The sequence below is a fragment of the Lutra lutra genome, chromosome 11 (genome assembly GCF_902655055.1).
Source record: "Lutra lutra chromosome 11, mLutLut1.2, whole genome shotgun sequence".
NCBI classification, from domain to species: domain Eukaryota; kingdom Metazoa; phylum Chordata; class Mammalia; order Carnivora; family Mustelidae; genus Lutra; species Lutra lutra.
Window position 1 is genome coordinate 55568291 of NC_062288.1, and position 144179 is coordinate 55712469.

Here is a 144179-nt window from a genome sequence, read left to right on the forward strand (position 1 = left end):
ATCCTTACTTTAGGCCATTTAAATTACTATGTGTCTTAGTGTGGATCTCCTTGAGATCCTTGTTGGGGGATCTCTGTGCCCCTGCATCTGAATTTCTGTTTCCTTCCCCAGACTAGGGAAGTTTTCAGTTATTATTTCTTTGTATAAATTGTCTGCCCCCTTTTGTCTCTCTTCTTCCTCTGGGATTACAGTTGATGGAGTCACTGAGTTCCCTAACTCTATTCTCATTTTGCATAATTTTTTTCTCTCCCCTGCTCAACTTGATTACTTTCCATTACTCTGTCCTCCGGATCACTGATTCATTCTTCTGCTTCCTCAAGTCTACTATTCATTCCATCTAGCTACCAGATCTCTATCCCTCCTACCCTTTTTAAAAATTTTAATTTAATTTTCTTCAGTGTTCCAAAATTCATTGTTTATGCACCACACCCAGTGCTCCATGCAATACGTGCCCTCCTTAATACCCACCACCAGGCTCACCCAAACCTCCTACACCCTCTCCAAAACCCTCAGTTTGTTTCTCAGAGTCGACAGTTTCTCATGGTTTATCCCCCGCTCCAATTTCCCCATCTCACTTCTCCTCTCCATCTCCCAATATTCTCCATGTTATTCCTTATGCTCCACAAGAAAGTGAAACCATATGATACTTGACTCTCTCTGCTTGACTTATTTCACTCAGCATAATCTCTTCCAGTCCTATCCATGTTGATATAAAAGTTAGGTATTCATCCTTTCTGATGGAGGCATAATACTCCATGGTACATATGGACCATATCTTCTTTATCCATTCATCCGTTGAAGGGCATCTTGGAAATTATTATCAACAGTTATACACCAATAAGTTAAGCAACCTAGATGAAATGGATGCTTTCCTGGAAACCTATAAACTTCCAAAACTGAATCAGGAAGAAATTGACAACCTGAATAGACCAATATCTAGTAACAAGATTGAGGCAGTGATCAAAAACCTCCCAAAAAACAAGAGCCCAGGATCTGATGGATTCTCTGGAGAATTCTACCAAATATCCAAAGAAGAAATAATACTTATTCTTCTGAAGCTGTTTCAAAAAATAGAAACAGAAGGAAAACTTCCACTCTTTTTATGAAGCCAGCATTACCCTGATCCCCAAACCAGGCAAAGACCCTACCAAAAACAAGCATTTCAGGCCAATATCCCTGATGAATATGGATGCCAAGATTCTCAACAAGATCCTAGCTAATAGGATCTAACAGTACATTAAAAAGATTATCCACCATGACCAGGTGGGATTTATCCCTAGGAGGCAAGAGGGTTCAACATTCACAAATCAATCAATGTGATAGAGCAAATCAATAAGAGAAGAGAGAAGAACCACATGGTCCTCTCAATCAAAGCAGAAAAAGCATCTGACAAGATAGAGCAACTATTCCTGATTAAAATGATTCAAAGTATAGGGATAGAGGAAACATTCCTCGACTTCATAAAATCTATCTACGAAAAACCCACAGCGAAAATCATCCTCAATGGGGAAAGGCTGACAGCCTTCCCTTTGAGATCAGGAACATGACATGGATGCCCACTCTCACCACTTTTGTTCAACATAGTACTAGAAGTCCTAGCAACAGCAATCAGATAACAAAGAGAAATAAAAGGAATTCAAATTGGTACTGAAGAAGTCAAACTTTCTCTCTTCACAGATGACATGATACTTTATATGGAAAACCCAAAAGACTCCACCCCCAAACTGCTAGAACTCATACAGCAATTCAGTAATGTGGCAGGATACAAAATCAATGTACAGAAATCAGTTGCTTTCTTATACACTAACAATAAAAATATAGAAAGGGAAATGAGAGAACTGATTCCATTTACTATAGCACCAAGAACCATAAGATACCTGGGAATAAACCTACCCAAAGAGGTAAAAGATCTGTACTCGAGAAACTACAGAACACTCATGAAAGAAATTGAAAAAGACACACAAAAAAATAGAAAAGCATTTCATGCCCTTGGATCAGAAGAATAAACATTGTTAAAATGTCTATACTGCCCAGAGCAATCTATACTTTCAATGCCATCCCGATCAAAATTCCACCGGCATTTTTCAAAGTGCTAGAACAAACAATCCTAAAATTTGCATGGAACCAGAAGAGACCCTGAATCACTAAGGAAGTGTTGAAAAAGAAAACATCACGTTGCCTGATTTCAAGCTTCACTACAAAGCTGTGATCACCAAGATAGCATGGTAATTGGCACAAAAACAGACACATAGATCAGTGGGACAGATTAGAGAGTCCAGGTATGGAACCGCAACTCTATGGTCAAATAATCTTCAACAAAGCTGGAAAAAGTACCCAGTGGAAAAAAGACAGTCTCTTCAATAAATGGTGCTGGAAAATTGTGGATGGCGATGTATAGAAGAATGAAACTCGAGCATTCTCTTACACCATACACAAAGATAAACTCAAAATGGATAAAAGACCTCAATGTGAAGCAGGAATCTATCAATATCCAAGAGGAGAACATAGACAGTAACCTCTTCAACATTGGCCACAGCAACTTCTTTCAAGACGTGTCTTCAAAGGCAAAGGAAACAAAAGCAAAAATGAACTTCTGGGACTTCATCAAGATCAAAGCTTCTGCACAGCAAAGGAAACAGTCAACAAAACAAAGAGGCAACCCATGGAATGGGAGAAGATATTCGCAAATGACACTACAGACAAAGGGCTGATATCCAAGATCTATAAAGAACACCTCAAACTCAACACATACAAAACAGATAATCACGTCAAAAATGGGCAGAAGACATGAACAGACACTTCTCCACAGAAGACATACAAATGACTAACAGACATATGAAAAAATGTTCATTGTCATTGACTATCAGGGAGATTCAAATCAAAACCACATTGAGGTATCACCTTACACTGGTTGGCATGGCCAAAATTAACAAGACAGTAAACAACAAGTGTTGGAGAGGATGTGGAGAAAGGGGAACCTTCTTACACTGTTGGTGGGAGTGCAGTGTGGAGATTCCTTAAGAAATTAAAAATAGAGCTACCCTGTGACCATTGTACTACTGGGTATTTACCCCAAAGATGTAGTAGATGTAGTAGATGTAGAGATATAGTGAAAAGACGGGCCACCTGTACCCTAATGTTCATAGCAGCAGTGGCCACAGTTGCCAAACTGTGGAAAGAACCTTCCTACCCTTTCAATGTGGCCTCAACTCTACATTTCGCTCTGGAATTTGTTCTGTCAGTCTTCAGGGCATTCTCTAGGTTATTTACACTGATGCAATTGTTATCTAGTTGTATCTGTGAGACAAGGTAGCATAGGGTCCTCTAGAAGTCAAATTTTTGTTGTTTTAAACTACAGAATTTTTGGTAGTTTGTTATAGCAGCTCTAAGAAATTAACACACCAACAGTGAATTACTAGGGTCAATTCTTGTTGATCTTCTGCCTCATCATTATATCCCTTATTGAGAGTGGGCTATTGAATACACCTAAAACTAATATAACACAGTATGTCAATTATACTTTAATTAAAATAAATAAATAAAAAGAAAGTGGTGGGTATCGAAGACACAAACTATTATTGAATTGTCTATTTCTCCCTTCAATTCTGCCAGTTTTTACTTCATGTATTTTGGGGTTTTGTTGTTAGTGTTGGTTTATAATTTTTATAGCTTCATGATAGATTGACACTTTCATCATTGTAAAATGACTTCTTTATCTCATAACATTTTGTTGTTGTTTTAACATCTAATGGTTTGGTATTAGTATAACCATTCTGGCTTTTTTATGGTTTCTATTTGCATGGTGTATCTTTTTGGATCATCTTATTTTGAATCTTTTTGTGTCTTTGAATCTAAAAGCTTATCTTCTGTAGTCATAATATAGTTAGAATTTTTTTTTAAAAATCAACTCTAACAATCTCCCTCTTTTGTTTAAAATGGGTTGTTTAATACATTCCCCAATCTGCTTAAGCATATCTATTGAGTCTTTAATTTTAGAGTTTGCATTTTTCAATTGTAGAATTTCAAATTGATTTTTTAAAAAACAGATTCTGGTTCTCATGAAATTTTCCATCTTGACTCATTAATCAAAGCTGTTTTCAAGTCCATCTCTGATAACCCTAATAACCAGATCATCTGTGGGTCCAATTTTATTGCCTATTTTTCCTCATGGTTCTGCTGTTTGGCATCATTAAGTAATTTTTACTTAATACTAGGTATTGTATATGACACACTGTACAGTCTCTGGATGTTATTTTCCTACAGAAAGGGATCGCCCTATTCCCTGCTACGAAGACAGTGTAGGCAGATCACATTAATCCAATCTATAATTCAGTGGATGTGAAACTAGGTTGCAATTTTATAAGGTTTAATTTACTCAGATTCTCTCCTGTTCTTACAGTGTAACTCTCAGAATTCTTTTTTTTTTTTTTAATTTATTTATTTGAGAGACAGAGAGAGAGCATGAGAGGGGAAGTCAGAGGGAGAAGCAGACTCCCCATGGAGCTGGGAGCCCGATGTGGGACTCGATCCCAGGACTCCGGGATCATAACCTGAGCCGAAGGCAGTTGCTTAACCAACTGAGCCACCCAGGCGCCCCAACTCTCAGAATTCTTAAATGAGATTCTAGGGTATGTTCTAGGGCCTTTCTTGATAGGTCCTGAAATCCGGTTTTTGCCTCTTCAAAATACCATGATGCAATATACATTAAAAAATCTTAGGGTGCCTGGGTGGCTCAGATGGTTAAACGTCTGCCTTTGGCTCAGATCATCTCCAGGTCCTGAGATCGAGCTCTATGTCAGGCTTCTAGTTCAGCTGAGTGTCTGCTTCTCGAACCTCACCCTCTGCCTCTCCCCATTTGTGCTGTCTCTTTCTCTCAAATGAATAAATAAAATCTTAAAAAAAAAATCTTTACTTTGGCTTTCAGGTTTCTGCCTTTATTTTTTTTTTAAAGTCCTTCTGCTCTGAACAATCCAAGAATTCAGAAATACCCAAGGGGAAAATGAGCAGAATGTCAGACTCACTTCTCTGAACTTTCCTGTTTTATTGGGATCTTAGGTCTCCCAAATGTTGGTTGGCTAAGTGACCCTAAACTTTTTGTCTCTCCAGTCTAGTGTTCCCAGAGTTTGTTTGCATCTCTGTTTCTTAGCAGTAACTTTCTTCTGGGGCCTTCTACTCAGATTTGTGTCAAAAACTGGCAATCTCATAAAGGAAGAAGTAGCTGCAGCATGTTTGCTCACCTCTCTGATTACTGTTTTGCAAATCCCCAAGAAAATTCACAAATTCAATGATTCAGAAGAAGGACTCACAGGGCTCAGCGTATAGTCATACTTATGGGTATGGTTTAGTTTAGTGTAGCAAAGCAGTACAAAGCAAAATCAGCAAAGGGATAAAGTGCATGGGATGAAATCCGAAGGAAACCAGGCATAAGCTTCTAAGAATCCTTTCCCTATGGAATCACACAGGATGTGGTTAATTTCTCCAGTACTGAATTGTGACAACATATGTAAAATGTTGTCTACCACAGACACTCATTAGATTTATTGCCCACGGTTTGTATTAGAAGCTGGTGATAGGCACCTTCTACTTAGCACGTATCATAATTACAGACTGCCAGAAGGAAAGTAGGTGTTCAGAATAAGCTTGCTGTTTGTATAAACAATTTATACATAGTAAGCTACCTTATCAGTTAAAGAATGGTAGGAACATTCTCATAATCCAAGTTTTCAGATGCCAGCGACAGCCCACCCTGATAAGCAGGGCTTTGTAAGAATAGTGTCTCGGGCCTGCTGTGTTAATTCTTTTCTGCACACCTTCTCTCTGGGATTTTGACTCTTAGAGTCCTGTTTGTCTAAAGGTCCTTCATGGCTTCAAACACTGGTTTTAAATAATTTAATCCATGTCACAGCTGTTATCATTGAGTTGTGCTGTGCTCCACAAGTGTCTGGCTATTTTTTCTTCTCTGCTGGAAATTTAATTTGAAAAATTATAGAATTTGAAGCTTACAACGATGAAGATTTTTTCCACCATGAAGTATTCATTTGTTTATCATTCGGCACCTAAAGGATTACTTCAATCTAATTTCAGGAAACAGGATGATTTGAGGCTTCACTGAAGTCCCTGTGTATGTGTGTAGGGTGGTGAGTATATCTTCAGTTCATTTGCTCCCGTGACTTAGCAGGCACTATTATTCAAGTTTTATCTTCCTCTCTTCCCGGACGTAGTAAAAACCCTGTTTGTCCCCTTAAGTGCTTCTTCTAGAATCAGCCAACAACTCCAGGTAAGAATTGGCCCTAATGCTGGTCTTGCCTTTCTAGAACTTTATATTTTAAAGATTGTTTTCAGATTATTCCTGTCCATGGAAATCTTGATGTTTACACTACATAGTTTGCCATTACTGGAAGTGGAATTCCTCCTCTACCTTATTTCTTACACTATAAAATAAGCTCCTTAAGTGCAACATTTTGAGGAAAATCATGATGAATAGAGTGTTTAAAATTGCACACATAAGCACAGCATATAGGGAAGGCAAATCTAAATCCAGATTCACATAGCTCATTCTATGAGGAAAAATAGCTGCCTCTTCATAAGAAAAGAGATTTAATATCATAAACCTGGAGCTAACCAACTATTTGCTCACCTTAGGGCATGACATCTAAGGATTGGTCCCCCTGCTTACTGACTGGACTCTTAGCAGTGGAAGTAACCAGGGTAGCCTTGATGAAAAGAGGGCCATATTTTTGAAGTCCATGTATAGTCCCAATCTTCCCAGGATAGCCACTTTGTTCATAATGTGGTTGAGCAAGGACTAGGATATCAAAAAAAGATCTGTCAACACCTTCAGAATCAACTTGACCATCTAGTTATTTAGCATCTCCTTCGCAGTAGGGCCTTTGTTCAGTATTTACGTGGAAAACAATTATGCTTACCATCTGAGACAATTTTAAGAAATTCAACTATACATTTAGCTCCCAAATTTTATCATTCATCCTAGCTTAGTACTTTCATGTCCTTCACCAACTATGAGTCATAAGATGATGTAGACCTAGAAGTCTCACCTTCTGTGCAAAACAGACAAGAAATACTGCTTAGATTTCTTCTCACTGTAAGGAGTTCCTTTCCTTACTGTTTTCCATACCATCATTGAGTAGGGTTGTAGTACCACTTTCTGTACTGCTTGTACAATAAGGCTCCATTTTTTCTTCCTCTATGAACTGGGAAATACAGTATTCTCTCCTATTATAAATATAGTTCATGGGCTTGCTTGCTTGCTCATTTGTTTTCTCTTTCTTTCAGACATCCCGCCTCATTAAATTCAACTTGATGGATATAAATGGATATTGAAACAAGATTCTACACTAGAGTAGAATTGAAACAGAAGAGGAATTGGTGACATGTTGTTTCTTAAGATTATATATTAAGAGATTTAGAGAAGAAATGTTAGTAAAAATTATAGTATGCAGTGTAAGATAGAAGTAGAAGCATCTCAGTTAAATAAGTAAAAGTTTTAAGATAAATGTACTACCAATGTATCTACCTTCATTAGATAGTAGTGGACCTGGGATATAAAAATTAAATATATTTGTAGCCTCTATAAAAGGAGGCAATGAAACAAGAAATGAGGACTTATTGTGTTGAAATTAGGTCTTTCCTACTTTGTTTTCTGGTGAGTATAGATATCACTCATGTACACCATAGATACACAGAAAAGAATATGATAGAAGAAAAAAATAAATTTCAAATGCTAGCCCAGAAAATCTTCATGCTATCCATTACTTTAAGTAAAACGAAACAAAACAAAACAGATGTATCATAATTTGCTTCTTAAGAAACTTTTATGCAGATACACTTTAAAGAACCAAAGTAGTCAGGTTTTACAACTTTCACGTTTATCTCTGTGTGGATGTATGGTGGAGAATCAAAGGAGTTTCCCTGACTTCTTTTGAATGGAAGAGGAACAACACAGATCTATTTGCCAGCCATTTTCTGGATTGGATTCAGATTCTATTTAGTAAAACAAATCTTTATTTACTACTATGTAATAGGTATTATACCAAACTAACACACAGGGCAATGGTCTTGTGTGGAAGAGAGTGTGGAAAGATAATCACAATATATTGTGATGTAGATTATATTAGAGCACTTACCAAGTAGGAACCAAGCGTGATAAAGGGGTCAAGAAGCTTCAGAAGAAATCTTATAAATTTTCAGTAGAACCATAAGAAGTCACTAAGAGACATTATCAATATGTTGTATTTATAATATTGACTTACAATCTTTTGAATGGAGAGAAACAGACCTGAAACCATCAGTGTCAATATGATTTAGGTAAGACTTTAGCACACCTGTGTCAATATGATTTAGTTGTTTATTCCAGGAAATCTTTGTCTAGGAAAGAGGATTGTAAACAAAGCAAACAAAAAACCAAAACAGTCCCTAATTTTTTGTTTGCTTTAAATTCCGATAGGATGGAGACAATAATTTGCTTACCTAGGCATACAGCTCGTTCATCAAACAAGACTCCTCAAGGTCCTTGCTTACTGTGTCCACAAGTCCTAACCCATTTCATTAATTTAGTCAAATCTGATCAGTTTCCTCTCTTGACAGATATGCCTTAAACCATTTGAGCACAGATTCCCAAACCTTTAACATTTAACTTTCTGGTCCTGAGATATGGCTAAGCACATCAAGGCAGTATACTCAGCTACTGCAGTAAGTTTTCATAGTTAGTTTTGCTTTATTAACAAGATCTCTTCAAGAAGTTTGTCCTTTCTAAAACAACCTCAAGAGTCCATTGATGGGGCACCTGGGTGGCTCAGTGGGTTAAGCCTTTGCCTTCGGCTCAGGTCATGATCTCAGGGTCTTGGGAGCATTGGGCTCCCTGCTTGGCAGGTAGCCTGCTTCCCCTCCTCTCTCTCTCTCTGCCTGTCTCTGCCTACTTGTGATCTTTCTGTCAAATAAATAAATAAAATATTAAGAGTCCATTGATGGATGAATGGATAAAGAAAACATGTACAGCTGACTTGAACAACGCAGGGGTTAGGGGTGGTGACCCCCCCCATGCAGCTGAAAATCCATATTATCACTTTTGAATTCCCCCACATTTGGCCTACTGTGGACCACAAGTCTTATCAATAACATAAACAGTTAACACATAGTTTGTATGTTATATGTATTATGTACAGTATTTTTATAATACTAGAGAAAAGAAAATATTAAGGAAATAGTAAGGAAGAAAAAATACATTTACAGCCCTGTATTTATAGACAAAAATCTGCATATAGTAGACCCATGTAGTTCAAACCTGTGTTGCTCAAGGGCCAACTGTGGTCAACAATGGATTATTATTCAGCCATAAAGAAAGAAGAGAATTTTGCCATTTGCCATAACACAGATGGACCGTGAGGACATTATGCTAGGTGAAATTAAGTCAGAAGGTGGGAATGAGAGAGGGTGGCCAAAGTGGGGAAAGGGGATCAAAAGGTACAAACTTCCAGTTATAAAATAAACAAGCCCTGGGGATGTAATGTACAACATGATGACTATACTCGATAATACTCTACCACATATTTGAAAGTTGCTAACAGAGTAAATCTTAAGAGTTCTTATCACAAGAGAAGAAAAATATTGTAACTATGTATGGTGATGGATGTTAACTAGACTTGTGATGACCATCTCTCAATATATACAAGTATTTAATCATTACATTACAGATGAAACTAATATAACATTATATGTCAATTTCACCTCAATTCATTATTTTTTAAAAAGAAGTTTGTCTTTTCTAACTACAAACTACTACCAGATATACAAAAATAATCAACTCATTGCTATCAGCTACTAGGCCAAATACTAAGTTCATATAGAATTAACTGAGGAACTTGTTAGAAATATAGGTTTCCATATTTCATGTTTCACAGTGTTCCTGATTTAGGGGGATTAGCACAAGGTTCAGGAATCTCTATTTTAAAAAGCACCAGTTTTTTACCTAATGCAGGCTATATTTAGATCATGCTTAGAAAAATAATGCTTTCCTCCATGCATACCAGCAAACATGTTTGTGCACATGTATATATTATACATACACCCATATATTATATACATATTATATACTATATGTTATAGGAGCATATTACAAAAATAATACTGATATTAAATGTTCCACCCACTTCTTATGGAAATAGGATCATATATATATATAGATATACACACACACATGCACACAAACACATACATATAATGAATGACACAATTTTTTCAGGAAACATTATATAATCTTTCTTATAATATATAATATTATATAATCTTAAATAATCATCACATACAGATCTGCATTATATTTAATAGCTACATCATATTCCACTGTATGCATGTACTGTAATTTATCCAGTCTTCTATTAATGGTCATTTAGATTGCCTTTTTTTTTTTTGCTATTATAAGCAATGCTGCAATGAATACCTTCACACATTTATGCTCAAATTTCTATAGAATATAAAGAATGGAATAGATATAGAAGAATAGGATTGCTAGGTCAGAGGTATGTGCACTTTAAAATTTGATAGATCTTGCTGAACTGCTCACCAACTCAGCTGCCTTAATTGTTCTGCCAATTATCTCAGAGACTGATGTTTTCCCACATCTATACTAGTATCACTCTCTTTCATCTTTAGCTATCTGGCAGGTAAAAATAATTAATAAAATCTTAATTTGCCTTTTTTTTTTAAAGATTTTATTTATTTATTTGACAGAAATCACAAGTAGGCAGAGAGGCAGGCAGAGAGAGAGAGAGGAGGAAGCAGGCTCCCCGCTGAGCAGAGAGCCCGATGCGGGGCTTGATCCCAGGACCCTGGGATCATGACCTGTGCTGAAGGCAGGCTTTAACCCACTGAGCCACCCAGGCGCCCCTTAATTTGCCTTCTTACCATGTCTTTAATAGAATAGCCAGCATTCAATTTACTACTGAAACATAATTATCTAAAGTTCTACAAAACATAATTTATTTTTGGAAAACTTTTATTTTTGCATTAAAACTTAACTCTATCACCTATGAGACAGATGGGATGGTTGAATTTCATATATATGTCCACTATGTAGTATCTACTTAGTACCTCCTTTCACCAAGTAATAAAAAAGGAAAGTGAGAGCCATAATACCTGTGTTCAAGCCCTGGCTTTGCACCCAGCAGCTACGTGATCTTGGGCAAGTTGCCTGCCCTCAGAGCTTCAGTTTCCTCTTTTGTAAAATGGAGATTCTACTCATTTTATAGAATTGTTTTGAAAATTAAGAGACTATAATTTTCATTACATATATTAGCTATGTATAACCACCACCACCACCATAATAATGCACGGAAATTTAGCAAATGACTAGAATTGTTTTTAAAAGCCTTTCTTAATAATTACAGAAATAATTATGTTGGTATAGTCAGATTCTAGGAGGTGAGTTAACTATTTATTGGGATTACTAAAGTCACTACAAGAGTGTGTATTTCATAAGGCTAATATACTGCTCACAAAACCACTGCTGTGGTTCTCTATGAATACTCTTCTAATCGTAGTTCAGGAAACATTTCCCAAATTACTTAGCTCCTTAGATTAAATGGAATTATCCAAATATACAATCAACTACATGCCAGGAATTTCTTTTCAAGTTTCTAAGAGGGTCTTGTTTCTAAGCAGACACAGTAAAGCAATTCAAGTAGTACCACAGAGATTTCCTAGAGCCAATAAATGAAATTCTAAAATTTTACTGTAATATAATATATTGGAGACCCTCTATTCTTGATTTTTCCCAAAACTAACATCAGCCTAATTCACTCATTCCTTAAATGTCTCAATACCTACTGTGCAAAAAGTCCTATGCCAAGAACTAAGGGCAGAGAATCTCTGCACTCAAAAGATCAAGACTCATGACTCATATTAAAGATAAAAGGGCAAGGCATTGTTACCTAAATTTGCCTGTGCTTCTAGTATGATAAATAATGCATCAATAGCTTATGAACCATGGAGCTTATTTTCTTTTGAATGGACATCAGTGGACCTATCACACTTCCTATCCCTGGGGCAGGTAAAACAAAGCCAAAAATGAGATGTTATTGTCCTATGGCTTACTCCCAAAAGTTCTCAATGGCTCAACTCACCTAAATCTTCCTCTTTTACTTTCTTCCTCCACATCATGACTTTTGCAAAAATTTATGATGATGTTTTTAATGAGTAAAATGATCTGGAAAAAATATTTTTTCAGTTTTTATTTCAATAAAACAAGAGGCAACACTGTTGTATAAAGTATTGCATATGGACAACATTTACACAAATATACAAAACTTCAGAAAACTAAACTCCAGTTTATTTCCATAGCCTTAAAAAGGTAGAGAGCACATAAAAATATGCAAAGTCATAGTTTATTCTTAGGAATGTAAACTCTAGGAATACAATTAGGAACAAGTATATTTACTATGAAAAGATTAGTATCACTACATGATTAAAAGATAAGAGGTACACAAAAAACTCCATGTAAGAGGAAGCAAAGGTATGCAAAATAAGATCTTGAGTTTACTAACAGAAACTTCATATCAAGACACAGGTACTCTAGAACTCTACTATTAAAAAACACAAAAACATCTTCCAAAATGTTCACTGCTAGTCTCTTTAGATACACACAAGTTACAAAGTACAGAAGACAATGTATTTATGTTCTGATAAAGAATTTAACAAAATTAAACAAATGTGAACAATCAAAGTATTTAGTATAATTTTACTAAGCAACTAGTCTAAAAGTATAAATTCATGCTAATTAAAGAAATAGAGAGTTTTTATTTTTCATACAAAGATTGGGAATACACTATTATACATTAATTTCTATCTACAATGCTTAATTTATGTACCCATCAAATTATTCTTCTCTTTAATGGCTTTTTAAAAAACATTTTCTCATTCACCTTATTTATCATAAAGATTCCTTGATGTGTGCTTCCCTTTAATAAAGTATAAATTTATTGTGCCTATAGACTCAAATTTTAAACAGCCTTATTTTAAATATTTGTTTAAAATTATGTCTCAGAGTACACTTTTTCTCTATAATTTAAATGTAAAGGTCTTAGTATTTTAATTATATTCTTCCAAAACAGGAAAAAATCCCTTAGAACTGAGATCATTTTTATCTATTTTGGTTTAAAAAATATATTTCCCTTTAATTCAACTTTTTGTTTTTATGTGAGTAATGTTTGCTAAGCAATTGCTTCATAATTGAAAAGGGCAATGAAACATTGCTTATTCAAAACAAACTGTGTCATCATTTAAGGACTCAGGATTTCTAACCTTCAAGCCTACAGAGCTGCCTTAAAAAGTTCCACAGTGGTGTACAAGGGATTCCATGGTGCTCACTTGTCCTGGGTCCTCTTGGAAAGTCTTCTTTGTTTCTCTCCCCCACTTCATTCCAAAGGCAAATGCTGGGACCCAGCTTCATCAGAATATCTCAGGTAAGCTGGGTTTTGAAGAGGGAGAGGTTGGAAAAGGTTCAAGAACCTCTAAGGGCTTAAAATTTGGAATGGAACTACAATTTCTGTTCAGATCCTTTGAAGTATTGGGTGCAAGGACCCATTTGGGCAGAATCCTTCTTGTGGTAAAGGGTATTATTCTGGATATGCAGGAGACCTGTGACCAAATGGTTACATCAGGATCTTAATGAGAAAACAACCTACAAATGTGACTCCAACTCAATCTGAAAAGATGAGTAGGAAGAGAGCAATAGGGATCACTGTAATTGTTACCAAAGTTAGCATTATCCAATATTTATAATTTTTATAAAAATTTTCAAATGTATAATCCTTATTTGAAACAGTATCAAAAGTACTATAAATAATTTTACTATATTAACATAACTTCACACCCTGGAAAATCAACTGGTGCAAATAATTTGAAGCATAAATTCAGATCCACTCCACTGAGTAAGCCTTCAGAGTTTTTAAAAGAATATATGCATGCAGATTTGTTGTGCATTGTATAAAAGGATGGTACCCCTTTCATACGTAAAATTGTGGCATCTCCAGCGCTGATTCCAATTACAGTTAACAAGAAAAATACAAAATGTTATATTTTTATTGTAAAAATAAATGAAAATCATTAGAAATTTAGAATTAGAGGATTAATAAGTGTTATGGACACTATAAAAAATTCACCAGCTGTTAAAAACAATGAAGATTATAATATTTAGTATCTAACATATTTGATCTAGAATTGTGAGACCACTGAGAACTCTAAATACTAGGTAAGTAATTTGGTAAATTAGTATTGATAAATAAAGGTAAGACTTTAATGTGCATAAAAATCACTTGAGGATCTTGTTCAAATGCAGGTTTGATTCAGCAGATCAAAGGCGGCTCCGAAATTCTACATTTTTAACAAGATGCCTAGTGATGCCAATGCTATGTACTGGTCCTCAGACTACAGGAGTAGCAATAATCTAGAATAATACCAAAATGAAGATCCATTATAGCAGCTGATGATTAAAATCTAATCTCTCATTTGTGCCAGCTGTTCCTCAAACTTTTTCTACAAGTTTCCTAAGCACCTTAACTTGCTTAAAATGCTAATCTTCTAAAGTAGTTCTTAAGACTATTAATACTATTAGTAGCTACATGCCTAGGGGAAATTCTTTGTTAAAGAATTATAAAAAGACAATAGGAAATTCACAGTGACATTTTAAAATATTTTAAATTGTACACAGGATTCCTTTTAAATTAATACAATATCAACTTTTACTGTCTGGTTGTCTTTTTTTTTCCTACTACAATTTATGCTAATAGATCTAATTCCATTTCTGTTACTGGAACTAAAAAAACTCAAATTCACTTATATTAAAAACCATACTCTATTCAGAGTTAATGAATGAAAACTAGTTCATGCTTTTTGAAGAATTAAATTTAAAATGGTAGCCAAAGCAGTTAACTGTCAAAACTGCATTCATAGTGTATGCTTTAACACTCCTCAGGACATATGAATTTCTCACATTTGAGTGCTGCATAAGTAGGTACAAAAGGAAAACCAGTATGTTCTGTGTGACCAGAGAGAGGGACTGCAAATAAGGAAACCACTATGTATATACTAACACTGAAAGATGCAAAGAGGGGACTGCTCCCCAGGCCTTCCTTCTCAGTCAACTTACTCTCATCCTCAGCCTTGCTTTCTCTCTCTCCCTCTGAATTATTAGTTAAGGATACTTGATTTACAGGGAACCTCAACCATAGTCAAAACAACTACCACTAGCAAACACCAAATTTTACATCTACCTAGAGGTCACATAGTTCTCCATAGCTACATACAAGTTTGTTTAGCTTCTGCCATACTGCCTTTTCATTTTTATTTTTCAGTTGGGGGCAACTACATTGATTATTCTATCATAAAAAGAATATTTAAAATAGGCCTGTTCAGAAAAAAAGTTTTAAATTTTTCACATTTTATAATTCTAAATTTAAGAACACAAACATAAATAACCAAAATTAGTTAATATATAAATGTCCTTTGTCCATATTTCTCTATATTTTCTTTCACAATATTTTATAGACAAAAAAATTACCTAATATCCTTCATTTGCCAACAAATAATTCAGTATTATATGGTTGACACTGGTATCTTGAGAGTTGCGTTGCACGATTTACATTGATTTCCAGGAAGTCTTCAATGATGTGTTCTTTGAATTACAGGAAACCAAACTATCTAGGTTTCCAAAGTCAAGCAGTAGGATAAGTGAGCTTCATAGCCTATTACATTTTAGGAATTGAAGGGGGTTTTCACCTGCTAAATCCAGATCAAATACTTCAAGACAACACATCTACTAGCAATCTGATTTTTGATATAAAAATGTTCCATAGATAACAACAGAAATCCCTCTACCCAGGCCCTGGAATTATAGTCTAGGTGCCGAGTTAATAGGCATTTTCCAGTGCTTTATATCAAGGATTCTACTAATCTCAAGGATAATCTGATTACAAACATTTTTATCAGGCACTTTTCATACATGTCATTTTTGTTTTCTCACGTGCCTGTTTTTCAGACTGCCACGCTGCACGTCAGCTGGAGACTTCAGGAGCTGCACCTCTGCCTCCTTTCAGAAACAGTTCCCATACATGGAGATTCCCTTTGACTCTGAAGGTCAAACATACAACTACCAAAGTAGGAATTATTTAAAAAAAAAGAACTCATAACCTCTCATGAGATGTAATCAATCTGATCAGACAATCTGCCAAAATGTATTGTTAAACTGACAATCTTAGAGCAACAGAAACAAATAAGAAAGAAAAAAAAGACTCAAATCAAGGGGGAAAATACACCCAAGAAATAACAAAACCATATTTCAACTTGTTGCAACCTACATATTATTCCCTTCATAAAGTCAAGGTAGCCTTCAGAATTTAAGCCATCAGGGCTCCTGTCTGGAATAGGGATGACAGACCCTGGGCACTTTCATAAAGAAGAAAAGTTGTCCCTCTAGATTCGCTGGTTAGGTGAGAAAATGATTACTAATTAATCTGTGGATAGAGTAATGCTAATACTAGGAGGTCTCTGCTGACCTGATTGATGCTTCATTGGAAGTTCAGTCCTTTCAGAAACATAAATAAGTTTTTCTTCTTGGAGACTACACGCAGAAAACCTATTGGCATCTGTCCCAGGCCCACAGCCAACAGCAGATGATGGGTTATGTGGGACTGTGACACCACTGACTTGTTCAAAGGATTTACTGAAAACAGTTGCGGCAGTCTTAGCCAAACCATGGCTACAAGGTTTAGGCAGAGATTGGCTGGTAGTTAACGTCAGTCTCTTCAGAGAGAGAAGCTCAAGATTCTCACTCTGGGCTCTCTGAGTTTGTTTTCGGGCAAAGTGATCTTTGCAAGACTCCCCTGGAGTTTCTTTTTCTTTTCCTCCAGTTTTGCTTCCTGCTGACCGTCTCTGAGTCTTTCCTACACTTGTCTTGTTACTAGAATTGTTACTACTGTTTGATAAACCCGACTGGCTGGTACTAGACGCAGCCCTGGAATAAAATCCCTCGTCAACTTCAGATATCTCCATCAGTTCTTCTTGACCTGTTAATTCTGCATTTCCTAAACAAAGAAATAACAAAGATTAATTAATATTAAGTATTTTAAATAATTCTTGTTTCATGATTAATACCAAATCAATGATATTTTAACTTTAGCATAATTACATAAAGCAACAGATTATAGACCAAAATAAAAGGATAAATCAAAACATTCTATAAAATAGAAAAAATAGTTCATTGTAACTAAGTAAGAGTAATTTAGAGTGTATTAAACAAAAAGCATGCCATAAACCAACCCCCCAACCCGTGTTTTTAGAAAGAGTTCTCTTACTATTCATGCAAAAGATCAGAAATAATTAGGAAAAATACCACACAGAAAAACCAGGGGTAAACTCTCCCCCAGTAGCAAAGCTCTTACTAAGTAACTTTAAAAAAATGGTATAAAGATATTTTAAATATTTTTTTAAAGGTTGCATACTACATTCTAGATTATTTTACTTAGATTAAAAAAATAGAACATATATATCACAAGCTCAAACTTGCTAAAATTCTATATACATTATCCTTCAAATCAAGGATGACAAAAATGCAAAGATAAAAAAATAATTTCAGATCTCAAAACATAAGCAGAAAATTATTTTGGAAGTAATTTTCTGCCTTAGTTTTCATAACAATTTACTCAGAGAAAATATAGGTATGACCATTCCAAAGAGTATTAGATCATTGAGAAATTATGGTGCATAATTCATGCATTCTGATTATTAGATGACATGCAAATTTTTTGTGACTGTGCAACTGTGGCTTAAGACATGCAGCAGTGGCCCTTTGCCATGAGATACCTTAGAGGGCAGCTAGAAAGTGCTCTGCTAAAACTGCACTCTGCCAGGTGAGTTTATTCCATCCTCCATCATTTTTCTTACAGATTTTTGCCTCCTGATCTCTGGCAAGCCTTTGCTCTCAGTTCTAGGATCTGTGGCTGTTTCCTGCACACCCTGTATATGCTGAGCATCAATATCTCCTAGTGTTCTGCCTTTTTCCCCATTCCCGGTTCTCTCTCCGGCCACATTTGTGACACTAATCTCAGGAATGACAAGGATGCCCAATTCAGTAGTATCATTACTGTTGTCAGGTTGCTCTAGAATTGAAGATGATAAGACAAAATGATGGCTGAAAACAAAACAAAATAAAAATGCAAAACAAGAAAAACAAAAGATCCAAAACAAAAACTGGATGACTGAATGTTATGAATTAAGCCAAATATCTGCACTGTAGACATTTCCATAATTTACATTGCTCTGACAACACTGGAAACGGTAGGGTGGTATTCTTTAATTTTAAATGACAATGAAAAAACTCACAGAGCATCAATTCATGTTCTGCATTTTTTCACACACATATTTGACATGGACCATGAAACAGAAATTTTTTTGCAAATCAAAATAGAATTTCTATTGTTTTTAAGATAACACTGTGGCCATTTGAACTTAGGTCAAACCTTGGGCAAATGTTCCAGGATGTACAGCCAAAACTCTAACTCCTGTCAACAGTAGGAACCAAGACACTTAGGAATTCTCCTTGTACACTTATAATTCAATTTTTTTATTAGATTATACTGAGGCTGGCTTAATGAAGTACCATCTTGGAAAAATGATTATTTCACTCATAATATCACAGTTAGTAATGCTGCAAGTACAGTTTTTATCTCACACACCAATCATTGTGTATATTAGGAAATATTAATGCAGCTGTGACACAATTAAATAGTCGATTCCTTCAGATTCATAATTATACCATAAATTTAGGCCAGCTTATAACAGTTTATTACTAAATTGGAGAAAAATAAAAATGGACTTGGAAAACAATTTGGCTGTTGGTCTTTTATTCTGAAAGCAGCTATTATAATCAAAAACAAAGGAATGAAACTCCTAACTAGTTAATACTTTTAGATATTTTATTCTGTATCTTAAGTCACAAAGCATGGTTTTATTTAAAATTATCAAGGAACTATCTGTAATAAATGGGAAAAATAACATAAATACATCGACCATGGGTCAGTAATGAAAATTAAATTTCAAAACAACATAAGACTATGTAAAACAGTATACATCTCAAAAAATGTAGAACACAAATCTGCTTGACAGACATTACCTACTACTTTCAAGTGTTTCTTATGATAGGATTATCAAGCTCTCATTCATGATGCTAAGCATGTGAAACAGTAATAGGTAGCAAAAGAATAAAGGCCAGAGCCACATATTCCTAAAGCTTTGCTACACATTGGTATCACCTGGGAACCTTGAAGAACTCTTGATACCTGGCTCTCACCCTAGACATTCTGATTTAATTAGTATGAGGTATGACCTAGACATCAGGATTTTTAAAAACTCCCAGTGTCTAATGTGCAGCGAAGTTTGGGAACCACTGCTCTATTCAAATTCTTTCAACTTTTGAAAACTTAAAGCAAAAGTTATTATGAATGCCCTGGGTACTCCATACCTAGCAGCAGTATGCACTTCAGGAGGCCCTGAAAGCTTCACATTGCCCTGGGCTGGTGGGTCAATGTGCTGGTACAGTAATTTCCCATTTACTTAGTGCTTCATAAACTTTTGACGGAAGGTTCTTTAAGTGAAATGTTTACTTCCTAAACAGGCCAAAGGATGTTGATTCGGTGGTATCACCTCTAATAGAGGTTTAATGAGATTAAAAAGCTCTAACAAAGCCGACTTCCCCTTGCTAACAGATGTCTTCAGAGTGAGGGCAAGTAAATATCTAACTGAGATAAATGCCAGAGGCTGCTGGAACTGAGAGTAAAATCACCACCGCATTGCTGGGTGACAAGCAAGCCTTGTCCCTTTACCTACAGAAGCAGTTTCAAAAAAGATCTATTAAAAGGGACCATCCAGTCCAAAAAAAATTATAAGCTGTGGAAATTACCCACACATAGCAAAGCCAAAGAACATAAAAGGTAAGCATAGATGGCCTAATAGAATAGAAAGCAACACTACTTACACTGAATGGTACTAAACAGTTTTTTTTTTAAAGCATTCATATATATTCTTAAATTACATTCTCTGAAGTAAGCAATTTGACTCCCATTTACAGACAAGGAAACTGAAGTTCAGAAAGAGTTAACAACTATTCAGTGGGTGAACTAAACAGCAAAATCTTTTGACTTCAAATGTCCATTCTAACACATTACAAAGTCAAACTCTTCAATTCATTAAAGTCCTTTGAGTTAAATATACTCTGACATCCTTCCATTAGGTTTAACTTACTTGCTTAGATGCCTGGTCTTTTCATAGAAAGCAAATAATTTATTGTGGCTGAATAGAGAGCAAGAGCAGATAAAGGTCTCCAAGAAAACTTAAACAGGTCAAGAACTCTCAAGGTTAGTATTTTTTATTTTTTTAAAATTAGGTTTAGCTTTTAAAAGACACCATTGAAAATTATTAATTTAAAATAGTGTTGCAATGATGAAAATTTTTCAAGAAAATGACAAGAGGAATATTCTATAAAGTAGCACTAGGCAATGGGATTTGCCAGTCACATGTACTGGGATATTAGTCAACATCTGCAGCCCCCAAAACAATCTTATTAAATTTTTAAAAAATTATTAAAATAAATGGCAAGTAGAAAAATGAGATTGTGTTTCTTTCCTCAATCACAAATTTTTGAGTAATTTGTAAATGTTATCACTCAAAAATGGTAAAAATGGCAAGTTTTTAAGCTATTAAGGTAAATTTATAAAAAGAAAACATGATTCTGTATAGAGCTAGAAAGAACGAATATAATTCTCGGGAAAATTACAGAATAAAGGTAACTATATAACTCAAACATTTGTTACATGATCTTGGTTTCTATTATTTCTTCAACTTCTTCCCCTATATATGACCCAATCTCCCTGCACACACCTTCTTACTGGTCTTGCTATTCCCTAGGACTAGAATGCTCTTCCCCACATAGCTACCTACATGGCTCACCTTCTTACTTCTTTCAGTTTTTTCTCAAAAATTTCCCTCTCAGTGAAACCTTCTCTGATCATCCCCCATCAAGTTTCCATATCCTCAATATTTCATAAATTCCTGGGGCACCTGGGTGGCTCAGTGGGTTAAGCCTCTGCCTTCAGCTCAGGTCATGGTCTCAGGGTCCTGGGATCGAGCCCCGCATCAGGCTCTCTGCTCACTGGGGAGCCTGCTTCCTACTCTCTCTCTATGCCTGCCTCTCTGCCTACTTGTGATCTCTGTCAAATAAATAAATAAAATATTTTAAAAATATATTTCATAAATTCCCTTCTCTACCTTGTTTCTTCTTAGCACTTATCACTCTCTAAACTACAATTATTTCTCTATCTTGTCCACTGGATGTGTAAATTCCACAAGAGCATGGATTTTTTGGCCATTTTTGCATACCTAATATCTGAAAAAGTTGTTTGCATAGAGTAGGTGCCCAACAAATATTTGTCTGATAAAGTAAATGAATGTCCTGTTACATGGTAAAATTATTAAAATAAATGAAGGTGAGAAAACATGGAGAAGACATGAGAAAGGTAATCTGGGAATGTGTTACTTGACAAGGTAAAAAGGAAAAAATAATATAGAGCTTATGCTAATAATAATTTTTAGATGGCAGAGAAAATAAAGTCTCCTTGTTTTGGAAAAGTAAAGTACCCATCTCTACATGCAGGTTTCATAAAATGCTTAATAATGCCATATATATATATAATGCTTAATAATACCATATATATGTTTAAATCTACAGTTCTTTTATTTTGCTATCCTCTGGATAACATAGCTAAGGAGAAAAAGTTAATCTTTCTTTAAGAAAATTATAGAGGAGGGGCGCCTGGGTGGCTCAGTGGGTTAAGCCTCCGTGTTCAGCTCAGGTCATGATCTCAGGGTCCTGGGATTGAGCCTCCGTATCAGGCTCTCTGCTCAGTGGGGAGCCTCCTTCCCCCTTCTCTCTCTGCCTGTCTCTGTGCCTCCTTGTGATCTCTCTCTCTCTGTCAAATAAATAAATAAAATCTTTTTTTTTTAAAGAAAATTATAGAGGAGATATTATAAGGGAATATAAATAGAAAATAGAACCTGTTCAAAACCCTTGAACTTAAATATATGCAAGAGATGTCATGGTTGTTCTATACCTATAAAAAACAATACTTACATTTGACTTCAAACAATTCGAAAAGTTCAAAAAAGATCCAAAGAGAAACATCTCAGAGAGTATTTTATTTGTGTGACCTCTATAAACAGGTAACCTTCTCTCCACACAGAGAAATTAGGAGAGTTAAGGAATACTTTTTTAATAGACATTTCCAAATTGGTTCTCAAAGGTACTCAAATCATTTCTCCCTATAAAATTTCTTCTGGCTTTGAGAAAAAAAAAAAAAGGTAAAACAAATTGCAAATATCATTAAAACTCACCATGAAAAGTTATGATTTCCCTCATATGTAATTTTATAATCCCAATTATCTGTTCTATTACATCACTCATGAAACTCCTTATTCTAGCTATAGTTTTTTTTTTTTCTTTTTATGGCTACCTTATTTACTAAAAGTGAAACTTAATATAGGAATAATTTATTCATAGAATTTACATAGATCTGAGCTCAGACTCCTTGGTAAATCTAAAGGAATAAATTATGATACAAGGTACTTAAAAATTCCTTTATGAAATTAATAAAATAAGCCAAAGCTTTAAAAAATTAATCTAATCCTTAAATGTCTGCACCATACAATTCTGACATTATGAAAAGTATTTGAGTAAACTCTAAAAGAAAAGTGATACACATTCCTTTACAATTTATAAGATATAAATACTTAAAATGTCATAATATATCTGAACAACTTCATACCTTTTAAACCAGTCAGTTTATGTTTATAACTTATCCTATTCAGTGGAAGAAAAATGCTATCTATATTCATTAAGCTATTCATTGCAGTGTTATCTATAATAGCAAAAAGTTAGAAACAAATTATTTGGCATATTAAGGAAATGGTTAAACAATGGAATATCAACTCAAAGTGGTACTACATAGCCTTTAAAACAACTGGACTTACTAGGAGAATTTAGGAAAATGTTTGACAACATTAACCGAAAAAAAAAATAAAACATCAAAAATTTCAAGTAGAGTACATGTATGAAAAATAGATACACATATGGGTAAAACCTATAAAATGATAATTCTTTAAGTACTGGGATTATAAGTGAATATCCCTCTACCCAGTTTACTATCATGTTTGTTACAGTGTTTTTCAAAAAAAAGAAGGAATTGCTCAGTCTATATTATAAATTTCTTTATCATTCATTCCCTCACTCATGCATTTAACTCCTCTATTTATTGAGTACCTGTTATATGCCAGGTAGTGTTTTAGGTGCTTGGGGATACAACTGCCAACCAGACAGACATAGAACCTGCCCTCATGGAACTTACACAGCAGTATGGAAATTAAAGAAACAACAAAATTTCAGACAGTGCAAAATGCAATGAAGGAAATAAGTATAATGGCAAAGAGTAAGAAGCATGGTACGGGAAAAGTCTACTTTAGATGGGTAGTCTGGGGAGACCTCTTTGAGGAAGGGACATTTGAGCTGCGATCTGAATGATGATAAAGTACTGGCTACACAATGATGTGGAAGAAGACAGTCCACGCTGGACTTTCTCATCATTCAAATCTCAGCTTAATTATCTCAAGTTGCTAGGACAAAGCCCCTAAAATGGAAATGGCTCAGTATGTTGAAGGTTAGAAGGAAAGGTGAGAGAGGTCTTCAAGGAGGGTAAAAGCGATAGGCAAAATATCATATCACTAGGGCCACCTATGCCCAAGTATGGCGCTTGGCTTTTGCTCTGATTGCAATGGGCAGCCAATGACAGGTACACAAACTGTGTGTATTTTATTAGCATTTCTTAGCAACAGAAGTCATATTTGTGTAACACAAAATATTGAGCATGAAGTGTGACCTGGGTTGGAAAAAAACAACAGCACTCTCAACAATCTATAGCCTGGGCCAGTAATTTGCAAGGCAGATTAGAGGAAATCAGAGCTGCCACAGAAACACAAAGTAAGGACCCCCCAAAGTTAAAGGGCTGCACTCTGAGCAAGGACATTAACAAACACTAGGACTTAGAAACACAAGTCCTGATGCCAGAAGTAGACTTTCCAAGTAAGAAAATAGCAACCTGGGCACAAAGAAAAACACAGTATGGACTAGAATGTTTTATTTATAAAACATATTGGTTAGGAGCTATTCCCAGTTTCCTTAAGTAAAGATCAGTCAAGTCTTTAGCATTTGTTGTATATATAAAAAATGAAACAGTTCTTACTGAGGTGGATTCAGTCACTTTCAACAACTTCTTTTGTCATCTTTATTAAGTCTCAAGTTAAAAAAAGGGGGGGCATGCCTGGGTGGCTCAGTGGGTTAACCTCTGCCTTAGGCTCAGGCCATGATCTCAGGGTCCTGGGACTGAGCCCCGCATCGGGCCCTCTGCTCAATGGGGAGCCTTCTTCCCCCCCTCTCTCTGCCTGCCTCTCTGCCTACTTGTGATCTCTCTCTCTGTCAAACAAATAAATAAAATCTTAAAAAAAAAAAAAAAAACGTTGATATTTGCAACATACGGATGCTGCTGGACCTGCTGGCATCCTTCACATTGATTAAAGATCTTCACAGCCAGAAAGACCAAAAACAGGTAAGCAATAGCTATTACAAAACTATCTACAAAAGCTTATTTCTTCTTCTGGGTGCAACATGTAACAAATGCTCCTACAGAGGTGGTAGTTGGGGAGCAGGAGAAAGGGTAGTGCTCAATGATAAGTAATAATAAATTATTTAACTATAGCAAAAACTCTTTAATATAAGTTCTCCTTAATAAAAAATGTAGAACACAATAATTTATAAATAAGTGTTTTTGTCTCGTAGGATCAATAATTCTGAAATATTTTGCTTCTCTATGTAGAAAAGTATTTTACCTAGAAATAAACTTAGTTTTTTGTTTTGTTTTATTTTCTTCTAAAGTTGGCTAAGCCAGGATTCTGAGACTTTCCTCTTTAGTTTAATGTTTAAATGTATCAATTGGACAATGAGATATTTTAGCTCTGGTTAATATGTCCTTTTTCTTTGAGTCATCTATTATTTCCTATTTTATTTTGTCCTCCATGATTATAAAGTTCCATATCAGGAGTGCCAGTTAAAATTCATGCAATGCTAACTTTGGTCAGAAAGAAATGCTTATTTTTGGTCCAAATGTTTTACCATCTATATTGGGAAAGGAAAATTTGTTCCTCAAATACCATTTTAGAATCTGAAAATAATGGAGCTTCTCAAAATGATACTAAAAACATTTAAACCTTTTTATAAAACTGCCAAATATTTTTTCTATATTTCCTTAACAAGTAAGACAACTTTTAAAATAAAAACCTAAGTATTATACATTTCTATTTGCAGATGTGAAATTCCAATAGCCAACTCTTAAAAGTTCACCACGTTTGAGTTTAAAATTACGATTTCTGTGTTTTTCAAAATGCTTTTATAACTATCAGCAATTTTGTTTCTCAACTTAATAGTTTTCTCAGTAAGTCATAAAATCAGATTTGCAAAATAAATGTTCCATCTCAAAACTTATGACATTCAACCTACCCAAAGAGGTAAAGGATCTGTACTCAAGGAACTACAGAACACTCATGAAAGAAATTGAAAAAGACACAAAAAGATGGAAAAGCATTTCATGCTCTTGGATCAGAAGAATAAACATTGTTAAAATGTCTATACTGCCCAGAGCAATCTATACTTTCAATGCCATCCCGATCAAAATTCCACCGGCATTTTTCAAAGGGCTAGAACAAACAATCCTAAAATTTGCATGGAACCAGAAGAGACCCTGAATCACTAAGGAAGTGTTGAAAAAGAAAACATCACGTTGCCTGATTTCAAGCTTCACTACAAAGCTGTGATCACCAAGATAGCATGGTAACTGGAACAAAAACAGACACATAGATCAGTGGGACAGATTAGAGAGTCCAGGTATGGAACCGCAACTCTATGGTCAAATAATCTTCAACAAAGCTGGAAAAAGTACCCAGTGGAAAAAAGACAGTCTCTTCAATAAATGGTGCTGGAAAATTGTGGATGGCGATGTATAGAAGAATGAAACTCGAGCATTCTCTTACACCATACACAAAGATAAACTCAAAATGGATAAAAGACCTCAATGTGAAGCAGGAATCTATCAATATCCAAGAGGAGAACATAGACAGTAACCTCTTCAACATTGGCCACAGCAACTTCTTTCAAGACGTGTCTTCAAAGGCAAAGGAAACAAAAGCAAAAATGAACTTCTGGGACTTCATCAAGATCAAAGCTTCTGCACAGCAAAGGAAACAGTCAACAAAACAAAGAGGCAACCCATGGAATGGGAGAAGATATTCGCAAATGACACTACAGACAAAGGGCTGATATCCAAGATCTATAAAGAACACCTCAAACTCAGCACACACAAAACAGATAATCATGTCAAAAATGGGCAGAAGACATGAACAGACACTTCTCCACAGAAGACATACAAATGGCTAACAGACATATGAAAAAATGTTCATTGTCATTGGCTATCAGAGAGATTCAAATCAAAACCACATTGAGGTATCACCTTACACTGGTTGGCATGGCCAAAATTAACAAGACAGGAAACAACATGTGTTGGAGAGGATGTGGAGAAAGAGGAACCCTCTTACACTGTTGGTGGGAGTGCAAGTTGGTGCAGCCACTTCGGAAAACAGTGTGGAGATTCCTTAAAAAATTAAAAATAGAGCTTCCCTATGACCCTGCAATTGCACTACTGGATATTTACCCCAAAGATACAGATGTAGTGATAAGAAGGGCCATCCGTACCCCAGTGTTTATAGCAGCAATGGCCACAATCACCAAACTGTGGCAAGAGCCAAGATACCCTTCAACAGATGAATGGATAAAGAAGATATGGCCCAGGGGTGCCTGGGTGTCTCTGTGGGTTAAGCCTCTGCCTTTGGTTCAGGTCCTGTTCTCAGGGTCCTGGGATCGAGCCCCACCTCAGGCTCTCCGCTAAGCGGAGAGCCTGCTTCCCCTCTCTCTGCCTGCCTCTCTGCCTATTTGTGATCTCTCTCTCTCTGTGTCAAATAAATGAAAAATCTTAAAAAAAAAAAAAAAAGAAGATATGATCCATATATACAATGGAACATCACACCTCCATCAGAAAGGATGAATACCCAATTTTTATATCATCATGGACTGGACTGGAGGATATTATGCTGAGTGAAATAAGTCAAGCAGAGAAAGTCAATTATCATATGGTTTCGCTTACTTGTGAAGTATAAGGAATAACATGGAGGACATTAGGAGAAGGAAGGGAAATGTAAATTGGGGGAAATCGGACGGGGAAATGAACCGTGAGAAATTGTGGACTCTGAGAAACAAACTGAGGGTTTTGGAGCTGGGAGGTAGGGGGACAGGTGAGCCTGGTGGTGAATATTAAGGAGGGCACGTATTGCATGGAGCACTGTGTGTGGTGCATAAACAATGAATTTTGGAACATTGAAAAAATTAAATTAAATTTTTTTAAAAAGGGCTAAGGTGAAATGGTGGATGATGAAGATAGCTTTTAGAAGTAACATTTAAGAATGACTATAGAACTGAAGCATAATTATAAATACTTTGTTTTCCTTTAAGCTATTTCTGTTTATTTTTAAAAGGAAATGTTTAATAGAATTGCAATTTTGTTATTAATTTTTAAAAATTAACAAATTATCTCATTATTTTATCTTCTTTTTCTTATTAGAAATTTCATTTTGATTCTTGTTATGGTCATAATCTACTCATTCCCCCCTTAACTTAGTGCTTTTAAAATATTTATTCTATTATTATCCTTTCATAGTTGCATTTTACCTTCAAATTATGACTTCTAAATAGCCTTCAATCTCTAGGTGGTCTGAAAATCTAGGTTTAAAAAATATATGCTAAGTGAAACATGGTATGCTTAAAATAATTAGTAATATATAAATAAAACTACTATTTCTGAAATTGTGATCCTTAAAAGTCAAAAGCAGCAGCTCTACACTGTAATTTCATTTTCCATTTGTATTGGCATGAAATCATAAAGTCATTACACTTTTCTCAGAAATTTATACTCAAGTTTTAAAAGTTTGAAGACACACCATTAAGTTAAGCCATGTCAGTACAATCTTAAGATAATCAAGTGAGAAGTAGGGAAAATTAGGCAAACATACTAATTGTCAAACTGTCTCTCTAAATTAGTATCTCAGTAGAAACCAAATTTTCTTTAAAAGCCACCCTCTTTAGTTGATATGAGGATACACTGTCTGGTTCAAATTAAAATTACAGGGCTTTGCAAATGTAACTCTGGTACAGAGTGTTAATAGTGGAGAAGGATATATGTGTGTATTGGGGGGGTGAGGTCAGAAGGTATATGAGTATTGTACTTTACATTCAATTTTGCTGTGAGCCTAAAACTGCTCTAAAAAATAAATCTACTATCATTATTATATAATAAATACAGGGCCAAGCAATTAAACTGGTCCAAATATAATCCTAGAAATCTGGGCTGTTATTCAATAGTAATAAGACCATGGCAAGGAATATATGTTCTGAAATGTGTGGAAGTGTTAAAGCTAATAATTTTTTTACTTTCCAAAGAATACTTTCTATTAAAATGTAAATTTTGGACAATTCTTAAAGAAAAGAATGGTGGATATGCAACACATTCTAAAAGAGCTCAGAAAAAAAATTTAATGTAAGAAATAAAAACTGGTGGTGCCTGGGTGGCTCAGTGGGTTAAGCCTCTGCCTTCGGCTCAGGTCATGATCTCAGGGTCCTGGGATTGAGCCCTGAATCAGGCTCTCTGCTGAGCAGAGAGCCTGCTTCTGTCCTTCTCTCTGCCTGCTTATGATCTCTGTCTAATAAATAAATAAAATCTTTTAAAAAAAAGAAATAAAAACTGTTCTAAATTAGTTTTATTTCTTTTTTTAAAGATTTTATTTATATATTTGACAGAGATCACAAGTAGGCAGAGAGGCAGGCAGAGAGAGGGGAGGGGAAGCAGGCTCCCCGCTGAGCAGAGAGCCCGATGCAGGGCTCGATCCCAGAACCCTGGGATCATGACCTGAGCCAAAGGCAGAGGCTTTAACCCACTGAGCCACCCAGGCGCCCCCCCCAAATTAGTTTAAAACCACTTAAGTATTAATTAGCTTTTGCTATAAGGATAACAAGTTTTTTCTGTTACAAATAAAAGAATATATGTGATTAATTGTTCCATTTATTGTGTTTGTCAGCACAATAATTATTAATTGTTCCATTTATTGTGTTTGTAATTTTGGGTGATCAGATATGCAAACATACTAATATGTTCATATGGCTTAATTATCTATATTCTTTAGTAATAAAAAGAGATGGAAAGAAAGTAAACAAAAAAAGAAAGTTCTGCTCGCGAGAGCCTCTTTGACTCCTTCCCTCTTCTCCCCAGATAGTCTAGAAAAAGGAGAAAAAAGAAGACAGGCAATAAATAGACATAAATATGGAAGCAACCTAAATGTCTGTCAATGGTTGGATGAAGAAAATGCACCATATATATAATGACATATTATGCTGCCATAAAAAAGAAAGAAATCCTGTCATTTGCAATAAATGGACCTTGAGTGCATTATGCTAAGGGAAGTGAAAAGTCAAATTCCATAGATCTCATTTATATGTAGAACACAAACAAACAAACAAACCAAGCTCATAGATACAGGCAACAGGTTAGTGGTTGCCAGAGGCAGGGGTAGGGGGTAAGGTGTGGGGAGCAAAATGGTAAAGATAGGTATAAACCTCCAGTTATAAAATAAGTACGTCCTGGGGATGTTAGGGTATAAGGTAACTATAGTTAATAATACTATACTGTATATTTGAAAGTTGCTAACTGGGGCGCCTGGGTGGCTCAGTGGGTTAAGACTCTGCCTTCAGTTCAGGTCATGATCTCAGGGTCCTGGGATCGAGCCCCGCATTGAGCTCTCTGCTCAGCGGGGAGCCTTCTTCCCCCAACCCCTGCCTGCCTCTCTGCCTACTTGTGATCTCTCTCTCTGTCAAATAAACAAATAAAACCTTAAAAAAAAAAAAAAAAGAAAGAAAAGAAAGTTGCTAAAGAGTAGATCTTAAAAGTTCTCATCACAAAAAAAAAAAATGTGTAACTGTGCGGCAATGGATGTTAACTAGACTTGATAGACTCTAGAGCAGTAATCATTTTGCTATATATATAAATATAAATATATATATAATAATTATGTTGTACACCCACAACTAATATAATGTATGTCAATTATATCTCAATTTTTTAAAAAGACATAAATATAAGAAAAAAGAAAAAGGAGAAAGAAAAAAAGACAAATAGCTTTTTTCTTTCCTGGCAACTGGCAATAACAAAAAAAGAGACAAGGGGATAAAAGGAATATTCCTTAAAGTTCATGTTTCTTTTCCCTTCTCCTTCCCCAGCTCTCATTACCAGTCTTAAAGTTGCATATTCCATGTTCCTACTGAGTGATACAGTTCAGCATCTGAGAAGAAATCCTTCCTCCTGGGAGGGTTGGTATAGTAAGGGAGTGGTAAGGATATAGGTGCAACAGGAAACAATGTAGAGGTTCATCAAATAAAGAAACTCTAAATGTGTTTTCACATACTCAAACTAAACCTACATCCTATGCTTCAGAAACATTATGGGATGAAAGGCTTTTGTGGGTCACCCTGGATCTGCAAACCCTTTAACATTATTTCTGCAAAAATTAATGTATTAATAAAATTTTGCTAAAATTTATATAATTAACATATAAATGGAATAAATATAATTTATATATAAACAAAGTTAAAAATCCATTTATAACTTGAGAATTGTCTATGTATTTAACAGCTATCACAAAGTTACCTCTCTTCCCCACAAGAAGCCAGTGCTGGTTAGCTCAGAATATAATAAGGTGTTCAAAGTAGTAAACAGGATCAGAAAGATGGAAAACTGTAGCTTTTAATTCAACAGGACAGGATAACAGTGAAAAATACTGCTCTGGGAAGGAAAACCAAGACTACCATAAAAAAGGAGAATGCAACATACCTGTGGAGATAAGTAAGTATCTTAGAGTAGCATTTTGGTCATTGGATAAAAGGAAGATAAGCCATATTCTGCCTCTGTTCCATGAACCTGACTTGCTTTTTTCATAGTTCACTCTATTCTAAATGCGCATCTGTGATTTTTTTGTCACCGCAGAATTGCCCAAGTGTTAGAGTTTTAAGGTTGGAATGAGTGTAAGGGGATAGGTGATAAGGAAGATAAGGAAGATTACTTTAATGAGGCTATAGCCTTGAGACATAGAACCAACCCCTCAAGTGGTAGCCAAAATGGAATTGGAAGATACGTAAGAATCTAATAAATACAACATATTCGAGTAGTCTTTTCTCTTATTTTTGTACTTTATTCCAATAAACTACTTCTAGAAAATTGCTTCTATTTTACTGCAGGGTAAACATCTTATTCTGTTAAATGCATGCATGGACACATACACACACCTCTTTCTCTCACACACATACACGAATTTAATCGAACTTCAATATTTCACATTTTTAACTGCATAACCTATATATATTTTTCTAATTCCCCCTATATTCACCTAAGGAGCAAGAAGGAAATGTGGGAAAGAAATTAAAATTCATTCTTGCATTTTCCGTAGTAGCTTGGGAGCAATTATGGCCACAGTGACCTATATGATCTGGTTCATTGCCTTTATGCCTATTTTCACATCTTAATGCCACAACAGAAGACTGATCTCTAGGATGCCACCAAACTAATTAAATGACTTTTGGCCTATACTCTAGTCCCATTTGGTAACATATTTTCACTAAAGAAACTGAAGTATGGTTAGACTCTGAACGTTTTAAATCATAGCATCATTTGCCTTGCTAATGGCAAACATTACCATCTCTTTTATTCCTTCCTAAAGAAATTTAAGAATTGTCATACTACTTTAAAAAATAAGACTAAAAACAATTATTGGTTAAACTGGAATTTCCCATTTCCCTTGTGACATATTATCTCTTAGAACTCCTAAGTAGGAACAATGTTTTCATCATCAACTCTCTCTTTCACCATGAATAATATTCTTCTCACTTCTGCATCTTCTCTGCAGAGACCATAGAGACAATGGAAACCAAATATACCAAAAGGAGCTACATTTTCACCAGTTTACAGGAAGAAGAAAATAGAGTAATACACGTGTTTGCTTGGGGCAAACAAGTGGCTTTTTGCTTCTTGTCCTACTATTAATTACCTTCTGAGGTAGATGACAGTAATCTTACACTGATTCTTGCCACTACAATAACTTGTAGGTAGGAGGGGAGTTATAAAAAGAATAAGGAATTAAATAAAAATAATAAATTATTAAGAAAAGGGAGAGAAGTGGGAAAGCATTGAGAAAGCCATGATACATAAAATTAATTTACCATAGAATTTTTCAGTAATAAAATGAAGCAGTCAAGGAGGAATATTAAAACAAAAGTCCTGGAAGAAAATTAACATCCAGGAAATAGAAAGGCCTAGCTAGAGTTGCCATCAATATGATGGTATTCTTAACCAGGAAGTACAAAAGAAAATGTCAAGATCCCTATCAGTTGTTCTACTTCAACATGCAAGTTTACTTGCCAAAGAGTTTGCTGAGAAGTAAGAAACACTAAAGAATATTTGCAGATAGTTTTGAATAGAAACCCATGTGTGAATAATTTTAACATTCATTTTCCTATTCTCCTATTCTATTGAAATAAAATTTAAAAACCAATACAATGTTTGAATAAATTTGCATTCATATATGTAACATAAGGGGCTATATTTGCCTTACTGCTTATTGCTTGTGAATAATAATTTAGGGCTTAAAGGTGATCCAACAGCTTTTTCTTCCATGCCATCACAATATTATTTACTAAATTAAAAGGTATAGCACTGTAAGTAAAGACAAAAATGTGATAGAATCAACAATCCTCTAATTTGAAGACTTTTTTATTTCTTACCATGTCTTTTCCACCTATGACCTCTTATTGACATGCTGGTTACTGCATTTCTTGATATTCTAGAGGAAGTTGGTGTGATTTCAACTTGAATACATCTTGCACCCTCCTTACTAGATTTCATGGCACCATGAGGCAATGAAGCTTTAATGGCATTAGCAACCTAAGAAAAAAAAATATATGGTTTAAGACTGGTATTAACAGATATGTTACACGCTTATGTAAAACAAAATACCAAATTTTAACAGTTTTTAAGAAGAATATTTTCTCTAAGGTATTTCATAAGATGAAATATAAATCTTCTAGAATAAGGAGTAAGAGCTCAGAAGGAAACTATAGTTAAAAATAATATGTAGGGGCGCCTGGGTGGCTCAGTCGGTTAAGCGGCTGCCTTCGGCTCAGGTCATGATCCCAGAATTCTGGGATCAAGCCCTGCATCGGGTTCCCTGCTCAGCAGGGAGCCTGCTTCTCCCTCTGCCTGCTGCTCTGCCTGCTTGTGCTCTCTCTCCGTCTCTCTAATAAATAAATAAAATCTTTAAAAAAATATGTAAATGATGAAATTTAAAATTTCAAAATATTGAAATTATGTTTCCAAACGCCTAACGCTAATTAATAAATGTAGCTCTAGCGTGTTAAGGAAAACATTCTTATAAATTTAAAAGTATCCAAGAAGTTAATTTAATGAAATTCTCAAATTATATATACCTTTTCAAGGATAAAATTTTCCTAGTATAACAGAAGCATTAATCACTGAGTTTAATGACATTAATGCACTATGAATGGCTACTTCTCAATTTATAGTTCTAAATTGAGAAATTTTAAATTATAAAATTTACATAAAAAAGTGAGGCACCTACCAACAATGGTTCTGGATATAATTCTAGCTGAGCTCTGTATATAATATCATCCAGTGCTTTTTGAGCTAGATCCCATTCTCCATTATAACTGTAAAATTAAATAAAGTATAATTATTTTCAATTAATTCTATATATTTGAAGAAAATACAATGAGAAACTCTTTACTGAGTAAAGTAATAGATAACATTAGCACATTGCTTAGCATTCCACTCTCTTTAAAAACATATTTTTATGTATTTGAATTCCTTTCAATTGCATCTGAAAGCCTATTAATATTAATAGCAAGGAAAATTTTATAGGTATATATTTCTTCTCTAAAGAACATGTCTATTTATAGACCAGATATCAAAAAAGTGAGGCAATCTCAAAGGATTTTACACTTTCAAAGCAAGTCAGAGCATAATAAATTATATACCTTAGAATAATGTTCAGAACATTTAATGGTCAAATTACTCTGTAACTCCCACAGTTTTCATGAGAATATACAACTACTGTGGCTTACAGTATCTTAAGTAGTAACTTCTTTGCATTCTGACAGTCATATAGAAGTACAGATGATATATACTGCAAATATCAGAGAGATATTGGGGGGGAAGTGTGTATGTATATTAATTTTCAAAGATATGGCCAAACTCTAGAAATTAGGCAAATGATAAAAATGGACAGATAAATAATGGCTTGGTCATCTGCCAACAAAAAAAGAAAAGAAAAGAAATGAATTATATCAAGAGTGCAAGTGAGGCCTAAAAAATGGAAAGAGCATTGCTCCCACCCTAAAAATAAGAAAAAGTCAGATAATCTATAAAATCATAGCTTTCCATTAATTCAGCAAGGAACTAAAATCACAAGGTAGCCAAGTAGCCTGAAACCTAAGGGCAGACAGATGCCTCTAAGGAGAGATAGACTACAATGCAAGCAGGAAAGAAGACTTTAGCAAAACTTTTAAACAAACTGCTAAAAGCCCAGTGTGGGCCAGCATGAGTGTAAAGAAAGTCTAGGAGCAGATACACAGGGGAGCTCACACTTACATACAAGCTCTTTTCCACAAACAACCTCTAGGCACTCATAAGCGAAACTGGGGGCAAGGCGAGGGACCAAAGAAAGTTGCTCTTGGTAGTTCAGGCCTAAAGGAGAATGGCCACCTGAGCAAGAAAGGCCTGAAGATCCAGCCAGACCTTTTTCTCATGTGAAACAAAAGTTTTAAAGCCTTTGGGGAAAGAGCAGCAAACCCTTTCACCCCAAGGGCAGAGGTGAAGACTGACTACGCTGTGAGGGAAAGAAAAAGAAAAAAGAAAAGAAAAAAAAAAAAAAAAAAAAAAACAGAACAAAACAAAACACCTCTACCTGTGGGAAAGGATCAGGAAACTGTCCTATGTTGAGACCACTAGAGGTCTCTTACCACTGGAGGAGAGACAGGATCCCTGAAAAGCTACCTCATTCCCCCAACCCCAGATGTTGGGACATACGTCCTGCTTATAACTGAGGCTGGACAAGGACAGCAGAGAACACCACTTCCCCCAAACACCCCACCTAGGCCAGTACACATTCAGAAACAAGCAACCGCACTCTATTGCTGAAGGAAGAAAAAGAACTGGAAAAAGACCATTTCTTTGGTGCAGACACACAGGGAAAGCTAAAAGCTGAGGAGAAACCAAGAACATTGAGAAAAACCCTCCAACAATCCAGCTTACACCCTAACCGCCAGGTACCAGGAGAGGAATCTGAAATAGGTGATGCCATGATGGTAACCATAGCAACAACAAAATCCACCCTCAGCTCACTCCTGCCTATAATAACTCCACTAGAAGCCTAGAAGAAAAGAGATGTGCCATTTCCAGGCATATATAATATTTACCTCAGTCACTACTGCTCTATCCATGAACAAAATGATAATCAAATATTACAAGGCACACAAAATCAAGAAGAAAACAATCCATTGTCAAGAGACAAAGAACAACAGAACCAAATTCAGAAATGATTCAGATTTTATAGTTACCAGGGAAGTTAAAATAACTATGATTAATATATTAAAGGTGGAAAAGATGGAAAACATGTATGAACAGATGGTGATTTCAGCAGAGAGATGGGAACCATAAGAAAGAGTCAAATGGGGGCGCCTGGGTGGCTCAGTGGGTTAAAGCCTCTGCCTTTGGGTCAGGTAATGATCCCAGGGTCCTGGGATCGAGCTCCTCATCGGGCTCTCTGCTCAGCGGGGAGCCTGCTTCCCCCTCTCTCTCTCTGCCTGCCTCTCTGCCTACTTGTGATCTCTGTCAAATAAATAAATAAAATCTTAAAAAAAAAAAAGAGTCAAATGAAAAGACTAGAAATAAAACACACAGTAACAGAAATGAAGAACCCTTCTAGTGGACTCATTAATAGACTCAACATCATCAAGAAAAGAATTAATGAATGTGAAGATAGGTCAACAGAAATTACTAAATCTGAAACACAAAGCAATAAAGACAGAAAATAAAATAGATTAGAGCATCCAAGAGCTGTGGGACAATACTAATGGCCTAACATGAGGGTCAATAAACTTTTTCTTAAAGGGCTAGACAATAAATATTTCAGGGCCATACAATTTCTTTTGCAACTACTCATCTCTGTCATGGTAGCACAAAATCAGCCATAGGCATTATGTGAACAGGTATAAATGTATGTTGTTAAAACTTGTAAGAAACCTGGCAGCAGGCCATATTTAGTCTAAAGATTATTAATTCTACCTTCAGTCAGGAAGCTTATAATCTACTAAGAAAAGTTAAGATATCAAGTGAATATAAGGCAAAGTATAATAAGATATGTGTAATAGAAAATAGGGTTTAAAGAAAAATACTAGTATCTAAGGCATTAAGTAAGACTATTTCTAATATTAGAAATTAATAGTAATAATAAGCTACTTGTGATCAAAGAGGCCCTAAGATGTTCTTCAAGAGTCTAACTCTTTCTGGAAATGGAAAAAGGTCTTCATTGGGAAAAAAAACTATTTGGAAATTACAGCAAAAAAGAAAGAGTAATGAAGAAAGAAACTGTGAGTATATGTGGGTGTTGCTAATTTTCATTCTGTCCTTGAGATAAAGATAAAAGTTTTATAGATGGTTACAAATTCTCTAGAACATTGAGATATATTTTAAGTAATAAAACTATTATCAAGATCTAGATTCATATTTGGGGCACCCAGGTGGCTCAGTTAAGTGTCTGACTTTGGCTCAGGTCATGATTTCAGGGTCCTGGGATTGAGCACTGTGTCAGGCTCCCTGCTCAGCAGGGAGTCTGCTTGTCCCTCTCCCACTAGCCCTTGCCCTACCTGCAATCTCTGTCACTTTTTCAAATAAATAAATAATATCTTAAAAAAAAGATTTTGATTCATATTTTCATAAAAAGATGCTGATTATCTATCCAGTAAGTTTATAATAACAATAAAATAACAGACTATGATTTTTCAAAGAGATCAAAGATTGACTTTGAATATTAAATAAACTTACAAGGCAAAATAAATCCCTGTTAACATCTGCACCATGAATCCTGAAGAAACTGGTATCCTGCTACTTATACCTTTGTATTTTCTTACATGTTGTCGGGGATAGCCACAAACACAGATTCTAAAAAAAAACAAAATATGTTTGCAAAATTGGTAAAAATTCTGGTAATTTATTTTTTAACATTTATAAGCCAACAATGTACTAGGTTTGCTCTCATAACAAACCTAACAGCTATGAAATATAGAATCTTTCCAAACAGAACATCCATCTGTAACATTTTCCTGAGCAAGAGAAATGGGGGTGGGGTGGGGGGGTATGGAATGTATAAAGCTAGAGGTATATTATTACATAGTAAGTGAACCAGATTCTCAGAATTGGTTCACTAATTTTAGTCTATCGAATAAATAATAATTTTTAGTTACCATAAAATCCATTACCTGAACTGTGGTATTATCATAATAGATCTATGGTCTGATCTTCTACTGCTGACAAAGTTCTTGACACAAAGTGCAGGCTCCAAGAAAATACTCTAAAATTAGACTCAAGTCTCTCATAATACATCATTAATAAATTTCAGATAGATTGAAGTTTTTAATGTTAAAAAGAAATAAAACATAAGAAAATCATTACATATCTTTGCATGACATCAAAGGTAGAGTCCTAAAGAAAGACCAACAGATCTTACTAATTTTTTAAAAAGAAACTACCGTGAACACAATTGAAATTTAAAGTACTTATTATAGTGAAGGATATTTAAGGAGTACAAATGTTAAGGTGCATTTACTATATTAAATAGGAAGACACCTAAAGTCTAACACAGAGGACCAATTATATAAATAATTCAGGGAATACTATGAAACAATTACACATGATGTTTTGAAAGACTGTTTAAATGGCACCGGGAGAAAAAGTGTACAAAGTAAGGCATGAAACCCGTTCCCATTTTGTAATAAACAAATAGGTGAATGTTGTTTGTCACTACAAAAACATCATATACAAAGTCATAGAGTGAGATTATAGACTTATTTTTTTCTTTATATATATTTTCTAAATTTTCTATGATCAACATGCACTGCTTTTAAATAATAAGTTTTTAATTTTAATAAAACTGGGAAAGAGCTGTTTTCTCATAATGTCTTATGGTTGATACAATAAACCTTCACTTAACATATTATTAGTCAATAGACTGAATCTAAGCCTTCATTTAAACATTCTCAAGTATACCACAGATCATTTCAAAAACAGGCCCTCAAGAATATCATTAATTCAAAGTAACTTTGAAGTAAAAATAAAAATTTATTTGATATTGAGAAGATCTTAGAACTCTTTTGAATCAAGAGTTAAAAGGAGGGGCACCTGGATGGATCGGTTGGTTAAGCCTCTGCCTTCAGTTCAGGTCATGATCTAAGGGTCCTGGGATCAAGCCCCACATTGGGTTCTCTGCTCAGCAGGGAGCCTGCTTCCCCCTCCCTCTCTGCCTGCCTTTCTGCCTACTTGTGACCTCTCTCTCTGTCAAATAAATAAATAAAATCTTAAAAAAAAAAAAAGAGAGACAGAGAGAGAGCAAAAAGGAGCAGGGATATTTATGGACTAAATATTTGTGTTTTCCCCCAAGTTCATATACTGAAGCCCTAATACTTCAGTGTGATGGTATTTGGTGGTGGCACCCTACGTTTAAATGAGGTCACAAGGATGGGAGTCTCCATGGTGGGTTTAGTGCCCTTAGTCAAAGAGGAAAAGGGACCAGATCTCAATCTCTGCCATGTGAATGACACAGTGAGGAGGGCAGTTTCCTGTAAGCCAGGAAGAGGTTCTTCACCAGGAATCAGATCTGCTGGTCACCTGATCTTAGATTGTTCAGCAAGAAGTGTGAGAAATAAACATCTATTGTTTAAACTACCTAGCCTACGGTACTGTGTTATAGCAGCCTGAATGCCTAAAATAAAAACTGGGAAAAAAAATAACTGTATATGAAATAAAACCAACTTGAATTTTGTTTGTTCCCAAACTAGCCTAGAAACTCCTCTATTATCTAAAAAAGGAAACTCAGAAAAATTTCATTTTCTTACACCCTGTATACCTTTATGATAGGGATGATGGTAAATAACAGAGAACCAATATATAAAAGATAGGATTGGGCGCCTGGGTGGCTCAGTGGGTTAAGCCGCTGCCTTCGGCTCAGGTCATGATCCCAGAATCCTGGGATCGAGTCCCGCATTGGGCTCGCTGCTCAGCAGGAAGCCTGCTTCCCTTCCTCTCTCTCTGCCTGCCTCTCTGCCTACTTGTGATCTCTCTCTGTCAAATAAATAAATAAAATCTTTAAAAAAAAAAAAAGATAGGATTTTTTCAATTAATTCATTTATTCATTCGGTAAATATTTTTAGAGATTTATAATGTGTCAGACACTAGGAATACAGATGAAAGATGTAGTTCCCTCAGGGATGCACAATCTAATCATGGAGATGGCAGAGTAAACAAATACCTACAATGAATAAGTTACAGAGGTAGCAAAAGGAGACAGTGGTAAACTCTAGTGGAAGAAGTAGAGGGTCAGAGAAGGCTTCCTGGTGAAAATACAGTGAAGTTTTTTAATAAAACAGCATGACACCAAAGAGACTGGGACAATAATGGTAGGATAGAATGCTCAGACACTAGAAAATAACAGAGAAGCTAAGTAGGGGTCAGATTATGGCATATCTTATAATTCACGAAGTTTCATCGTGCAGGCAATGGAAAGCAACTTAAAGTTTTTGTTTTGTTGTTTTAACAAGGGAATGACATGATCAGATTGGTCTTTTAATAATATCACTCAGGCTACATTAGAACAGGGCACTGCAACTGGAGAGCAGACTGTCAAAATATTCCATGACTGAGATGAAGGTGACCTGAACTAAAGAAGTAATTGTGGGGAGAAGGAGAAACTCCCACCTAGAAAGTATAATCTTGGGGTGATACTGAAGAAACAAGAGGAGTGTAAAATTATTACCACATTTAGTTTGGATAGGTGGCTGGATGATAGTGGTATTAAATGAACTTGGACAAATAAGACATACTGTTTTGGAAGATGCTAAGTTTCTGATATGTTGTTTGTAGGTACATGGTATAGATGTTACTTTTCCCTGTCACCAGCGTCTTCTATTTTTTTTTTAAAGATTTTATTTATTTGACAGTCAGAGATCTCAAGTAGGCAGACAGGCAGGCAGAGGGAAATAGGAGGAAGCAGGTTCCCTGCTGAGCAGAGAGCCCGATGTGGGGCTCGATCCCAGGACCCTGGGATCATGACCTGAGCAGAAGGCAGAGGCTTTAACCCACTGAGCCACCCAGGCGCCCCAGTGTCTTCTATTAATAGCACCTCTATCCCTCTTACCTTTAGGAACTGGTCTTCCTCTATGTCATCAAGTATAATCATGTGATTGTGGTAAAAATTACCTGTGACAAGAGGTCAATACCCTAACATCTATTTTTTCCCTTCTTCCGTTTAATAACATATGTAAGGTACCCTCTCCTCCACTCTCCCCAACCAATTTTAACGAGAACAATGGCCACCTATTAGAGATCACATTTTCTGGCCTTCCTTGCATCTAAGGGTGACAATATAACTAGTTCTGGACAACAGTCTGCTAGCTGAAATGGTGCAACTTCCAGGTTGCTCCCTTAAAAAACAGTTTCATGCCTCCCACTCTCTCTTTCCTCCTGTTTACAGGATATGGAAGGTAGATTAAAAAATAGTGATCCATCACCATACAGACAAGAGGAACATCCTAGGGAATGGCAGAATCTCAATCAAGAAGGAGTCTGAATACCTTAGAAACAGAGCAGATCTACCCCCAGGCCATCTACCAGCTTGGACTTTTATGTGAAAGAGAAAGAAATATCATTTAAGTAAGTTATCATTATTTATCTTTAACAGCCAAACCAATATTTAAGTACTCTTCCAATAACACTAACAAACATGACCACAGATGGGTTTGTAGAGGCCTCCGGCTGGCAACAACAAAGTGTTTTTGCTGCCTGGTTTTTCACAGTAAAACAGGGAAAGGGTTCTTTCTTCTGAGTTCATCAGACGTAGACAATGTCATAGTATTCTCAACAGCAGAAGAAACAGGGAACTTTGTGGCATCTCTTGGCTATGAAAGCACCTCCTAATACCATCCTAATACCATCACATTAGGCATTAAGATTTCAATATATGAATTTTGAGGGGGACACAAACAAACCATAGCAGTTAGTTTTTCGTAACTACTAAAACTTTACACATTTGTGGCAATTGACTGCAGGAATTTTGCATTTATCAATGTAAGACTTTTTTAAAAAGCAAAAACAGGGGCACCTGGTGGCTCAGTGGGTTAAGCATCTGCCTTCAGCTCAGGTCATGGTATCAGGGTCCTAGGATTGAGCCCCACATTGGGCTCTCTGCTCAGCAAGGAGGCTGCTTCCCCCTACCCCTCTGTCTGCCTCTCTGCCTACTTGTGCTCTGTCAAAAAAATAAAATCTTTTTTTAAAAAAAGCAAAAACAGGGACGCCTAGGTGGCTCAGTTGGTTAAGCAGCTGCCTTCGGCTCAGGTCATGATCCCAGCGTCCTGGGATCGAGTCCCACATCGGGCTCCTTGCTCAGCGGGGAGCCTGCTTCTCCCTCTGCCTCTGCCTACCACTCTGCCTGTGCTCATGCTCTCTCTCTCTCTCTCTAACAAATAAATAAATAAAATCTTAAAAAAAAAAAGCAAAAACAGAACTATTTCCTTTAATCTTCTTTTTTATTTCCTTTAATCTTAATTGTACTTAATGGATCATAAATCTGAAGTGGAAGAGATCATCTATTTTTCATTCATTCAACAAATAGTTACTAGGTTTCTACCATACGCCAGGCACTTCTCCAAACTCTGAATAAAACATCAAAGTTCCTGACCTCATGAAGTTCCAGCAGTTGACAGATAGATACCAAATGAACCAACCAGGTAATTAGTGTTATAAATGTTAAAAGAAAATAAACTGGGGTGAGAAGGTGCTACTTTAGAAAGATGATGGTCATGGAAGGCCTCTTCAAGGAAATGACATTTGAGCTGAGACCCAAAATAATCTAGTCCTATCCAGCTGCATCATTAACTGATGAAAGTACCTCTTGACCCTCTTTTCTCCATTCCCTTTAATAATCAAGAATTCTCTGATTTACTCTTCAGTTCTCTGATCTCTCTATTTAAGGATATTCTTTTCTCAGAGATCCTTCATTGAATTTAAATAAAATGTAGAACAAAGTAAGAGTATCAATACCTCATGAATGCCCAACTCCTCTGTTCATCAGAGGAATATCCTGAAGTTCTCTATTTTGCTTTACAAATTCAAAACACAGGGACCCAAATCTACCAAAGAGCAGCTGAATGGTATAACTCCTATTTCTGTATTAAATTTACCCTCTGGTCACATATAGATGTTTCCCAAATTTATAAACCACATTAAAATAAAAATCTTTTGTTGTGCTCTCTCTCTCTCTCTCTGACAAATAAATAAAATCTTTAAAATAAATAAAATAAAAAGGGACACATGGGTGGCTCACTCAGTCAAGCGGCTGCCTTCAGCTCAGGTTATGATCCCAGGGTCCTGGGATTGAGCTCCACATCGGGCTCCTTGCTCAGCAGGGAGCCTGCTTCTCTCTCTGCCTCTGCCAGCCACCCTGCCTGCTTGTGCTCTCTGACAAATAAATAAATAAAATCTTTTAAAAAATAATAAAATTAATTAATTAAATAAATAAAATAAAAATCCTTTGGAAGGCATATTTTATAAATACATTTCTTGGAGAAGTTCTAAGTATCCATTTTTAAGTGAGAAAAACTCTTGCCATGATTCTCGTTCTCTGTTAAAAGACACTGTTCTCATTCCCAGCCTAAAAGTAAACTTTTGAGATTGTTGTCCAAATACTTTGAATTACAAGCCACAAAATAATCAGAAGGCACAATTCCAGTGAGGCTAAGTGGAGAGAATATTGATTCATGAATATACCAGAACCTAAACCAGAAAAAAAAATAGATTAACTATTACCAGATCATCAGACTGGGAAGTAAAAACTAACTGAAAAAAAGGGGAAAAAATGTTGAGAAATATTTAAAATTTGATCCAGTTCTACTTCCTATCCACCTGGGTAACAGACATAGATATGAAATAATCAGACATAGATATGAAATCCTCTTCCTTTTCTGCTCTGCTTTTTAAGTAGTAAGGAGAGGAGAGTTAAGGAGAAGTTCAGGTGAACAGAAAACGGGGAAGTAAGGAGAAAAAAGAAAAATAGAATAATTGCCTATACAGTAATGGGTACTTTTTGTTCTCGTGCTTCTGCTTTTTGAAACTAGGAGCTTAATAAATTCTGAATTTTCTGTCACGTTCCTCAAGAGAATACCACACACAAAAATTGTGCTCAAGTTGGAAGATAAAAGATTATTTTAATTGGGTTGTAAAGGATGGAGAAGATTTAGATAAGATTTAGATTAAAAAAAAAGTTTACAAATTAAAATAAGAAGAAATGAAAAGTCAACTATAGGTTTTTTCAACAAGGAATGATCTAGTATAAGATATGCTCTAGAGGGCTCCTGGGTGGCTCAGTCAGTTAAGTGTCCGCCTCCCACTTGGGTCACGATCTCAGAGTCCTGAGATGGAGCCCTGTATCAGGCTCCCTGCTGAGTGGGATGCCTGCTTCTTTCTCTCCCATTCCCCCTGCTTGTGTCCCCTGTGTCATTGTTTCTCCCTCTGTTAAATAAATAAATAAAATCTTAAAAAAAAAAAAAAGATAATGCTACAGAACTCTTGGTAGTAGTAGCAAACAGGCAAGAAAAAAAAATACTATGCACCCATTGTGAATATGTGTGTTCATTATTAGTGTACAATATATAATAGCTGTCATTTATTGGATGATGACAAGGTAGCATACGCCATGTTAAGTATACACACATAAATATATTATATGTAATATAAATATATAGTTTAATCAGTCAGAAGAATTAATTCCCCAAATTGCACAAAGGGTATCCTTAATAGACAAGATTAGAAGAAATCTGTTTAGGTGGTCAGGAAGGTGGATTTAGTAGTGAGGAGAGGGATGGGTTTTACTACAGATACACAGGAACAAATACACTGATCAATAATCCATAGTAGTACATATCTAAGTCCGTCAATTAGAAGACTCACCAGGTAAACAAAATCAAGATATCCCTTAGACAATGGGAAAGAATTTAACTTACTAGCTTAGTACAGTTTGATCTTTAAAATTTATACTTCACACCAAAAGGCAAGATAAGCCACCCATTAAACAGCCTTGTATTAAAAGAGAAATCAACAGTAAAAAAGAAAATTATTTCCCACAGTTTAGAGGACTTCAGTATACACTAGCAAAGTTTATTTGAAGTACTGGTGGTTATATTCCTTTTAGGAAGGCTGTATATAATGTTTAGTACTAGCAAAAATAAAAACTTATTGACTAAAACTCATTCGGTCTAGTCCTTGCTTCTCTTCAGGTCTCTTCTTTGAGTGGTCCATACACAACATACAGGAGGAAAACAGCTATTAAGCTGGCCATAAGTCTGATTCAGAGAAGCAAAGCTTAGAGCAACCAGATTTTTGTTGAGTAGAATGGATTTGTATGTATGGGTGGAGGGCAAGAAGTGTCCAAGACTGTTTTGATTACTTCCACAATTCATTACAATCTTTAACAAAGTTAAGAAAAGAATGGGATACATTTGTCACTGAATCTAGCTCAAATATTTCATGAAATTTTTCTGGTTGTATTTATGTATCCTTTCTCCTAGATGACCCAGTCAATCATTTTGGCATAGTCATCATCAACAACTAAATCCAGCAGCAAACTAAAACAACTGCCACGTGGCCAAAATGCTGGATTAGCCATAAAACAGTGTGGTGACTTGATTCTGCAGAAAAAGCTGCACTAGGACTAAAATCATCAGGAAGTTCTTGTTCTTTAACTAACATAACCAATTATAATTTACTTGTCATCACAATTCTGTAATCAATTTTCTTTCCATAGATACGGACTAGGCTTTGCTTGATTAAATACAAGTGTTTTCTAATTCTTTTCTATTAGTCTTAAAAATGTACAAAATATCTTAATTAGAATACTTGATAAATGACTAAGGAAATCAGGAATTAAGAGAAATGAGTAACTGGATTTTAAGCCACTGAGAATTTAAAAAAAGCAAACTAAAAAAGATACGAATGACAAATTTGTTAGAGTTCCTCTTCTATCATCTTCTGTGGCTTAAGAGTTAGAATTACTTAAATAGCTTAAGTCTTTTGAATTATTTAGATCTTTTTCCTCCCTCATTTTCTTACAGATGCTGAACATTAAAATTTCTTTTTTTCAAATTTTCCTTGGCATAGAATTAATCTAATGTCTCTACCAAAAAATTCCTTGGCCAAAATCTTATAGCTACTTTTTAATCTGTATTTCTTTTGGCTTTAAAACCTCATATTACTTGTGTTTTTGAAGGATTACCCAGTTCCCTGGTTAATTAAAATTGGTATATTAGCAATCTTCTGCCAAGAATGTGAAAGTAATTATATTAGAGGGCAGTCCATAGGGGCCACACAGGACAGAAACCAGTGACACATGTTCTCTCCTAACTTTTCCATCAGTAGTTTCAAGAAAACATCAATAGTCATTCTTGGTTAGGAGGTTGTATTAGAACATCTACCTATATTAGAACATTAGAACTTCAAACATATTAGAACATTATTCCTGGGTCCTACCATGTAAGACACTGCTTTAGAGTAGAACGTGGGCTTTGTAGGGTGTTTTAAGTTCTACAGGTAAAAGTTACTGCATCAAGTCACTCCTTAAATGTTTATGAAGGGTTGGTCCTCACACTCATTTTAGTCTACAACAAAGTTTTCACTGGACCACAGTGAAATAAGAAACAAGAAAAGCTAAACATCCCATTTTTAACTTATAAATTGTTATCCCTCACTTCTACTTCCACATACATACCTCTTTTGGTGTTAAAATAGTCTCCCATTTGTTAAATAATGTTCACAGCAGATACATTTTATAATACGATAATTTGACAAAAAGTTGGCAATGTTGTATAGATACCCTCCCACTCTAATTTTTTTTTTGAAATTTTACAGATCTATGAAATTCAAAACTCTGGACATCTCTGCTTTTAAAGATTAAAATAAGAAACACGTTAGAAAGATTCAGTAAATGGGAGGGAGGGCACATTGGTGCCATCTTCCAAGGTCTAGGAAATATAACTAAACTCTAATTCAGGAATCACCTGAAAGATGCTCAACTTCCTTATTTCTCTAAGAAACCCCCCTGCCTTGTTAATTCCTTTCTTCCTCTGGTCCTGCATGGTTTTCTATCCTATTAGTATCAATTTCTGCTTTTCTGGTTTTTTTTTTTGTTTTGTTTTGTTTTAATTTCTTTTCAGTGTACCAGAATTCATTGTTTATACACCACACCCAGTGCTCCATGCAATACGTACATGCCCTCTGTAATACCCATCACCAGGCCCACCCAACTTCCCACCCACCCCCCGCCCCTTCAAAACCCTCAGATTGTTTTTCAGAGTCCAGAGTCTCTCATGGTTCATCTCCCCCTCCAATTTCCCTCAACTCCCTTCTCTCCATCTCCCCATGTCCTCCGTGTTATTTCTTATGCTCCACAAATAAGTGAAACCATATGATAATTGACTCTCTCTGCTTGGCTTATTTCACTCAGCATAATCTCTTTCAGTCCCGTCATGTTTATACAAAAGTTGGGTATTCATCCTTTCTGATGGAAGCATAATACTCCATAGTGTATATGGACCACTCTTCCTTATCCATTCGTCTGTTGAAGGGCATCTTGGTTCTTTCCACAGTTTGGCGACCATGGCCATTGCTGCTATGAACATTGGGGTACAGATGGCCCTTTTTTTCACTACATCTGTATTTTTGGGGTAAATACCCAGTAGTGCAATTGCAGTTGATTTGATTTTAAGTATTGCTCTAGGTACCCTCCCTCTTATTAACTTTCCAAACTTTTCCAAAGTTCCAAAGTAATAATAAGTTTGAGTTCCCCAAATCTAAAATTATTCTAGAAGCCTCTTAATTCCATTTCCCCTTTTTCCATTTACTTGTATTACTAAAGGAATTTTCTCTGTCTTCTGTTTTGTTTTCTTTTTTTCAGAGGTAATATATTCATCATAGAAAATTTAAAGAATGACAAAAAATCACACAGGAAAAAATTAAAATAAACCATAATTCCACCAATTAGACATAAGTATTATTAATATTCTAGTCATAGTCAATGGCTGGAATCATACCATATATACTATCACTAAGTAGTATATATTTAATTTAAATATAAATTTAATTTAAATCACAATTTTTAAATGTTTGCATAGCATACCTAAGGACTATTGTAATTTATTTAATCAACCTCTTGGTTCATTTTTTTTCTTAACAAGGAGAATTTAAAAATAGTATCTCTTACTTGTTTCTTGGTACCAAATTAGAGCACAATAAAAGTAAATAAAAACAAAGTAACAAACAAAACAGAAACAAACCACATGCCAAAAATCAAAAGGTTTTAACAGCTCCATCTTTTTAATTATGCGGTATGATTCTTTTCTGATTAAATATTCCACTGAAATGTAATTCAGCTTTACCCTCTTCATTATGTTTTTTGGAATTGTCATTTATCGGGAGCTTTCTAAATGCTGGGTAGGCTGTTCTTGAATATTTTAAATGATTAAACAAAATAAAAATAATTTAGATATGTAACAAACTCACAATCTTAGATTCATATATTTCAATATTAAAAACATTTGAATTTTTATTTACCTGGAACAAATTTGACACAATGATTGAAGAGAAACACTGGGCATGTAGGTTAAGGCAGCGTTGTAACACAACAAAAGGAATGTTAACACTTCAAACCTAAAAACAAACCAAAAGAATATTTACAAATCTTTAGAATTCTAAGAAGTCAACCATAATTAGGCAGGCATTATGGAAAGATATTATGTTAGAGAGCAGACCCATACAATATAACCATATCAATAACAATGCACAAAACTGAAAAGAAAAGACTTCTCAAGTCACAGACGTGCAAATTATCTTAAAACTTCAATGCTCCAGATGACATCTGAACCAAAGTATAAAGTAACAAATCACACAAATGTGTTTTTCTCTTGTATAAAATGACCAAGTATTTTTTTAAAGTGTACATATAGCTCATAAACATTATTTATAAATATGCTGAAATAATTTAAAAAAAAATCAGTGTGGTAGGTTATATCTCCACATTATACCTATTCTGTGCTGTCAGCATCTCCCTTTGGGGGTGAGGTCCACTGTACACAACTTTTGACAAACCATGCTGGGATAATGCACTCTCAGTCAGAGCCATGGACCCAATGCTGGAAGGCTAGAGACATTTGAATAAAGAAGAAAAAGCCATTCTATTGAAAATGTGATAATAAAATTTTATAAACCACTAAGAACGATTACTATGAACATCATGTATCTTAAAAATATTGCAACTGCTCAAAGTTTTAACAATTAATTAAAAACCAAACCACAAATAAAAATAAAATTAGTTTAACTTAAAAAATTCTACACCAATACTGGCCATGTATGGAACTGTTGAATCACTATATTGTTCAGACATAATGCTGATGTAAAGTATACTGGAATTAAAATAAGAACTTAAAAAAGTTCTGCCCCAGAAATACATAATTGCCACATACAAAAATATTATACTAGTTTTATCCATCAAAAGGAGAGAAAAATATTTCAAAATGAGTATTTTCAGTAGATCTCTTAAACAATCAGATTTTAAAGTTTTATAGTTCTGATTTCTCATTTCACTTTAGGAATAGTAAATACCTTGTCTGGTGTTTTATACTTTTTAAGGTAGTAATAAATTCATCAATTTTGGGGGGCTTCAATAACCAGACCCTAATTTATAGCGATTTCAAATCTTAGAACCAAAAAATTTACCTTGATAAAATGTCACTTACTTCATGATATACAGATGGTTTGGATAAAGATGGAATCGTAAAACTCAGTACTTTGCTATGTCCCTGTTTGTCAACTATTTCCTATAAAAGTGGAAAAAAAAATCTTAAAATATTTATTTCTTATACAAAAGTTTAAAAACTAATTATAAGCTGTTAGTCTTAAAAAAAGACCAGAAATGAAAGGAATTTTAAGGCCCACTAAAATCATAAACTATGATAATCAGTTATCAAATATTTATAAACACCAGGAGTTAACCTTCTTCTTTAAGATGTAAGTAACATAGGATAGCTGAATGTGTAGATGTGTAATGTCTTAATAATCGCTGGTTATCCTTATGTAAAAGTTATATTTTCTAAATCAATTAATATAGTTATGAAATATGTCAAGAAAAGGCCCTTAAATTTCTTTTCCTTCTTAAAAAGTAGAAACCCTAAATATCTAGAATGAAAACTATCTGTTAAATCAATGGTATGTAAATCCAGAAACAGTCCAGATTTTATGAAATTATTAGAGGTACATATTAGACTAGATCTCTTCTCCTAAGCTTTCTGTGAAGGCCACTAAAAGACAATTTATAAACAATAAATTTTAAATTTAAAAAATTTAAAATTCAACATTGATATTTTTAGATCTATCTATAAAAGAACTGAAATGGTCTGATTTTCAGTCTTCAATCAATCCAAAAAGGTATATTCACATAATTATATGTATGCCTGTATGGCCTTCAACCTCCATAAGGTTATTTTTAGGAGAATGAGCTATGCATCATTTGATGTATGAAAAACAAATACTAGCTTGACTACAATGAAAAGTAGTTAATATTATGTATTCACGTTTGCTGAAAAGGTTATATATTTGGTTTTGACAAATATTTGTTAAATATAAACAAATTACATTAAATACAAACCAAATTGTAAACCCCTAGAAGAAGAGCTTCAATACATCCACTGCTATGCACATTTCTGCTGGCTGAGACAGCAAGGTAGCACCAAATCAATTCTGGAAGAAACTGCAGTGTAAATCGAAGCAACTGCTCTTCTCCACTGCGATAGAATTCGAAGAGCTGGTGACAGACAGGTTCTAGCAACTGGAAAAAAGATGGAAGTGTTAATTCAAGGATTAGACTGTATTTGAATGACACTGACACGGGAAATTAAAATGGCTTTCCCTGATTGGTAATTACTGAAATATATAAATGTTTTCATTTTTTTGAAAGCAAAACTATTCACTGCTAAGTTATTTAGCAAACCTTTGAAAGTTTACTTCTAGTGGAAGGCCAAACAGTTCAAAATAAATGTATTTGGAAGCACCTATAAACTTTAAAATAATCCACAACTCTAAAGTGGTATTGTTATTCATACCAGCTTTTTAACTTATTAAAATAGTTAGGTTGTAAGAAGTTTCTTCCCTAATCTCCTATTTTCCTGATAAAATGTGCCAATATATACATGATTACATACAGGGTTGGAGAAATTGAAATGGGAATCATCACATTACTCTCCTGAGCTTATAATTAGGCAGCACCCCACAGCAATGTGTGTGGAATAGCTGAGTAATTACACCACCCCTAGATCTAGATCTCTATTGTAACCATGATTCATTGTCCCTGGATAATCTAAACGTTGCTATCATTTTATCTGAAACACAATCTGGAGTTATCTATAACCTTTTCCTCTCCCACCACATGCCAGCATTACCCAGTTAATAGAGGTAACTGTATCTATATCATAGACACTTTTTTAAAAACAGAAAGTTAACATAAGATACTCTTATATGTAAGGATTATCTTAAAGCATATACAATGATCACACACAAGTCATAAATATATGAAGAGATTCACAGGGTACTGATTTTTCAGAAATTTTTCAGGCTGTTATATTTTCAATGAACTAGAGTTCATTCACTTCACTAACTTAGGCAATAGATTTAAGTTAATTTACTAAACAAAATCTCTACTTCCGGTAATTGTAATGAACAGAAACTAACATATGGTGGATGTTCTGATTTCAAATATGCTAAATATGTAAAATATACTGGGTATAATTAAAGTCAGTATTATATATACAAAGTATAGTGGAAATTACACTGCAATAAACATTGTCTAATTAATTTTTCCTATAGAAAAATTATCTAACTACTGACAGTTAAGGAATATTTTTTTCATTCTCAAAATGGTTGTCAGAGGGCATGGCAAGGGTAACAGGAAACTGGACAGCTAGAAGCAAAGTAACCCCATTCACAGATAACAAGAGATGTTTTTAAAGTAGGAATTTGAAATAACTAGGTTGGGGGTAGTAGGAAAAAAGAAAAACTGGCAGGGAAATGTTTGGCTTTCAGAGTAGAGTCTTTAAAATTTCTTTGTGGACCAATGTCGGCAATCTTGTATTGTTGTGTAACAGCCCTCATCCTTAAATACCTGGGAAATCTTTGGTTAAAGTAATTTATATAACCAAACAAAATTTGCAAAATTATGAAATCTTATGTTGAAAATTGATTCAATAGTCTGCATGAAACATAATCAACTTTAATCAAAACAACCTCAAAAAATCTTACAACCAATTTAAAATTCAAAATTAAAAGAGTTTTTGCTTTACGAAAGCAGGACCAAATGAAGACTGCTTCAAAGGGGTGGAGAAATCATTGTTACAATGAGGTTAGATGAAATTATGCATGTCAAACCAAGAGAGAGATATACCAATATCTGTGCAGTGTTTTACAACTTGCAAAGTACTTTCAAAGGACTTGAACCTGTTCAATTCCCACACCACTGTAGGGTAGAATATCATTATCCATACTTTCTACACAAGGAAATTGAGACAGAGGCTATCTACTATGGCCAAAATTATGCAGCTCACAAATGTTAGAACTGGAGCTAACACTTTTTGACTCCTTTACAAACATACCTGAAAAATATCAGAAAAGCATAGACAAATACATAACATGGGAAATACAGGCAGTATTTGACATATCTAACTTGAATATATTTGAGACAAGCAATGGAGCATTAGAACATGCTGTGTTAACTAGTGTTTGGTTTGAATTTTTATATGTATTTTCTCATGGACGTATTATATTTGGTGGGTACATTTTACAGTATTATTAAGAGAGAATTGTATCTCAAGTATATTTTCAAGTATTAAATGGGCTTTTTGTGGGTCTAATAAGAACCTAATCATCATGTACCTTTTTCCCATTCTAAAATACATTCTGGATTCTAAAGCAAGTAAGTTATAAATAAACTTAAAAAAAAATCCATTTGTAAGTAAGAAGTCTGTATCCTAAGAGAGATTTCTAATGGTAATAGAAATGTGACATCAAAATGACTTTGAATGATTAAAGCAGGGATAGAAGTTGGAAAAGAGTTTAGTTTGCATAAATTTACAAGAAAATCTTGCAAATTAATTTTTTTACTTTTAACTATTACTCAGGAGCATAGGTAGAAAAAAGATACAGAAAAGTTGGAAGGACACCACTGTTCAGGTGTCAGTACCCCCTGAATGATCTCTCCTTAGTCTGGGCTCCCTATGCCTAGACCACCAAAGAGATTTTATATGGCTCTTTCACAAAACAGCTGGTTTCATAACACAGTTGAGCTCTGTTAGCCTCTAATCATATGGCTGTCTTAAAGTTATAGTCAGTTAAAAGGACTAGTCAAGCAAACTGCATTGTACCCATAAACTGTCTACAATTTCTTGCACATACCACACATTTTCTCTCTCAGGGTTTTTGCATTTACTATTTCATCTCCTGGAAAACTCTTGCCCCTAGTTTTATGTTTCCCCCCTTGTTCATTCAGAGCGGATTCAACCAATACCTCCAGAATCTCAACACATACTCTCCCTACTCCACTTTATTTTTCTTCATAGTTTTATCACTAACTAACACTGTTTATTGTTCATTTAGGTATTTGTTTAATGTCTACCTCACCTACCAGAATACAAGTTCTAATCCAAAAGATCAAGAATTTAGTCTATTTTGTTCACTGCTACATTTCTAAGGGATTTCTGGCATATTATATGGGTTCAATAAATACTTACTAAATGAAATAAACTGAATAATGAAAAAGTACTCTTAATAAAATCCAAATAACAAATTTGCCAAACTTCAAATAACACTCAAACTATTGCACAAATTTCAAAAATGCCAAAAGAAAATGGATGATATCAACATTTTAAGAATATCTCCAAATTAAGATACAAAATAAAGAGGAAAAGGTGGGTTATGATATTGAGGTAAATTACACTGTTATACTTAAGAAACACTTCTAAGTATATTTTTAAAGATTGAGTTGTGTTTTAAGAATACAGAATACACATTATCTTTACCACATGAATCAAGCTAAAAACATAAAACAAACTTAACATGCAAAACCTCCTAAACTACACTTCTAAAAGTGTGGTCCATGGACCAAAGACTATCCACAAATGTTACCAGTGCCCAACAATGTAAATACAGAAATTGGAAACATTTAGAAACTTGCAGCAACTTGATATTACTACAACATTCAAGTAGGTGATCAGCAGACTTACTGAACAGGATATAGTATAGATCAGTTAAGGGTTATCAAATTTGTGTGGTACTTCATATATGATGTGAGTTACATGCTCATCATGTACATTTTGTACACATACTGGTCTGTGACAGACTGCAATTTTTTAAAAGGCTGGTTCTTCACCACAAACACTTTGAGAAATACTGGTCTGAACCATGAGAGCTGTAATCACTCTGAACAAAAGAAATGCTATGAACCAAACTAGTCTATCAGAAATTTACCTTATAAACTATATCCAAAGTAGGCTGGTTAAAACACCGTTCATCACAGAATAATTTTTAAGACTTTCAAAATACCAAATACTAAACAGTAAATTAGAAACAAGATTTAACTTGTTTTTAAAAATAAAGCGTATACCTATACCTATTCCATTTGGTGAAATAATTCTCAAACGTGGAAAACTTAAAATACCTTCTACCCAAATACTTTAAAAACTAATACCCTTCAAGAAAACAAGCTTCCTACACATGCTATAGAAATTGGAAAGCTTTGGGGAGAAGGAAGGGAGAGGCAAAACATGATTGCTTTATTCAGTGATTGCAGGTAAAGTTTGGGGCTTGTCAATTTCACCCCCAATCTTTTCTTCAGCGTGCAAAAGTCACGATGTACTTTATAGCATAATCCAGAAGCTGGGTTTTTCCAGAATCCTTTCCCAAAGCTTTGAGAAGCTTTGAGAGCTTCATCCAAAAGGCACATAGACCTACACAGGACCGGACTAAGGGCATAAGTTATTTTACCAATGAATGATAACATTAGTGGTGTTAGAACTGCCATGTGATCTACCAAACTAAAGTTCAAAGAAACCCAATAAGCAAAAAAAGAAAAAAAAAAAAAAAAAACTACATACCTCATATCCCTCCCCTCTACTCCATTCTCAACAGCTCCCTCCCAGGCTATTGTCCCAGCATCTGCTGCTTTCAATTTTTCTATTCTCCAATCTATCCTCCACATAGCCAACTTCCTGAAACAATAATCTGACCAACTCATGCCTTCAGTGCAAAAAAAGTCTAAACTGCTTATGAAGGAATTCAAGACTCACCATGGTTACAGACTAAACTAATCTTTCCAGCTTCAGTACCAGTCTTATTCTCTTGTTAACTATTGCATTAGCCTATTCGCTTTTTTTCTAAGTACGATGCCTTTTATTTTCCACACTATTTCCAACCCTCTTCTATTTCTACTGTGAATGATGGGGTTTGTAAGCACCAGAATCTGGAGTATCGATCATTTTATCACCTTCAAACTAAATTTTCTTTCTAAAAAAAAGAAAAGAAGATGGGGTAAGAGAAAAGAAGGACAGAGAAACAACAGCTGGGCCAAACTGCTTGCCATTCCTTAAATATTTTTGCATTTTCTAGGCCTCCATACACTAACCCAACCATTTGGAATGTCCTCTCACCTTGCATACCTGGAATTATGCATATCCATCTAGGCATTGCCTTGAATGTATGTATTTACTTATTTTCTCTCCCTTTCTTCTTTCAGGATAAAGACCATGTGTTACTTATCTTTGACTTTCTATTGCCTAGCGTTGAAGCTGGCTCATAATGAGCAAACAAATATTTGTTGAATCAATCAATACATATAATGGCCCTGACTTTCTAGGCTACTTCTAACAAGATAGATAGATAAACAGACACACAAACAGATAAAGGAAGAGAAGGAACATGTTCAGAGATGGTTTTTAGAATATGGTAATAATTCTATTTCTCGGCCTAGGAGATGGTACAGTGAAGTTCATTTTATTATAGTTCTTTTTTTTTTACTCTACCATTTTTTGAACATATAGTATTCTACTCTTACCCCCCCACCACCCCATTTCTCAAATGTAATCAGATAAACAATCCATAATATATACCAAAGTTCTTTAAACATATACTTTTTCTTACTCTTTTATATATGTGTTATATTTCACAATAAAAAATTAAAAATCAACCAACTGAATGCTACTAGCACAATAAACTTTAAGAGTACTTACCTCACTTTGTGGCTCCTGGATAACTTTATACAGAGATGAAACTAAAGAACTCTTGTCTTTCAAATTTGTGGCATAATTTGATAAAGATGTTTCTGGTAGTGTCTAAACAAATTTTAAGAAAAAAAGATTTTATTTTTATGAAATGTCCAGAATAAGGAAACTCATAAAAAGAAAGTAGATTAATTGTTGCCAGAGACTGGGGGAGAGGAGGAATTGTGGGTGACTAATAGGCATAGAGTTTTTTTTTTTTTGGTGTGATGGAATTAGATGCTGGTGTTATTTGCACAACATTGTAACTATACCAAAAAACACTATATTTTCCCTGTGAAACAATGGATTTTATGTCATGTGAATTATATCTCAACAAAAATATATTTAATTTTCTTATCATGAACAAGGATATAAATTAACATTAACATTTCATCTTTGATCACAGTCTCAGGTTAGAAATAGGATAAAAAACATGTGTAAAGCCAGAGATACATTTTTGGTAGCATTATAGAAGTTACAAATCTCACTAGTGGTATTGATCCTATTTCTTAATAAACATGTTGTATAAGGATTGAATAATGTTTCAAACCTTAAGGCCACAGATCATCTATCAAAGTAACTCCTGAGTTACATATAGTGACTATTAAGTTAGGAATTGGGGGCAAATTTGTAGACTTCTCAGAATTGGAGAAAAAGATAGCCACATTACCAGCAAACTAATTTTCCTAATGCCATTTAAAATATGGACAACTAATTACAGCTTGCCAGTACCATTCATTCATTCACAACCAGAAAGGAATGGGAAGAGATAAAACTCCAGTCAGATAGTTTTGGGTATAAGGAGTAGGGAAATCTGAAAACAAAACAAAACAAACAAACAAAACAAAACACTTCATCATAACAAATGATAAAAACCTACCTTTCTAGAGGATATCCCTTCCTTAATATCTGTCTCTAAGTCATTATTTTTTCTCATGCAAAATACTTCAATCAATGAACAAATATTAACCCTGCAGTAGACATGTCTCAAGATATTGCTAAAAGTCATTCCAAGATACACACTATTTCTTACATGTCCCATCTCCTAGTATTTTGTAATTTAAAACAGTCATGGTTAATGTATATAGGTGTACATGTGCATAAACAGACACAGAAAATTCAACAGCATAAATGTTTATACTAAGGATATATGATTCATTCTAACTTTACCATGAGTTCCTTAAAGGCAAGAACTATTTTATAATCTCTCCATCTACGGCACTCAGAATAAGCCCTCATACTCAAACCTTTGCTGAAGGGATTCAATAGATGTGTTTTTGTTTACCAGAATGGTAAGTAAATGTGAACTATCTGGAAACCTTCCACCATTTTCCAGAGTAAAAAAAAAGTTTCACTGCAACTGCTTACATAAAAAGGAGATTAGGGCATTCTTCAATATTTCAAAAGCGTGTAACAAAAGATCTCCAGGCAACATTTCATTTCCGTTATTTGATCAAGAGTAAGCTAATACTAGGGGAATTTATATAAAAGGGAATAACGGCCAAATAAACAACAGATTTTTAACTCCCTGAATGGAAATGAACCTGAGTTATATATATGAAATATACTAGTGTGTGTGTGTGTGTGTCTAAATATAAAATTTAAAACTTAGTGAACTGAAATATAAATCTTTAAAAAAAGATTAGTGAATAGAAAGATTATTATAATATTATATATACTATCTAGGCTAAAACTGTAACATTCATTAAAAATGTGAATTACAGGGGTGCCTGGATGGCTAAGTTGGTTAAGCGTTTGCCTTCAGCTCAGGTAATGATCCCAGGGTCCTGAGATGGAGCCCCATGTTGAGCTCCCTGCTCAGCGGGAAGCCTCCTTCAATCTTTCCTCTCACTATCTGTCACTATTTCCGTCTGTCTGTCTGTCTCTCACACATAAATAAATAAATCTTTTTAAAAATGTGAATTACAATTTTCAGTTTATGTACCAATCAACCCTCATGAGGTAAAATATTTTCTGTGAACAGCTGAAGGCAAAAGAATAGCTCTTCTCTGACAAACCCGAGAAAATACCCTGGGCCTAGGACACTATGCTGCTAAATATAAGGAAGGGTCTTCTAAAAATCAGTGCACAATTCTGTCATTATTTCATTCTGTAAATGTGGAAAAGCCATTTTTGTCTAAAGAAGGAGAAAATATAATTGCTGTGTTTATGAACAGTGCTTTGAAAAACTTAAGATCTGACAGAGCCCAATGGATTTAAATACTATTACAGCAAATCTTTATATTTTCTTGCACTGTACTAGTTCAAAGGTACTGACTGGCCTTCTTAAAAATTATTTATTTATTTATTTGACAGACAAAGATCACTAGTAGGCAGAGAGGCAGGCAGAGACAGAGGGGGAAGCAGGCTCCCCGCTGAACAGAGAGCCTGATGCAGGGCTCAATCCCAGGACCCTGGGATCATGACCTGAGCCGAAGGCAGAGGCTTTAACCCACTGAGCCAACAGGCACCCCTGTACTGGCCTTCTTAAATACCACCTAAGCTTGCTCACTTTTCAGAAGGCAGAAGTGGAAACAAAAAATAAATAAATAAAATAAAATAATGGGAAATTAGTCTTGGCAAAATTTGAAGAAGACAGATGCTTCATACTAAAGTATCATTTGGCAGATGGTTTTTTAAAACTATAAGGAGGTGATATGGGTTGGGTGGAAGAGAATTAATGAAGACAGACGACAGAGAGCCAATAAATAAAACAACTCGATTCAACATTATACATAGATTAGATTTTAAGATTCAATGATTACCAGAAAATTTAAAAAATTAGGAGTCTAGAAATCTGCTAGATAAATCTACACATAACATTAAGAAAAACACAATACAATCTAAAAGATAATACTTCACAAATACATCTTTAAAAAGATAGACTCTGAGGGGAGCCTGGGTGGCCCAGTTGGTTGAGCAGCCGGCTCTTGGTTTCAGGTCATGTCATGATCTCAGGGTCCTGGGATTAAGCCCCTCTTTCAGCTCTGCACTCTAGTGAAGTTGGCTTGAGAGGTTCTCTCTCTCCCTCTTCCTCTCCCCACCACTCCCCCCATTCATGCATGTGGGTGTACTCTCTCCCTCTCAAATGAATAAATAAATAAAATCTAAGGGCACTTGGGTGAGTTGAGCAACCAACTCTTGGTTTTCTACTCAGGTCATGATCTCAGGGTCCTAGGATCTAGCTCTCAAGGGGTTCCCTGTTCAGCCAGGATTCTGCTGCTCTCTCCCTCTGCCCCTCTCCCAACTTGTGCTCACTCTCTAACATAAATAAATCCTGAAAAAAATCTTGAAAAAAAAAGAAACTGAACTATTAATGAAATACTAAAATAATGAAGTCTCAAGTCTAATCACTTTGTTGGTATACAAAGAGAATATTTAATGAGGACCCATAGCTAGAGTAGGTATGAGTAGTTTTTCCAAAGGCAAAAAAAAAAAAAAAAAAAATTGCACAAAACAAATTGTGTTGTCCTTGTGCATTTGTGAGCATGGAGAATATAGGGCTGGAAGTTCGGACTGTGACCATTGAACAATGTAGAACTAAAATCATCTTCACAGACTGCCCACTTCACTCTTTCTGATGAGGATATTGAAACATAAAAAAGTTAATGTGATTTTTCCAACATCATAAAACCACCTAGCAGAATAATAATGATTACATCAAAAGGTTTCTGAGTACCTACATGTTTGGACTTCTTCATCAATCTGATGATCTTATACCTTTAATAGTATCATGGTTATCAAATTAAATAACCAAACAGAGGCTTCCCCCCTCTTCTCTCCCTCAATCTCTCTCTTTCTCTCTCTCTCTCTCTCTATTATGTGTATGTATGTGTGTGTGTGTGTGTGTGTGTATACATCCAAACTTCCTTTCTTAAATATTTTAACCAAAACATGTAACTAACATCACAAATCATCTCAAAAGACAAGACACTCTAATTTAAAAAGTACTTAAAATATGTTCTCAACACTTCTCTATTTTCTATTACCTTTAATATACTGCTGATTTTGCCTGATAAGCTTAATCTCTTTATCAAACATAAACAGAACTGAATTCAATACATATTAACAGAATTCAGAATACACTCAAAATAATTTTCAGGAACACTTACCAAATTAAACAACGAATAGAAAGTATCTTCTCTTTAGCTATAATGTAAATTTAAAACATTCATTATATTAAATTGATTAGAAATTGGCTAAATTTAGGGGTGCTTGTGTGGCTTGTTCAGATAAGCGTCTGCCTTTGGCTCAGGTCATGATCCCAGTGTCCTGGCATCAAGCCCGGGATGGGTTTCCTGCTCATCAGGAAGCCTGCTTTTCCCTCTCCCTTTGCCCCTCCCTCCAGCTCATGCTCTCTCTGTCAAATAAATAAATAAGATCTCAAAAAAAAAAAAAAGAAAGAAAGAAAGAAAGAAAGAAAGAAAGAAAAGAAAAGAAAATTGGGTAAATTTAATCTTGGGGGCGCCAGAGGAAAATTATTTTTTTAATTCATGGGGCCCAGGATTTTACTTCCCTTCTTCCAATGGAAAAGTTTCCTTACCCTTGAATTAAACTCATAAAAATTTTGATAAAATAGTGCTACCCACATAATATATGTTATATTGCTAAATTATTATTCAGATAATACTTTATTCACATCCTAGTTTCTTTTAGTGGAAGACAGTATTTAGAAAACAAGATCTGGGTGCATGGTGTACTCATTACTACCAGGGTGTCATTGTTTCTTGGCCCTCCCAGTGAATAAAGCTGGGAAATACATGGATGCCTTTATCTATGGTTTTACATGTATAAATTTATCATATACATATTTAGATCCATGAGTTCATACTGATTCTTTCAATTCTAAGCTAACACCTTAGTGTTCTTTCTTGAATTTCCTCATTCCATATTTCTAATTCTTTTCTCAGACATAGAGAAACCTAACTCCCACTATCATCCTCCATGTATTTACTTATTTACTCAAAGTAACCAACCTACCAATGTAACCAGTCTGGCTGAGTCTTCTGCATGTCACCTCTGCAACCCTCTGCCCAACTACCCACTTCCTCAAACACTAGGCATACTGTTGCCCATACTACTTACTGTACTGCCCCCTTACCCTTCACTGCTACACTTGCTAGAGTGCTACATATCCAAGCTAAAAGAGAAAGGGAATAAACAGACAGGAAGGTAAGGGGATCAGTCATGATTTTCGATTATTTGCCTTAATAGATGACCCTTCCACCATCCTTAACATGCCCCCTTTCCACAACTCCCATACTAAAAAACAGCTAATAGGCTGGCTGTATTTGTTTTTGCAAATTTCACTTCACTATTAAACATAAGAATGCCCTAGAAGTAGTACTCAACTCTTAAACTTGACAATTTCCATCAACCTGTCAAAAAAATCATCATGGGGTATCTGGGTGGCTCAATCAGTTAAGCGTCTGCCTTTGGCTCAGGGCATGATTCCAGGGTCCTGGGATCAAGCCCCATGTCTGGCTCCTTGCTCAGTGGGGAGTCTGCTTCTCCCTCTGCTCCTCTCCCCTTTTGTGCTCTCTCTCTCTCAAATAAATAAATATTTTTTTTAAATCATGATATAATGAACCATGTTAAATACTCCAGAAGCAAAAAAAGGCTTCAAAACAACTCGAACATTTAGAAAAACAACATATGCAGAATGTTTAATCAAATTATTAAAATATGTAGAAGGCACTATATACAGTGCACTTTTATAAGATTCTACATCACTTATGATGACTTAGGGGATCTGTAGAAGGATACTCAACTTATGACTATAATAACTGACAAAGTGAAAATGTGCCCAGGCATTTGTCAGGATGAGATAATAATGACTGATAAGGCAAGCTGCAAAATTAACAGGAAACATTGCTTCTCTCAAGGACACACTGCAGCTTAAGTTTCATAACAACCTCCCTTTTTGAGTGATTATATTCTTATTCACTGAGAAGGCTTGTTATCTAAAATCATAGATATCAAAACCATGGCTGTATAAACAAGAATCATTAAGAATGAAACATCCCACTCTTGCCTGGAGGATCTAAGTCACCTTGACACAGAGAAGCGGGTTTGATTTTCAACCAAGGTACAGAGCCAGAGCTTCAGATAAGGGGTTTCTGAGCATAACATTCCACATAGATGTTAATTTTGTAGTTTCCAAGACAACATGACCCTGGGTCCACTTTGAAGTCCACACCAGATTTTGACTCCATTACATACAGCTCTGCTTTGTTTTGATCAAGCCCATAAAAATATTGCTTCATTTAAATTTCATCTAAACTTCACCTTTCCTCCAAATCCCATGATTTTATCTTTTCTTCTGTTTGGTGAGATGCTCATATAGTGCCTGTTGTAGTCTCCCTCTTTGAAACAAGCCAGTAAGTCTGACTTTTTCAGACTATACATTTGTCCTTGAAAGTCATGGACTGATTAGGCTGGACAAAAAAGTGACAGTTACAGCCCAAACCCTTCATTCCTATGGTTTAGGATCATGAAGTTCACATAATTATGTGTAACAAGATCTAAAGGAAAAGAAGGTAATTTACTGGTTAAAGAATATAATTTGAGGGGTCCCTGGGTGGTTTAGTTGGTTAACGGTTCAACTCTTGATATTGGCTCAGTCATGATCTCAGGGTTGTGAAATAGAACTCCCTATCAGGCTCTGCGCTGGACATGGAGCCTGCTTAAGGTTCTCTCTTTCTCTCTCTCCTTCCCTTTCCCTCTGCACCACCCCCCGGCAAAAAACAAACAACCAAACAAAAAACAAAAACCCAAAAAAACCCCCACAATTTTAGCTATTATACAGAAAACTTCATAAGAAAAGAAAACAAAAGTTAGCCACCTAAAGAAGGATCCATTGGTAGAAAGGTGGGTAAATATCTTCCCATCTTCTCCCCGTTGTTGATCATACCCACTCCTGTTCCCCTCCAAATTGGGAGAAACATTTTAACACTGAATCTTTGATGGTTGGAGGGGGTAACATTAACATTCAGAAACTTTAACCATTCTTTGTGAGGTTGCTATGAAAAGGAGAAAACAAACTCTTTTAACCACTTGGGAGAAAAAGGAATTTATTTCCTGGAAAGAATTACTATGTATAAAAATTCCTTATTAAGATTTGTTGGAACATATTTCTGCTTCCATAGATACTCAGACTTTCAGTCATAAAAAATAAAAATTATAAAAAGTAAAATAAAATTTTAAAAACAGCCACTGGCAATATACAAAACTTCTTTGGAATATAATTATTATACTGAAACACTAAATATTACCTTAAACTCTGACAACCATTCCTCCACAGCCCCTTTCTCTGAAGTGAACATCTTTCCACATCTGTTCTAGACCTTCGACCTGAAAGTTAACATAGAAAAGTGTTAAAATTTTGAACATATGTTAAGTCAGATTACTATGAATAGAACTAGTCCTATAAAATTTAGTTACTTCTTATTTGTGAAATTAAAGCAGTTTCAAACATAAATTACTAGGCTCATTTCAAAACAGTGTGCATAAACAAGCATTCAAACACAAGAATTTTAATAAAAGTATAAACATCATAATGAAATTGGTCTGCAGTTTTCATTCAGCTTTTAGGAATGCCAGCTGCAAAACATACTTAACACTTTCCCTTGTTTCAATGAAATAATTCCAAAATATCATGCATCTTAAGAAAATTGCAGAAGATATTTTAAAATTGTAAAAATATAAAAAGACATGCTGCAAAATTGACTTTATAGAAAGCATTTAAATAATTCCATTTGCTTATATTTTGATTCTTTATAATCTATTTAGACAAGCCACTTGGTTCCCTGAAAGCTTAATAATCATAAAATAAGAATAAAAGTGATAATATTCAAGATAATGATCATATTCAACAATAGATATTCAGAAGAGTGGGATTTAGCTAGGTAAAAATGAGGAGAAAAGGAAGCTAAAGAAATGCAAAACAAACTTATCTCAAGCAAAACTTCTGTGAATGTACAAAGTAGTTTTCTTCACCCATCTGTATGAGAGTAGACCTAAAAACTGTTTCTTGAAGGAAAACCTTAGCTCTATCTGAATTTCCTAACCTCCTAACTCAAGCACAAATCCTGCATTAGGCTTCTTAATTTTCATCAGCCTTATAATGTAGTAGAAAGAGAGGCATAATTGCCAGAAACAGAATCCTGATTCTATTACTTATTTGTAGTACAACCTTGGGCAACTTATTTACCTTACTTTTTTCATTTGTGAAATACAGATAGCCACAGCACCTACTTTCAAGGGGTTATTGTTAGGATTTAGGATTAAATTAAAAAGTGCAAATAAAAGCACTTATTTAAGTACCTGGCAATAAAGTTTTAATACTATGCAATATTATTTTTTTAAGATTTTATTTATTTATTTGACAGACAGAGATCACAAGTAGGCAGAGAAACAGGCAGAGAGAGACGGAGAAGCAGGCTCCCTGCTGAGCAGAGAGTTGGTTGCAGGGCTTGATCCCAGGACTCTGGGATCATTACCTGAGCCAAAGGCAGAGGCTTTAACCCACTGAGCCACCTAGGCACCCAATACTATGCAATATTATTATTGAGGAATATCAACTCACATAGCCTCTGCTCAGCTGTCTATCAAAGCATACAGACATGCCTTAATGAACAACGTAGGTTCTTGCCTAAGAATATAAAAAGTTTTATTGTCTAATTGCCATTAAAAACATGGTTAAAAATATAGAGAAAAAAATAAAACCACAGTTAAGAAAAATATGTGTATACATATATATACACAATGTGTATACATACACATTCATTCATTCATTAGGAATTGAGAGATATGCATGTTATTTTTTTAGAACAAAAATAGCCCATTTATTTTTTAATCCAAATTTTATCCTTGGGTCAAGTCAAACTATCAAAAAACACATGTGTGTACCATACTACTGATTTTATAGAACTATCCACTCGAATAAACTGGGCTTTGGAATTGTGTCCCAAATGTTACCAAAAATCCTGCTAGATCACATTACCACCTTTAAAATCCAAAAGAAGAGAAAATCCACATCTTCAGTTTTCACTACCAGGAAAAACTCTCCTTTAGAGTAACTGGTTTGCTTTTACATATGGATACTGTGACTCTCATAACAGATTCTCTTTACTTTGATTCTAATAAAGTGGGAGTCGCAGTTTCTGCCCTAATTCTATACACAAAAAAAGCAGGCCTGAGTTAATCCTTTTTCTTGTTTCATATTATACTCTTACTCTTATTTTCTTTCTGCCTGGATCTACTTTTTTTAAAATTTTATTTATTTGAGAGAGCGCATGAGTTGTGGGGGCAGAGTTGGTTAGTAGAAGCAGAGGGAGAGGGACAAACAGACTCCCAGGCCAAGCAGAGCCTGATGCAGGGCTTGATCCCAGTATCCCGAGAGCATGACCTGAGCCGGTCAGGCACTTAACCAACTAAGCCATCCACCAGATAGATCCTGCCCCTGGATCTACTTACTTTTCTCTTGTTATATTATATTTATTTGTGAAGCAAAATGAAGCAAAGTAAATATAAATGCAAATAAGGGTTTTTAAAAATTTATCCAATGTTTATCTAGTAGGGCAGAAAATTATCACAAATAAAACCATGCTACATCAAATTACAGAAAATTGGGGGAGGTAAAATTTTTACAAAAATTCAAAATAACTCCCTAGTTAAAATTGAGACTAATTTTTAGAAGGTTAAAAGGAATCAAGAGTGGGGTGCCTGGGTGGCTCAGTGGGTTAAAGCCTCTGCCTTCAGCTCAGGTCATGATTCCAGGTCCTGGGATGGAGCCCTGCATTGGACTCTCTGCTCAGTGGGGAGCCTGCTTCCCTTCCTCTCTCTGCCTGCCTCTCTGCCTACTTGTGATCTTTGTCTGTCAAATAAATAAACATCGTAGTAGTTAAGCCAGTTTGGTATTATCATAAGGGCCGAAAAAAAAAATGAAACAAAGTAGCCAGAAATATATATATCTGATTTATGACAAAAGTGACACCAATTCAGAAGGGAAAGAACAGTCTTTAAATTAAATGAGGCTAAGTCAATGGACAGCGACATAGGGTAAAAAGTGGGGAGAGAACCATGACCTACTAGTTCATACTATGTGCAAAAACCAGTTCCATGGATCCACAGATTTAAGTGAAAGAGGTAAAACATAAACCATTTGGAAGAAAACGTAAGAGAATACCTTCATAACCTTGGAGTGGGCAAAGGTTTCTTAAACAAGAGGCACAAAGGTACTAATCATAAGACAGGAAGAACTTTTATTCATCAAAAGTTACCACTAAGAGAATGAAAAAGCAAAGCCACAGGGTCAGAAAAGATACTGCATTTCATATGTCTGACAAGAGCTTCATATCCAAAATATATACAGAATTCAAATTACTAAGAAAAAGGCAAACAATCCCAATAGGAAAAACAAGGTGTTCGAATTTGTTAGTCAATTAAAATCCACAATAAAATCTCTCTCTCTCTCTCTCTCTCTCACACACACACACACACACACACACACACACACACACATACACACACACTCTTGCAAGTGAGGCTAGAGTGAAAGGCAAAGGTACAGAGCAAACAGAATATTCATATAAGTTGATGTGGATATAAACTGGTACAATATCTTAGAAATGCTTTGGCAAATATCTTCTAAACTTGAACACATTTATGTTCCACTGACCCACCAATTCCACCCATAAAAAATAATATCATATAGAAATGTGAACATATGTTTTCTGAAAGATGTGCTTAAGAATTTCCATAGCAGCAGGTTTTGTAAATAGTTAAAAGTAGAAGCAAACCAAATATTCATCAAGAGTAGAATAGATAAATTATGGTATACCATATGTGGAGTTCTATACAACAATGATAATAATATGATATATAATTATATATAATTGTGTATATATATAATTATATCAAAATATAATTATATTAATATCACAATATTGGGGAAAAGGAGACAGAAAAATATTTTTTCCTGTAAATACATTTGTATACACTTCAATAACAAGCAAAACTAATCAATTGTGTTAAAAGCTAGGATAACAGTTGCCCTTGAGGGAGTTACTTTTTGGGTTCTACTAATGTTATGCTTCTTGATGTAGGGGCTGGTTACACAGGTATGTTCATTTGGTGGAAATTCACCAAACTCCACACTGATTTGTGCATTTTTCTGTGTGTATATTATACAATAGTAACAGCCCCAGGCCTCTTTTCTTCCACTTGACAGAAATCACATGGGAACCCTCAGTTGCATAGATAGCTGAGTTAATCTGAATACTCACTTGTTCAGCATGCATTCAAGCTCAAGTAAAAATGTCCCTGCCCATACCTCTTTACCTTCTTCCACAGAGCTCAAAAGAGAGGCTTAAAACTACCTCCCTACTCTTGAAACTTTCACAGCCTTACTACCACTATCTGCTTCAGGTCTACCAAGACCAGTCATCATTCCCTTCACCCCCGATCCCTGTTTATGTTGGACACCACTACAGCTCCCAGGTTACACTCAGCCCTCACACACTAATCTACATAACTCTTGCACATCTGTTTTACCCTCCTCTCCTATCCCATTCAAATTCTGGAAGGTTTTTTCACTGTGCCTTCTGAAACTGACAATCTGTTAGCAGTAAAATCCCCTGTGTCCTCAACAATTCTCTAAATGTCTTTCTTCCTTCTTTCTTTCTTCTTATTCTAATATGAAACCCAGTTCTTCTCTGAAGACAGTTTTCCCTGTGATCTTCTCAGAGTGACTGCTTTTCCTCAGGTAGCCCCGGAAGAAACCACTAAGCCTGAAGATAAAGTAACTGTCCTCCTTCTTTCTCCTTATTATCATTTTCAAATCATTCTTCCTCTCTCTTTTCAAACCATCCACCCAACGTTGCTTTGAACTCATGTAGCTGCATCTGTCAGTCAAATCCCCCATCACCTCCCCTTCATTTCTAAATGACTTTAACTCTGGCTCACTGTCCATCTTTCAAACTACTCCTATTTAAATTCTTGGTGATTGGGGTGCCTGGGTGGCACAGTTGGTTAAGCATCCAACTCCTGTTTTGGTTGGGGTTATGATCTCAGGGTCATGAGATCCAGCCCCAAGTCGGGGTCTGCACTCAGTGAGGAGTCTGCTTGAGTTTCTCTCTCCCCCTCTGCCCCTCCTACTTGTGCTCTCTTCCTTTCTCTCTGATAGATAGATAGATAGATAGATAGAAATTGAATTCTTGTTGGTTATTTTCTCATACCCTGAACTCTTAATTCCTAAAAATCTCTTCCAACCACATTGTCTTCTTCCCTGCCTCAGCTATTCAACCCTATGATCATGACCTAGACCAGCTATTCTCAAACACTTGGTCAGGGCCATTTTACACTTTAAGATGTTAAACCAACCTGAAAGAATATCCAATGGCCAAAGCGGGAATAACTTGAGCAACATAACAAATAACATAGAACTGAATTATTACCCACAGTATAAAATAAACATACATGAGTCCACAATGAAATAAATAAATAACAAAAGTTAGAGAGCAAGAGACAAGTCCTCCTCTCAGAAGAATTCCAAAAGATATATCCAGGAAGAGTTTAGTCCCTGTCTTCCTACGGACAATGGATTGGACATAGTGATTTGTTTCCAAAGAATAGAGTATCAAAAGGGAAAATAGTAACTTTATAGTGGAGAAATCTGGCAAACGCTGACTTGATCAAGATTCACCTCACCTGAGATGTCATGTGAATATTAGGTACCCCTGATATGATGAGAAGGGCACTTTACCCCTGTGGTATTCTTTCAAAAAACCTATAAACCAAGTATAATAATGAGAGAACATTAGAGAAATATTTGAGGGATGTTCTACAAAAATATCTGATACGTATTCCTCAAAAGTAACAAGGTCCTAAAAAACACACAAACAAAAACAGAAAAAGACTGTGAGACTCTTGTAGACCAGAGAGACTAAGGTGACATGAAAACAACTGAATACAATATGGTAACCTGGATTAGATCCTAGAAGTAAAAAGACAGTAATGAAAAAACTAGTGAGATCCTAATAAAGTCTGGAATTTAGTTAAGAGCAATGTAATTAGTAATGACAAATGCACATTCTTTGAATGACATTAAGAGAAACTGAACCGGGGTATGAGATATATGAGACTACTCTGTACTATGTTTGCAACTTTTCTATAAATCTAAAGTTGTTCATAAAGTTATTTTTTAAAAATTATTGAGGCTCTGAAATAGCTTTTTATTTATGTAGGTTAATATCTATTGGTATTTACTACATTCAAAAATAAAACAGAAATTTTTAAAACACAGAACTTATAAGCATATATCCCATTAGTCATCACTTACCTTGTAGCCTTTGGAAAGCACTACTGTATACCCATTAATAGGAGTGAGAAGACAAATAAAAGTCCTAATATTATGAAAATAGTTTTAAGCTTATAGAATACACGAAAGGATTTTAGAGACCCCCAAAAGTCCCCAAATGATACTTTGAGAAACCATTGTCTTCCCCCCGCTGACCCCTGACCTTTCTTATCTTTTCAATACATCCTTTTATGCACTCAGACCCCAAAAATTTTTGACCATACCAGGATATAATGTCACTTCCCAATATTCTCCTTTCTCTCTTTGCCCATTTCAAATTCTTTGGTTAATTCTAATCACCATTTTGAATATACTCCTTCAACTACTTTGCCCTTAATTGTTTTATTCCCTTGGCAAAAATACAACCCTGGTGAAATGCAACTCTCCACGTGGCCCACGTCAGCAACCATGCAGCTGAACAAGGTGGAAAAAACAACTAAAACAACACTTAAAAAGTTATGACCAAGAACCTTAAGTATACCCTTAATGTTGCCTGGCAATCATGCAGTTCCCTACAGTCTGTTCACTTTCCCAGTCTCCTACTTAATTGTTTAATACATTCTTCCGGGTACTCAAAACTCTAAAACCTTCTTCCCATTGTTACTCGCAGATGATAATCTTAATTCCTACCTCACTGATCAGAACAGAACTTCCACGAATTCTCAAATGTCTACCTACCTAAAAGCATCTGTATCTTTACACTCCATCTTCCCTTCTGTTAACTAAATGAATTGTCCGTGATCCTATCTGAGGCCAAGCCTTTGAAGAATGCACTACAACCATCCTCTCTTGCCTACCTAACAAAATCACTTTAACAAGCCTCTCCTCCCTAAATTTCTCCCTCTCTACCTCATTTCCTCTTCAGCTATTTTCACATCTCTGTTCCTCTTTTACATTAAAACTCCTCAAAAGAGTTTTATACTCATTTCTAATTCCTAACTGCCCTTACAATTTTTTTTTAGTTTTTAAAAATCAACTTTGAGGTATAATTTATATATAATAAAATATACACATTACAACATTCAGTTCTATGTATCCATCCATTCCAGTCAATCCTCCAAACCCCTATCCCAAGGAACTACTGATTTGATTTCTATCATTATAGATTACTCAGCATGCACAAGAACTTCAAACAAATGGAATCATACACGATGTACATGTGATTCTGGCTTCATCTTCTCAGCTTGTTTTTGAGATTTATTCATGCTGTTGAGTGTATCTATAGCTTGTTCTTTCTCATTGCTGACTTGCATGACTATACCACAAAATTTTACCTATTTACTTCCTGCTGGACATACGGATTACTTTCGGTTTGGGGCTATTATGAATCAAGCTACTATAAACATGCATGTGGCAGACTGTATTCTCTGAAGATAACCACAACATAAGCTCCTTAAAAGATAACTTGGACACACTTTTCATCAAGAAGTGGAATCAATGTAACCTTCCCTTGAGTGTAAGTAAGCTCGGTACTACGGCTAGGTCATACAAGGTGATACAGTTTGCACCTGATTCTCTGGGGACCATCATTCTCGAAATCTATCCACTGTATTATGAAAATGCCCAAGGACTAACTTACATGGAGAATCCACATGTAGCTATTCTCTGCTGACAATCTTACTGGATCCCAGCTAACAGTCAGCATCAACCGGCAGACAAACTTAAGAGTGAGCAAGTCTTCAGGTAATTCCAGCCCCCAGCCATCCCTAGCCTTTGAGCCCTCTCAGCTAAAGCCACAGACATTGAGGAAAAGAGAAAAGCCATCTTCATCTGTCTTTCCTCAAATTCTTAATTATAGAATCTGTGAGTGTGACAAAATGGCTTTATTTATGTCAAATTTGTGACAGTTATGCAACAATAGCAACTGGAAAAATTTATATACAAATCTTGTGGACACATTTTTATTTATGGTGAAACACCTATGAGTAGAATTCCTAGGTCATATAGTAACATATGTTTTAACTTTATATACATATACACAACACCACCAACAGCCAACTGTACCAAACTATAAAATGGCTACCATTTTATACTTCCAGCAATAAACTATAAGATTTTCAATACCTCTAATCTTCCTCAATATTTGGTCTTAAAATTTTAACTATTCTAGTGTTTCATGGTTTTAGTTTACAGTTCTATGATGACTAATGTTGCAAATCTTTTCATGTACCTATTGGCCAATAATTTATCTTCTTTTGTGAAGTGTTTTTACAGGTTGCTGACTTTTTGTTAATTGGACTATACGTCTTATTGAGTTTTAAGTGTTCTTAATATAAAATGAATTCTATTTTGCGAGTATTTTCTCCTGGCTTGTGACTTGCCTTTTTATTTTCTTAATGGTGTTTTTTAAAATAGCAGAAGGTTTTAATTATGATGAAGTCCAATTTGTCATTTTTTTTTCTTTCATGGTTAGTATTTTCTGGGTCTTATCTAAAACATCATTACCTACTCAAAGAATTCAATTTCTTTAACAGATGTAGAGCTATTTAAAATTTTCTATTTCTTTTTGTGGCAGTTTTGGTGAGCTGGGGACAAGTACTTCCTATGTGTTGCTAGAATACCGTGCAGGAGAAAAAAGTGTGTTCTATGCTACCACCAGGAGGGAGAACTATGAAAGTTTACGCCTGGTTGCCTTCTGATTTTAGCTGATGCATCTTTTTCCCTTTACTGATCCAGCTTTACATACTTTCACTGTAATAGAATATAGCAGGTATAACTGCCTCTGAGTCCTGTGAGTACCAGTGAATCATCTAATACATGGGTGCTATGGAATATCTGAAATAGGCTCCTACCAACATTTCTCTTTATTTTTGGTTTTCAGCAGGTTAGCTATGACAAGCCTCTGTGTGTTTTTCTTTCCTTTTTAGAAAGATTTTATTTATTTATTTGTAAGAGAGAGCACAAGTAGGGGAGGGGCAGAAGGAGAAGCAGACTCTCTGCTGAGCAGGGAGCCCAGCTGGGGACTTGATCCCAGAGGACTCTGGGATCAAGACCTGAGTTGAAGGCAGATGCTTAACCAACTGAGCCACCCAGCTGCACCTTTATGTGTGTTTTTCTTTAAATTCATCCTGCTTGGCGCTAGCTGAGTTCCTTAGATCAGTAAAGCAATGTTTTTGATCAAATTTGAGAAAATCCCATTCATTATATCTTTAAATATACTTCCTATCATTGTCACTCTCCTCTTCTGGGACTCCAATTACACATATGTAAGACTCTTTGATATTTTTTCACTGATCCCAGAGGTTTTGTTAATTTTCCTTCAATCTTTTTTTCCTGTGTTTCCTAAATTGGATGATTTCTACTTATGTGCACTCTTCATTCTGCTATCTCCAATCTATTAAGTTCATACAAGAAATTTTTCTTTTTTCCTTTTTCTTTTCTTTTCTTTTCTTTCTTTCTTTTTTTTTTTTTTTAATGAAAGGCAGAATGCCACATGCAGCACCTCATTTGGGTGTGTCTGGAGTCTTGGAAACTTGACTACTCTACATTCTCCTACAAATGGACCTTGAGAGATTATTTGGAAGTTCTAGCAGGGGAGCATAGCTACTTGTATACCCTTGACAGAAGAATGGTCCTCCACTACTGGGGAAGGTCATCCTCTTCGACAGAGCACACAGCTTTGTGAGGGATGCACTTAGAGCAGTAAGGGAAGAAAAGGACACTGCCTAGCCAGTCAGATCAGCCAAATCAAGCCTAGTCACAACCAGATCACCCTCACATTCATACAAGGAATTTCTCATTGGAAATCAGACCTAGGATTTCCATTTTGTTTTCTTTTTCACTTTCCTCTTTTTCTGATATTCCCTATCTATTAATTCATTAAGGTCTTATCTTCCTTTAAATCTTTAAGCATTTTTTTCAGCATACTTATAATAGCAGCTTTAAAAACTTTCTCTGCTAAGTCCAATTTATGAACCATCTTGGAGTTGATATCTATTGGCTGTTCTTTTTTCTTGAGTTTCATTTTCTTCCTCCTTTGCATGACTATGAACTTTGATTACAAACTGGACATTATGGATGATAAATTATAGAGCTGTTGTAATCCTCTAAAGAGTGTTACAATCCTCTAAAGAGTACTGATTTTTGTTCGAATAATCAATTCAATTACTGGCTGATCACTTTGAATTAGTGTAAGCAGACAGACTTGGGGGTCAGTAAAAGTTTCCCTAAGTAACTGACACTTCAGCTGAGATTTAACTAAGTCATGATGAGATGGTGTTGTATGGTGTATAATAAAGTGTGCCAGGCAAATTGAATGTTACAGGAAAAGGCTCTGGAGAATGAATCATTGGGTTTTTTTTCAAGGAAAACAAAGAAATCCATATGGCTAGAGAGCAGAGAATGAGGGAACACCCAAATGTCCCAGATAAAGGCTACTTATTTATCCTGGAATGAGAGGCATGTAGACCAAGTGACAACTAATTAACAATCACCTACAGGTAATATGGACAAGAAATAAATTGTTGCTGGAGAGACTTAATGGGCAGTCTGTTTTTGTAACATAGTATACTAAGCAGAGATGTACTATTTTTGTTTTGTTTTTGTTTTAAAGATTTTGTTTGAGAGAGAGAGAACAAGCACAGGCAGGAGTTGCCACAGAGGGAGAGAGGAAAAGCAGGCTCCCCGCCAAACAGGGAACCCAATGCAGGGCTTGATCCCAGGACCCTGGGATCATGACCTAACCCAAAGGCAGATTCTTAACTGACTAAGCCACCCAGCTGCCCCTGTACTGTGTTTTAAGAGCAGAAGCTAAATCTGGTTTTGCCCACATTCTATTCTCAGCACCTAGTCCAGTACCTGTCAGGTAGGAGATATTCCAGAAAGATCTCTTCAGTTAATGAATAGTCCCTATTTACATACACTGCAAGCTCTTTTTAAAAATAAATCTATCATATTTTATAGCTAATGTCAATATAATAAAGCTGACACATATCAGTTAAGCAAGTTCAACAAGTTTTCAAAATCGCTCAGATTTCTTGACTCCAACTTGAACCAAGAATTTGAAAGCTAATTCCAAAATGAATAACTATGGACTTTTACTTTATTCTCTACAAAGAAGTGGCAAGTGTTAAGGGAGAAGATAAGCTAAAAAAAAAAAATGTGGATAACCACTAATGAAAAGTAATTAAGCTGGGTTCTTTTTTAAAGATTTATTTATTTATTTGGGGGGATGGGGAAGAGAGAGAACATCAGGGATGGAGAAGGGGCAAAGGGAGAGGGAGTCTTAAGCAGACTGTGCAGAACCCCACATGGGGCTCGATCTCATGACCTTGAGCTCACAACCTAAACCAAAACCAAGAGTCCCCCATTCAACTGACTGTTCCACCCAGGTGCCCTATGCTGGGTTCTAATTAAATCCAATTGTATCTGCCTGACTAGCTAGTCATATCTATTTACCTTCCTTTCAATATAGAAGATAGTCATAAAATATCCTTCAAATTCCACTCTACCATATCATACCTACCTCTTCAAGATCCACAAAAGGGTATATCCAGGTGATACCCAAACTAAAACAAAGAAGACTGACATTAATCTCATCAAAATGAGATGTGAATATGATAAGAACTAGGAACACAAGAAAGGACACACTAAAATTTAGAGATCTTCAAATTAGGGTAATAATCTCTAGCTCTTTCTTTTTTTAAATATTTTATTTCTATTTATTTATCAGACAGAGAGGGAGCACAAGCAGGAGAAGTAGCAGGCAGAGGGAGGAGTTGCCCTGCTGAGTAAGGAGACTAGATCCTGATATGGGACTAGATCCAGGACCTTGGGATCATGACCGAAGCTGAAGGCAAATACTTAACTGACTGAGCCACCCAATAGTCCCAATAATCTCTACCTCCTTCTATCAATTCCTCTGTTGCTGTCATATTCTAAACCAAATTATTCAGAAGAGAAGAAAGTACTTTCTATAGCTAATATCTGCACACAACCACAAAGACTATTTTTCTATGAATTTATCATAGCCTGTTCCCTTAGAAGGTCAGAGAATTAGGATAATTTTTTAAACTTCTTATTTCAAAACACCCATAGATTTATAGGAAGTTGCAAACTATAGTACAGAAATAATGTCACCAAAAATGGAGGAGTGGAGAATTTCAGAGCTCTATCTCTCCACAAAAACTAATAAGCTGCCAAAAACTGTCATAAACTGTTGTAGAATTCTCTTAAGATTGGTGAAGAAAGAAGCTTCTGCATTGTGGTAAGCAAGCACTGGGACATTTTAAATCACTCATCTTCAATCCCAAACTTCTCCAACCAGCAGTGGCCATGAAGACAGAGAAGCCTGAATTCTTGGTGCAGGTTGCTAGTGACACAGAAAGCAATAGGGACCTTATTCTCAAAGAACTGTAACTGCTTCAATCTGTCTGGTGGCTCCTTAAAAGACTGGTACAAAGGGTTGCCTTTTGTTTTGCCCAATATATAGTGATATGCCCTGGGCTAGGAAGCTTCCTAAGTGGCATATGCTGGAAGCATTTGAAGGCAAAAGCATTGGACCAGAGCAGCCTGGAACTAGGGATAACGGTCAGGAAAAGCAACAGCCAGACTAAAAAGCCTGGGAAGGAGGAGCGCCCAATAGTGCATGTTCTCTCCCTTTCTCTTGCTCTCTCTCAAATAAATAAGTAAAACCTTAAGAAAAAAAAAAAAAAGACTGGGAAGAAAGCTGTTGAGAAAGGAGATATGTGGGTGGATAGGGCTTTTAAATGCTCCTCCTTCACTGGTAAATTCTCCAAACATTTAAAGTATTAACACCAATCCATCTCAAGCTCTTCCAAAAATAGAAGAAATACTTCCTAACTCTATGAAGCCAGCATTACCTTGATACCAAAGCCAGACAAAGACATCATAAGAACACTCTAGACCAATATCCTTTATGAATATAGATGCAAAAATCTTCAAGAAAATATTAACAAACCAAATCCAGCAGCATTTTAAGATGATATATCATAACCAAGTATGATTTATTACAGGAATGCAAGAGAGGTTCAACATTACAAAAATCAAGCAATATGACACATTACATTAATATAATGAAGAAAAGAAAACACAAGATCACCTCGGTTAGTGCAAAAAAAAAAAAATCATTTGACAAAATCCAACACCCTTTCATGAAGAAAAGAGTATTTGACAAAGTAGGAATGGAGAGAATTTTCTCAGCCTGGTAAGGGCATCTACAAAAAAAAAAAAAAACCCTCAACTAGCATACTCAATGTTGAAAGGCTAAAAAATCCTCCACTAAGATCAGGAGGAACAAGACAAAAATGTCATTTACATTCACTACTCCCAGAACATCTAGTCAAGAAAAAGAAATTAAGGGGCGCCTGGGTGGCTCAGTGGGTTAAGCCTCTGCCTTCGGCTCAGGTCATGATCTCAGGGTCCTGGGATCGAGCCCCACATCGGGCTCTCTGCTCCGCGGGGAGCCTGCGTCGTCTTCTCTCTCTGCCTCTCTGCCTACTTGTGATCTCTGTCAAATAAATAAATAAAATATTAAAAAAAAAAAGAAAAAGAAATTAAAGGCATCCAAATTAGAAAAGAAGAAGTAAAAAATATTTCTATTCATTGATGATATGATCCTATGTAGGGAAATCCACTACGGAATCCACACAAAAAAGCTAATATTAGAGCTAATACATGCATTCAGCAAGGCTTTGGAATAAAAGATCAAGACTAAAAAAAATCAATTCTATTTCTACACAATAACAATAAACAATCTGAAAATGAAATTAAAAGAATTCCATTTTCAATACCATCAAAAAGAATAATTTGGGATTAATTTAACAAAAGAGGGGCACCTGAGTGGTTCAGTAGGTTTAGCATCTGCCTTCAGCTTAGGTCATGATCCCAGGGTCCTGGGATTTGAGTCCCGCATCAGGCTCCCTGCTCAGTGAGGAGTCTGCTTCTCCCTCTCCCTCTGCCTGCTGCTCCCCCTGCTTGTGCTCTCTCTGTCTAATAAATAAATAAAATCTTAAAAAATAATTGTTAACAAAAGAAACTCAAGACTTGTACACTGAAAACTATAAAACATTACTATAAGAAATTAAAAAGGACATAAATAAATGGAAATAATTAATGTTTGTGAATTGGAAGACTTAATATTATTATGATGGCAATACTTACCCAAGCAATTTAGATGTAATCCCTCTCAAAATCCCAAATGCCTTTTCACAGAAATTGACAAAGCTGATCCTACAATTAATATGGAATTTCAATGGACTCCAAATAGTCAAAACAATCTTGAAAAAGTAAAACGAAATTGGAGAATTAACATTCCAATTTCAAAATGTACTATAAAGCTACAGCAACTAAAACCACTGTAGTACTGGCATACGGGTAGACATATAGATCAGTGGAACTGAACTGAGAGTTCAGTTGATTTTCAACAAGGGTACCAAGACCATGCAACGGGGAAGGAATAGTCTCTTCAACAAAGGTACTGGAACAACTGGCTATCCACATGAAAAAGAATGAAACTGCACCCTTACATCACCTCAAACAAAAAAATTAACTCAAAATAAATTGAAGACCTAAATATAAAAGCTAAAACTCTTGGAAGAAAACATTGGGGTTAATTTTCATTACCTTGTTTTTGGCCATAATTTCTTACATATTACACTAAAAATAAGAGCAACCAAAGAAAAGAATAGACTTCATCAAAATTTAAAATTTTTGCACATCAAAGGACATTATCAAAAAGTGAAAAGACAATCCCAAGAATGGGAGAAAAAATTTGCAAATCATGTATCAGATAAAGATCTAGTGTCCAGAATGTATAAAGAACTCTTACAACTCAGCAACAATAACAACAAAGGCAGACAGCCAAACTTAAAAATGGAAAAAGAGGGACGCCTGGGTGGCTCAGTTGGTTAAGCAGCTGCCTTCGGCTCAGGTCATGATCCCAGCGTCCTGGGATCGAGTCCCACATCGGGCTCCTTGCTTGGCAGCGAGCCTGCTTCTCCCTCTGCCTCTGCCTGCCACTCTGTCTGCCTGTGCTCACTCTCACTTTTCTCTCTATGACAAATAAATAAATAAAATCTTAAAAAAAAAAATGGAAAAAGAATTGAATAGATGCTTCTCTAAACAGAATATACAAATAGCCAACAAGCCTAAGAAAAGACGCTCACCACCTTTAGTCTATGGTGAAATGCAAATCAAAACCACAATGAGATACCACTTCCTATCCATGAGGACGACCATAATAATTTTTTGAGATATAACTGACATATAACATTATATGACTTTCAGGTATACAACATAATGACTCAATATTTGTATATATTGTGAAATGATCACTGTAGTAAGTCTAATTAACATCCATCACCATTAGTAGTTACCAAAAAAATTGTTTTTATTATGAGAACTTTTAAGATCTACTCTCTTAGCAACTTTCAAATATACAGTAACAAGTTTTCTTTCAAAAAGTAAAATAACAAGGGGTGGCAAGCATGTAGAGAAATTATAACCCTTGTACACTGTCAGAGGGAAAGTAAAAAGATTTAGCCACTATGGAAAACAGTTTAGCAATTCTCAAAAATTTGAACATAGAATTACCATATGACCTAGCAATTCCACTCCCAGGAATATTCCCCAAAGAACAGAAAGTAGATGTTCAGGGGTGCCTGGGGGCTCAGTCAGTTGATTGGCCAACTCTTGGTTTCAGCTCATGATCTTCGGGTCCTGGGACCGAGCTGTCAGACTGAACACTGAGCAGGGAATCTGCTTGGGATTTCTCTCCCTCTTCCTCTGCCCCTCCGCCACCTAGCTGTCTCTAAATGAATAAATAAATCTTTTTTTGGAAGATTTTATTTATTTATTTATTTATTTGAGATAGAGAGTGTGAAAGAGAGAGAGCACGAGCCGGGGGACAGAGAAAGAGGGGGAAGCAGGCTTCCCGCCAAGCAGGGAGCCCAGTGAGGGGCTCCATTCCAGGACCTTGGGATCATGACCTGAGCCAAAGTCAAACACTTAACCACTGAGCCACTCAGGTGACCCTGGATAAATAAATCCTAAAAAAAGAAAGAAAGAAAGAAAGAAAGAAAGAAAGAAAGAAAGAAAGAAAGATGTTCAAACAAAAACTTGCACACGAATGTTCACAGCAGCACCATTCACAATAAACAAAAGGTGTTAACCCACATATCCATCAACTGATAAATTGATAAACAAAATGTGGAATATCTGTACAATGGGATATTATTCAGTCATAAAAAGAAATGAAAGATTGACACATGAGCAACATGATTATACCTCGAAAAATATACTAAATAGTAGAATTCAAACCCAAAATCACATATTATATGATTCCATTCATATGAAAAATTCAGAATAGATAAATCCATAAAGATAGAAAGCAAATTAGTGGTTGTCAGAGCCTATGACAAAGGGGATGTGGGTGCAGAGAGTCTTAATGGGTATGGGTTTCCATTTGGGAGGATAAAAATGTTTTTATATTAGATAGAGCTAATGGTTGCACAAGACTAAATATACTAAGTGTCTCTGAATTGTACAATATGAAACAGTTAATTTTAAGTGAAATTTTACTTCATTAACAAAATAGTACAGTGAGGCCCTTGTGCTCTTTTTTCAGTTTCCCTCAATGGTTACATTTTAGGTAAGTATAATACAATATCAAAACTAGGAAATGGACACTGGTACAAAGAGAGTGTTTTCTTCTATGCCATTTTATCATGTGTAGATTGTTGTAACCTCCAACACAATCAAGATACACAACTACTCCATCATCACAAAGATCTACCTCATGCTATCCCCCTTAGAGTCACACCTACTTTCTTCATCTCCAACAACCCTAATTCCTGGAAAGCCCTAATCTGTTCTCCATCTCTACAATTTTGTCTTTCTGAGACTGATATATAAATACAATCACATATTATATGACTTCTTGAGATGGTCTTTTTTCACTCAGCATAGTATCCTCAAGATCCATCCAAGTTCTTAGATGTATCAATACTTTGTTCCTTTTTACTGCAAACTAGTATTCTATGTTATTAATATACCACAGTTTATTTAACCATTGACCTACTAAAGGAAATATGGGTTGTTTCATTTTTTATGATTACTGCTGCCATGAATATTCTTATACAGGTTTTTGTGCAAATAAGTTTTCATTTTTATAACATAAATGTCCAGAAGTGTGATTATTGGTTTATATGATAGTTGCAAATTTAGTTTTTTGAGATACTGCCAAGCTATTTTCCAGATATACACTCTTCCAGACTACAGCGTTTTACATTCTCACCAATGATGTACAAATTATTCAGTTTCTCCATATCTTTGCCAGCATGTGGTAGCCACTAGTTTTCATTTTACCTGTTCTAATGGGCATGTGGTTGTATCTCACTGCAGTCTTAATATGCACTTCTCTAATGACTAGTTGATTTGATGCTCACTGTCTGTATAATGTTTTCACTGCAAGATCATACTCAAGATCTTCATTTCCAAATCTGTAGAAAGATATTAGCCACTGTATAGGGCAGATCTGATATGAAAATTAGTATAGACATTTCTATTTTTAAAGGTAAATTTATTGTAGCAAATATAGAATAATGTAGCCTATTATCTGCCACAAATGTAATTTGAAAGCACCTTCCAAAAATGGGATTAAGATCACTTCAAAGATATTCATGTCCCCTGCTAACATTCTATATCATTCTTATTTTAAAATATATGTAAGAACACATAAAGCTTGGATTTCAATACTTCCATGATATTTGATTACACAAGGGCTTCTTAGAGAGGTACATTGTTGCCAAAAGATCACATTATTGCCAAAGGGGCACATTACTTTCCATTGTACCTTACTCTCTGCACTAAACTAAGGTGACAAACAAGTTTATGAAAGAGACACACTAGTTATTTTCCAGTTGTTGCTGTAATTTAAAAAAGGAAAATCATTATAGTACTGATTTACAAATGTGAATGAAAAGTCAAATCATGCTGACTTGTCACTAGATGGCTTTTTAAGGACAGCAACATACTTAAGCATTTTAGTTGTCTTTATGGTGAGTCAAAAATCTTCAGTATGATGTTGAAATATTTTAATTAAATTTACAATTTCATAGAAATATTAAACTATGCCATAAAATGTTAATAAGTGAAATAATATAATTTATATTATATTTATAATATAATTTATATTATATTTATAATATAATTTTGGTATAATTTTTTATTACCAAGTCAATTTTAGATATATAATTTTAGACTACCAAGTCAAGGTAGTTCAAAGCAAATCTAAATATGATAAAACTTACCAAAAATCCTTTCAAATGACAAGTTTTTAAAATTTGATAAAAGGGAAAGTATCTTAAGAAAAATATAAAATGAATAATTATTAAATATGTGACTTGGAATATAAATAAATAATCCAATTAAGAAATGGGCAAAAGGGGGCGCCTGGGTGGCTCAGTGGGTTAAGCCGCTGCCTTCGGCTCAGGTCATGATCTCAGAGTCCTGGGAGCGAGCCCCGCATCGGGCTCTCTGCTCAGCGGGGAGCCTGCTTCCTCCTCTCTCTCTGCCTGCCTCTCTGCCTGCTTGTGATCTCTCTGTCAAATAAATAAAAATAAAATCTTTAAAAAAAAAAAAAAAAAAAAGAAATGGGCAAAAGATGTTTATCCAAAGGAGACATACAAATGGGTAACAGACAACATGAAATGTTCAATGTCACTCATAATCAGGGAAATACAAATCAAAGCCACAATGAGATACCACCTCACACCTCACCAGAATGGCTGAAAATTACAACTCAGGAAACAACAGATGTTAGTGAGGATACAGAGAAAGGGGAACCCTCTTACACTATTGGTGGGAATGCAAACTCATGCAGCCACACTAGAAAACCATATGGAGAGTCCTCAAAAAATTAAAAATAGAACTACCCTACAACCCAGCAACTGAACTATCAGGTATTTATCCAAAGGATACAAAAATACTGATTTGAAGGGACAGATGTGCCTCAATCAGCACTATCAACAATAGCCCAAATATGGAAAGAGCCCAAATCTCCATCCACTGAGGAAAGGATAAAGAAAATGTGGCACACACACACACACACACAATGGAACATTACTTAGCCATAAAAAAAGAATGAAATCTTGCCTTTTGGAACAACATGGATGGAACTAGATTACATTATGCTAAGTGAAGTCAGTCAGGGAAAGACAAATACTATAAGATTTCACTCATATGTGGAATTTTAAAAACAGATGAACATAGGGGAAAGGAAGAAAAAATAAAATAAGATAAAAACAGAGAGGGAGGCAAACCATAAGAGACTCAACTATAGAGAACAAACTGAAGGGGGCACCTGGGTGGCACAGTCAGTTAAGCACCTGACTCTTGGTTTTGGCTCAGCTCCTGATCTCAGGGTCATAAGATCAAGCCCCACATCAGACTCCACACTCAGCACGGAGTCTGCTTGAGATTCTCTCTCCCTCTCCTTCTGCCCCTCCCACTCTCTCCCCATCTCTCAAAGAAATAAAAGTCTTTTAAAAGACAGAGAGATAACAAATTGAGGGTTGCTGGAAGGGAGTTAGAATAGGGGGATGGGCTAAATGGATGATGGGCATTAAAGAGGGCACTTGTGATGAGCACTGGATGTTACATGTAAGTGATGAATAAATTCTATTCCTAAAACCAGTACTACACTATATGTTAACTAACTTGAATTGAAATAAAATCTTGGAAGAAAAAAAATTTTAAATTAAAAAAACTTTTTTAATGTGACTGGAAATATCAATGCATTATATGGGAAAAAGAACAATGGAATTTTATAAAGTATAGGATAAGGATTTAAAGAGATAGGTGAAAAACTGTTTCCCAGTTGATAAAGCTTTTCTTTGTCCTTACCACTTTGTAATGTTATTTTAAAAAATGTTCTCTCCATTAGCCCTGGTCTCCAAGATAAATAACAATTATGACTAAAGGTACCACTAAAGACTAGGTAGGGCAAGAAGCAAAGTGACCACAAAATAGAAACTATGATTTAAAAAACTGTTTCTACCAACACTCAGCAAGAGGCTCTCTATAGTTGCTAACCCACCCCACATTTCATATCTAATATGTAACCTATTAACGTTTATGACAGTTTTGATTATGTAACTTTGCAGCTTTATAAACCTAATTAGATGTCTCAAGTAATATTCAAAATACACTACACTCTCATATTTAAAATATCATAAGGGTGCCTGGGTGGCTCTGTTGTTAAGCATCTGCCTTCAGCTCAGGTCATGATCCCATGGCTGTGGGAATGAGCCCTGCATTGGGCTCCCTGCTCAGCAGGAAGCCTGCTTCTCCCTTCTCCCTCCCTTCTTTCCATAATTGCTTCCACTCCCCCTGCTGTATTCCCTCTCTCGCTGTCTCTGACTCTGTCAAATAAATAAATAAAACCCTTAAATTTTTTTTAAATAAAACATCATAGATTTCTCTGCTATGTAACTAACTTCCTATCTTTATCAAATATATCTTGGATTAGAATACTTAAAATTATATTAGAAAGCTTGCTAGGATTCTATTTCACAAGCAGACAGTCTGTGAATTTTTAAATATATTTTTAATATCTAATAAGACCTTTCTAAATCTAGTGCCTTATTCTTTAGTCCCCATGTTATATTTTTACTTTAACTCTAACAACAATTCCCAGATTCCCAAAGAAGCTTTCCAGAAAGCATACACAAAAGTGCAATCATCAGAGACATATAACTTATTATAATTTCTTATTATAATCCACTTATGGAAGAACATAAAAAGAAAAAAATGTACAAAAAGACAACAAATAATGAGTGTTGGCAGAAGGTGGAGAAAAGGGAACCCCTGTGCACTGTTAATAGGATTATAAATTGGGGCACTATGGAAAACAGTATGGAAATTCCTCAAAAAACTAAAAATAGAAATACCATATAACCCAATAATTCTACTTCTGGGCATTTATCCAAAGAAAATTAAAACACTAACTTGAAAAGATATATGCACCACTATATTTACTGCAGCCTTATTTACAATAGCCTTATTTACAATAGCCAAAATATGGAAGCAACCCAAGCATCCATTAATAGATGAATGGATAAAGATGTGGCATACATATGTACAGTGGAATATAACTCAGGCATAAAAAGAATGAAATCTTGCCATTTGTGACAACACAGATGGCCCTAAAGGGTATTATGCTAAGTGAAAGACAAAGAAAGACAAATATGCTATGATTTCATTTATATATGGAATTTAAAAAACAAAACAAAACAAACTTTAAAAAGAAACAGACAGTTAAATAAGAGAACAAATTAGTGGTTGCGAGAGGAGAGCGGGTGGAGGGGATAGGTGAAATAGATGAAGGGGATTAAGAGATGTAAACTGCCAGTTACTAAATAAATAAGTCATAGGTATGAAAAGTATAGCATAAGGAATACAGTCAATAATATTGTAACAACTCTTTAGGATGACAAAGGATAATTATCTTATCATGGTGAGCATTTTGTAATGTATATAACTGTTATATCACTATGTTGTATATCTAAAACTAATATATTATTATATGTCAACTACACTCTAATTTAAAAAAAAGAAAAAATGTATTTACAATGTTCACTGTAAAACTCTAATTTCCTTACTATTATTTTACATCATCCCCTTCATCATGAAGTATTAACTGTAAATTACTACCAAATCATTTATAACCATTTTTTTATACCATTATGAAAATCAAGTTTCTACAAATCTTTCTATAAATCAAGTTTCTATATATGTGTTTCTATAAAACACATCATGAAATTTTAAACTTTTGTCTTAGGAAATGAAGTCATAGCAGTAAATTAAGCACCACCAGAAGATTATCAAGATTGTTAGGTGATGGGGCGCCTGGGTGGCTCAGTGAATTAAAGCCTCTGCCTTCGGCTCAGGTCATGATCTCAGGGTCCTGGGATCAAGCCCTGCATCGGGCTCTCTGCTCAGTAGGAAGCCTGCTTCCCCCACCTACCCCCGCCTACCTGCCTCTCTGCCTACTTGTGATCTCTGTCAAATAAATAAGTAAAAATCTTTAAAAAATATAGTTAGCTGAATTTCAGGAAAACAGAGCAGAAGGAAATGCTTAAATTATGTTACAGAATAAAATTAATTTAATCTTAGGGATTTTACTGCTTAGAAACTGACCAGTCAGCTAGAATATCCTATGAAAAAATAGGGTATCTATGCTGTTGCTTAAAAAGAAATGTTGTCCATTGCCTCACTACCTCAAGTGAATAAAACTTCCTCTCAATGCACAGGAGAAGAAAAATGATTTATGGGACCAGGTGCGGGAAGTCATTCCAAAGACCTATAACTTAGGCCTATTTTCCCCATAAATCACAAAACAAATGTCTGGTTATCAAAAACAGAGCAGAGATTTTTCCTATGGGAAATGTTTTTTGACTAAAGCATCTTTTCTCTACTCCAAGAACAAATAAAATCGTATTGGGATACCAATGTGCTATGACAACCAGGCCAGGGTGTTTCTGTTGGAAAAGCTAGGACAATTAGAAGAAATATAGCAATCCCTCTCCCCCTTTCCTATTTCCGTCTTATTATTCTTCTCAAATCCTCCTGGACTTCAGGAGAGTATTTTATCTAGGGAAGGAATATTTGATTTGAACTAAAAAAATAGAAGTTAGAAAAAAACTATTTGTCAACAACCATTTTGGTATCTTAACTGGCCCTATGAGTTGCTGTGACCAAAAGAATGGAATAAACAAAATACTGTAAAACTTTGAGGCTAGGCCTTAAGAAAAATGCCATTTCTACTTTCATGCATTTGGAATCAGGCTACCATACCATAAGAAGCCCAAACTACCATGAACATCTACATGGAAAAGAATAGAGCCACTAGCTGAGAGTGCACTAAGTAATAGTCATGTGACTGAGCCATTTTGGACATTCCAGCCAAGTCAAGTCTCCAGATGACTGCAGCTTCAGCTGACAACATAGGGCAGAAGACCTGCCAAGCTAAATTAAGTCAATCTCAGATTTATGAGACATAAAAAATATTTGCTGTTTGAAAGCACTAAGTTTGGGGATGGTTTGTTAGGCAGCAATAGATAACCAAAACACTGTCTTAATCAAACATTTAGGGTATACTTTTTAGTGAAAGGCACTGTGCTAACACCTATCAGAGAATATTAGCTTGATCAGAACATGGTCCTTGCCATCAAGGAATTAGAATTTTCTCTGAGATTAGTAAAATCTATCATAAATAGGACATAACCTATGAATGTTTAACAAATGTGATTATATTCTGTGTATATATACCTTTTTGCCTGATCCTACTGTTAAGAACAGCAGATATGGTGCACTGGTTGGCTAGAATTTTAAGTGTGGAGAAATAAAACTCACTGACTAGTATTGACCCTATCATAAATGCTATGCTGAATCAATGAAACCAATATATCATAGTAACCATCAGAGCTGCCACTTTATTAATAAGTTCCTCTTATCCATTAGATATAAACAATCTTATTTTGCAAACATCCTGATGCCAGCACCTCAAAATTTTCCTGAGATGTCAATGATTCCATTGAAACTTTCAGTTAAGAAAAATGAGGTTTCATTTGATTTTCTGCTTTATAGTGTAAGATATTTGCAAATTTTGAGACAATTAATATAATACAAATTTTTTAAGCCAAATGATAGACTAAGGTATTCAGGTTGGCAGAATAATTAATAATTCTATTACTGGTAACTTCAATATAAAAGCCTCCTGAGAGAAAACAAAATTTCCAAAATTCTTTAAGAGAGTGATAGATCGGGGCGCCTGGGTGGCTCAGTGGGTTAAGCCTCTGCCTTCGGCTCAGGTCATGATCTCAGGGTCCTGGGATCGAGCCCCACATCGGGCTCTCTGCTCAGTAGGGAGCCTGCTTCCTCTTCTCTCTCTGCCTGCCTCTCTGCCTACTTGTGACCTCTGTCTGTCAAATAAATAAATAAAAATCTTTAAAAAAAAAAAAAAAAGAGTGATAGATCTTTCCTGTCTAGAAATTTTAGAAATTTTAAGTAAAACTCTTATGATGAAAATTAGGGGATGGGGTCCCTGCGTGGCTTAGTCGCCTGGCTGGTGCCTTCAGCTCAGGTCATGATCTTGGGCTCCTGGGATCGACCCCCGCATCAGGCTCCCCATTCAGCAGGGGGTCTGCTTCACCCTTTCTGTCTGACCCACCCTCCTGCTCATGGTCTCAATCTTACACTCTCTCAAATTGATAAATAAAAAATCCTAAAAAGAAAATTAGGGAATAATCTAAAAGATTCTTAAGTCCCTATTCATCTCACATTCATATATAAAAATAAATTATTCAAAAGAAAGTTTAGCAAAATGTTGTTACATTGTTAGACATTTTCAGATAATGTGCTATCTTAATGTTAGACAGGGATATATGTAGAAGACCACAGAACCCCTATGTCCAATAACCATATCTCAAAGCATAAAAGTAATATAATGTTGCTATTTTCCAAAGGTATGATTTTCATTAATTGGATGGCAAAATGCAGAGCATAATTCTATGTAAAATGCCTTTAAACTGAATAATCCTGAATACTGGAGTTTTACAAACTCTACCATTCTACAAAAGGCGGGCAGAAAGATAGACTACAGAAATGGTAACTATATAATAAAACCACCAAGAAACATATTTTCACTCTGTCAGGAAGCCACAGGTCATAAAATCCATCACAAACCACAATATAAAACAGAACACTTAAAAATAATCTTGCACCACTGAGGCATGTGTTACGTTATTGTCAAAAGGCTCATCTCAGTGATGGGGTTCTCAAAGATCTTACCATCTTGTCTGCTCTCACCTAAAAGAAATCCAATTTGTCAATAAATTACACGTTACTTTAGTCAAGGCTATTTGCATGCTAGCTTAAAAAAAGAAAATCCCGAAGAAATCCAAGGGAAAGAACTGTAGCACAAAAGGGGCTTAAGAAAATTGAATCTAAAAATTAGAAACTATTAACTTAAATCTTTATCTTTAAAGGCTGTCAGTCTATTTTCATTTCTCTGATTTTCTCAGTGCCATTCTTTTTTTGTTGAATGGCTTCCTAACTTACTCATATTACAGTCCATTTTGGCTATTCTAGTCCCAACTATCATGATCTTTCTGCTCCAAGTGTACACTCTCCTTTGCACCCAAACCTGTATTTCTCAATTTCCAAAATCTAAATTCTTTAAATAAACCTTTGATTGTACCAGATCCTGACTACAACTCGCTAGCCAGCCCAGAGACTGACCATCCATGGAACAGATACCTCCCCTAGGTCCAGTGGATTGAGATCAATGATAGAGACTCATGTAGATACAGGTTTACTTAGAAGCGGCTGTGCATGGGCAGAAATAGTAAACATATCTAGTATCTACCATAAATATAATATCCCAGGAGAAATCTAACAAACTGAATATAAGGCACAACATTTTAATCAGGAAAACCTCAATATTTTTAACTTTCCTTAGCAATCAAGTCTAACAGAAAGAGCTCATTTTAGGCTTAGTCAGCCAAACCCCAAGACCTTTTTCATATTGACCCAACCAATTCTTAAAAACCTAAGTCACATTTGGCCTTTTTAAACTGGCTCACACATAACAGGTTCATAAACATTTGCCCATTAAATGAATAAGAGAACAAACCTGTGAATCTCTACTCGTTTGGGCCCTGAATTCTACATTGACGGTAGTTGACATTATGATATGCAGTATGCAGTAAGTCATCCTGAATGGAAGGAATTTTGTACTAAAGAAAAAGTAAGGAATCAGAGCTAGAGATCTGTTGTAAAGCTGTCCATGTGTTAAGTAATTATGAGTAAAATAACAATAAATGACTTTTCCCAAAGGGGACATAGGCTAAGTATAGGAGGCCCCAAACTAAGTCAATATTCATGGTGAAAGCCATTTTTAGTATAGAGAAGGAAAAGGGGTCTAAGCTAAGAAAGGTTCCAAATGGGCCAATGAAATAGAAATCTCTAAAACAAAAACCAGGAGAAATATCAAAGAGGAAAGCAATAAAAATGTATAAGAATTACAACAAAGAATCTGATGAAGGTTCAGGAAGATGAAACCAAAAACAATTTAATTCCAATGGAATGAATCACTGAAAGCCCAGGCTTTCAATGGGATCTAATGGAGAGAAAAATAAAAGCAATGATGTAGACAGTATACTTAAAGTTACAAAGATAATTCGACAAAAGTATTTTTACTTCTTGAAAATGGAGACAATACCACTAAGTTTAAATTTTCACATCTGACTTCCGTATCAGCAAACTAAGATGCAAATTATTTATAACACGATGATTTATCTCCAATGCCTCACAATGTCCTTATATTTATATTCCGGCATGCAAACTATTATGTATTAGCTACATTACTTAAAGAAAATGTTCTTTTATATTATAAGGATAATTAATGTGGCTCTTTGAGTGGATGCATCTATACTTCATGTCTCTTGGCTTTACCAGAGAAAATGGCCTTGAACTTAAAGAACTTTTCAGTTTCTTTTAAACTAACAACCTATTTTAAGTATTACTTGATGTGGAAATCAGATCCACAAGATGCTAAAAGTATGGCACAAAGTGATGTTGGCATTACAAGACTGTAAAGAAAGGACTTTCGTAGGCACTAGAACATCCTTAATTATGTACAAATATAAATATAAGATATTTCAAAAAATAAAGCACTCTTCAGGGTGCCTGGGTGGTTCAGTCAGTTAAGTGACTAACCTTGGCCCAGGTCATTATCTTGGGTCCTGGACTCAAGTCCCACATCAGGCTCTGGTTCAGCCAGGAGTCTGCTTCTCTTCTCTCTCTCCCTCTGCCATTCCCTTGCTCGTTCTTACTCTCTCTCTATCCCTCAAATAAGTAAATAAAAAATCTCTTTAATAATTTTTTAAAAATAAAGCACTCTAATTAAGAAAAGCCCATTTCCTTGCCAGGGGATTTCTCATATTAAGTAGCTGCCTTCCAATGTGTTTATTTTTTTTAATTCCTTTTTTTTTTATTGTGTTATGTTAGTCACCATACAATACATCATTAGTTTTTGATGTAGTGTTCCATGATTCACTATTTGCATTTAACACCCAGTGCTCCATGCAATCTGGCCCTCCTTAAAACCCAAACCCTCTAAAATCCTGTTTGTTTCCCAGAGTCCATAGTCTCTCATGGTTCATCTCCCACTCTGATTTCTCTCCCTTCATTTTTCCCTTCCTTCTCCCAGTGTCCTCCATGCTATTCTTTATGTTCTACAAATAAGTGAAACCATATGATAACTGACTTTCTCTGTTTGACTTATTCCACTTAGCATAATCTCCTCCAGTCCCATCCATGTTGATGCAAAAGTTGGGTATTCACCCTTTCTGATGGCTCAGTAATATTCCATTGGGTATATGGACCACATCTTTATCCATTCATCTATCGAAGGGCAACTTGGCTTTCTCCACATTTGGCCAATGTATTTAATCAAACAAAGTACAAATTCTTTTGGAAGATTAGGAAAAAAATATTTGCCACTAATTTAAAAAATGTCTGTAAAATTATTTTTAAAATTACAAATCACTAGAGGCACCTGGATGCCTCGGTCAGTTAAACATCCAACTCTTGATGTCAGCTCAGGTCTCAATCTCAGGGTCATGAGTTCAAGCCCTGCACTGGGCTCCGTGCTATGGAACCCACTTAAAATTTAAAAAAAAAAAAAAAATTGTTTTAAATTTCAAATCATCAGAAAAGAGAATGTTAAGAATTTCACCATCAATGTTCATAATTTTAAAATTTAAAATGTGGATGATGGGGCACCTGGGTGGCTCAGCCAGTTAAGGGTCTGTCTTTGGCTCAGGTCATGATCCTGGGGTCCTGGGATCAAGCCCTGCAACAGGCTCTCCACTCAGCAGGAAGTCCGCTTCTCCCTCTCCCTTTGTGATCTCTCTCTTTCTCTCATGCTCTCTCAAATAAATAAATAAATAAATAAATTGGTGTGATTATCAGCAAAGTTCAACCCAGATATCAAAAGCATAAATATATATACATTAAGTATTTAATAAATATTTGTTGAATAAAGGAATCCATCTCATCCTTCATAATGCCTGTCAAATTTAACATCTGCTCTTCATCTCTACAGCAACATCCTAAGTCGGAGGCTGTACCGCCTCAGTATACTCAGTTCACACAGTGTTCCTGATCCTGTGTCTTCTCCAGTGTACAATGCACAATTACTGCCAGACTAATCTTCCTAAAACACTGTTTTTCTCCAGAAACATACTAGATAATTTTCCACATCATTTCTCTCAGATCTTCCACCTTAAGTTCCTCTTATAATATGGCCATAATTTACCTATCTAAATTTTACTTATTGCTATTCTCTAAAATACATCATGCCTTCCCAACCTTCATTTCTTTGCCTATTCTTTTCCTCTCTACCATATTTTCCTTTCACTTCTCTGCTTTTTAAAACCTACCCAGGAAAAACTCAGGACTCGTGTTGATGAAGTATATGGGCTGGAAAAGCAGATTGTCAGGAGAGAACTATGGCACTGTACTGTGAGTCACAACAGCAAAATATGATTGATTGTTTCAGAGACTGATTAACTGATTGATCTTGGCTTAGAAAATCTTTTACTAGATTTTTATAAGAATTCTGAAGCACCCATTAATACAAGGTATGCATTTCATTAAGAATAAAAGTATCACAGGGGCGCCTAGGGGGCTCAGTGAGTTAAAGCCTCTGCCTTTGGCTCTGGTCCTGGGATGGAGCCCTGCATGCGGCTCTCTGCTCGGCAGGAAGCCTGTTTCCCCCTCTCCCTCTACCAGCCTCTCTGTCTACTTGTGATCTCTCTCTGTCAAATAAATAAATAAAATCTTAAAAAAAGAAGAATAAAAGTATCACAAATTGAATGATTTTACATTTAATATTGGATAGAAATCTATAAGTGCAATTATTGGCTGAAATAAGATTTTCCAAAATGTTTGTAGCATCTTTAACAAAATATATAGTATATACTAAATGATTCAAGTATTACCTCAGTAAATCAAAGTCCATGAAACTCTAATAACTAAGATACAAATTACAAAATTTGTGTTGACAGATTTTAAGAGATAAGTACAAACATTTCAAATTATAAAACTTACCTCAATACAATTCATTGAACATTCAATATCAATATTCATGATACTGTATAAGCAGTTAGTATGGTGCTAAATAATGTTTTTACATAGTTAGTAAATTAGGACCTCAAGTTGGCAAATTTAATATTCAAGCCCTGTCTATAGTCTAGCTCATACAATTTATCCAGACTATAGGCCAGTCAGTGCCAGAGAGGGACCAAAGAAAAAGAACAAAACTAGGCAAAAACAGACTTAGGATGGGAGGTAATGTGGATAAATCATTCAATATTTTTATTTATGCATAAAGTTAATATTCCTATGTATTCAAATTGCAACATTAATAATTCAATAAGCCACGAGTGCCTACTGAGTAGAATGCAAACCATGTCCATTACTTTGTACTAATAGCAAAGAACAGTAAGATATGGTCTGTGTCTATAGAAGCCTATAATCCAGATGGCAAAGGAAGTGAGGAAGATAGATGAGGGGGAAATTAAATCAAGTTAGCACCTTATTTTTTCCAGGGGAATAATTACAACTGCTAGAATCATGATAAAATCATCAGAAATATACAAAATCAGCAATGCAGAGGCTAAAACAAGGGTTCTGCTTATTATGCAACTAGGGAAAAAAAACTTCAGAATTTCTATTAAAAAAGAAAACAATAAAAAACTATAAACACTTTGGTGGACTATTAATCTCTCATCTCCACTAATATTTTTCTATACTGGAGATTTTTTAAATTGCTAAACGCATCTTTTCCACATAATTAAGAGAAATGTCATCCTTCTCAATGCTGCTATCCCACTCTTCATCAGAAAGCACTGTCAGACTATTGAGTTATTTCAAACTCTTTTCCATGCATATACTATATAAGCGACAGTTATGAAAATTCTTTACTCTTAAAAATTACTGAGAATTCCAAACAGCTTTTGACTATAGTGGTTATATTTACTGATACTTATTATATTTGAAAGTTTTAATGACAAAATTTTAAACACTTGTTACTATAAACCCAGTCATGTCTACATAATAATACATTTTTACTAGGGGCACCTGGGTGGCTCAGTGGGTTAAGCTTCTGCCTTTGGCTCAGGTCATGATCTCAGGGTCCTGGGATCAAACCCCACATCAGGCTCTCTACTCGGCAGGGAGCATGCTTCCCCCTCTTTGCCTGCCTCTCTGCCTACTTGTGATTTCTCTCTCCCTCTCTCTGTCAAATAAATAAATAAATAAATCTTTTTAAAAAAAATCTTCCATGAATAAATAATGGGAATAAAAAGCATAGTATAAGGAATACAGTTAGTGATATTGTAATAGCAATGTAAGGGACAAATGGTAACTACACTTGCAGTGAACATAGCATAGTGAATAAACTTGTCAAATCACTAAGTTCTACACCTGAAACTAATGTTACATTGTGTGTCAACTAACTCAAAAAATAATCACAAATAAATAAATATAATAATTTTCCTACAAAGTAATTGAGCAGAGTGGTATATAATAGGATAATCAATTTGTGTTTTGATTTTTTTCACCCTGTCCCCAAAAAAAGGAATCACTCTCCACCAAGAATTTATCTTTTTACCTTTATTTTTTCCATGTGTGGCAGCCTATCACCACTGTATTTATGGCTTTCAACAAACATACCCTTCTACTATCTACACTTTCATGCAGTTCTCTCCCACATTGATACTGGGCTTGGCAATGTGATCTGTTTTGGCCAAAGGACTTTAACAAGCATAAGCCAGCAGAGGCTTAGTAAATGCTTGCACTTGGGGCATGTCCTCTAGAAATACTTCCTCTTAGAAGGTAGCCACCAGGCTATAAAAGCTCAGGGATAGACATAAGGCTAAGAAGCCACATGGAGAAAGATCTTGGAAGATGAGAGGCCATCTTGGGGATTTTAGCCTCATGTAAGCTCCCAGATAAATGCAGCTGCACAAGTGATTTTAGCTAGACTGATTTCAGCTATACAGAGGCAGAACTGCCCCCACTGAACCCAGTCAACCCATAAAATTGCAAGAATAATAAATCTGTGTCATTTTTAAGTTACTAAGTTTTGGGGTAATTTGTCACATAGAACAGATAACTAATAGAACATACATAGAGAAATTGGTCTCTTTTGGAAAAAAAAAAGTCTGAATATTAAAACTTAAGTTAAATCTAGTAAGTTAGGGGTTAGTACCCATCTTCAAATTTTTTTCTAGTCCTTTAAAATGATTGTTTCCAATTTTTGCTATTCAAACAATGCTGTGATAAACTTTCTCATATCTCTGCAAGTACTTCTATAGGATAGACTAAGGATGCTGGATCAAAGGTTACTTGTGATTAAAATTGCCCTCCAAGGGCACCTGGGTGGCTCAGTGGGTTGGGCCTCTGCCTTCAGCTTGGGTCATGATCTCAGGGTCCTAGGATCGAGTCCCACATCGGGCTCTCTGATCGGCAGGGAGTCTGCTTCCTCCTCTCTCTCTCTCTCTCTCTCTCGCTCTGCCTGCCTCTCTGCCTACTTGTGATCTCTCTCAGTCAAATAAATAAATAAATTCTTAATTGCCCTCCAAAAGGGTTATATCATGTTACATATCACTAAGAATAGATGAAAGTGCTCATTTCCCTACAACCTAAACAATTGTAGACATTATTAATATTCTTAATTATTGCCAATTTTATGGGCCAAAAAAGTCACAGTGCAGACTTCTACTTGCATTTCTTTGAAAATCTTCTCAAATGTTTATTATTTCTATTTCCTCTTCTGTGAATTTCCTACTCATACTTTGCTTACGTTTTCTTTTAAATTTATATGTACATGAAGAGTTAAAATGATGGAGGAGTAGGGGACCCTCTTTTCTTCTGGTCCCAGGGATTCAGCTAATTATCAAATCATTCTAAACACCTGTGAAATCAATTGGAGATCTGAGAAAAGAATCACTGCAATTCTGCAAGTAAAAAAGCAACCACTTTTTGCAAGGTAGGAGGAGCAGAGACATGAATCCAGGGCAATATATTAGAAGATAAACCTTGGGGGTAGGGAGCTTGCATAAGGAGGCTATTAGAAAGTATGATAAGAGGGTGCCTGGGTGGCTCAGTGGGTTAAGCCTCTGCCTTCGGCTCAGGTCATGATCTCAGGGTCCTGGGATCGAGCCCTATATCGGGCTCTCTGCTCAGCAGGGAGCCTGCTTCCCCCTCTCTCTCTCTGCCTGCCTCTCTGCCTACTTGTGATCTCTCTCTGTGTCAAATAAATAAATAAAATCTTAAAAAAAAAAAAAGAAAGTATGATAAGGAGTGGTGTGCAAAAATCAGAACTGTTAGAAGTCTGCTACAGTTGTTGACATCCCTAGCCTAAAGGTGCTCAGGTGGCTAAGCAGGGCAGAATCCCAGGTAGGACAGTGTGGTCTCAGTATTCCCAGGGTGACAAAAAGAATGGAGGTGCCTGATTGAGGTAGAGTTCCCAAGCATCAGAGAGGGAAAGCTGACTGAAAACTGCAAGTCTAGGCACAAGCTTTATGCTCTGTGATGCCATAAACCACAAACCCTGGCAGGGTAGGGCAACTATCATTGGAGCAGGGCCGCAGCAAAAGACAGGAGCCTGGCAAGACCCCTTTTCCTTTTCTCTCCACCCCACCCCCCGGCATTGAATCTACAAATTCAATGCAGTCCCTACCAAAATATCATCAACATTTTCACAGAGCTGGAAAATCTTAAATCTTAAAATCTGGAAATGTTGAAAAAGAAAACCAAAGCTGGTGGCATCACAATTCCAGACTTCAAGCTCTATTACAGAGCTATAATCATCAAGACAGTATGGTACTGGAACAAAAAACAAACAAACAAACAAAACCAGACACATAGATCAATAGAACAGAATTGAAAAGCCAGAAATGGACCATCAGTTCTATGGTTAACTAATCTTCAACAAAGCAGGAAAGAATACCCAATGGAAAAAAGTCTCTATAACAAATGGTGTTGGGAAAATTGGAAACCCATAAGCAGAAGAATAAAACTGGACCATTTTCTTACACCATACACAAAAATAAACTCAAGATGGATGAAACACTTAAATGTGAGGAGGAATCCATCAAAATCCTAGAGAACAAAGGCAGCAGCAAACTCTGTGACCTCATCCACAGCAACTTCTTGCTAGTCATGTCTTCAAGGCAAGGGAAACAAAAGCAAAAATAAAACTATTGGAACTTCATCGATAAAAAGCTTTTGCCCAACAAAGGAAACAGTTAACAAAACCAAAAGACAACTGACAGAGTGGGAGAAGATATTTGCAAATGTCCTAGCAGATAAAGGGCTAGTATGCAGAATCCATAAAGAACTTATCAAACTCAATACCGAAAGAACAAATAACCCAATCAAGAAATGGGTAAAAGACATGAATAGACATTTCTCCAAAGAAGACATAAAAATGGCCAACAGACACATGAAAAAATGTTCCACATCTCTTGGCATCAGAGAAATGCAAATCAAAACCACAATGAGATACCACCTCATACCCATCAGAATGGCTAAAATTAACAAGTCAGGAAACAACAGATGTTGGTGAGGATGTGGAGAAAGGGGAACCCTCTTACACTGTTGGGAATGCAAGCTGGTGCAGCCACTCTGGAAAACAGTATGGAGGTTCCTCGAAAGTTAAAAATAGAACAATCCTATAACCCAGCAATTGCACTACTAGGTATTTTTCCAAAGGATACAAACATGGTAATTTGAAGAGACACTCGTACCCCAATGTCTATAGCACCAATGTCCACAAGCCAAACTATGGAAAGAGCCCAGATGTCTATCAACACATGAATGGATAAAGAAGATGTGGCATATATAGATGATGGAATATTACTTAGCCATCAAAAGGAATGAAATCTTATCACTTGCAATGATGTGGATGGAACTAGAGGGTATTATGTTAACCGAAATAAGTCAGAGAAAGACAATTATCATATCATTTAACTCATATGTGGAATTAAGGAAACAAAACAGAGGGTACGTGGATGGCTCAGTTGGTTAAGCGACTGCCTTCGGCTCAAGTCATGATCCTCGAGTCCCAGGATTGAGTCCCCATTGGGCTCCCTGTTCAACAGATGAACATAGGGGAAGGGAAGGAAAAATAAAGTAAAATAAGATGAAATTGGAGAGGGAGACAAACCATAAGAGACTCTTAAGTATGGGAAACAAACTGAGGGTTGGTGGAAGGGAGTTGGGATAGGGGATTGGATAACTGGGTGATGGTCATTAAGAAGGGCACTTGATGTAATGAACACTGGGTATTATATGCAACTGATGAATCACTAAACTCTACCTCTGAAACTAACAATATACTCTGTGTTAATTAAATTGATTTTAAACAAATAAAAAATAAATGTATAAATTAAATATAGAGCTTATCACAGACTATCTTTTTTAAATGTTACAAATATTTTCCCAGTTTTGTCATTTCTCTTTTACCTTTGTTTTTGGTATTTTCATTGTATAGAAAGTAATATATTTTTACATAATCAAGTCTGATAATTATTTCCTTTATTAATACTGAATTTTGCTTCATAAAAATCTTCTCCAATGTTTTCCTCTAGAGTTATTACTGTTTTATTTTTTATGTCGTAAACATTAATTCTTCCGGATTTTTTAAATACACACACACACACACACACACACACACACACACGCAGTGTGAATCTAACCTATTCTACCCAAATGAATAACCAGTTATGTCAACACCATTTATTCAACCATTTCCCAGAGGTAAGAATTAATACATTTAATATACATTAAATTGTCATATACTTGGGTCTGTTTCTGGACTCTTTATTTCAATATCTTTTTTATTATTCCTGATCTCCACCACACTTTTAATTACTATAATTTAAGTGATTTTATTGGCTAGAAATTAAGTGCATAGTATAGTAAAATCCAAATAACAATGACTTAAACAAAAAGTTTATTTCCTTCTCATTAAAAATTAATAGGAAGAGGCTGGCAATCCAGGGCTGGTATGGTAGCAGCTGTCTGTTTTGTTCTACTATCCTAGAAAAATCCTTCCATCCTCAAGGCTACTTCACATTTCAAGATGGCTACCATAGCTATCCTGCTTACATTCCAGGAAAATAGTTAAGGAGGAAAGAGGATGTTCTCCTTCTTTCTTTTAAGGAGTCCTCCTCTCCTGGGCCCCTTTTAACTTACATACATAGTAGTGCTCACTTCGGCCGCACATATACACATATAGCTTGTTGGCCAGAATTTAGTATTGATGGACACACACAGTATTATAGGATGCTAAGCAAAATCATCTTCAGCAGAGTGACACACAGTTCACTAGTTTAGTTAATCCTATTCTCAAAACTCTGATAACTGCTTCCAAATGATGAAATAGTAAGTGTTCTACTTGTGTATATGTTCAAAATTTTTCTCTTTCAGCAAAGTATCTCAAAACAGTATAAAGGAGTTGACTAAACACAGAACTACTTAAAATTAGTCCAATTTAAAAAAAAAGAAATAAATGGCCCCCCAAAAATGCATATCTATCTATATTATGGCTAAAGCATGTGGTGAAAAATGTTGAAAATAACTAAGGCAACTCAGCAGGATTGGTTGAATATCAGAGGATATGGCAACTATTAAAGCAAAAGGCACCAGCCAAAAGATACACTGTTCTGCCCCTGTTGATTACAACACAGGCAAAGTAATGTTGCTAAGATTATGCAACAAGCAATTAGTTCAAATTAACATTGTATTAAAAAGCATTTTATTCAGTCTTCTTCCAGTTTCTACTTTGAAAAAGCAACCAGGTCTACTGGCAGAGGCTCTTGAACACTTAAGAACACAAATACTCCATAAACACTTTCTCCTTGCCAAACCAAACAAATTCAGTTGAACTAAAGAATCAGCCAGCTGCTTGCCATTGCCTGTACTGTGGGGGGAGATGAAAAAGAGACGAATAGTTATTACTTTCTCCATTGAACCATCCCAATTAGTTTTAAGGTTTTGGCACTGAGCACTGCAACTGTTCCTTGGGGATAGGTAAATTAAGTGTATTTGGAATTTTGCTACATCCAAGCAGACAAGTCACCCATATTGGTTTGCTAGGGTTGCTGTAACAGAGTACCAGACTGTGGCCTAAACAACAGAAATTTATTTTTTCACATTTCTGGAGGCTAGAAGTCCAAGCTCAAGGTGTCAGCAGGGTTGGTTCCTACTGAGAGTCATAAGGAAAGTATCTGCACCAGTCCTTCCTCCTTGGCTTGTAGCCATCTTCTCCCTGTGTTTTCACATCATCTTCAGTCTGTCCAAGTCCTGTCCCAATTTCCTCTTATAACGACATCAGTAATTTGACTGGGGGCCATCCTGATTACCTCATTTTAGCTTAATTACCTCCATAAAGGCCCCATCTCCAATTATGGTTACATTTTGACGTCCTGGGCATTAGGGCTTCAACATATAAAAAGGGGGTCAGGAGACCTGATTCAGCCCATGATGCAGTTTATTCAGCTGTAATAAACTGGGGTTGTAGCAAGTAATCTCACTCTTTTCTTGTTCTAGAGGTGTCTAAATATTATCCATTTATTCATAAACTATTGAATGTGTACTATGTCATAGATGCTAGGTTTACAAAGCTGAATATGACATAGTCCCTGGCTTAAAGGATTCATAGTCCACTAAGGGAGACAAGTTAAACCTAAAACATAGCAAGATTAAGTGTCCTTTAATCCCTTATGAAATAAAGCAAGGCAAATCAGGGTATAAGCAAATAAAATAAAAACAAACGCTATGAGGAAATGGGGAGGAATGCAAAAGAAAGCCCAATGTAAACTTTATCTTGCAATCATTTTGCTATCATTTGCCCCTTTTTCTTCTCTCTTTCCCCAAAATTATAGCATACAGAAATACACTCTCCAAAGCACAGCTCTACTTTAATTTCTTTAAAGCTATTTGCATTCTAAGTGGCAGTTTTCCCTGTTCTAATGTTGGGAACAAAGGAAGAGAGAAATGTTAAGAGAACCAAATTCCAGTTGACTTGTGGGTTGAGTTGATGTCTTAGAGTGAGTCACTGCCCTTTCGTAAACTGGAATGAAACTCTCAACCATTAATAAAGTCTGCCAATAGAGGCTCAGATGTTCAATTCAAAAATGATGGGGGCAAAGGGAGAGTGCAATGAAAAAATACAAGTAAACACAATGAAGGTAATGTGTAGTAGTCGAGCCATAATAATAAAAGCAACAGATCTTGACAGTACTATAAAATTCTGCTTAATTAGTCTCAGTCAGAAACCTAGTGGATCTTATTAAGATAGTTGTTTATCTTGATTTAAAAATTACAGGATGCAAATCTGCAATAAATAGTTCAGTATGATCATGCTGATGCATACTAACTGGGGTAACAGTGAATTTGTTCCAGCAGAGGATGAATTATACATTTTTAAGTTTTCAATAATATTAAGTTTTATATGAGTTTAACAAAATGTAACTTAGATGTTGCTTTGCAACTGATTATGAAACTAAAAGTAGTACAACAAAAATTTCTATCTTGGTTCCTCCTCAAGTACTTGAAAGTACTGTAAGAATGTTTAGAATCCCTAAAGTAGTTTAAGCATTTCTTTTTCAATTATGCATTGTTTCTGAAGAAAGGATTTATAACAGAAAACTAAACATCTGTTTGGACACTTTCACCAATAACCAATTCCTGACCGATGGAATCTAAGTGCCATAAATCACATTATATAACTATGAACTCTGGAGCTTTACAATCTGTTGACATGGAAAGTATCTATCCTGATTACATCAGTGACCAGCTCAACACCATTTCCATGAAGATGCTGGCCTTCCTGAGGTGCAACCTAAAACATACACCTGTGCAGCATATTTCTCATAGTGAAAAGAACAAGTTTTACCCTTACTTTTCCTGACGTCACCTTTCTTGGCCAGTTCTTCCTTTCCTCTCAACCTATCATATTATGGATAAAAAAAGCACTTTATCTTCCCAAAGAAAGGGACTTGTTAAAAATTAAATGTTACACATATGGTAGAGAAGCTTATTGAAAGGAATTCTTTTGGGGTGCCTGAGTGACTCTGTTGGTTAAGCGTCTGCCTTTGGCTCAGATCACAATCCCAGAGTCCTTGGTTGGAGCCTCATGTCTGCTCCCTGGTCAGCAGGGAGCCTGCTTCTCCCTTTGCCTTTGCCCCTCTTCCCTACATCTTCTCTCACAATCTCTCTCTCTCTCAAACAGATAAATAAAATCTTTAAAAAAAAAAAAAGGGGGGGGGGAGCGGCATCTGGGTGGCTCAGCTGGTTAAGTGTCTGCCTTCAGCTCAGGTCATGATCTTGGGGTTCTGGGATCTAGCTCTGCGTGGGGGCCCTTGCTTGGCGAGCAGTCTGCTCCTCCCACTCCCTCTGCCTCTGCCTCTACCTGGTGCTCCCACTGCTTATGTGCTCTCTCTCACTCTCTCTCTCTCTGTCAAATAAATATATGAAATCTTTTTTTAAAAAGGGGAATCCTTTTATAAAACATTTTAAATACAAAATGCAGTTAACATAAATTATAGCAACATAGCTAAAATTTCTCTTCCACTTCTATTTGGAGAGTAATCATACCTTATAGTCCTTTTGCACCCTTCCCCTCTAGTGCTTTAACACACCTCAACAAATAAAAAAAGCAACATGGCACAACAAACAGTCCAAAACACTTGTGCTCATTTTCAGCAAATTACTTAAACTTTCCAATCTCAATCTCTCCACTGTGAAAAGTAGTGATAATGTCTGCGTCACAGGAATGTTTTAGGGATTAAAAATAATACAAATAAAGCACACCATAGAGGCTCAATAATCATAGCTCTAATTATTACTAGCAAAGGATTTATCAATTGGACAACTGAGAATGCATTTCAGAAGCTTACAGTTCCTAAGATGGGAGATTGCAGGGCTGTGGTTAGGAGGAAGGCTTCATTATATTCTAATGCTCTCCAGCTACTTTCTTCCTTATTTATTCTTCGCTGATTAACTTTTGATTTAGTAGCCTAATCTCTTGCCACTGCCTCCAATTATTTCACCATCAATTTATTCCTTATCCCACTTTACAGTATGTATTTGGTTCTCATCCATACTTTCCATCACCTTAGAAATGACAAATCTGGGGCACCTGGGTGGCTCAGTGGGTTAAAGCCTCTGCCTTCAGCTCAGGTCATGATCTCAGAGTCCTGGGATTGAGCCCCACATCGGGCTCTCTGCTCAGTCCCTTTCTCTCTGCCTGCCTCTCCGCCTACTTGTGATCTCTGTCAAATAAATAAATAAAATCTTTTTTAAAAAATCTTAAAAAAAAAAAAGAAATGACAAATCTATTGGGTTTTTTTTTCATCAATATTCTTTCTCTTTAACCTTGCCACAAGCATCTTCCTTTCCAAAACTCTAAGAAGACTTCACTGTCCTCAATATCCTGGTTCTATCACCCACATAACCATTCTGAGTTTCTCTACTTCTTGAACAGTCCATTTGATATGCACATTTCTACCTTCCCTACTTAGACACTTCTCCCTCCAACTCATTTCTAGAATATTTCCACCTTCCCTTCCATTCCCTTATCAGGACCCATTTGAAGGTTCATAATTTCCCAAAATAGTCTCTCCTTCTTCTACACTACTAAAGTATACACTGCTTGGTGGGCTATGTTGCCACTCCATCCACCACAGTAATATCTATGGATTAACAAATCAGCAAGAACATTGAAATTTTAGTTCAAAAGGGAATATATATACCTGGCAAGTTTAAAGAGGTCAGACTGGCAACTTCTCATAGCCCCACGGGCAGAGGGGGGGGAGTACATGATGTGTACATGGATCACAATCAATATCCTAAACTAAATGAATCCTTTACATTTGAAAGGGAAAGAAAACCCAGGCAAGCTAAAAAAGATTCAAATAGAGTTTATAAGGAGCACTTGGGTGGCTCAGTTAAGCATCTGCCTTTGGCTCAGGTCATGACCCCAAGGTCCTGGGATCAAGTTCCATGTTCCTTCTCAGCAGGGAGTCTGCTTATCCCCCTCCCTCTGCCCTTCCCCATGGTTCACACTCTTTCTCTCTCTCTCTCTCAAATAAATTTTTAAAAATCTTTTTTTTTTTAAATAGAGTTCATAACTGCTAGCCCAATTTAAGCACCTTTAGGGCTTACATTATTCTCTCAAATTTCCAAGCCTAAACATCATTCTATAAAAGAGTAAATGTAAATTTTCCAATAGATGAAGCCTCAAATAATCTTCATAGTACAGTTTAAGAATTCATATACAATGTTTTCATTAAGTCAAGTACAAATAACTGAATGAATCCTTATGCATTTGTATGAGAAAGCAACTAATGTTCAACAGTTAATCAAAAAGACTCTTTGTTCAGGAAAACACACACCAAACAAATACCACTTAACATTTACTACTAAAAGGCTATCCTGATGCAAGCCTCAATAATGACAAATATTTTTTTTTAAAGATTTTTATTTATTTATTTGACAGAGAGATCACAAGTAGGCAGAGAGGCAGGCAGAGAGAGGAGGAAGCAGGCTCCCTGCCGAGCAGAGAGCCCGATGCGGGGCTCGACCCCAGGACCCTGAGATCATGACCTGAGCCGAAGGCAGCGGCTTAACCCACTGAGCCACCCAGGCGCCCCAATAATGACAAATATTTAAACTAAAATGGAGAAGTACTATTTCCACAATTTCTGGAAATTTTATCTGTGTTTTACTTAACATTCTTTACAAGGTACAAACTAGATTCAGGAATGCAAATTGATCTTGAATCCCTAACAAATTAAAATGTAAATTATACATTATACATTTATCATCCCATTCCCATTCTGGAACCTTCTACCATAACCATACTTAGATGCATTTATTAGAAAATAGCAGAAGATATGATATCACATAAAATAGACCAGTAAAAATTATGAAAAGTTTACCAAAAACTGAAATTAATTGGGCAAAAAGGTAAACAATAAGACACTCAAATAAAATAATTAGATTTATTTCTCAGTAACTGAGAATAAGGAAAGAATATGATGAGGAAAAAATTAGGGTACTAAAAACATGAGCTACAGTATCAGATAGGACTTTAGCTTAAACTCTCTACCCCTAACTAGTTGCTGAACTTGAACAAGTATTTTCACCACTCTTGAGTCTCAGTTTCTTTATCTATAGACTAAGGATAATAATATATCTCACAAACCTGTGCAAAGACTAAATGAAATTAATTATGCAAAGTACTTAGAAAGTAGCACATATGAAAGTCTCAAAAATTGTATTCAATCCAAAAGTCCTAGTCATTTTTATAGCTAAATTATTTCAGACCTTAAGGAAGAGATTAATTGCCAGAGCATACAAAAGATGGAAAGACTCTCCCTCTCTTTTATTTTTCTATAACTTTTTTATTACATTATGTTAGTCACCATACAGTTCTCTCTCTCTTTTAAAGATTTATTATTTATTTGATGGAGGGAAGGGATAGAGGGTGAGGGAGAGAATCTCCAGTAGACTTCCTGCATAGTGGGAAGCCATATTTGATGCTCAATCTCATCACCCTGAGATCATGACCTGAGCTGAAATCAAGAGTCAGAAGCTCGGGGCACCTGGGTGGCTCAGTGGGTTAAAGCCTACGCCTTCGGCTCGGGTCATGGTCTCAGAGTCCCGGGATTGAGCCCCACATTGGGCTCTCTGCTCGGCGGGGAGGCTGCTTCCCCTTCTCTCTCTGCCTGCCTCTATGCCTATGTGTCATCTCTCTCTCTCTGTCAAATAAATAAATAAAATCTTTGGAAAAAAAAAAAAAAAGAGTCAGAAGCTTAACTGACTGAGCCACTCAGGTGCCCCTCCCTTTTATTATTTTGCAAAGCTAGTACATTCAGAAACCGAAACCTGGAAAAGGTAATGTAAGAGGAATATTAAAGATAATCTTACATAGCAATCAAATCTAGCACTACTCTAAAGAAGTATGCTATTATCAAGTTGTTTTTACAAAGACAACTCTGTCTTTACAAAACAGCAAATGTTTGGTGAAATCTATTAGGAAGTCCTCCAACATAATTCATCAACCAATAGGTAAAAGAAGAAAAACTATATGATCATCTCAATGTATATCAACGAGGGTATGTGATTATTTAGTATCTTTTTCCAGTTAAATCTCAATTCCAAAAAGGAGTTAAGGAAGACTAATTTCTTAACATGCAAAAAAAAAAAAAAAGAAGAAAAAAGTTTTCGTAAAGAATACACAACTGTGAGACACTGAAGGCATTCTCACTCAAAGGAGAAATAAGCCAAAGATGCTCGCTATTCACTAATAAAATTTAACATTACTCTAGACTTTTTTTTCATTTTTTTCAAAGATTTTATTTATTTATTTGACAGAGATCACAAGTAGGCAGAGAAGCAGGCAGAGAGAGAGGGAGAAGCAGGCTCCCTGCTAAGCAGAGAGCCCAATGTGGGACTCGATCCCAGAACCCTGGGATCATGACCTGAGCTGAAAGCAGAGGCTCTAACCCACTGAGCCACCCAGGCGCCCTACTCTAGACATTTAATGTAAAACAAGAAATAAGGATTAAATATTGGCAAGACAAAATTATCATCATTTACAAATGCTATAACTGCTGTATTACAAAATCCAATAGAAATCTAAGAATTAAGGGGCACCTGGGTGACTCAGTCAGTTGAGCATCCAACTCTTGACTTCAAGTCAGGTCATGATCTCAGGGTTCTGGGATTAACTCAGCAGGGAGTCTGCCTCAGATTCGCTCCCTCTTCCTCTGCTCCTCATCCCCATACTGTGTTTGCTCTCTCTCTCTCTCTCTCAAATAAATAAATTTAAATCTTTTTAAAAAACTGTAAGAATTAATAATTTCATAAAATGACCAGTTAGGAAATAATATACATAAATCGCCAACTTTTCTATCTTGCATTGGAAAGATGCAATCCTCTTTAAAATACAATGAAAAAGGATTCCATTGGCAAAAGCAAGTTTTAAAAAATAAAAAATTTACTTTAAAAAGAGGCAGAACCACATGAAGAAAACTATAAAACACAGAGTCATTTAAAAATGACTGGGGGTTGGACGCCTGGGTGGCTCAGCTGGTTAGACCGCTGCCTTCAGCTCAGGTCATGATCCCAGGGTCCTGGGATTGAGTCCCACATCAGGCTCCTTGCTCAGCGGGGAGCCTGCTTCTCTCTCTGCCTCCGCCTGCTGCTCTGCCTGCTTGTGTTCTCCCTCTCTCTCTCTCTCTCTCTGACAAATAAATAAATAAAATCTTAAAAAAAAAAAATGACTGGGAGCATCTGGCTGGCTCACTCAGTAGAGCATGTGACTTTTGGTCTCAGAATCATAAGTTCAAGCCCCACGTTGGGGGTAGAGTTTACTTAATAAAAAAAAATGATTTTTTAAAAAATGACTTAAAGAAATGATGAAAATATTATAAAGATATCACATCTACCTCAAAAAAGTTAATTTGAAATCCCACTGGGGTTTTTTGAGATCTTAATAAATGGAATTAAAGGCAATTTGAAAAAAGAAATATATGAGAAATGCTAAAAAATGTTTTGAGAAAGATAATAGGAATTCCCACAACCATACAGTAAGGTACATTAAAAAGTTAAAATAAAGTAAGACTGTTTGAAATTACTGGAACAAAAAAAATAAACAGCCCCAAGAAGTAGAATAGAAAGCCTAGGAAAAAAACTTCATATATATATATATATATATATATATATATATATATATATGTCACTAAGCCTAGGAAAAAATCATATATATATATGTCACTAATAATTAATGAGATTTAAAAATATAGAAAATATAGTTTTTCATGTCAAAAACACCAAAAACTTTTTTACTTCATAGTGCTGAAAATGGAGAAGTTGTCAGCATTCTCAAGCATAACCAAAAAAATGGATATTAACCCTTTCTGGAAAGCAATCTATTACTATTTATTAAAAATAATTAAAATATGCATAACTTTTGATGTCAGAATTTATCCTAAGGAAATAAAGATACGGGCAATGATTAATCTATCAAGCTAACTGCTACACTATTCATTCAAAATTATTGGAAAGAGCTTAAATTTTCAACACCTGAAATAAATAATAGTAAATCCATATTCTGGAATATTAACCATAGATTTAAAATGATGTTTTTCCATAAAAGAATATTTTATTGACTCAGATAAGCATTCATTCAATTAAGTGGAAAAAAGCTAGTAACAAAACAGCATGTACAAAAAAAAAAAAAACATAGTATATACACTATGGTTTCTTTTTTTTTAACAAAAAGAAATGTAAATACCCATTAAAAAGAACTTACAAAGATATTCACTAATGTGTTAATAATTATCTCTGGGTAGAGGCATTATAGGGTAGAGGCATACATTATCATGTATGCATCCCTAAGTTTTCCAAATTTCCTACAGTTATTATATCTTACATTAGTAATTAGGAAAACACAGAATGTTTACAAAACTGCTGTCACTATAGTAACAATCGTATCTAAAATCATGCTAACATTGATATTCCTGCTCTTTTAGGCTGCACAAAAATTAGGGATGTCTACTGTCTAGGTCAGATCATACTTTGATACTCTAATCATAGTGAAAGAAATTTTCAGAACTTTAAAAATCAGACAAGTGTTTGCTCCATTTTATTTATGATCAAGTACAATGTACAGTATTTAGAATTAACCATTCTGCTTTCAGCCCCCTGCCAGAGGTAAAAATCAAAAGGGAGGAATGAGCCCTAGACATCAGAACTGGTAGAGTTCAACCTTTAAATATATCCAAACACTGAGCCAGAAATAATAAAGAGAGAGAGAGAGAGAGAAAAGAGAAGGGAGAGAGAGAGGGAGGGAGGAAGGGAGGAAGGGGGGGGGAGGAAGGGAGTTGGGGGAGGGGAGGGGAAATATAAATATTATCTTTCTTAGGATAGAAAGTATGGGCCTTTGACAACTTCTAATCACAATTCTTCATAGTCTCATTTGGGAGACAGAGCAATGATTTTACCCTCCAATGTATTTAAAAAGCATATATCCAAAGGGCAAGCAAACAGGATTTCTTCTGAGGATAAAGATGATTTTAAAATGTGAAATATTCTCTTTCCTCAGTGCAGATATGCAGCCTAACTCCAACAGGACCAAAAACACTCTGGCAGTACTTGGCTCTCCATAATAAGCAATAGTCAAACTGTTAATTCCATCTGCTCCCCTCCAAAAAAATGACAAAGCCTTACATGGTGGTGCCAGGGGTCCCAAGCTCCATTTAAGGAGTTTTCGAGAGCAGCATCCATTTCCAAAATATTAAGATGCTCTCTAGTTTTTCTGAGTACTCAAAAAATCAGTCTTGATACTACATGATGACAATGTTGATGCTAATAACAAAGAAATGTGCTATCTTTAACATCATATTCTAATTGCTTCCAAATTGTCTTCCTTTGTTATTTACCAAAGCTCTGAGTGTCATCCATTTCCATCTCCTCAGGGATTCAGTTCCTGTAAATATCTCATCTTCCCTAAATCTCTTACTTCTCACTTTCTTTATGCATGTAAAGAAACAAATGTAACACTCCTTCAACTTATATCCCTCTTCAGTGGTTTTCAACCTTGCCTGCACTTTGCAATTATCCAGGGAACTTTAATATACCTGTGCAACTAGTCTATAGTAACAAAAAGTAGATCAGTGGTTTCCTGAGGATGAGAGGGAGAAATTACAAATGGACACAAGGAAGCTTTTGGAGGTGATATGTTCATTATTTTGATTGTGGTGATAGTTTTAGAAATGAAAATCTATGTCAAACATTAAACTGCACACTTTAAATATGTGTAGTTTATTACATGCCAATTATATTACAACAAAGCTGTTGAAATAAATATAACGCTTGGGTTCCACCTCAACCCTAAATTGGGATGGGCTTTCCCCTGGAAATGAAGATTTTTAAAAGCTCCCCAGATAATTGTAAATGTGCAGCTAGGAATGAGAACCACTGCTCTATAGCAATCACTCTCTTCCTTCTTCAGCTTTCTTGAAATACCTCACTCAAGTATGTCTATTTTATCATCACCCATTTACTATAATTTTCTCAATCTTCCCAAGACTGCTTTCTGAACCTCTACTCAGTCAAAAACTGTACTTGTTAAAGTCACCTATAAAATCCTGACCAATTCCCTGGTCTCTGGAGTCCTCTCCTTACTTGACACCTCTGTACAGCATTCAAAATTGTTGACCCATTCCCCCTCTATTTGAAATTCTCTCCTTCCTTAGCACCTTTTTTGATGTTCCTCCTACCTTTCTAACTACCATTCTTCTCTTTCACACTATTCCTCTACCCATTTCTGCTTTGTATCAGTCTGTACTCCAGCTCCTGCTTTGATCATACGAAAAGCTTTCTCTGAATCATTTCAATATAACCAAATCAATACAGCTTCAATTCAACCCCCCATCTGCCCTGTAATCCTGATTTCCTTTGTAAATTCCACACCCATGGATCCAACAGCTAATCGACATCTTGACCTGAATGCTCCACAGCTTCCTCAAATTCAAAAAACTGCAAATAGAACTTAAACCATCTTCCCTCACTTCCAGTTACTAGAACCAAGTAAAATCCTCAGAGTCCTGACTTCTCCTTTCCTTCCAAAGGTGACAAAACCTATCAGATTCTTCCTCACTGTGCCAGGGTAAGAATCTCAAACAAAAATTCATTAAATGGCTTCTTATTCATTGCCCTCAATCCAATCCCTATAGCCAAGGAAACCATGCCCTGGTCTACCATCCTCACTATTCTCATCTTCCACTGTTTCCTTATCTAACCCCTGCATTCAGGTCCTGTTAATGTCAATGTCATTGACAATGACTTCTCCAAACTGCCATAGTTTCTCATGCCTTCTTGCCTTCTCACTTATTCTCCTCTTGGAAAGTTACTGACCTCCTACACTTGGCTAAATTATATTTCAAAACTGCACTGTGTGCTCCTGACTCCCCCTACATCCAAACTGATTTAGCTATCTCCTACTCTGCTCCCTTACTACACTAGGCATACCTCAATTCACATTTATCCCATGGTATTATAACAGTTACTTGATCTGTCTTGTATATGAAAGAGTAAATTTCTTGATGACAAGCATTATGACATTCATTTCTGCCCTAGCACATATTCAGCCTGGGGCAGTGTAAAATAAATATATGTTTGACATAATTTCAATTCTTTACAAAACATAAACTTGATACCCCCAAAATGGTACTGAAACTAACATTTTTCAAAGATTTTAAATATTCATTATAAAATAAATATCATGCAACAGGATCCTGGACAAGACAGTTGACTAAAAGATATGTTTAAACTCCATCAAAACAACACCACTCTAAGAAATGCAACCAAGATTAGATTTCATAAAATAGAAACACAACAAAGAAAGTATAGCAGGAATAACATACTGACCTAACCAACACCTTATCCAGGTATCTATATCCAAGTACTGTTAATGTTGATAATTAAGAGGTTTTATAGTTCCTCTACGATAAAAATTATAGTAAATCAAAAAAAGAATAAAATAAGCCAAATCCAGAATTTTTTAATCTAAATATGTGATGGTTTTCCCCTTAGCCACTTTATTTATTTTTTGAATAAATGACTTTAAAGCTACTATTGGCCAAGCAGATCTTAAAATTTTTTTCCCTGCGCTTCAAAAAAAAAAAAAAAAAAAAAAAAAAAAAAAAAGGTGTTTGGAACCAATATTCATCTTGTAAACCTTAAAATGTATTAACCCAAAGAAAAGATGCTTAGAAACTGGAGGGAGGGCCAGCCAGTCCGTGGGTGTTAGGAGAATGTTCTTACGGAAAACAACCCTCCTGGGTCTATCACATTGACTCAAGGTTACACCGATCCTTATGACTCTATGCAGATAAGATTTTAAAAGCTGAAAACCTCAAACTGTCAAGTGTTACACGAACCAAAGATGTGGCATATCGGCTCCCAAAACTACTGTGTGACCCAAAGGACAAATAATTTGTAAAAGGACAGCTTGGTCCTACTGCCTCTCGTAAGGTGTCTGAAATTAGTAGCTGCCTGTGGAACAAACTCCCCCTACCTGAAGAGCGGAGACCTGCCGGGCGTGTGATAACATTTTTATCAGAGACTCGATCATGTGCAGTATGAAACCACTACGGCAAAATTCAAATCTTTCAGGAATGCCTGAACTTAGGGGTACAGAGCACAGTTACGCACGTTGAAGGGCGGATACGCAGTTTTGCTGAACCGTGCAAACTTGGGGTCTTTTAAAGCAACCATTTTCAGACAAAACCCCGACGATTCCCGAGCACGTTAAAAATCAACCTCGGGAGAGGAATAACTCCTAGACGGGAGCAAGTGCTGAAGACGGGATCTCCAGTGTAATAACCAAGGAAGGAATCGTAGCTGCTTTCTGAATCTCACCGCCCTGGGAGACACACCAAAGACCCAGGCGAACACTGCTTTTAAAGATGGGGCGGGGGGGGGGGGCGGTGTCGACGGTGACCATTTTGGTCACTAGACTAGACGGATAGCGGTAACCTCCCTGAAGTGGGAGAGGCCAGGCCCGAGCATCAGCCGCGGCGGGATGGGGGTGGCCCCCCCACCGGCAGAGGGGCGGCGGGTACGGCCGAGGCGGCTGCACCCTGGACACGCCCCGAGTCTGGACTGCTTCTTGCTGGGAAAGAGAAAGACCCGAGTCCACGCTTACAAAGCTGCCGCCGCCCAGTCAGCGAACGGGCTGAGCTCAACTTCGGGGCGAGCAGCCGCGGGCCGCAGCCCACTCACCCGACCCCGCTGCTCCGGCTCCTCCGACGTCTCTAGCACCCAGTGCCTTCTCGCGCCCACCCGCGGCGCCTCGCGAGGGAGCCGTTACCCCCAACGAAGGCGCCGCCCCGGGGACAAAGTCCCGGTCCCCTCCCCGCCGCCGCCTCGCCCCGGCTCCTCCCTGACAAAAAAGTTATCCGTCGCCTGCCGCCCTGGGGGCCCGGCGTGGGTCCCTCGGTCGGACTCACCAGAGAGGCTCCCCGAGCTCCACCTCCAGAATCTCGACTTGTCTGGCTCTCAGCGACAGCGACAGCGGCTGCTCTGCTTTCTCCCGAGTAGCAGCACCACCTGCCCCCCTTCTTCCTAACAGAACGGGTCCCGGCGAGCCATCTTCCCCCTCAGTTCACTGACTGACAAGCCAGCCCCGAGAGCCGCCACTGCCGCCAGCCACTCTGACAGGCACGGCGAGGGACCTGTCTCCAGGCAGCCAACCACCACCGCCCCACTCCAGTTCGGCCTATCGCCGTGTCCTGGGGCGGGACCAGAACAACTTCTTAACTAATGAGAATCTTCCTCTGCTAGGCCTGGGGCGGAGCCATGAAGTGGGAGGGAGGGCGACTTAGATGGGCGTGGTCTGAGCACTGGGCGTGGTCGGGGTGCCAAAGAGAAAATGATTGACGGTAGGATTTGCTGCGAGGCTAGTGAGAGTGATCAACTCGGGTCTCTCAGACCGGGAGCCAAGCGGATTTATAGCCCTCTCAGAAGAAAATAAGCCTTTCGGAGTGATGTTAACCCTAATCACGGAAGATAAACTAACACATTTTAATTTCTTGGCCGGGAGGATTTACTTCCCAGTAATTCGAGTCACAAGAATTTATTAAAATCTTATCAAATACCAAGAGGGAGAAAAAAATGTATGCTTTTGCAAAATGGTCTTTAAAATTCTTCCCACCTTATTATACATTGCTTTTGGCCTTGACCTGAAAAAAGTCAAGCGCAATTCCCCAACTTTCTCTCCATGGGCTGTTTTTCTTCATATTCCCTCCCCACCCTTATTCCAAACACATACTAAATATTTTGTGTGGCTACCAGAACCTGAGCACATGTGAACCAGCTCCTACATATATGGATCCTCTTTTTGACCTTGTCAACTCCTCCTATCACATCCCTCTCAAGTGCAGTCAGAATTAATTAGAAGAGAAATGGACTTCAACCTGGAAGACGGCAAGTCATTCTGGGTTTATACCACAAAGAGGAAGGACTTTAAAGCAAGCACCAAATGATCTTTTTAAGCACGCCAAATACACGAATAACAAACACATAAATAAGAAAATACTTGATATCAAACAGGCATCAAGCAAAAAATTTCAGGTAACCATTAGGGCAGTCAGCATCTCCTTTCCAAGACCATAGCCAAATTTATAAGCAAATAACAAAATATAGTGATAGGGCAATAAAACTAGGTTTAATGAGCAAGGGAAACACAAAGGAAGAAATTATTGTGTTTGGGAAGGTCAAAGAATTTCACAAGGAAGGTAATGTTTGAGTTGGATCTTAAAAGGTAAATAGGAGTTTGCCAGAAAAGAAACTCAAAGGGCATTTCAGTAAAAAGGAACAGCATGTTCAAAGGCATCGAATTGTAAAAGGGCACTTAGGTGTTGGGGAACACTGAGAAAGTGGGTAGGACTGAAGGTAAGTAGCAGCCAAAAAGGTAGAGCAAAAGGTTGAGATGAGATTTTAAAAGGCCTCATGAACTACACTTCTAAGTATAGTTATATACTAAGGTATTTAGAAGAGCACCGTTCAACAGCGCTTTCTGTAGTGATGGAAATGATTTGTATTTGTGTTGTCCAATATGACAGCCACTAGCCACTTACCTATGGCATAGCTAGGAGGAACTTTTTTTTTTTTTTTTTTTTTTTTTTTTAAGAAAGACTGCCACCTGCCGCACCTCATTTGGATGTGTCTGGAGTCTTAGAAGTTTGACTACCTTCCCTTCTCCTATAAATGGACCTTGAGAGCTTGTTTGTAGGTTCTAACAGGGGAGCACAGCTACTAGAAGAATGATCTTCCTCTCTCAGTGCAAGTTGTCCTCTTTGACCTACATTCAGCTTTGGGAGGGGAAGAGGACACCCACCCGGGAAGACAGATCAGCCAAATTAACCCTAGCAATCAATGGGATGACAGATGTCACAGCCAGATTGTTCTGACATTAGGAACTCACTTTTTCTTATCTGGGTGTGAATCACTCCCATATTGGACATCTCAGGTTTAGACCTCATTCTTAGGCAATAAGGGACAAACAGAAGCTTTTACTCATGCAGACAACTCAATCAGCTTTCTTCTAAAGAGTGAGAATCCTAAAGACAGTGCATAGAGTGTCTACTCTCTTTGAGGGGAATTTTGACAAATCAAATGTGGGCTGCTGGCAGAATAATTTAGGTCACCTGGGCCAGAGCCTGGCCAGGGGAAGTGTTGGCCCAAAGGAATACGGACAGGAAGATTCAGAAAGTACGTTATACTCTAACATCTTAGAGAACACAATGGGTCAAAACCTGAGAAACTGAATTTTGCTAAGTCCTGGCAGAATAGGGAGTAGAAGAGTTAGGAGACAGAGAGGGAAAGGAAGCCAAAGGGTCATGTAGAGTAAAAAATAGGAAGAGAGCAAGAATGAGCAGGGTACAAGTATACAATTAGTTTACTGGCCATTGGCCATGTGAGTGACTGGTGCATTGGCTTGATTTAAGGAGCCAAAGAGTCTGACATTAGAAAAGCACAGTAGGACAAGAGCAAGACTCCAGGAGAAACAAAGGCCTGAACCACACCTGTGGAAGTGAGAATGGAAGGAAGGGAAGAATATCAATTGACTTCCTACACTGTGCAAAACCTTCAGCTCGTCAAAGATACAAAGTAATGCTAGAAGCTTACAGTGTAAGTAGCTGGATTACAAACATAAAAAAGTGAGAATAACCTATTTAACACAGTAGAAGAGAAGACACAAAGCAGAACATGACTGATGCATTATTTAGATTATTTTTTAGGCAATAACTGCTTTGTGAGTTCGGAAGAGGGAGCAAGACCTCTAGTCAAAGGCAGTCAGGGAAGGCTTCATGGAGGAGGTAAAAATTGAGCTTATCTTGAAAAATGGGCAGGAATTTGAATCAGAAAAAAATGTGTGAGGAGGAGACTCTTGGAATGCCTGAAAAAAGGAATAGAAGAAGCGAAGCACAAGAAATGTACATAGAGCATGGGAAGCTAGATGAGCTACCTAGCACTTAGCAAGCTGGGAAGGTGGGGGGAAATGATAATAGGAAATTGACCTTGAAAGCAAATGCAAATGTTCAGAGTCTTTTTTCTTGCCTAGTGGCTTCCAGTCTGCTCCTTAGAATTACTTAGGATGCCTTTCAAAAATATCAATGCCCAAACCACACCCACACCAAATAAATCAGAAAACTGGAAGGTGGGGCATGGAAATAAGGATTATTTAAAAAGCTTTCCGAGTGATTCTTACATACAGCCAGAGTTGAGAATAGGGGAATGACATCATATTTTACTCATGCTAAATCAGGACTGTGCATAGGCTCGGCTGAGTAGAGACACAGAGAGACTGAAAACTGCCTATGTATATTTACATATTTGCTTCCTTTCTACAAGACAGGAAGCAGTTTTTCCCCTGACTTCACTTCCTGTTTTACAGTGGTGAGATGATATAGAAGACAATTTAAGTCTGCCTTCTAAGTCAGAATAAAACCAAAACACAAATTTATGTTTGCAATCCACTCTCCTTTCCACCACAGTTTGTGCATATAAAAGTAATTTCCAACAATAACAGTCTGCAGTTAACCATTACACATAACCATTTATATTTTAGCACCAAAGTGCCAGGAAAATGCCTGAGAATGTTCTGTTTCAAAAAGGAAATATTTTTAAATTTCTTTATGAAAGTCAGCATATTCCAGACCCTCCCTACCCATCTTTGCTAATCTCTGATATCTGTAGGCACAATTCTATATTAACTATTAAAATGCATTTATCTTCTTACAAATAAACTGATTAAAATGCCAGTTAAACATTATAAAGTATGAACATTTTCGCCATAATATTAAATTTAAGGAACTTTAAGAAAGACTTAGCTCAAATATATTTCTATTAGAGTCAGCTGGAAAATAGCTAGGTAACATGAATATTTTTTCCAGTTTTATTGATATAGAAATGACACAGAAACTTGTGTAACTTTAAGATGTACAATGTGATGATTTCATATACATATATTGTGAAATGGTTACCACAATAAGATTAGTTAACATACCCTTCGCCTCACATGGTTACCTTTTTTTTTTTTGTGGTGAGACCATCTGAAATCTACTCTCTCAGCAACTTCCAAGACTACAGTACAGTATTGTTAACTATAGTCACCCTGCTGTACGTTACAGGCCCAGAACTTACTCATCTTACAATTGGAAGTTTGTACCCTTTGACCAACATCTCCCCATTTCCCCAGCCTCAAGCCTTTGACAATCACCAACTGACTCTTTGTTTCTATGCAACATGACTATTTAAAATGGAAGAGTCAGGAGAATTTTGTCTTGGAAAAAAAATCCTTGAAAAATATATTATTTTAGTGGTATATTAAAAAAAAAATTTTTTTTTTTTGCAACAAACAAGAAGAATGTGCCTAAGAGGCCATTCTGTCCTGCTGGGCCAGATTCCCATTCTAAGAGATCTACTCCAGCCAGAACCCCCAGCTGAGGCAGCAGGCTGAGACATGATCTGTGCATTACAACCCCCTTCATAGAACCATAGAACCTCAGGCAGCCAGGCCTAAAAGGTGACCCGATAAGAACACTCCACCCAATCAGGGATGGTGGCTACCTATGCCCATTCTCTTTCAAGAATTTGAACCAGAAATATAAAGAGAAAATCAATCACATGATGGGAGCAGAAATTAAAAAGTCAGGCAGCAGAAAGACACCCTGAGAAGCCCTAAGCAGGGCAAGTTATGAGTGAACTGAAGCCATTAGGCAGAGAAGAAGCATAGAGAGGATGAATTGGTAACAAAGGGACAGTAGAAGTAGAGAAAGAGTAGGATGAGTCACTGTATAAAGATAGGGATCAATGAAGTCCTGCTATCAAGAGGACAATGCGATAACCCATTCTGCACTGAATCACGCCAACTCCCATCTGTGTTCAACATCTGTGAGGTCCCAGCTCTTCCCAGAGTCTTTAAGATTCCTATCTGCATCACCTAAGATATTCTAAGTAAATGGTTGTACCTTTCACTCTTGTATAAGCCAATAAGTAGACTCCCAGAATTGTGGGCCCAGTGAAAGAAGCCAGATCAATTGCATTTTGCGAAAAGAACTTTATCCTTCAAGGTAGTTTACAAGTTTCTCTAGAAATAGTATCCCAGGGGCACCTGGGTGGCTCAGTGGGTTAAAGCCTCTGCTTTCAGCTCAGGTCATGACCCCGGGGTCCTGGGATAGAGCCCTGCGTTGGACTCTCTGCTCAGCAGGGAGCCTGCTTCCCTTCCTCTCTCTCTGCCTGCCTCTGCCTACTTGTGATCTCTGTCAAATAAATAAACAAAATCTTTAAAAAAAAAAAATGTTAAAAAAAAAAAAAAGAAATAGTATCCCAGAAAGAAGAAAACATTCTCCACATCTTTAAAAAAGAGTCACAAATTGAAATTGAAATTTCAGTATCTTTATAACAGATATTTTGAGGGGAAAAGTCTCCTTTCTCTTATCTCTTATTAATAGAGCCAAGCTGGCTCATATTTATGAGAAAGTCAGAGAGGTGGGTAGGGCTGGAAAACCTAATGAGTAACTGCTATACTCAAGTGACTGGAAATGAAAAACATCCATATAGATCTCCTAAGACATTTTATTAACCAATGTCTTCTAGAAGAACTGTGTTTGGGGGATCTTCTTCTGTAGCTCTTATCAATTATGTTTTTGCAAACATTTTATGACATGGGAAGGAGACAAAAAATATGGTTACAAAACAGCATAGATGACATGATCAGTTTTCAAATGTTCATGTCAGAAGGATATATCAGCTATACAGAAGCATGGGGAAATCATGGGTGAATTTATTTTTCTTCTTCATACATGTTTTTAATTTACCAAATCTTCTACAATAAAACAGGTAGAGTTTATGACAAAAAGAAGGAGGAGGAGGAGGAGGAGAAGAAGGAAAAGAAGTGTACATTATTTTTTAAGATGAATAGGCAGCTGGCTATACACTGCCTATTATTAATTCTGCCTAGGTAAACCTCAGTTAAACATTCTTCCCTTTACCTGTAGCCAAGGCATTATTCAAAACTCTTTAAAGTGCTGTCATAAATTCTGCAGAGAAGCTCTTCTTACTGCTGACAAGCAGAAGACTTCACTAGTATTTAGTATAAAAGCACAAAATTTATGTAGGTTTTTCTCTTCCAAACAGAGACCTAGAGATCAGAAAACACAGAAAAAAAATCTGTAGAATACTGTGAGAAACAGTGATAGTCCCCCGTTGCTCCCCACCACCACTCCACCCCAGAGGAAGTGGAAGTGTGTTTTGTCATCTTTGGGTATCCCGCAATAGTAAAATTGCTTGGCCTATAGGGGAACCTCAGAAACAAAGGTTAAAGGCAAACATGAAAAGTGGTCAGTTTTCTTCCCCAGTCTCAGTTTGGTTTATGAATTATTTTCAGGTTCATAGACCAAATGGAAACATGATTTCTCCCCTTTCTGACTACTCACTGTATTCATCGGATACAAAGTATTTCAATCATATTCAATGTAACACTTCGTTGTGTACCACCTCCCATGTTTCCAAAATTGTTTCCCTTGTTTTAACCTCTCACCCAGAGAGCAGAAACAGCAATTGGGCCACATGCTTCGTTGGTTTCCTTGCCAAGTGGTACCCCAGAAGCAATTCAACAAGCACAAGTACTGGTTGAAGGGTAAATGAATCTGGGAACTTGAAGCTCAGTTGCAAGAAGAGGGATGAAAAAGAATGGCACGAAAAGGCACATCCTCAAAGAGTTTTGCCAGCCCATTCACTCTGGTCTGTAACTCTTGGTTTTAGAGAATCTGATGTATGAGTAATACTTCCATTTTTCAATTTTGTCCTCATGTACTTAGTCATCAGCACCACACCCTGATATTTATGCCAGAAAAAAAAAAAAAAAATTCCAGTGAGCGAATTCGACATCATCACTGGTGTTCAGCAAGGACATGCCCAGCATCTGTTTCCTCTACCACCATGTTGAAGTGACCTAGACAGTCATTGAGCTGTTCTTTCTGGATACCTGTTATCCTAGCAGAACCAAGGAACACCTTGTCTGGACTTCTCTGCTCACCTGAGGCAAGTCTTCAATAGAGGCTTGGGATACATGTCCAGGCCCAATTACCCTATGTTATTTAAATGGTGTTGTCTCCCCCTAAAAACCTCTACCTCTATGGGCTGAATCATGGTACTAATCCCTAAAAATCACTCTTAAGGATTTTTTTTTTCAAGTTTGAATTTTACCAGGAAGAGAAGTCATCAGAAAATTAGAAAAAATTAATTGACCATGTCCCCTAACAAAAGAAAATGGAGAGGACAGAGGGAAGGATGTAGATATCTAAGCCTGGGGACAGTACCTAGGAAGGTGTCCCACTTTGGAGACCATGAGCTGTAAGACAGTGTCAGGAGCTGAAAACAATCAGAGGGACTGATTGCTAAAAGGGTCAAGGAGGGACAGGCCATGTAAACATGGATCAGTCTTCCAGTTCTGTAATTGTATTTTTTTAAATTGAAACATAGCATGCTGGTAGAAAAATAGATAAAACAAAATATATGGTTACATCAGCAGATTGTCACAGGTAAACCCTGCAACCACAGAGCCAGGTCAAGACAAAGGATGTTGACAACACGGGTACCTGGGTGACCCTGTTGGTTAAGCAGCTGCTTTCAGCTCGTGTCATAATCCCAGGGTCCTGAGGTTGAGCCCCCATCAGGCTCCCTGCTTGGTGGGGAATCTGCTTTTCCCTCTCCCAATGGCCCTCACCCCTGCTCCTGCCCTCAATCATGGTCTCTCTCTCTCTCTCTCACACACACACACACACACACACACACATGAATAAACAAAAAGCTTAAAAAAAAAAAAAGGAAAAAAGGTTGACAACAATCCCGTTTATATTGGGCCTGCTTCCAATTACCACTCTCTCCCTCATTTCCGAAGACAACCTCAGTTTTGACTCCTATTGCTTTAATGTATCTATGCCTATTACACTTTACATAAATAGAATAATACAGAATATATACTTTGAGTCTTTTTTCTGTCCACATTATGTTTGTGGAGTCCATCCATATTTCTTGTTGTAATTATATTCTTTTTCATTGTTGTATGGTATTCCGCTATATGAATATATTATAATGTATCTGCAATTCCACAGCTCATGCCATTTGGATTGTTTTCAGGGGAGGGCAATTAATTACAAATAAGGCATCTGGGTGTGTTCTTGTACAGGACTCTCAGTATACATGTATGTGCACTTTTGTGGTATATATTCAAGAGTGCAATTATTGGGTCTAGGATCAGCATATGCTATTCTTTACATATTGTTAAGCCACTTTTCAAAGTAATTGTATCATTTACACAGCCATCAGTGAAATACAAGAGTTCCAGTTGCTCCACATGCTTGTCAATATCTATATTACCAGTCTTTTAAATTCTAGCCATTCCAGGAACACCTGGGGGGGCTCAGTCAGTGAAGCATCTGCCTTGGGCTCAGGTCATGATCCTAGAGTCCTGGGATCAAGTCCCGCACTGGGCTTCTTGCTCAGTCGGGAGCCTGCTTCTCCATCTGCCTGCTGCTCCACTTGCTTGTGTTCTCTCTCTCTCTTTCTCTCTCTCCAACAAATAAATAAATAAAATTTTTAAAAAACAATTCTAGCCATTCCGGTGGATATGTAAAAGTAATCTCACTGTGGTTTTAATTTGCCCTTCCTTGATGACTAATGCAGATTTTTCCATCCTCTACAATTTACAAGCATCCTTGCATGTCTGTTTCATTGCATATCACTGCTCAGCCACATCCTGATTCAGAATCAACAATCTTTTTTTAATTGAAATATATTTGACATATAACATACAAAGTATGGTGTACACCATGTTGACTTGATATATTTACATACTGTAATATAATGACCATTGTAGCTACAATTATTACCTTCATCATGTCACATACTTATCATTTCTTTTTTGTGGTTAGGATAATTACAATCTAGACTTTTAGCAAGTTTGATGATTATAATACAATATTTTCTATATTCACTATACTGTGCATTAGATCTCCAGGACCTATTTGTCTTCTAGTTGCAAGATCAACAATCAGTTATTAAGTCCCTACTGTGAACCAAAGACTACATGTGTTAGTTACCTATGTATACATGGCCTAAAAGTAGCAGTGAGAGATTCTAGACTAGGTGATTTCTGGTCAGTCCTTCTGTTGAACTCCAGTATATTGTCACTAACATTACTGAGATAACACTTCTGGGAGAAGAATCTGCCAACAGAGGCTGGGACAGAGGGATGGGAAAGAGGTTAAGTACAAAGAGTAAAAAACAGATGGATTTTCAAATTTTATAGCTTGAAAACAGTTGAAGGCAGTTTCTCCAACTGAATAACTTAAGCTATCAGTCATAAAATATGATGATGATTAATAGTGGTCTAGATAATACTAGTTCTTTTAAGCAAGGGAAAAGTGAACTTTGACAGGTGTTTGGTCGCTGTGAAATAAAAATCTCCCAGAAAGATCTTTCTTTGAATGACTCATAGACAAAGCATGTTCCCTGAAAACGTAGATGAACCTCTAATAACATGATGTTCTTTGAGGACCAAAGAAAGGTTTACTTGACCTCAAATTCTGCCTGACAGAGGTTTTGGGGGGTTTGGGGTTTGTGGGTTTTTTTGTTTTTGTTTTTGTATTTTTAGTTTTTTTTTCCCCCCTATTTTCCCACTAGCAACAGGAGCTGATGAGAAGCTCTTTTCTGGTTTATAAAGAGGCTGTGAGGGGGGCCTGGGTGGCTCAGTCAGTTAAGTGTCTGGCTCTTAATATTGTCTCAGGTCTTGATCTCTGGGTTATGAGTTCAAGCCCCACATTGGACTCCACCCTGGGTGTGAACCCTACTTTAAAAAGCGGGGGGGGGGGGGCATGTTGCAAATTACCATCCTTTTCCTCTTAACCAAGAGGTGATAGCTAGATGATCTTCCCCCTGCTGCCTCTGTCATGGGTTGACTGGAGTCTATGAAAACCCCATTACCCCATCATGGACTCTACCTGAATGTGGAGACTCTCTAAATGTGGAAGCAGTGGCCAGGAATGAGAATATGGGGAGAGTATTTGAGAAGGGTAACACGTTAAAAAGTTACAACTCTGGACAGTTAGACAAAGCTTTGTTTAGAGACTCCTTTTGAAATCTCACTGAAAGGGAAACCATAAAGGACAGATGGGCTTTGACTGAACAAAGGGCCAAGCACAATCTGAAATGCCGGGCCACATTCAAGGAAGTCACACTCAAAGTGCAGGTGGAAGGCCGGGGTGAGGGGAAGACCAGCTCCTGGCTAAGCTGGAAACTAGCTCAGGACAATAGGCAAAAAAGAACCTTGGATAAAGGAGTGGGCACCAGGTGACTCTAAGGCAAAGATCAACCATTTCCCAATTTCCCTGAGGCTGACCCTAAAGTATTGAAACCTGAAGTGCCCTGCGTTCCCTGGAAGGCCAAAGCCACCACTGAACCTAATAATAGATGCAACCTTTCAACCACATTGATTACCCATTCAGACTGTCACACAACACACCTGTGGTACATTTGGAAGAATCAAGTTGACCTCTGCTGATGAGCCAGTTTTTTTTCTTTTCCATCCAGATGGCCTGAAGAGATATAGCTGGGCATGAATATAATCATATTTTCATTCCTGTGTCTTGTGCACCTTATTCAGATGGATAGCCCAGCGTTGGTGGCATATGTCTGCCTGGAAAGGAAATCCTCATCTCTATTTTTCCTTCTCTAAAAGACACAGGAGATGTGAGAAACTGAATTTTGAGACAGAAGTATGATAATGAGTAGACACAGAGGGTTTGAAATATGTAGAGTGGGAGAATGGAAAACACGCATTACAAACCTAGAAGTCACGATCAGGCGGAAACCCTACATTGATCTCAAAAGATGTGTGACTTTGAATAATCTTTGTAGTTCTCAGTTTTCTCGTCTATAAAATAAGGGAATTGGACTGATCCAAATGTAAAATTTCCTCTTTATTGACATAATGAGGTCTTGCTCAAAGTTTTCACCCAGAGGTTAGAGGCCTCGTTACTCTCCGTTTCCTCACCAGAGCCTTGCTTGGTCTGGTCTCACTACTCACACTACATCTCCTGATCTCCTTTGCTCTCGTGCTCTAGTTCTGTCTGAGTTTGGCCAGTGGAAGAAACTTGAAGGAGAACTGAGGGCTGAAAGAGAGAGATAGAGGTATTTCTTTTCCTGCCTCCTTTCTGTTTTGGTCCCCTATATTTACAAGTCCAGCTTCTATGGGGTGGCCCCTCCTCCAGCAAACACCTTTGCTTCCCTTGCCCTCTCAGACCTACTAATGGTATAACTTCTCACTGTTGCTAGTCCCTGAGTACTACAACATCATTGCTGGCGCCCTTAACCACACCCTCATCCCCATAAATACACCCTTTTCTAAAACCTCTTCCAATGAACAATTTTGGATGGGGAATTCAGTTTCCTACCAGGTTCCTGGCTCATGCAAAAAAATTCTCTTCAAAAAGAAAGCTATGACTTACAGAACTTCACAAGCCCCCTTCTCCCCGACTTGAGGCTATTACTTTTTTTCTCATTTCCAGAGAATGGCGGGGTCTGATACATGTATTAACTTGGAGGAGGGAAAGATATCCAGAGTTAAGAGGTTTCCTTTTTCTGTTGTTGCTACTTATCCTGCTCTTTCCCAAATGGACTTCATTAGTGCAGTAACTCACAACAATATACAGCTACAGACCCCACACAAAAGAAACCCAGGTTTTGAAATGGTTAAGCTAGTTAATGAATATAAATGCCAAATTACATGATCCAAGTTCCAAAGACCATTTCCTCCCTCTCCACACCTCCTCCTCCAAGAATTATTGGACTTGACTTTGAAACATGACAAGATTAAGCAGACAGTTTCCAAGTTTTCCCTTTCATTTTGCATCCAGGATAAACACGATTCATGACTTTAATTTTTATACATTTTGCTTTCAGTCAGGAGTTGGCAGTTTTTCAGAAGGGCCATGCCAAGTTTCACTTATTCACTGAAATGTACTTTTTTTTTCCTTCCTGGTTATAGCCTTCCTCCCTCTGTCGTCTTCTTCCTTCCTCCCCTAGTCATTGTGGAACAAGGCCACGATATCATCCAGGAAAGAAGGGATTTGAGAAGTGAATCATCTAGTATACCTATCACAAATGTAACTAGAAATGTCTGTGAGGTCTGAAAACTAGATGTGTTGGAGATGCAGAAGATTGGCATGGGATTGGAGAGTTCGCAATTCTGGAGCTTTTGAGCACTAGAGAGCTGCTTTGACTTGGAGGGAGGAATGAAAAAAAAAACCCAACTTTTAAAAGCAAAAATAGCTTGGATCAGGCTTGCCTGAAATGTGTGTCATGGAACCCTGACCCTGTGCCTTCTCTGGTGGGTAGGGATGAGAGGGGGTTATGGTCAAATAAGTTTAGGACATAAAGCAAAAAAATGAGGCACCTTCTTTGACAGCCCTGAAGCATATTAAAGGCACAGAGAACTTCTGTAGACAAGAATTGTGTTTCATGGTTGAATTCCCATGTTTCTGCTCAAAATTTTTAGCCACGGAAACTTTTAAAATAATACCTATTTATCATTCTCTTGTGGAACTATCAAGGAACAAACTTTGATAAACAGGAGATATCACAGCGGGAGCAGAACCTCGGGGAATAAAAGGGAGAGAATATGATTTTTTTTTAAAGATTTACTTATTTATTTTAGAAAGAGAGAGTTCACAAGCAGGGGGAGGGGCAGAGGGAGAGAGAGAGGAACCAGACTTCCTTCCGATCTCAGAACACTGAGATCATGACCTGAGCTGAAACCAAGAGTTGGACACTTAAGCGACTGAGCCACTCAGGCACCCCTGAGAGAATATGATTTCTATCTTCTCCATCTCCTACCTCCTGAACAATGTGGCTCTTGCCCTGGGATCCGAAATCAGACTGCTGCTCTTTTCCATCCTGATGAACGTTCTAGCAGAAAATAGTCTGTAGTACCAGACTGGCAAATGTTAGGAGTTCTGCAAATGTTTGTAATAAGAAATAAGAAAATCCCTGTAAAGCCCTTAGCATAATGCCTAACACAGAGTAAGTAGCACCAAATGCTATTATTACTATTCATCATGATCTTTGGTTTAGAGGAAACGAAAAAACTTAAAACTTATTATTGGTCCCCTTCAAAATAACTTCAAGACTTAGATAGGCTCTGTCCCTAGTTAACATACATTTTCTGAAAGGGAAACAACTGATCATGCTACAATAAAATAACCTTCCATACAGAGAAGACTTACATGGAAATGTATCAGAATCACAGACAAAAATGTTTGTTTGCTTACAGTCACAAAAAATAAATGGAATGTTTCTACAAGGAAGGGATGAATTGGGTAAGGAAAAAATTCAGTTCCGTGATGCTAAAAGGAAGAGTTGATATGTTACTTGAGAGTTTTGGTTTTTAATTTTTAACATCCTTATCACGGTTGCAGTTATTTACAGGAAAAATATAAAACATGAAGAGTTTTGAACATGAAAAGGTAAAGTAATTCATTTCACTTCTGCTCCTTTCTGGACTTAGAGAACAGAATGGAGGCTGACAAACTGCAATTACTAAGATTATGTGGATCAACGCCCTTAGAAGGAATTTATCTTGTCTAAGAATTGCAAGTGTTTCCTAATTTAGAAATGTACTAAAATATGTTTCTTATGACAACTACTAAATAATCACACCCAAGCTTTTGAAAGAAAATTTGTTTTCCTGTCAATAGTCTATCACAAAAGCATTAAGAATAGGGCTTTTACTCAGCACTTTCTATGATTTAAAGCCCAGTAATAAATTCTATTTATATTTTTATTATCTCATTAATGAAAGAAAAGAAGGGTCAGTTATTTGGAAAAGGAAATGTTGGCATTAAATAAAAATGTTAGTTATTTCAAATACATTTGCTTTCATTTTATTGAGTTTTAGGAATGTATCTGACATTAAGTAGTTAATAACAGAAGCTCTGATCTGGAGTAGCTTAAACAAGGCAGATTTACACAACTTCGCATACCGGGGAGTAAGGAGGAAGATTAAAGCCCCTAGTTTGGCTGATTCAGCGGCTCAATGTCATGAAAGGCTTGGGCTCTATCCTTCTCTCTGCTCTGCCCTCTTCAGCCCTGCCTTTTTACTCATGGTTCTGTCCTCACGGTAGTAAAATGGCTGCCAGCAACCAATGATTGTTCATTAGTAATCTTCAACAGAAGAAAGTAAGTCCTCCAACCAAGGAATATGAATCATTGCCTTTAGTCAGATTAGACCAACTCATGGCACTTGCCCATCCCCAGAAAAGAGGAATGACGTTGATTGATTTCAACCAGTGATTCTCAAACATCCCACATCCACAGTTGAAGCTTCTGAGAACCTGGAACTCTGTAAGAAACACAAATTGTTGTGCTTAACTCCAGCTTTATCAAATCAGAAATGCTGGAGTTGGAGTCCAGAATCTGAGTTTTAGCAAACCTTCCATATATTATAAAATACATTTTCCATGTATTCCATGTCCATGTGTTAGACTATGTAAAATCCACCCCAAGAGATGGGAAAGGGGTGGACACCTGGACTAAATTGGCATTATGTTAGGAAGTAGGATGAGGAAGATATGCTTTTTAAGATATTAACAGTGTCCATATCAGAGGGTTTTTTAAAGAAAATATTTCAAATGTTTTCCTATATTTCCAATATTTTGTTCCATGGGGTTTAGAAAATATGGTCATCATTCAAATAACTCAAAACATTTTCTTGAAATCCTCCTGTGAATGTACCATGTCATGGAAAGACAGCAAGACTCTATCAGGACCCCAAAGAGCAGAGTTCCAATTCTAGTTTTGCCTCTGATGAGCTTCATGTTCTTGAAAAACTTACTAAGACTCTCAGAACCCTGACTTTTACTTCTTTAAATGTATTGGAACAGAGTCTTTAAATTCCTGAAAATGAAAATAATTGTAGCTAGAATTTATTGAGCACTTGTGTGCCATGCACTGCCAATGATTTTATTTAGCACACCTATTATTTAATACTAAGACTAGCCCCTATGAAGTATGTAACTTGCCTAAATTCAGTGGCCTGCTGACTAAAAAATCTGGGATTTGGGTCTATCTGGTCCCACAGTCCATTTGCTAAACCACTACTCTTCCCTGGCCCACTTTCCCCTACCCCCACCAAACTAACTGTGTAATACTATAATTCATTTGGTTTCATATGATTTAATTCATTTTGTTTTTAAGGAAAGATGCAGTTTAGTATAATGAAAAGAAAATGGACTTTGAATTCAGGCTATAATTTGAATGTTGGCTTCACCACTCTTCTGATCTATGACTTGGGGAAAGTTACTTATCTTCTCTGAAACTTTAATTTTCAATCTGTAAAATAACATTTTGCATGACCTTTGTAAGGATAAAAGAAGATAATACATACAATAGCACTTAGCACCGAACCTGGATTACAATAGGTATTCAATAAATGTTCATTTTCTCCCCCTCCCTATTGTTTGATGACAACTGTTATTTGCCAAACAAAGAGGAACATTTTGGATTATTTATTTGTTTGTTTATTTTCCCAAGTATTTTCATTCAAAAGTGACCTTATTAAATAACACTAGGAATGGAAAAATTCTATCTGTGACTTCTTGACTAAAACTTTTCTCATTTTAAGAACCCAGGTAAGGGACGCCTGGGTGGCTCAGTTGGTTGGACGACTGCCTTTGGCTCAGGTCATGATCCCGGAGTGCTGGGATCAAGTCCCGCATCGGGCTCCCAGCTCCACGGGGAGTCTGCTTCTCTCTCTGACCTTCTCCTTGCTCATGCTCTCTCTCACTGTCTCTCTCTCTCTCAAATAAATAAATAAAATCTTTAAAAAAAAAAAAAAAAAAAAGAACCCAGGTAAGAGGGGCACCTGAGTGGCTCAGTGGGTTAAAGCCTCTGCCTTCGGCTCAGGTCATGACCCCAGGTCCTGGGATCAAGCCCTGCATCAGGCTCTCTGTTCAGCAGGGAGCCTGCTTCCTCCTCTCTCTGCCTGCCTCTCTGCCTACTTGTGATCTGTATCTGTCAAATAAATAAATAAAATCTTTAAAAAAAAAAAAGAACCCAGGTAAGAGGAACTTGTCAAGGACAAGAACAATCCTAGACCTTCTGTCAGCACCCCCATATTCATGCTGTCCTAACAATCTCTTCCCAGAGTTTTTTCAAGTGGGCTATGAATTTAGAAGAACATTTTTAAGTTCAGAACTACTTTTCTTAACCTGTGTTAATCTCAGAATAGAACAGATTCCACAGAGTAAGGAGTCCACTCTCTCCTTTCACAGCTACCCCCCACCCACCCTGCAATAGAGGGGTAACAGCACCCACAGGCAGAGTTTGGAGGAAGTTATTTGGCTCATGACAACAAAGTCCATGGCTCGTGAAGACAGAATGCTCTCTTTAAAACAACTACATTAAGGATAGAAGAGTTTTACTCTCTGAGCTCAGAAGGGTATGTGTTGTAAATATTTCATGATTCACTCCCATGAGGTTTAAAGGATTCTTTAGGACAAATCATTTCATGGTTTTATCATCACATCCTTTTTAATGGTGAAAAGTAATATATTTAGGAAACATAGCTCTTTCAAATACTTGAAAAGTAAGAAGCATCCATGTTTGCTTTATATTCTAATGCTATAGTTCATTGTGGGCTGTTTAATTTTGTCATCTTGAAAATAACAGAGAGTTTTGGAATAAATTTGTGATACATGGCTTCTGAATTTATTTAATACTTGTATTTTCCTACAACATTATTTAAGCAGAGTGGACATTTATGGCCTTGTATTTTCCAAGACCATGACCAATACTCCTTATAGTCATATTTTGAGGCAAATGTTTGACATCAGATAATTCACCCAGAGAATAACTCTCTAAAATGCCTTTATTGTAACCAGGAGTCAGGAATAGATCATGAAGATGAATGTATGTTATTATCCCTCTGGTTGATAAAGAAAACACAAAATGATAAAAGTTTGTTTTATGGCCTCTCTTTATCTAACACAATGCCAGGAAAGCCTAAGGCCATTTATCTTGTGTCTTCATGAGCAGAGGAGAATATAAAATTGAGGAAATATCCAAAGATGACATTATCAGCAGTCATTTTTAATAATCCAACTCTATAATTATGTAAAATTTCCCTATAAAACTTTTATATACAATATACATATATTTTTATATGTGTGTATTATTATATATACATTTATCAGTTTATCCATATTACAATATGGATATATGTTTTTAATTACTAGACACCAGAAGTGAGTTAATAACCAAGCATTATGAAACTCTGTGGGGTGAAATCCAGGCACCGGTATTCTTTTTAAAGCTCCTTGGGTGATTACAGTGTGCGAACAGAATTGAGAACCACTCAAAAGGTTCTACCAACCACACATGAGCATGAACACATATATTTTCTTAACTTCATTGGGAACACCTAATACTAGTAATACAATCTCTTCATAAGACAAGTTCAGGGCTTTGCTACTTCTTCCTTGTCTACTCCCGCTCCCATTATCTTTCTTTAACTTCCTCTTGAACAGAATATCCAAGACCGGTTTGCCAGTGTGTGTGTGTGTGTGTGTGTGTGTGTGTGTGTGTGTGTGTGTGTGTGTAAGAGCAGCCTCTGTTCTTTTTCCAAATATTTCCTTTAGACTGAATAAATAAGACTGAACAAAGCAGAACTTACAGAACAGAAATGGAGTGTCACAGCCCTTTCTGCTCTCCTACCCTCTTCTCCATCATCACTGGAACTTCAGGCCTTCCCAGAGCACCATTTTAAAACTGCCTATAAGATGTTAGAGAACTTGTTTGTCTCCCTTAGTGGCTGCCAGAAGAAGGCTTATTTCAAATGTTATAGGATGGGTCCCAGAACAATATGCTGAATCATACAATAGGCAACTTCACTCAGGCAACCCCTGATTGACCTCTGCTTGCCCGTGGCCATGCTGTGAAATACCAGTTAACTGGATATTTAAAAGACTGTTTTCCTCTAATTCCTGATATGAATAGTTGTAAGCAGCGCCTTTTCTAAATGCGGGTGAAATGAAGCAAACCATACTGTGTGCTCTGCTCTCTACCATCCTCCTGCCTCTAAATCAGGTCTCAGGGAACTTCCCAAGGGATCTTGAAAGGGATTACAAGTCACAAAATGGCAACATATCGCCCAAAAGGGGTGTGTGGAGCAAGGAAAGGGAGTTCAGCCTACTTTGTTTTGGTGATTTGAAGAAATAGTTGTGGGAAGATGGCATATGAGTCTTGGTCTTTTTAAAAACAAAGCAAGGGGTACCTGGGTGGGGTCAGTCAGGCAACCAGTTCTTGGTTTCAGCTCAGATCATGACCTCTTGGTGGTGAGACTGAGTCCCACGTCGGGCTCCGTGGTCACTCTGGAATCTGCTTCAGATTTTCTCTCCCTCTGGCCCTCCCCCACTCAAGTAAGTAAAGTATTTTAAAAATTGAAGTAAAAGTAAAAAATAAAACAAAATGAAGAAAGACTGGTTAATAGCATGTCTTCTCTCTGCCCACCTCTGAGTCTCTACCATTAGTCTGTGTATCCTCTGAGCCACCAATCTTTTTGATTGATCATACAAAAAAGAGTTTGGTTGAATGAACTACCTGCAAGTTCTATGTCTGCCAACAACCCAATGTTTAATCTCAAAACCCATGTTTAGAAAAGTTAACCAACTTGGCCAAGGTCACAGAGTAGCGGAGATGGGATTCCACTTCATTCCTGTCTGACTCCAAAGCCTACAGGCTTTCCATGACTTTTGCTTTTCCTTGAGGAAAGGGCATTTGACTGGAGGATGAGGTAAAGAACTGGCAAATTAGAGAATGAGTGATTTTGGAATCAGATCAAACCTGTTTTTAGTAGACATCTCTAGGAAGACATAGGGAAATATGAACCCCCAGTAAAAAGGAAACTGGGAAAAGAGAAGGAGGGTACTAGGGACAAACATTATCTATTCCAAAAACACGACCACCATGAAATACATTATAATACCTGTGCATCACCAGATATGGTATAGCAACTAAATGTGTACAACTCTTACATTTTTTATTGTGTGACATTTTAATCTGATAGAAGATCTACATTAAAATTCTACACTTATTCAATTCTCCATCTTGTTTCTGAGGCAGTTAGCAAAGAAATTGAAGATGATCGGATTTGTCATAGGTGGTCAAACACTGTGAAACTTTGCATTTTGGTTAAGGTGTCAAAGTAATGATTCATTTCACACAGATCACAAATGGGATTGACTTCCAGTCTTGTCTGTTCTGGTCTATATCAGAAATAGATTAAGGGGGTCAAAAGGTTCAAACTTCAGGTTATAAAATAAATAAGCCCTGGGGATATAATGTACAGCATGGTGACTATGGTTAATAATACTGTATTTTATATTTGAAAGTTATTAAGAGAGTAGACCTTAAAAGTTTTCATCACAAGGGAAAAAATTGTAGCTCTGTGGTGATAAATGTTAATTAGACTTACTGTGATGATCATTTCACAATATATACAAACACCAAGTCTTTATGTTGCACACCTGAAACTAATATATTGTGTCAATTATATCTCAACAAAAAAAAGAAATAGAGACCCACATACCACTCACTGATTCAGTAGTTCATTTACACTTTGTTACTGAATTCCCCTTAGCTTCTATGCACGTGGATGCAATGATAGACCAAATAAGCTGGGGCTTTAACTAAATGAAACTACGTATCTCAAGTAAAAATTAGCTCCGATGATCCTAATTCAAACAACAAACCGTTTAAAAGAATGTATAAGACAATCAGGGAAATAGGGACACTCTCTGTAGATTTCATGATGTTAAGGACTTTATTGGCTCCTTCTTTAGATGTAATAACAGTATAATGGTTGGACGTTTTAAGAATATCTATCTATTAAATCTCCATACAAAAATGTCTACAGATGAAATGATATGATGCCTGAGATTTGGTACAAAATAATTCAATGGTAGAAGGAGGGAGTGGAGAAAAATAGGTGGGTAAAGATGAAACAAGACTGTCTGTGAGATAATATTTGGAGAAGCTGGGGGAAGAGTGCAGGGAGGTTCATTACATGATCCCCTAATCTTTTGTTTCTGTTTAAACTCTTCCATTAAAAAGTTTTATTTTTCTATACATAGATTGAATCAGTATAACTCAATGGAAATTTCAAGGGCTTTGGAGTCAGATAGATCAAGATGCAAATAGTGGTTCATTTCACTAACCAGTCAGGGAACCTCGGGCAAGATTCTTAAACTCACAGAGCTTCTTCTTCATCTTTTAACTAACTATCTTTTATCTCATAATGCTACTGAGAATTAAAAGAATAATACCGAGGGACACCTGGGTGGCTCAGTCAGTTAAGCGTCTGACTCTTGATGTTGGCTCAGGTCATGATCTCAGCATCATGAAATGGAGCCTCGCATCAGGCTCTACCCTGGGTGTGGAACCTGCTTGAGATAGTCTCTCCCCCTGCCCCTCACCACGCCCCGCCCACCTCCTGATCATGCACATGCTCTGTCTCTGAAAAAAAAGGTTTTTTTAATTAAAAGAAATAACACTTCTAAAACACCTAGCACCGTGCCTGACACATACTAAACACTCAGTAACTATTACTATAATTACAGAAAATATTGAAGACAGGCATTTCAAAGAAACTTGGAACAACATATTCTGAGATTTCAAAAGAAATCTCAAAGCAGATTGAAGTGAACCAACAAAGAAAAAGGTGGTAGCCTTTCACAGAGAGCCCGAGGTTAGAACTTATCTTCCTAGGCAACAAGGCAATTATTCGGAACACAAAAGGAAACAACTTTCTTTTTATCTCATTTCTAAGGTAACCATTGTATCACTAGTGAAACAGTTTGGGAGTAAATTGCACATGGTTTGTGAGGTCTCAGATTCCATTCTGTTTCAGTCTGTATTTGAATGAAAATGAGCAAAAAAAATATGTCCTTGACTGGCGAAGAGGAGGACAGGATCCAGAATATTTTTCTACATCTTTCCCTAATTTAAATTTATACCACTTTTACTTTAAAAAAAAAAAGATTTTGCTTTTGTTTTGTTTTTAATTTTTTTTATTTATTATTTATTTGACAGAGATCACAAGCAGGCAGAGAGAGAGAGAGGGAGAAGCAGGCTCCCCGCTGAGCAGAGAGCCCGATGTGGGACTCGATCCCAGGACCCTGAGACCATGCATGACCTGAGCCGAAGGCAGCGGCTTTAACCCACTGAACCACCCAGGTGCCCCAGATTTTGTTTATTTATTTGTCAGATAGAAGAGAGTGCATAAGCAGGGGGAGCAGCAGGCAGAGGGAGAAGCAGGCTCCCCGCTGAGCAGGGAGTACAATGCAGGGATCCATCCCAAGACTTTGGGATCATGACCTGAGCTGAAGGCAGACGCTGAACCAACTGAGCCACACAGGCGCCCCAAATTTACATGTTTTTAGATGTGTAAAATGAATCCTTGTGAATTTTCCAATGTGAAAAATGTGAAAAATGAATCCTTATTAGACAACTGCATTTAGTATTCGCTCTTTCTCCTGTAATAACTTAACCCAGTTAATGTCTTCACAATCTCACAACTCAAACCAGAGCTCTGGTAGATACACCAAGTTCTGTTTTGTCCCTCCACTCCCCCATGCACTTGCAACTGATTCACATGTCCATCAGGTATCTTTTTGAAAGTGCCCCTTACCTAGACTTTCACTGTCACAGGCCAGGTCTTCAGCAACTCACAACTGCATTTTTGCAGCAATTGTAAAACCAGTTTCTCTATTTCTGGTTTCTTCTTTTGTCAAATCACATTCCAGAAAGCTGGCAAAATGGCACTGTTAACACCCAAATCTGATCGTGTCGTTACTCCGAGTAAAATGCTTCAGCAGCTCCCAACCGTCTATAGACGTCCAAATGCCTTAGCATGTCGGGCCCTTGTCCACTCTGCTAGCCACCCCTCTTTTTTATGCATTCAGATTCACGTTGTCCTTTGCTCTCTAGCCATACTAAACAACTCATCATTTTCTCCCAGGGCCATGTTCTGCACCGCAGCTGTTTTTACCTATACTGTCCCTTCCACCTTGCAAGTCTATTTGACAAATCTTGCTCATACTTCAAGATTCAACTTGAATATCCTTTGTCTTTTCAAGTTTACTCCTTCACTACAGGTTGCCACAGCCATATTGAGCCATATTGAGTTAGACTCTAGTCTCTGAGCACCTTGCAGATGCATGCACATACCCTTATTTAAAAATCTTGTAACAGTTATTTGTGTGCCCACGTACGCATGTGAGGGTGAGAGAGAGTGTGTGTGTACTATTGGCCATGGACTCCTGGAAAACAGAAATTATAAATTATTTTTATCTCCTTAAGCCTTACCTAGTACCTGCCACAAAGTAGGTTCTCAGGAATGTGTGGAATAAATGAAGGGAACAAATGAAGCAAGAGAAAAGTTAATAAATGTGAGATACAATGAATAATGGTGTTTTTTTTTTTAAAGATTTTATTTATTTGTCAGAGAGAGGGAGAGAAAGCGAGCACAGGCAGGCAGGCAGAGGCAGAAGGGAGAAGCAGGCTCCCTGCCGAGCAAGGAGCCCAATGTGGGACTCGATCCCAGGATGCTGGGATCATGACCTGAGCCGAAGGCAGCTGCTTAACCAACTGAGCCACCCAGGCGTCCCCGAATAATGGTGTTTTAACTTTAAAAAATACTCATTATTCCTAGAAGGTGCTTTGCTCTCTCAAGTCTTAGTTTCTTAGGTTGTCCCTTCTGTCTAGAATGTTTGTCTCTTCAGTCTTATTCCTGTCTCATCCTTAAAGAAGCTACTCAGGAGGTAATGTCATTATCTGTTAGGCTTGCCTGAGACTCTAGGCACAGTAAACTACCTGCTCCCTTGGATACCTATATGTCTCTTACATGAAAAATAGATTCTTATTAGACTCTTACACTTTATGGTACCTGCCATAGTTCCTTAATATTCCCAAGGTATACACTCTGATATCTCACAGATCAAATGTTTGAACATGCAAATGTTTATGTGGGCTTCCGGATTTCTTCTAAGTTAAATTTCTAGCTTGAATGCTGAGTTTCCTCCTAGGACAGGTTAGCTGGCTTTTCAACATTTACTCAAAATCTTTTTCTTACTTGATAGGTATTTTTTAAGATTTCATTTATTTATTTGAGAGAGAGAGAGAGAGAGCAACAGGGTGAGTGAGAGCACGAGTGGGGTGGGGCAGAGAAGGCAGAGGGAGAGGGAGAAGCAAACACACTGCTGAGCAGAGACCCTGACTCAGGGCTTAATCCCAGGACTTCAGAGATAATGACCTGAGACGAAGGCAGATGCTTAATTGACTGGAACCACCCAGGTTCCTCATTATGGCTATTGTTTTTTAAGATTTTTATTTATTTATGAGAGAGAGAGAAAATGAGCAGAGGGGAGGGGAAGAGGGCAAGGAAGAAGCAGACTCCCTGCTGAGCCGGGAACCCGATGTGGGGCTTGATGCCAGGACCCTGAGATCATGACCTGAGCTGAAGGCAGACACTTAACCAACTGAGCCATCCAGGCGCCCCTTGATAGCTCTTTTTAAGTCAGGTTTATTGGGATATAATTTATGTAGAGTAAAATTCACCTTTTTCAGATGTATAATTTTATGAATTCTGATCAACACATTCAGCCATATAACCATATAAAACATTGCTACCACCCCAAAATGTTCCCAGGTGCCCCTTTGTGGTCAGTCCCCAGCCTATGCTTGTCCCTATGGTTTTAAATTTTCCAGAGTGCCATATAAATTGAAACAGATAGCATGCAGCCTTATAAGACTGGCTTTTTTTGGTTAGGATAATGCAATTAAGGTTTGTCCTTTTTGTTGCAAAGTATTATTGCATCGTACGGAATTTGTGGTGTAGAATGCATCACTGTATGGATGTACACAGTATGGGGATACCACAGTTATCCCTTCACAGGTTGATGACCATTTGGGTTGTTTACAGTTTTGATTGGTTATGAATAAATCTACTACTATAAATATTCACGTACTAGTCTTTGCGTGTTTTTATTTCTTTTGGATAAAGACCTAGAAGATAAGTTAGGTTGCGTAGTAAGTACATGTTTAATTTTATAAGAAACCGTCACATGGTTTTTTCCAAGCGTCTCCACCATTTTATATTCCACCCACAATGTATGAGAGCTCCAGTGGCACAGAATCCTTGGCAACACTAAGAAGACTGTAGTAAGATCTCACTGTGTTAATTTACATTTCCCTAATGACTAAAGATACTTTCAGTGTTTATTTGCCATCTGTATCTCTTGTTTTGTGAAATGTCTGTTCAAATAGGCTGTTGATTTTTTTAATGCGATTCTCTGTTTTCTTATTATTGAGTTGTTAGAGTTCTTTGCATATTAAAGCAATCAGTCTTTTATTAGATAGTGTTTGTAAATTCCCCCCCCCCCCCCAGTGGCTTCTTTTTCTATTTTCTCAGCAGTGTCTTTTGAAGAATAAGTGTTTTAAATTTTGATCATGTCTAGTGTATCAACTTTTGCTTTTCTGGTCTGCACTTTTTGAATGCTATTTGAGATCTGTTTGCCTAACTCAAGTTCACAAAGATCTTCACATGTTTTCTTCTAGAGATTTTATAGTCCAAATTTTACACTTAGATCTATGATCTATTTGGAGTTATGCTTTTAAAAGGCTGTGACATATGGGTCAAGGTTCCTATTCTTATAAGTATATGTCCAGCATATATTGTATGTATGTATTTCAAGTCTACCCTTTCTCTATTGAATTACTTCAACAATTTGTCAAAAATCAATTGACCAGGGGCGCCTGGGTGGCTCAGTGGGTTAAGAGTCTGCCTTCGGCTCAGGTCATGATCTCAGGGTCCTGGGATCAAGCCCAGCATCAGGTTCTTTGCTCAGCAGGGAGCCTGCTTCCCCCTCTCTCTCTGCCTGCCTCCCTGCCTACTTGTGACCTCTCTCTCTATCAAATAAACAAATAAAATAAAATATTTATATATAAGATAAATTATATATAATATAATAATATAATATATAATATAATAAATTATATATAAATAAAATATTTATATATAAAATAAAATAAAAATGTATTTTATTTATTTATTTGTCAGAGACAGAGAAAGAGAGAGAGAGCACACAAGCAGGCAGAGGCAGAGAGAGAAGCAGGCTCCCTTTATTTGCAAAAGAGGCAACAAGCTAGACTAGACCTTCAGGCTATAGTTTGACCAGTCTTGCTGTACTCTATTTCATTAATTGATATCTATCCTTTTATCAATCTACACTATCTTGATTACTGTGGCCTATAAGGTTTTGGGGTTTTCTTTTCTTTTTTTCTTTTTTTTTCTTCTTCCAAGTTTTTATTTCAATTCCAGTTATTAACATACAATATAATACTAGTTTCAGGTGTAGGATTTAGTGATTGATCATTTACATACAATGGCCAGTGCTCATCACAAGTGCCTTCCTTAATGCCCATCACCTATTTAACCCATCTACCACCCACCTCCCCTTCGACAACCCTCAGTTTGTTCCGTATAGTTAACAATTTGTTTTATGATTTGGTTCTCTCTTTTTCCCCACTATATTCATTTGTTTTGTTTCTTAAATTCTACATATAAGTGAAATTATATAGTATTTGCCTTTCTCAGACTGATTTATTTCGCTTAGCATAATACTCTCTAGCTCTATCCACATGTTTGCAAATGGCAAGATTTCATTCTTTTTTATGGCTGAATATATCCCATTGTATACATATACCACAACTTCTTTATCCATTCATCAGTCAATGGACACTTGGGCTCTTCCAATAATAGGCTCTTGTTGATAAAGCTGCTATAAATCTCAGGGCTCATATATCCCTTCAAATCATTATTTTAGTATCCTTTGGGTAAATACCTTGTAGTGCACTTGCTGGATCATAGGGTAGTTCTACTTTTAACTTTCTGAGGAAACTCCATAGCGTTTGTCAGAGTGGCTGCATCAGTTTGCATTCCCACCAACAGTACAGGAGGGTTCCCCTTTCTCCACACCTTCACCAATACCTGTTGTTTCTTGTACTGTTAATTTTAGCCATTCTGACAGATGTGAGGTGATAATTTTGATTTGTACCTCCCTGATGATGAGTGATGTTGAGCATCTCTTCATGTGTCTGTTAGCCATCTGTATGTCTTCTTTGGAAAAAAATATCTATTCATGTCTTCTGCCCATTTTTAACAGGATTATTATAAGTTTTGAAATCAGGGAGTAGAGTGATTCCTCCAAAAATTTTTTTTTTTTCAGGATTGTTTCCACCATTCCTTTGTTTCAGCCATTCCCTTGCAGAATTGTTTTGGCTATCCCTTGCTTTTCCATTTACATTTAGGATTTACTTGCCACTTGCTATAAAAGAAAAAGTCTGCTGGGGGCTCCTGGGTGGCTCAGTTAGTTAAGCAACCAACTCTCGATTTCGGCTCAGGTCATGATTGTAGGGTGGTTGGGCATGGAACCTGCTTAAGATTCTCTCTCTCCTTCTCCCTCTGCCCTTCCCCCTCTTCCTCTCCAAAACAAAAACAAAAACAAAACTCTGCTAAAAATTTTTATTAGGATTGTGCTGAATTGATCATTAATTTGGGAAGAATTAGCATCTTAACACTTTTGAGTCTTGTAATCCATGAACACAGATACTTCTTTCTTTTTTTTTTTTTAAGATTTTTATTTATTTATTTGACAGACAGAGATCACAAGTAGGCAGAGAGGCAGGCAGAGAGAGAGAGAGGAGGAAGCAGGCTTCCCACAGAGCAGAGAGCCCGATGCGGGGCTCGATCCCAGGACCCTGGGATCATGACCTGAGCCAAAGGCAGAGGCTTTAACGCACTGAGCCACCCAGGTGCCCCCAGATACTTCTTTCTTTAGAGATTTTTATCCTGTTATCAATGCTTTATAATTTTCAGCATACAAATCTTACCCATATTTTGTTAGATTTATACATAAGTGTTTAATGATTTCAGTCCTATTGTTAAGTGATTTTTTTATTTTAACTTCAATTGTTCATTGCCAATATATAGAAATGTAACTGGGTTTGTGTATTGAGCATGTATCCTTCAATCTTGTTAAATTCACTTATTAGTTCCAGTAGCTTTTTTATAGGTTCTTTGGAATTTCTTATCTAGACAATCATATCATCTATATATAGAGACAGTTTTATTTCTTCCTTTTCAATATCTTTACTTTTTTTTTCTCTCCTTATTCACTGGCTATGACCGTCAATAAGGTGCTTAAATAGCAGTGGTGAGAGCACACAGTTCTCCTTTATGCCTGACCTTAAGGGAAAGCATTCAGTCTTCCACCATTACATATAATGTCAGCTATAAGTTTTTCATAGATGTCCTTTATTAAACTGAGGAAGATCCTCCTATTTCTACTCAGAGTTTTTACCATGAATAAATACTGAATTTTGCTGAATGCTTTTTTGGGCATTTATTGAGATGATCAAATAGTTTTCCTTCTTTTTCTATTGATATGGTGAATTGCAGTGATTTAGTTTCAATCTTGAGCCACCTTGCCTTCCCTTGTTCAGAAAGCATTATCTTTTCTATATCTTGCTGGATTTGATTGCTAATACTTTGTTGGTGATTTTGGGGTCTATGTTTATGCAGGATAATGGTTGTTAGTTTTTATTTTCTTGTGCTGGTTTGTCTGGTTTCAGAATCAGGATAATGCTTACCTCAAAAAATGATTTTCTGTGGTGTCTGGGTGGCTCAGTGGGTTAAAGCCTCTGCCTTCAGCTCAGGTCATGATCCCAAGGTCCTGGGATGGAGCCCCACATTGGGCTCTCTGCTCAGCAGGGAACCTGCTTCTCCCTCTCTCTCTGCCTGCCTCTCTGCCTACTTGTGATCTCTGTCTGTCAAATAAATAAAATCTTTTTAAAAAATGATTTTCTTACATTTCTTACTCCCACTAGAAATCAGACAGCTTTTCGATTTTCACCCACTTACTTGATGACCATTTTATTTTATTTTTTAAAAGATCTCATTTATTTATTTGACAAAGAGAGACAGAATACAAGCAGGAGGAGTGGGAGCGGGAGAAGCAGGCTTCCTGCCAAGCAGGGAGCCCCATGCGGAACTCAATCCCAGGACTCTGGCATCATGACCTGAGCCAAAGGCAGACGTTTAATGACTGAGCCACTCAGGCGCCCCATTGATGAACATTTTAAAACATAGCAGCCTCTTCATGGTGACTCTCTATATGAAAAAAGAGTGTGCATTTGGCAAGACCTCTTTAAGATATGGCTACCAAACAGTAAGGTAGACATACCTATTGGTTCAATAACTGGCTCCAGAACCCTAACCCCTCTGTATTAAAGAAAAATTCTAAGCCTCAGCACAACTGTATATTAGTGTACCTCGTTGATTTCTTACCGGCTTACTAGCTAAAACACATGTTAAATCAGATTGAGTCTGGGTCTATGTAATTGCTAATCTAATTTTTGTTTCCAAAAACAAAAATAAAACTCACTCTCACTAGCTATAAAATCTCCTTATGGGCAGGGCATATAATTTATTCACTTTGTATTTACATTGCTCATAAAAGGCTTGGAAAATCTTGGACATTAGCATAACTTATTTAATAAATGAATGAACACTCTAAGAATGAAAACCAGGCTTTTGCTCTTTAGTTCAGCTTTTTCTTGTACAAAGTTCTTTTCATTTCACAATAGACTACTGTCTGAAACAACATATATGTCACAAACACTAAAATGTAAATCTTTCACTGCTACTAGAAGCGTTCAATTTGTCTTTGGGTTTTATGGGAGAAAAGCCAAATGTTACTAGATGTAAGTAATGTTTATTATTGGGCTTTCTTTACATGGAGGTTGTAATAAACCTCAAGATCACATTGAAAGCTTAACAGGCTCAACCTGCCAACTACACTATTAGATGTTATACTGTTGTTTGGCCTGCAAAAATATTTTTTATTTAGGCTTCAAAATCTCCTTTAGCTTTCAAAATAACCATAATTTTATACTTATGACAGCTCTGTGTCTGTGTCAGTAAGAGAAAAGAAAATCCACATGATGCCTTTTTAATATGTATGTACATCATGCATCAAGACAAAAAAAGGCATTTCTGAATTCCACGTGTTCACACCCGCTGATCAGTTAGTTAGCCTACACCACAATGACATCTACTGGCACAACCAGCGCTAAGCACCCAGGGTTGATCTTCAAAATGAAAGAGCAGTTTTGGGTCTTGCTCTATGATTACTGATAACCTGAATTACAGCAGCCTGAATTTCCTAAGAACAGAGATCACGTGTTGTTGAGCTATCTCTAGGGCCTAATATTTGTGTTTGTCACGTTAAAGATGCTTTAAAATGTGTTGGATGATCACGAACATAATTGCCCAAAATCTAATAGTTTAAAAAACAATATTGTAAGGGTTAATTAGACTAAAAAATAATAATAGTAAAATGTCTAAAATGGACTCTCTTTGTCTTTTTGGTTGTTAAACCTCCTGTAAATTCTAACAATAAAAATAAGTCTTGGGTGGCTCAGTTGGTTAAGCATCTGCCTTTGGCTCAAGTCATGACCCCGGGGTCCTGGGATCAAGCTCTGCTCAATGGGGAGCTTGTTTCTCTCTCTCCCTTCTGCTCCCCCTGCTTGTACTCTCTCACTCTGTAAAATAAATAAATAATATCTTTAAAAAATAATAAGTCTTACATTCCAAAAAAGAAAAAAACCACACAATTTTACATACAATCACACAAAGGTCTGAATCTGATCCGTCAATTCTAGGTTAAAAACCCCAGATCAGAAGGTACCAATATGTTTTAGGACACTTTCAAATGCTTGTAAACAAATTAAAACAACAGTGAGATGTCACTATGTACCTATTGGAATGGCTGAAATCCAAAACATTAACATGATCAAATGACAGCAAGTATATAGAGCAATAGGAACTCTCATTACTGGTGGAATGTGAAGGGTTACAGTCACTTTAGAAGACAGTTTGACAGTCCTTATAAAATTAAACTTTTATTATGTGTGACCAAGCACTCATACTGCTTGGTATTTACCCAAAAGAGTTGAAAACTTATGTCCAAACAAAAATCCATATGCGAATGTTGACAGCAACTTTATTCATATTTGCCAAAACTTGAAAGTAACCAAGATGCCCTTTAGTAGATGAATGGATAAACAAACTTACATATCTACACTATAAAATACTATTCAGTAATAAAAATAAACAAGGCACCTGGCTAGCTCAGTCAGCAAAGCATGTTGCTCTTGATGTTGGGGTTGTGAGTTTGAGCCCCATGTTGCATGTAGAGATTACTTAAAAATAAAATCTTAAAAAATAAAAGAAAACCTGTCCAGTCACGAAAAGATGGATGAAACTTAAATGCATATCGCTAAGTGCGAGAAGCCAGTCTGAAAAAACTACGTACTTTATAATTCCAACTATACGACATTGTGGAAAAGGCGAAACTATGGAGACAGAAAAAGTTTAGCGGTTGCCAGGGGTTAATGGGAAGGGAGGAATGAACAGGTGAAAAATGGGGATCTTTAGGACTGTGAAAGTATTCTGTGTGATTCTGTAACAGTGGTCACATGCCATTATACGTGTGTTCAATCCATAGAATGTTCAAAACAAAAAGTGAATTCTAATGTCAACTGTGGACTTTAACAATAATAGATCAATATAGGTTCATTAATTGTAATAAATGTGCCACGCTAATGCAAGATGTTCTTAACAGGAGAAACTGTGAGGAGGAGGGAGTTAGTAAGGAGGAAGGGAAGTATACAAGAACTCTCTACTTTCTGCTTGATTTTTCTGTAAACCTAAAATAGCCAAGTAATTTAAGAGATAATAAGAAATAAATTTTTATCCTATTGAGACATATTCTAGGATCTCTTTGTTACAGAAAAAATGCATATGATCCTATGAGGAATGAATCGAACAGGTTTACGTTTTTTGTTTTGCTCTGCTACAATTTTAAATGACACATAATCAATGCCAAAAGTTTATTTTGCAAGTGTTTGTGTAAGCAAGTCTCTCCAACAGAAGGTTATTTTATTTTGTTATTATAAACCCTAAGGAAAAAAGGCTTTTTACTCAATCCTTGGGTTGATGAAATTAAACATTTCATTTGGTGTGCTTTTCATTTTGACGTCCCTTAGGACTGAGAATTGCCTTTCTCAGAAAGTACTATAAATCAACCGTGAATTGCTGGGGTGATAAAGGGAAAAAGGATGATTCCATTATAGCTTCTGCCAAGAGCTCTCAGGAACATCTAGCAAGGCCCTGCCAACAAATGTTTAATAGTATGGTAGGGAGTTCTACTTCCTGAATCCTTGGGAAAAACCGAAAATTGCTTTTGGCCTGTCAGCTCCATTGTAAAAAGTCTTGGGCTTTAAAATTGATTACCATTTTATCCCAGAAAGCAGAATGGCAGTCCAGCAAATCAGGATTTCTATATGCCCTCATCTGAACCCCTGATACTTACCAAAGGGGAAATTTTTTTCACTCATCTCCATAAAACTCAAAGGCAGGTAGCATTTACAGAAATGGCTTGAGCAAAGAACTTGTTGAGCCTAAGACTC

The 144179-nt window shown here is 36.5% G+C and overlaps 1 protein-coding gene across 5 annotated transcripts; it reads right to left on the reverse strand.

Annotated features, from left to right (window-relative positions):
* Positions 1 to 15531: 15531 nt before the first annotated feature.
* Positions 15532 to 112689, reverse strand: HYCC1 (hyccin PI4KA lipid kinase complex subunit 1). Of its 5 annotated transcripts, none has more exons than XM_047694191.1 (12): positions 112478 to 112688; positions 77475 to 77590; positions 63268 to 63346; positions 55964 to 56065; positions 50341 to 50520; positions 49433 to 49513; positions 48722 to 48837; positions 48252 to 48347; positions 37428 to 37544; positions 33946 to 34033; positions 33092 to 33251; positions 15532 to 17093 (listed from the first exon to the last, which is right to left on the reverse strand). In XM_047694191.1, the coding sequence occupies exons 3-12, from the start codon at positions 63316 to 63318 to the stop codon at positions 16519 to 16521; spliced, it is 1566 nt and encodes a 521-aa protein (XP_047550147.1). In that variant the 5' UTR covers positions 63319 to 63346; positions 77475 to 77590; positions 112478 to 112688; the 3' UTR covers positions 15532 to 16518. The 5 variants fall into 5 exon arrangements, with proteins under 5 accessions (XP_047550147.1, XP_047550146.1, XP_047550148.1 ...); XM_047694193.1 differs by lacking the exon at positions 77475 to 77590 and adding an exon at positions 17872 to 18167 and having other exon boundaries at positions 16967 to 17093; positions 112478 to 112689; XM_047694190.1 differs by lacking the exon at positions 77475 to 77590.
* Between the last annotated feature and the right edge of the window lie 31490 nt (positions 112690 to 144179).

Bases quoted from the DNA above. Each gene is read 5' to 3' on its own strand.
- HYCC1 (XM_047694190.1), bottom strand. From the start codon at position 63,318: ATGTTCACTTCAGAGAAAGGGGCTGTGGAGGAATGGTTGTCAGAGTTT. The intron at 50,521-55,963 runs GTAAGTACTCTT...TCTTTTTTCCAG, and splicing joins TCCAGGAGCCACAAAGTGAG to TTGCTAGAACCTGTCTGTCA. The intron at 48,838-49,432 runs GTAAGTGACATT...AAATGTCTCTAG, and splicing joins AACCATCTGTATATCATGAA to CCTTCCAGCATTGGGTCCAT.